This window comes from Leptopilina heterotoma, unplaced genomic scaffold, assembly GCF_015476425.1.
Source record: "Leptopilina heterotoma isolate Lh14 unplaced genomic scaffold, ASM1547642v1 Lhet_300, whole genome shotgun sequence".
Taxonomy (NCBI): Eukaryota; Metazoa; Arthropoda; class Insecta; order Hymenoptera; family Figitidae; genus Leptopilina; species Leptopilina heterotoma.
Window position 1 is genome coordinate 710131 of NW_025111004.1, and position 144179 is coordinate 854309.

The following is a 144179-nucleotide window of genomic DNA, read 5'->3' on the forward strand; positions in this document are numbered from 1 at the left end:
TTTTTTTCTTAAACAAGAAAATAATGGAATAAAGAAATAAAAAAATAATGAAATAAAGAAAGAGAAAGAAGTAAAATATTTAAAAAATTATTATTTTAATTCATGACAATTACTATTGATTGCAATAATAATTGAGTAATTAATAATAAAAAGTATTACAATTGCAATTATTTGTAGAGAAAAATAATTTATTCCATTTTCGGAATAATTTTTTCCTTTTTTTTGCGCAAAAAATACGAAAGATAATCTTGTCCTGTTTTTAAATTTTTCATACCTTTTTTTTGTTTCAATTTTTATTCGACTCTTGCTCAGTGTAATATTGCTTTGACAAAATTCTAGTACTATGTTATATATATTTTATATACCAGTTACATAGGCACTGGGCATTAGATCACATTTAACACACAATTATAATTACAATTCTTGTTGTTTGTGACTAAAATATTTTTCTTTCGGCTTTATTTTTTTGCCGAGTATTATGTTTTTTTCTCGTCATCGGAGAAATTCTGCTTGACTACAAAGTTCATAAAATTTTTTTTTTTAATTTATCCAAGAAAATCTCGTTATTTTTTTTCTATTGTTCTTACACAATAAGTATACAAATATAGTTTTGGAACCCTTTTTTGCATTTATTAGATTAGAAAAAGGGTCGCACATATAATTTCACAATTTGCAAATCGATTCGATTTTCTCCGCTCTTGCAAAATACAAATTTTTTGTAGTTTTTTTTAGTTATTATATAAACATATATACACATATATGTGTATAATAATTAAAAAAGCACAAACAGTTAATTTTTCAGGGATCTGAATTTTCCTATAAATGACTTTTTTCCTTTTTTATAATAAAATACAAATTAAATTAAAACTACAATTTTAATGGATTTTAAAATATTGTAGTGATGAGAGTAATAATTTTGAAAAAAAATTCTGTTAAAAAAATAAGTATTTGAAAGGAAAATATGAAAATTGTTTATGAAAATAGGCTTAGTTTACATTTGGGTTTTAAGTGGAATTTGCATGAAGTTAAAATTCCAATTGTTTTTGGCTCATCATTTTCAATATAATATAAATTTCTCTTTACATTCCTCTGTATTAAGAAAATATTTCAATTATTTCAGGGAATAAAGTTTTTGTATATGTGTATTGGAATAATTAAATTTATGATAAATTAATTATCAGATTAAATATTCGTCGAAAATATAGAATATTTTTTTCTTTTCTAGATAGTTTGAAATTTAACGTAAATTGAAAAATAAAAATAAACTGGAAATTTTTTTAAAAATATATTTCTTCGGAAGAAAATATTAATTTTGCCAAAAGATCCCTGATAGGACTAATATTGAGTTTATAGCATTCCACTTTTGTTTCATTCATTTCGTACAAGTAAAAATGCTTTTAAAAGGGAAGAAATGCATTTTTCTTCGGTATACTTCTCCTTCACTTCATTTTCAAACTGCTTTAATGTTTCTTTTCTCATGACAAGATGATGAAAAGAATTTTTATTCTTTCTGTATATTTAAAGCATTTACATGAAAATTGCTTTAATTTTTTTTTCAATTTATTGAAGATTAATTTGCAATTTCGTCGAGTCATCGTGAAAATTGCTGCTTAGATTGAGTAAAATTCTGTCAAACGAGAGAGATAGAGAGAGAGAGAGATGTTGGTCGCTCGAAATTTCACCTTACAGGAGAGAACAGGCTGTACCGTGCATTACTTCTGAGATGAACATTGGAGTTCCGGCTCCTAATCCACCGTCAGTTCCTTGATAGCCATCCTTTTCGAAATCGCAATCAAAGTAACGACTCTGCAAACAATTAGACGATGTAATAACTCTCTTATGTTCACGGTTTACTTTGCCCGGTCAACTGTGTTACTTATCAGCATTGGCAAAGCGCGCAATTAGGGGATTCGTTTGGCGGCGAGGGCAAAACTATTTCGCCAAGTATTATGTTCTCCCGCATGCATTGAATGAAGATAAGAACATGTGTACTCCCCAAAACTTGTAGCAGATGCACAATTGAGGAGAATAATTAATGGGCTTTCGGATGAAATTTCAAACTGTGTATTATCCCAATGGGAAATTTACAACTGGCGGAATACTGCGCCAGTATTGTCAGTACTGGCAGCTACGTTCACAGGTAGCACTGGCATAACGCTGTCTAGTGCTGGCATAACCCCTCTGATTATAGGCAAAATAATAATAAATATTTTTAACCTAAAAAAGTGATGTCAAAGTTGACTATTTTTGTAAAAATTTGTTTTTTTTTCACTATCCCACGATTATTAGTACCATATTATATATGGGAGACACGTTTTCTTGCATATCTTTAAACGCTTTTTCTGAATCTGCAATTGTTTTTAAAAAATTCAAAAAGGCTGAACCAATATGACGGAAGTTTTTTTTGGGTCGCTGATTACTTGATTACTAATATGTAGTCAGTTTTTAAAAATACAAAATGGCCGATCCAACATGCAGGACAATTTTTTTTTTAAATCAATTGGATACACTTGGAAATTGTTTCTAGGGGATTTTTCGGTTCACTAGTTACGAATATGTTGTCAGTTTTAAAAAAATACAAAATGTCCGACCCAATATGGAGGACATTTCTTCTACAAGTTAATGGCTTTCACTTAAAAATTGTTTCTAGAGGGTTGTTTATTAGGGTTGTTTATTACAAATTTATAGTTTGAATTGAAATTTTTAAGTTATGTAATGTAAATATTTTTTATAAGAATAAACGACCCAAAAAAAACCGACTGGAAACAATTTTCGAATGAAAGCTGCCAACATATTCGTAATCATCGACCAAAAAACACATAGTCATAGTCATCTTTGACATTACTTTTTTAGGGTAAAAATCAGTTTTAATTATTAATTATTATTTTTTCTATAATCGGAAGGGATTAAACAACAATAATGTCCAGAAGGTTTTATCTTTTTAAATGCTTCCAATCAAAAGTTCTTTAATTTTGGATCAACTTTTGGACTCAAAAAGACTAGAACATTTTTTGACGCAATTTTTTTTTTTGATGAATTCGAATCCGTTGTTAGATTTTCTTTAGCAAAGCAAATTTTAATTTTCCAGAAATTTTCAAGAACCAATGAAATCACGAACCAAAAGAGATAAGTTAACATCGTATAATCTTAAAATATCAGTATATGCAGAATCCTGAAAATTCTGTTTCCTGAGATTACATGTAATTATGGGAGTTTAATTAGGAGTTTATGCAAGAGACATGTTTTGACTTTGTTTATTAAGCAAACGCCTCTAACCACAGTTGGATCGTAGAAGGATAAAAGCACCTGCTAATTAACTTCTATGATTTATTTTTTTTAAAGTAAAATACATAATTATATTTTTTTCCCTTCGTCTATCTTAATTTCCAGCATTATTATAAAGATACTGTATAGTGTGGAATTTAGTTTACATTTCATATCTATCTATTCTATTTAATTCGTCAATAATTATCCAATTTAAAAAAATTTCGATTTAAAATTATGTCAAACTTTTATACAAAGAAAAAAGTTTTTTTAATAGTTTTATTCTTTTGGACTTACCTGACAATCAAAACATCTGCAGTGATCGCTCATTTTACAAGTGAGACCCCATTGTTTAGCAACTGCTTTATAAAGTTCCTTGCTGGATTTGTGCAAAATCTCTGGTCCCAATACAGCTTCTGTTTCACTAAATCCTCGATCTAAAGTTTGGTCTATTTCAGAGAGTATTTGTCCATCCTGGACATCTGATATTACACCCTCTTCATATACAGTTGACGCTGACCTCTCAAGTCTTGTCTTTACAAAAAAACGAAAAAAAGTGAAAAAGTAAATACCTATATATTTAAAAAAAATTATACAATTATTATAATTTGAAAAATTAATAATTTTTTCTTAAACAGAGTAATTTTCACATTGACTTTAACATTTTAGACAAAAAATTCAATAAGTAATAATCGTATAAGTAGTAAAAGAATGTTTCTGTCAGACGAGACTTTTCAAATTTTTGCAATATTTACGTTTCTATGACACTAGGGAATTATCCTCAGACTATAAAAATTATAATTTTATAATTAGTATTATAATCAAATGGAACTTTTATAATTATTGTAACTTATTTCCCAGTAGTACAATTACGTTTAAGTCAGACATTGTTATTATTTGTTGAAAACTTAATACCAATGAATTCAGTTAAACAACTAAGTTATCATTATAATTATTATTATTATTAATATTATAGAGTTAGGAGCAAGTGTAGTGAAAGACAAGTTACGAAGAACAGTATAAGTAGTACAATAGATGTTCAGTCAGCCACAATGATTAAAATTGTCAAAATGTATATATGCTGGTAGAAAATTAGCACTTCAATCAAACAAACTTTTTATTAACTTTAAAAATATTAAATAATATTATATAAAGTTTAATATCAGTAGTAAAAGCAATTTTTAGTACGACATATAATTTAATTAGCAAATAAACAAGTTTCCAGTTATAAAATACATGATATAGATAAAGAAAAGCTGTTTTAGTCAGACAAAATTATTATCAGTTATAAAATACTGTTTTAGTCAGCCTAAATTATCAAAATTTGATACGTGCTTAAATCTGTAGTGTATAACTTATTTAGCCAAATCATATGGTTTAAGTTTGCTTAATTCCATATTAATAAGTGTACAATAAAAATTGTTTACTGTGGTCGAAGTGACAAAGCATAATGTTTAGGTAGAAAAACGTATTTGAGATTAATGTTAACATTAATATCAGTTGCTAAAATTCTCGAAATATTGTATAACATAATTTTATTTGGACAAAATTGTTACATTTCGCTTTTTTAAATCATTAGTGCACATGTTTTATAGTGAGACCAAAGTGTTTAAATTCTATTAATTATTTTTTTAATCTTAAAATAAACATTTTTTACAGTTTCAATGAGGAAAAACTCATATTTAAACAGAGAAAGTTGTTTTGAATATTGGAAAAATATTCGGATCATTAGTATAACATTATTCCATCAGTTGGACAAAATGATTAATCGTTAAATATGTAAGTCAGTAGTGTAAAATTGTTTGAATCAAACCAAGTTTTTTACTATTTTAAAATTTCTTTTATAAAATAAATATGGTTTACTATAAGTATAGAAATATAATAAGTCAATGTAGAAATACAAATATTTAGTTAGACAAAATGCATAATATAAATTAGAAAAATATTAGCAACAATAGTATAGTACTATTTTTGTCAGACAGCATTCTGTCTTGAAAAAATGGAGTAAATTAATATGTAAATCAGTGGTGTAAAATTGTTTTAGGTAGACAATGTGGGTAAAATTAGAGGAATATTTAAGTCAGTGTATAGTGTCATAAAAAGTTGTGGGGTATTATTTTCACGACAATTATGTATCAGTAGTATTAAACCGTTATAGTCAGACCAAATGGTTTGAATTCTGTTAATTCAGTTATAAATATATGATAATAAATGCTGGAAACTGTGATTTAAGTAGAAATAGTAATATTTAGTTAGACAAACTGTCGAACTTAATGTAAATGTTAATATGTCAGTAGAATAATTTAATTGTAGTCAGACCAAATTGACACTAATGAAAATAGAATTATCTCAGTAGTAATATTTGAGTTTAGTCGGTTAAAATTGGTTAAATATATAAATAAGTAGTATTTAAGTATTTTAGTTAGACCAAATGGTTTGAATTCTGATAATTCACAAATAAATATTATAATAAATGCTGCAAAGTGTGTCTTAAGTATAGAAAAGGCAAAATTTAGTCACACAAACTGTCTAAACTAATTATTTTAGTCGTACCAACTGTTAAAAATTTTACTAATTCCCTTATAAATGCTAAAATAAGAATTTTTAAAATTTTATTTTAAAAAGAATTTTTTAAAATAAGAATTGTTTACTATGGACTAAGTAGAAATACAAGTGTTTAGTCAGACAAAATATTTACTTTAACAGGAATAATATTATCGCAGTAGTAAGATACGAGTTTAGTCAGCCAATGTGGTTAAAATTTGGTAAATATATATTATTAAGTAGTAGTATAGTACTTTAGTCAGACCAAATGGTTAAATTTCTACTAATTCAGTAATAAATTTTATAATAAATGCTGCAAAGTGTGATTTAAGTAGAGAAGGAAATATTTAGTCAGACAAACTATCTAATGTAATGCAAATATTAATATTGTAGTATAGTATAACTGAGTTGTAGTTGGAAAAAATGTTACATTTAGTATAATACTATTTTAATTATATAGAGAAAATCGATTAGTCGATAAATATATGTGAGTCAGTAGTGTAAAATTATTTTAGTAGTACTAACTGTTAAAAATTTTACTGATTCCCTTATAAATGCTAAAATAAATATTGTTTACCATGTTTTGAGTAGAAATACAATTAATCCAAAAATTGATTAATTTATAATTTTTTTGGGTGTTAATTTAAACTGCAACGTTTTTTAATACCTCTTAATTTACTGTGGTAAAACTGTGTCAGCCAGACCAAATTGTTGAAATTCTGTTAATTTAAGGGTAATTTGACTATAAATATAAAATGTTGAATACTCAAAGTAAGAGTGAAAGTGCAATGAAATGCAAAGCATCAGTGACAAGGTCAGTGTTAGTCAGACAAATTTGTTAAAATTATCGCAATTCTAGCACAAGTTAATTGTACATCGTAAATGTGAACAACAAACAGAGATCAGCCTGTTTTGGGAGTCAAAGGAGGGTCTAATTTTAAAAAATTGTATTCAAATCAGACCCTACTTTACGACTACATTTTCAGAGTCCAAGTAGGATTTAAATTTCGACTCGGGAAAATACGCAGTTTTACGAGGAGCAATAAAACAGATTTAAATTTAATAAATTAATTTTATAAATAAAAAAATTAAGACAGATTATAATTTAATAAATTGATTTTATAAATGAAAAAGAAATTAAAGCTTATTTAAAGTAATAAATTAATTTAATAAAAAAAAAGAAATTAAAACAGATATTTCAAAGAAAAAAACGAAAATTTCCCTTTCATAGTATCCACAGAGCACACAGACTACAAATATTATTCTATTAATTCAATAAATATCGCATCTAATAGTTATTTAACGACAAATTTATCAAGCTAAACCGATAGTATTAATTTGGTTGCTTGAGCGTGTCATTTAGCAGTTGCATAATTAACCGTGCTAATTAATTGGTGTCTAACTGGTATCAGAATCTTGTGTTTAGGACCAACTCGAAGGTATTGTTTCGTCCTTTTGTCAGGCCGATTGGCCATGCATTACGGTAAATTGCATGCGTACCTAATAAAGCGACTAGTGTTTGAATGCCCTTGTGCACAAGGGAGACTGCGAGAGAGAGAGAGGGGGGGGGGGAGAGTATGTTTTAGTAGACCGTATAATGAAGTGATTTGATTTTATAACGGTTTCACTACTATACACATATGTATATATGTATATACAGTGATAACGGGACGTTTGCGCAAGTCCTTTGAAATTGTCACTATATAGTAAAACCGTTATTATTTACGCAGGACAAAATCACAAAGAGAAAATTTTATTGACTTTAAATTCATTGAAATGAAAACAGAGATGGACATTAATGGCAATATAATGATTATGTCCTCGGTGTTCAATCGTTAATTAAACCATTTTGGACTTTAATAAATGAACTTTAATTATGCATATATAATTAATTTACATACAAAAAAATGTAGATATTCACTAAATTGAACATTTGTATTCAATATTCTGTTTTAATTTATCTCAACGGAATATTTTTTTCTCTCTTTTTTTCCTTTTCTCTTTAGCGTTTATCCTTTATATTTTTTGGTTTTCGTCGAAAAAAGCAAATTTTATATGCACATTTTTGAAATAAAGTAAATTTTAAATTATTTATTTTAGTTTTAAGTAGAAACAATAATTATTAGTCAGGCATATTGGTTTCAATTAAAAAAATACATAATATAAATAAATAAAATAATAAAAATATGTTTTAGTTAGATCAAATGGTTAATGTATCATTAGATTTTTTATTATAAATTATAAAATGTATGTTATTAACTGTGGTAGAAAAAAGTAGAAAAAATAATATTTATTCAGACAATAAATTGCTTAGAAAAATAAAAAAAAAAAATATTGAAAAAATATATGTATCAGTAGAATAATTCAACTTTATTAAAAAAAATATTATTGAAGTTTGATAAATATGTAAATCAGTAGTGTAAAACTATTTGAAATTAGAGCAAACAGTTAAAATACAATTAATTTCTTTATGAACAGTACAATAAATGTCCCTCACTAAGGTTCAAGTAGAAAATATTCTATTTAGTCAGGCAAAGTTGTTAAAATATTGGAAACATTAGTGTCAGTAATATTAAACCGTTTAAGTCAGACCAAATAGTTTGAAATCTGTTAATTCAGTTATAAATATGATAATAAATGCTGGAAACTGTGATTTAAGTAGAAATAGTAATATTTAGTTAGACAAACTGTCGAACCTAATGTAAATGTTAATATGGCAGTAGAATAATTCAATTGTAGTCAGATCAAATAGACACTAATGAAAATAATATTATCACAGTAGTAATATACGAGTTTAGTCAGACAAAGTGGTTAAAATTTGTTAAATATAAAAATTGGTAATAATTATTATTTAAATTACTCCAAATAATTCAATCTCTACTATTTCTTTTAAGTAAAGTAAAATATATGTCATTCACTGTGGTTCAATTAGAAAAAATTACAGTCGATAAACAATCCTTCCTCTATGAGGAAGCAATATGCGAGTTAGCAGTGTAAAATTATTTCAGTCATATCAAGTGTCTAAGTGTCTAAGTAAAAATACAAGAGTTTATTCAGTCTGTGAAAATCTGTGAAAAGATACTGTCGGCGCAGAGATCGATAACAACGCGTATCATCTCTGCATATAAGACGGTATCTACGAGTGCTGTGCAGGTCCTTGCAAGTGTCCCGCCAGCAGATCTCTTGGCGAGGGAAAGGGAAGAAATGTTTCTCTTTTCTAAAGAAAGCAGTTCCTGGGATGAGGAATTAAGACCAAGCAAGGGCCTGATCCGCAAAGAAGCGAGGCACAGGCTCATAGAAAGATGGCAGGAAAGATGGGATGGTGAGGGAAAAGGTCGATGGACCTATCGCCTTATCCCGGCACTCGCCACCTGGATAAATAGGAAACACGGTCAGGTTTCCTATTATTTGACTCAGGCGCTCACAGGTCACGGGTGTTTTAACTCGTACCTGTGTCGCTTTAAATTACGCGAGAACGAGGTGTGTGCATATTGCCAGTTCCCTGAGGACAACGCGGAGCACACCCTCTTCTCATGCAGAAAGTGGGACTTGGAGAGGCGGGCCATGTTAGAAGCTGTAAACAGTCAAGTTACACCGGAGAACATGGTATCGCTGATGACCCAGTCAGAAGAGAATTGTCGGCAAGTCGAGAACTTCATAATCTCGGTTATGTCGAGGAAGGATCTCGACGGCTGCCAAAAAGCGTAATTTAAACAGCTTTTAATTTGTTTTTTTTTTTTTTTTATTAATTTATTTTGTGATTTATTTGTCCTTATACATTTTTTAATTGTTTGTGTTTTTTATTCATCTTTGTACAGTTTTAGGTTTTCAATATTTTATACGCGTTTATTTTTATTTTTTTTTATATATCCGTTTATAATTTTATCTTTTGACTTTTTAAACTTCTTAAAATTTTTGTTTTTTATTGTTGTTGTGCTGTTAATTCCGCTTTTATATTGAAATAGTTTTAAATTTTTTAACTATTGACGCAGGAGAACCGCAGACACAGAACAAAGTCGCAGCAGCGATAGAGTTGGAGCGCCTCCCTCGAAGGCTAAAGTCTTACGACAGTTCCGAGGGAGGGTAAAGGGCTCCAAAAGAAGGGTTACGGGTTTTAGTGGGTCGGGCTGGTAGTAGGTCGCCAGTTTATTAAATTTATTATAACATTTATTTATTTATCCTTTTTTTAAATTCCCTTTTTTTTATTTATTTTACCAACCCCACATAACCTTGGAGTGCGGAATCCAAGGTATCTGTAAACAGATTTCCCAAAATTCCCTAAGCAAAAAAAAAAAAAAAAAAAAAAAAAAAAATAGTAGTTAAGTATTTTAAAAAGACCAAAGGGTTTAAATTATTCTACTAACTCTTTTGAAAATAGTAAAAGAAATTGTAAATGAGGTCTAAGTAGAAAAAGTAATATTTTGTCAGACGAAATGGTTATATTTTTATGAATATTAAAATCTGCAGTATATCATTTTTTAGTCAGATGAATGGTTAAGGATTTAACTATTTTTTGTTCTTCCATGCAATCTTATTCATTAGATAAGAATATGTAAGTGTTTCAAATATAATAATAGTTTTAATGATAGAATTAATTTTTTTAGCCAGATCAAATAGTCGTATTATACTAATTTCGTTATTAATAGTAAAATACATGTTGTAAATCTCTAGTGTAAAATTAGTAACAAAATGGTTAGAAATGTAGAAATATTTAAGTCAGTAATTAAAGGAAATGAATTTATCATTCGGTAATTAAATATTAAAGGTGAAAGAAGTTAACAATTTTTCTGAATCGTGGGCTTGTATCCCACCATGCTACCGTTTTTTCTGAGTTCTTTGATAATTTTGAAATTATTAATTAATTTTGAAAATATTTTTCAGATTAAGCAGGTTTCTGTATTAGGGCAGCTGTACTGTCTATTCATATGAAATACATGAGCTTATATTAAGAGATTTATTTGTGAGATTGTTTCGGAAAAATTGTTAACTTCTTTCACCTTTAATTTAAGTCAGTAAGTTGATTTTTGTCAGACCCAATAGTTAAAAAATTTGTAATAATTTGATAACATTTTATTAAATTTGTACGTTTTTAAAATCAAACGTAGGTACATTTTAAATATTGTGTTTATAAAATCGAAAAAATATAAACGATTCTTGAAGTTTGTGCCAAAAAGAGGAAAATTTTCAATTTTATTTATAAAAATTTCAAATAGAAAAATTTAAAGAGAATTTTTTCAATTGATCATAAAATTTGTAAACTCTTCAAATACGAAAATATCAAGAGATTTTAATTTTTCTCTTCGGTGTTTGGACATTTTCCAAAAGAATAAATAGCGAAAAAATAGTGAGAGAGAGAGAGAGAGAGAGAGAGAGAGAGAGAGAGAGAGAGAGAGAGAGAGAGCATTGAGATTGGCAAGTTATTCCAACTGAAATTACATTTACGCTCTGTGAGAAATTATTACAAGATTGAAAATTTCTAGGCAAGAAAAAAATGACCATTTTGACAAATTTTATTCGTTTCAGATCTTTTTTGAGTGATTAAAATAATATTTACTTCGTTCTCTTTCGTTATATTTTTTCCTTATTTTTTTGAAAGTTATATTTTTAGTTCACCTACATTTTAATCTTTTATTATAGAAAATATTTAAAATTGCAAACATTTTATAATGCTAAATCGAGATCAAACGAAACTTAAGGATTTAAGAAGAGAAAGATGAAGACAAACTCGAAAAGAAAAGAAAATTTAAAATAGAAACTTATTCAAATTTCACAACTGTTACCTTTGTCATGCAAATAATATATGCGAAGCGAGTAAATTTCAAGTTTCAATTTTTCATATTATTTCAATAAGACAGGTAAAACATGATAACATACATAAATCTTTCAGTTTTCATTGTTTTGAGATAGGAAAAATAAAAAGCAAAAATTGTAATTCATATAATAGTTTGTAAAGAAATTATTAAGAAAAGTTGCATTTGATAAATTTTGATCGATACTAATCAAAATTTCCTCAAGTGAATTTAATTCTTTTTCTGAGAAAATTTTCAGTGATTTTAGTAATTAGTTGATTCAAAATTTAATAAAAAAAAACAAGAATATTTTTTTTATCTATACTAAACCTAACAATTCTAAAGATATCAAGAAAAATATTTGTTTTTCATAATACAAATTTTGCTTTTTCTTAAAATTAAAATTAGATTAAGCAAATTTTTTAAAATAATTAAAATTTAATTTTGAATATATAAAAATTCATTGATAAAAACATTTATAATGAAAAAATTTTCAATGATTTTAATAATTAGTTGAATCAAAATTTTATGATAAAACTTGTAACAATAAGAATAATTTTGTGATTGACAATAATTATTTTTGACTAACTAAATTACCTAATAAACATCATATAAATTTCACTAAAAGAAATTCTTTTTCAAAATACAAATTTATAGTTATCAAATTTAATTTAGTATTATAAAAAATTTTATTCATTTAATTTGATTAAAATTTTTTCATTATCTAAAATCGAAATTTTATTTTATAAAATTCGTAACAAAAGTAATATAATTTTTTAATTCATTAAACCAAATTGATTTTTTGTAATTTTTATAATGAATTTTAAAAGCATGTTGTAATTACCTCCTCGAGAACGTGTTCATAGGATGGTGGCGGTGAATATGGTATTGTTGAATTTTGCGAAACAATGCTACTGGCTCCGGTGTTTTGCAATTCCGAAAATCCCTCCGAATCTGTCGACATATTTGGAAGCGTGTGTGGATCATCAGATTCAACACTACTGCTACTACTTCCCCCACTTCTTGATTTTCCCATCTTGGAAAAGCGAAGCTTAAACGGCGCCAGTTTGATATCTTTATTTTCACCTGGCACCTGAAAAAATACTGAAAAAACAAAATTTTTTAAACATTTTATTCCACGAAGTAAGAAATTTTTTTTTTTTTTTTGAGGTCAAACGAAATTTTATTTATTTGTTATCATTATTATTATTGTTTATTATTATTATTTATCGAAGATTATCGAAAATCATTCATGTTACACTCAGTAAAAATGTATTTCATTAAAAAAGGAACTAATTAGAAGCGTCTTTATCATTATTTTTCTTTTGTTTTTAATGTCGAGTTTAATTAAATTTAGAAAATCGATAAATTCAAGTATTCGATGCAAATAGGGACAAGAGTATGTGCGTATTCATATCTTAATATTAATATTCTATAATAATTCACCTCCAATATTTATAAAATTTTCTATAAAATTCAACCTCATCTTTCAGTAGATTTCAATTCCATTTATTAAAATATTATGTATACCTATTAAATATTAATTTTACAACAACAATTTTCAACTACAATTTTTCCATTTTTCCTTTATCCCCTTGTTGCTTAATATACTATTTTCCCTCTCATAATTTTTTTAGTATTAATAATAAATATAAAATTATAAAGGAAAATAAAATAATAATTAATAACGTAATAAATTGAAAATAAATAAAATTATTTATAAATTGGTCAGAACAGTTTCGTGACCTTGAGAAGATGTGTGTTAATAGAACAAGTTATCCTGCAATGCTATACACCTGTATACATATATAGGTCAAATACACGAAATTGTAAAAAAAATTTTTTTTCAACTTCCTTTCTTTGGAAACGCATATTTTATCAATTATTTGAATCTAATTTGAAGAATTTTCCAGTTACATCTACACACAGGTATCATTTGCCCGGAGACAGTGTCGTTGTCGTGGAAACGCATCGAATTCATCTGCACATCGACCTAGTGACCGAGTTTCCAACTAGCGACTGTCGTTTCTAGTTCTCTCGTGTGTTGCCTCTGAACCCAATCGCGATATTGTCACATTAAATTTCAGCTACATTATTGCAATTTTATTCAAAGTATATATGTATATATAGAAAACGTTAATTTCCAACCAAATCAAGATTACACAGTAGATATAAAATTAAAATGAGACGCGACATGCTTTTTATTTACTGAGATGAAATTTTTAGTTTTTTTGGGTTTAAAAATAAATACTAAATAAAATAAAGAAATAAAATAAATATAATAAATAATATACATAAAATAAACACTATAAATTAAATAAGTAAAGTAATTATAAAATACATATAATAAAAAAATCAAATAAATAAGATTTTATTTAAATTCTGCAATATATGTTAATTATTTTATTAGTTTCTAAATAATTTAATAATAATATGAAAAATATGATTACAGTAAGATAACATTTTCTTTAGTAGTTAGAGAATGTAAAATAAGGTTCATTTCAGTAGTAGAAGTCAGTTATGGTCAGACTTAAAATATAGATTGCAAAAAGTGTTTTATTTCGTTATTTTAATTTGTATAACAAAAAAAATCAGTTTTTTCGTATTTTTACTCTTGTTTCTTTTAACTTTAAAAAAAATTTTTAAAAACTTCTAATCAACTTATGACTTTTTGGTTTTCACCATCTTAAAGAGCGTTTCAAACTCTATCCAAATCAACAAACAAGTAAAAAATGATTTTTTTGACACGTAAGGTCCCTTTTCATAGACCAGGTCACAATATATATTGTTTAAGTAGAGAAAATAACAAACATTCAATCAAAAGGTTCGAAATAATTATCTAAGTAGTACAAAACCATTTTTGTCAGACAAAATGTTCAAAAGCTGCTGAAAAAATCTACTAAAAAATACCTATTTCAAATATTAATTGCGAACTATTTTAATTATTAAATAAAACATAAAAAAATTTAGTAAAATAAATTCAGTAAAAGATTGCTATTTTTTACTATATGTATAATGAAAAGTATGTAATAAAAAGAAAACTTTTTTTGTTCTATGAAATTTTGGTGATTAGTTAATTGGACAGGAAAAAGATTGAATAACATAAAGTGTAGTTCGTTTGAAATTAAAGGGGAGAAGCTCGTTATTTGTGAGGTAAGTAGATAAGGACAATTCTGGTGAGACCGCGTGCATTTGAGGGAAAACAGTAAAAGAGAAAAATGTTAAGAGGATTTTACTACTTTTTCAATTTTTTTTCTTACTTTTTTTTAAATAAGAGCTTACCATAAGATTTTCACTGGATAATCATTTGGTCTTTTTTGTTTTGAAGAAGGATTTATTTTAATTCTTAAAAATTTAAATTAAATATTTCTTTTTTCTCGAATGTCATTCTTTTTTTCGGTTGAAAAGAAAAAAAATTGTTGAATTACCAACAAAAAAATTATACTTTCAACGCATTAAATCGCTGTTCTTGGCAAAGAATCAATCGTGTATTATTTTTTTCTGGAGTTTAAACTTCTTTTATTAGTTAAAAGGACATACAGTTTTGCGATTTTTTTTAAACAGGTCATTTATTTTAATAGGTTAATGTAAAAAACAATCTACTGTAATATTATTAACAATATTATTAAAATTTACAATATTAATTAAATTCTTATTATTTATATTATTAATATAATAACAATAATAAAAATAATATTTAAAAATTAATATTATACATTATTGTCAACAAATATTAACAATATATTTAGATAATTTAATTTCATAGGAGAGAGTGGGGTAAAGCGGCCACATGACAGTTCCCCTATTGGGTTAAACTGACAGGTATGTCGCTTACAAATTTGAAACAACCATGTTAGCACTTTGTACCTTTAGATAAGAAATTTAAATTTGTTTTTTACAGTCCCCTTCCATTGTAAGTGATAACAATTATAAAATTTTTTATAACACATAAACAAAATATTTGTTAAAATTAAAAATAAATGAAAACAAAATATTTATATAACAAAGTAAAATTAAAAAATATATTTTTACCCCAATAAACTTGTTTTAAAATTAAAGGTGGAAGAAGTTAACAATCTTTCCGAATCAATCTCTCACAAATAAATCGATACATGAAATTCAGGAGCTTATATTCAAGAGATTTATTTGTGAGAGATTGCTTCGGAAAGATTGTTAACTTCTTCCACCGTTAATATTAATTGTCGAATGATAAATTCACTTGCTTTAATTGTTTTAAAATTGTTTAATAAATTTAATTGAAATTTTCTATGTAAATTTGTTTAACAGTATGAAGAAAACTGACAATCAAGAAAAATATAAGGAAAAATAGATTTTTTTTTACAAATCAATCAAAATTTTCTATTTTGAACATTTTTAACTCAGAAAAATTCCTTTCATAGTACTTACAGGAGATTGGTTCGAAATTCCAAGAATATTTTCTGTTGGAATTCGATCGAAATTTTATAATAGTCAAATTATAAATGATGTGGACACTGAACACTATTAGCCCTCCGTCACACACATGAGAAAAAATTACGACTTTATTTACACACGTTTAGAAGGAATCCCTCACCACATTGTAAAAAATAAGCAACATTACAACATAAACAAAGGAATCAACAAAAATTTGGTTTTAACACAAACATACAAATATGTAGTGAATTATTCTAAATTATAAAATAAATAAAATTAATTTTCGGTCTCAAAAATAAAAATTAATTACACGAATGCACATCTTCGAAGGAATTCCACTTGACATGTAAAAATAATGTAACATCTCGTGTAACATTAACAAATAAGCAAAAAAATCATTAAACAATTCATTTTAATTATATTTATAATATATAATTTTGTCATTAACCAACAGTGGAACAAAAAATGTTTTGAAAACTTAATTTTTTTATTTAACATAACCTCACTTTTTCGAGTTTTTTCTGGCTTTGAAGCTTCATAATTAAATATTAATTATGTTTAAACTAAATGTTTTTTTTATAAATGTGTTGAGGAGTAAATTGTCGAAAGGTATAGAAACTGATTATATTATGCAATGAGGAAAACAAAAGTTATTTAAAAAATACTGAAACCGTAGAGGGAATCCCTCCCTAGGTGTGTGACGGAGGGTTAGGGGGGTTTTTTTCTATTTTTTTTACAAAAATGTATATTTTCACGTTTATTCATTTATCGATGGATTTTAATTTTTTTATAATTATCATATTGCTTTTCTGTGAATCCATTATTTAACAATAAGAATATTTTTACCTAATGTTGCAATTATCAGAGTAGATAAGACAAAACTTTTTATCCTTGATTGAAATTTCATCTATTTTGACTTAGAAATAACGCATTTTGTATATTTACTTAGAGGAAAATGTTTGTTTAATGAAGTTCCTGAAAGAGATTTAGATGAATATAAATTATGTTGCGTTTAGAGTTTCCATTTACGACAGCACATTAGCTCCAGATTAGCTTGTCTAATCTAGTCTAAAGCCATGCGAAATCGTTATACGATCAATTAACACCACATTATCTTGATAAATTGGTTTCACGTTAGGGATGATAAAAATTCTCATTATTTTCTTTTAAAACAAATTTAAAATCGTAACTGAAAATAATAATAATGAAAAGAATAATAATACCAGTAGTAATAGATAAAAGTAAAAGTGACGATAATAGTTATTAAAAATAATAATAAATCAAATAGTAATAATAATAAACAATAATAATAGTAATAAATAATAATAATAGTAGTAGAAGATAAATGTAAAAGTGACAATAATAGTTATTAAAAATAATAATAATAATAATAACAAAAAATTACTAATATTTTATCAAAAGAAACTTTATATAAGTTGATAGTATATTTAATAAATAAAGAAAATTTTTATAAGGAGTTCTTTCCTTTTCATAAAAAAAGAAAATATACTTTTGTAAAGCAAAAAATCTTTTGTTATAAAAAAATCCAATAATCGATCTCTAAACGACTTTGTGCAATTTTTCCACCAACTGGTAAATGGCTCATTGAATACACACGGTTCTGACACTGCAATTTATAAATTTTTTGTGCAATTTTAATAAAACTTGTCGAATTTAAAAAAAAGAATTTCATTGTTCTCAAAAATGCAATCAAAACGAGTAAAAGAAAGTCATAAAGTATATTTTCATCATCTTATAGTAAAAAATTAGGAATAACTAAAAATTGACTACTTTTGTTTATTCTGATAAAAAAGAAAAATTATTATTGTAGACTGTGATATGAGTACACTGTAAAAAAAGGGAGTTAAATTTTAACTCCCCAGGGGATTCTATAAAAGTCGCACCCATTGGAGAGTTAATGCCAGGGGAGTTAAATAAAGAGAGTTAAAATTTAACACCCAAATGCTAACTCCCCATGGAAAAAATAACTCGCGCGGGTGTTGAATGAAGGGAGTTAGAAATTAACTCTCTTTTGGAGTTGATTTTTAACTCGAAAAATTTCACTCCCAACTCCCGAGTCCGTTAACTCCCTAAATTTTTTACAGTGTATATTTTAAATTTAGACTAGGAGGGCTTCGCCCCCCTGCGCGCCAACCCCCTAACAATTCTTTATATTTATTTTAATTTTCATTTTCAAATCATGTTCTCTTAATATGAATGCATAGTAATAAGTTAGAGTAAATTATAACAGGAGATATTAAAAGAGAGCACTAAAAGAGAATTTTACTTTGCGGACATGCTTATGGTCTTATAACGCCCTTATATAGGTCCTTCTTTATACTAGAAGGTAAAAAAATTGGTTAAATTTGACATAGATATATGTACGCAAAAAAAGTAATATTTTATCAGACAAAATAGTTAAGATATTAGTACAGTGGTATCAGTAGTCTTATACTGTTTTAGTCAGACAAAGTTAATCAAATTCTGGAAATATGTAAATCATTAGGTAGTGTAAAATTATTTTAGTCAGACAAAATTGTTGAAATTTCGTTAAAACATATTAATTAGTAGTAGAAAATTGTTTAGTCAGACAAAATAGTTAAGCTTTCCCTAATTCTTTTCTTAATAATAAAATAATCATCGAGATAAGTAAAATTTCTATAGCAAAAAAAATATTTTGTCATATAAAGCAATCTCCTAATGCTTTTCTAAATAATAAAATAAGGTATCGTTTAGTGAAATTTAAATAGAAAAAAGAATATCGTGTCATATAAAGAGGTTAAAACATTGATAATATAATTATTATCAGTAGCACAATACTGTTTTAATCAGACAAAGTGGATATAAAATTCTGGAAATTAAGAAATCAGTAGTGTAACATTATTTTAGTCAGATAAAGTTGTAAATGTATTGAAAATATTATTATCAGTAATAATGTACTGTTTTAGTGAGAAAAAATTATTAATATTCAACTGATCCTTTTGTAAACAGTAAAATAAACATTAGGTAAAACAAAATAAAACTCCAGAAAGAAAAAAATCCGAAGGATAACATAAAAATATAGAGCATCAAAGGAAAAAAAAAGTTGGACATTTCTCGGAAAGGAAAACTCCAATTTAAATCGGGTTAGTAGAACAACCCCTCGCAAGGTCAGCCAGGGATGCTATGGAAATATCAACCACTAGACATCGTTCGGCAGACTGAGATTTATGAAAGAGGTCTCTCTCTCTCTCTCTCTTTCTCTCTCCCCCCTATCGTACAATATGACTCCATCGTAATTTCAACCCACTTCCGTCTCCCGGAATGTCGGTAAAATAGCGTCTTCCGTTTTACACAGAAAACCCACTGGATTAAAGTCTGAAATATCAAAGAAGGAGAAAATATCTGGTATCGAAGGAAGAAGGGAGAAGAGATGAAAAGAGTGAGAGAGAGAGAAAGCACAAAGAAGAAGGAGGTAAGAAAGAAGAATATCATCAAAAGAAAAAATAGTAGTGGTAACGCTCGTTTGGCTATAAGACGAAGAAGGCGGGAGAGGGGTGAAGGTGTTACTGGCAAAATGATACAAGGAACTCGAGTGAGAAAAATTCAACGAGAGTCTTTTATATATATCCTTTTCGGGTAAAATGAGTATTTTAGCAAAGATTCAAAGCCAAATATCTACACTTTGACCGAGGCGCCAAAGTAGGTTGCTCGAGTGTGGTTGAAGATCTACTGTGCCCCTCACACGCCCCCTCTCTCACAATCTTTCGCCTATATATCCGCGCTCCCCCTTTTCCAGTGAAGTGGACGATCTCGTGTCAGTGGCCCGAGCTAGTACACCCCCTGTTCTGGGCTCGTGGCTCTCGTCCTAGTTTCCCGCCTTGCCTATTTCTCCTTTCCGTTCTCCTTTTTACTATATCAAACGTTCTCTTTCTAACTCTAGACCTACCCCACTCTCATTCTTTGATGACTCTCTCGCTCTCGCTCTCTACGTCTGTCGCGTTCTCACCCACCTTTTGTCTTTCTCTCTCACGTACTTTTCTACTCTCTTCTCTCGAGTTATCATCGAACTCAAGCTTAAAGAAAAGATTGCTTTGTTTCAAGTGAAAGGAAATCCTTTATATCTTTCACAACCCCTGGTTCATTCTTTGATGATTCTCTCTCTCTCTTTCTCCCCTTCTTTCTTCTTCTACTTTCTAATTTTTTCTCATCATCACGTAGCAAATTAATCTACTTTCAATTTTCGAAAGAAGTGATTTATTTTCAATAAATGGTAATAGATTGAAATTTTTTTCTATATTGGAAATAATTTTTTATCCCCTCCCTTATTTTGTTCTCTTATAAAATTATATGAAATGTATATATTATTATTAATTATACTCATTTAATCATTTATTTACTTATATTACTTCTAAAATTAATGAAAAAATTTTCAAAATACCGAGAGATGAACTCTTTAACCTAAAGCTCGAAATCTGATAACTTGACCATATAACCAAGAACATTTACAGTGATGAGGATGAAATTTGACGACAGATGGTTATAATCATTAAATACTAATTGAATACTAATATTACAGTAGTGTTCATTTTCTCAATATTCTAGAAAAAATAAAATTTATTGTTTATGTCACAAACATAACAAAAATTTAGAAAAACACTTAAAAAGATACACAGAAAATTGTAGGGTATTATTTTAATACACAAAGAAAAATGGAAAACTAATGATAATTAAACTTATTATGAGGAATGTAAATTTAACACTTCTCAGGTTAAGATCTAAACAGAAGAGTGTCAACTTTTTCAAGTTTTACACTCCTCATAGTAAATTTGATTATTCTTTTTTCTCAGTGTACCAAAATCGATTAAAATAATCTGCAAATGGTAAATTTTTATTAGATATAATCCTATTAAATTATTTAATTTTATTATTTTAATTATTTCAATGAATTATATTTAATAATAATATTTAATACACATAAATCACATTCTTGACATTGGGAAAAATTGTTTTAAGAAAATATTGGCATTTAATTCTGTCTAATTTGGAATTTAGACGAATTGTAAAATTTCAAGTGAATCAGATGTTTTATTTGTCCACCGCCATTTTGTTTCTCGTAATTCTTAGAAGGGACGGAACACAGCAGGAAAAAGTTTCTAAATTTGAAGTTTGAATTTGAAGAAAATGTTGGACCTTTTGGTGTTTGGAAATAAGAATTATTGGAACTTGTTTTTGGAGCTTTTGTCCTCCAACCATATTACTCTAATTCTATAATATTATTGATAATTGAAATTTAAAATTTTAAAATTAAGAATTGTAGATGTAAAAATTCGACAAAGCAAATAGATAATTTTTTCTTTATAAGTTTATTTGGTTATCAGCTCTTATTTAATAACATACACAAATATTTAACAATTTTTTATTTTAATAAATTTGCTTTAATGAAATTGGTTGTCATATAAATTAAGTCCTAATGTTGACATAATGTTTATGGCACAGTATTTTATTATTTAATAAAGAAACTATTTAAACTTTTGTATTTTTTAAAGATCATCTTACAATTAAAGAGACTTCAGTTTTTTAAGTTATTTTTCTGTATTTATGAAAGTAAATAAAATAACATTTAGGTTAAAAATTCTTATCAATTGACAAATGATAGTGCCAACTGTCTAAAAACTAAGCTTTGTGGCTTCAAATTTGAAAATTGTAAAAATAAAGTATATTGTCTATAGACTTACTACCAACGAAATAAATATAAAATCTGTCATTTTATTAAAATCTAGCCTATTTTGACATTTGATACAGAACAGGTTCATTTTGAACAACCTGAAGTTTACTGTTAACTCATTTTGGTACAGAACTCAAAATGATAAGCAGCAAAAATGAGATCAGTTATTTTCTGTATTGACCTTGGATCTACTTTTGAGGTTATGTTCGTCTTATGTACTATGAAGTTAATACTTAAATTACATTTCACGTTCAGTAACAACCCTTCACATTCCCCTTAATAACTATTCTTCTGTAATTAAGGTCTCATTTAATTTAACTTGACGTAACGTAACGTCATAAGTGAATATTTAAGTCAAATTTAAGCTATTTTTAACGTAACTTTATAACCTTTAGACTATAGGTCAAAATTTAGGTCATATTTGGGTGACTCCACGTCAGAAATATCACAATTTGCAAGTGGTTCTCAAAATTTGATGAAACTTGGGAAAATAATAGTTTAATATAAGAGCTAAATATATGTAAAAGGAATTTTCAAAATATTTAAAATTGTAGGACTTTAACCACTTTGAATTTCACATTGAATTATTATTAATTATTAACTATATTAATCTTCATACTCATTCTGTCTGTCACAGTATGAGAGAGAAAGCATGATAAAGAGAAAGAGAGGGAGGTATTGTCTCTCCTTTTAGTTTAGCTTAGGAAGGAAAGAGAGACGAATAGGTAAGATAGTAACGCCTATTTCTTTGGTTTACAGAAGAGCATAATGTTTTCTCCATTTTCCGTGTTAGGTAGAAAGAGAGGAACAGAAATTGGTAGGGGAAGGAAAAGTGGGGAATTTCACTTTCAAGCCAAAATACGAAAAGGGCGTCTTATTTCCTTATTGGCTAATTATTTTTCTTTTCTCACTCACAGAAAGATTAAGGAGTGAAAGAGAGGGAGATCGAGAACGAGGTAAGAGTGAGGGGTATAAATTTTATCGGTATTCCATATACTAAATGGACAATTATTTACCAATTTCTGACCCCTCCCCGCCTCCGATTGTGGACAATCGTGAACATTTAGCAAACCCTCTCCCCTTTACAGTTCTCCACATGGACAATGCACATTTGAAAAGTATGTAAGTATTTTTTTAATGTTACTCCTGCATTTTAAAAAGTAATAAAGCTCATTTTTGAACATATTTCAAAGCCCGAAATTTCGAAAATGATTAACGATTAAAATAATAAATAAACACTTAATTTTTTTTAATTATTATATTGTTATATTAACACTATAGTCAGGGAAACAAAATTTTTTCAGTAAAATCAGGGAAATGTCAATAAAAAAATTTTTTCAGGGAAACTAAGAAAATTGAGACATTTTTTCGACTTATAAACAAACCTTTCAAAAATCTCAACGTTTTAGTTTCAAAAAACGGATTTTTTATATGAAGATTGTTTTGTTAAATTTTATTAAAACTTTATGTGTGAGGAAAGATATCCACATTGGTAAGTTAAGGTTATGTACATAATGTTACTATAATGGAATATAATAACAATATTGTTTTTCTACTTTTATGAACCGTTAACTTATGTTTAAAAAATAAAAATAATTTGCAGTTTCCATATATTGTCTGAAGAGGTCCATCGTTGATGGACGAAAAGCTTCACATATGACAAAAAAGAATTGTTTGAATAAATGTGGATTGAATTTAAAAAAAAATAAACATCTTTTACTATATTAGAACAATCCAAAAAAGTCTAAACATCTTTAAACTAAAATTTTAGAATTATTTTTAACATTTTGAAGAAAACATTTATTTTCAAAATTTTTAATTAAAATTCATCAAATAATTAATTAGTTTATTTAAATTATACAAAAAATCTATTAAGAAATTCAATCTTATTTTTAAAAAATTGCATTAAATTTCTTTAAAAAACTAATTTGTATAATTTTTGTATAATGATTATTTAAGATTTAATTATCTTCGAACAATGTAAATAAAAATTTTTGAATATTTACTTTTTGGACTTATTGAAAATTTTGACAAATTATGGTCCTGTTAATAATTAAAATTCTCAAAAAATTTGATCATTTTTATTAATATTTTTTACTAATTCTATTATTTTTAAAAGATTTTTACAAATTTTAATTTTTTTTGAAGATAATTGAATTTTAAATAATCATTATTAAACAATTTTACTAATTACTTTTTAAAAATATTTTAATGACATTTTTCGAAAATAATTGAATTATTTAAAAGAGTTTTTGTATAATTTAAAAAAACTAATTAATTTTTTGATGAATTTCAATTAAAAATCTTGAATATAATTGTGTTTTTCAAAATGTTAAAAATAATTCTGAAATATTATTCTTGTATGTATATTAATTTTTGGAAATACACTACCGTCCGTGAGTATCAGGACGCCCCTTTTTTCATGAGTGCAAACTGAAAATTTAAGGTAATAATTATAAAAATAAAAAAATATTATTATATTTATATCGTGAAACTGCTTAGTATGTTAAATTTAATTTTTGGTTTTCGTGTTTTATGTTTTTTAATATTCTTCAAAAAAATTTGTAATCTTTTTCTAATATTTCCGAAGAAGAAAAAAACATCTTAAAGTCTTAGTCACATTTTTATATACACACAATGTCTTTAGTATCATCATAAGATAAAAGCAAAATATCGCGCGCGCGTAGCTCTGCTAGTTTATTTTATTATTTTATAACCCGGTCAATTCTTGACCAATTTTGATGAATCAAACATGAATTTTTTCAGAAAATTACATATTTTTAGAAAATTATATTAAATAAAAAAATTTTTAATATTTAAATACAGAAAAAGTAAAAATAAATTTTCTTTTACAGTTTTTACAACTTTCGACCCATTATTTTTTATTTTTTATTTTCTCATAATAATCTCTATTATTTCATCTTTAATTTAAAAAAAAAATTATCTTGGAGACTTTAATTAATTTTTAAATTTGTACGAACAGCATAAATTTGACTACCTCAGGAAATCTTTATATTGTAATTCATTTGTTTGTAGGACTTTTCACGGTTATGAACGACTTTCTAATCAAATGAAGGTAGAAATACAAATTTCGGTACTACTTTTTCTCGACATGATGGTATTTAAACTACAATATCTCAAAATTAATAAAAATCTCCAAGATAAATTTTTTTTTAAATTGAAGATAAAATTATAGAGATTATTATGCGAAAATTAAAAACAATGGGTCGAAAGTTGTATAAACTGCAAAAGAAAATCTATTTTTACTTTTTTTATATTTAAATATGGAAATTTTTTTTATTCAATATAATTTTCTAAAAAAACGTAATTTTCTAAAAAAATTCATGTTTGATTCATCAAAATCGGTCAAGAATTGACCGAGTTATAAAAGAATGAAATAAATTCTATGTAAAATTCAAACTTGTTGAAGTCCTACAATTTTAGATATTTTAAAAATTCCTTTTATATATATTTAGCTTTTATATTAAACTATTATTTTTCCTAGTTTCGGCAAATTTTGAGAACCACTTGCAGATTGCGATATTTCTGACGTGGAGTCACACATTTGACATAAATTTTTATGAAACGTATAAGAAACCTCGATACTAGGTCAAATGTGACCTAAATATTTACGATATATAACTAACAAATATAGAAAATAATACTAACGAATCTTAATTTTGTGACGCAGGTGTTCTATAACACTGTGACCTTTTTGTTATAGAACATTATTTGCAGAATGTGCATTCTTGTAAACTACTAAAAAATTTAGATAGGAAAAAAACTTTCCTATTCTTAATTTATTATTCCTGAGAACAAACTCAATTAATCGTTATTGGAAATAAATTATTTAAATGAAACGATAGCAGGATTATAAAGAGTCTACAAAAGAGGAATTGGGTCGATCAAGAAAACGAAAGAAGAAAATCCTGAGAAAAATAACTATAGAATCGAAAAGAATTTATTTTATAAAAATAAAAAAAAAATTCTACAAGATTGACAGCCTCTTTATTGATTTAAACAAAAACTGTTCATTAAAAATCGCAAATAAAACACACGAAATTCTAATTATATTAAATAATAATAATTATTTATACACTTGTAATATTTGAAATGTAACGGCAAAAATATTTCAAATGTAGGTTATAGAGACTTTGGCTTGAATATATTGAGAATGAGAGGGAGAGAGTGATAGAGTGAGAGGAAAGCTCTCGCAGGCAGACTCGGGAAGTGATTGGCATCCCCTTCACACTTACTGATTCGAATGAGCGATCGATACGTATTAGCGTTTACGCGCCACCGATGGAAGTTTACTCACTGGATGAAGTGTTTTTTATAGAGAGAGAAAGAGAGCGAAGTGCATTCGTGCAAAACTTGAAAACAAGCATAAAATAGATTGTACGGAAGAGATTATTAGGTTATAAGAGGTAAAAAATTGGGTTTAGTATAGTCGAGAGTGGTTTGGCTTTAAAAATAATAGACCAATTCACTTTTCCACTAATGAAAATACACGATTCTCACTTATTTCGAACCATAAAATTTAACTAATAAATATTCTAAATAATTGTTTACAATTTTTCTCAATCAATATATTTCAAATTAGTGTTTTATTAATTTTTAATTTCCATATCTGTACCATTAATTTTACAGTAAGAAAATTTTATTTTTGAATCCTAAAATAAGTAGCCAATCAAAAAAATATGTTTGAATTCAATGTAATTTTTAATGAATCAAACTTATTATGTGTTGAATCAAAATTATTATTGTTTTATTCAAACATATTGCATTCTCATGTATATAATTATTTATTTACAGTATAATAATAATTATTATTGCTCTTATAATACCTATAACACTATTTTAATCAGACAAAGTCGATAAATTTTTGGAAATATAGAAATCGCAGTAGTGGAAAGTTATTTTTGTCAGACAAAATGTTTGAAATTTGATAAATATGTTAGTAGTTTACAAAACTATTTTTTTCAGAAAAAAAGTTAAACTCTAATAATAATTCTTTTTTAAATAATAAAGTAAATATCATTAAGAGTAAACTGAGTAGAAAAAAAATCTAGTCAGCCAAAGTATTTGTTTTTCTCATCTAGAAAAACTTTCCAATCTGCTCTTGATATTTATATTAACAACTGTTGTTGACAATGTCGTTCTCAAATTCTACTATTAATTTAATTTTTGTTTTTTAGACTTAAGTATTGTTAAATAATTAATTTTATTTTTTCGTAACCCTTGTATGGTCCATTTTGGACTGCGGGAAAGATGATGTAAATAAATAAATAAATAATTAAATAAATAAATAAGTAGTTAAAATATTTATAATTTGATAATCAGTAGTACAATATTGTTTTAGTCAGTCAAAGTGGATAAAATTCTAGAAACATGGAAATTAATAGAGCAAAATTATTTAACCAGTCAAAATGGTTGAAATTTTATAATTATACCTATATTAACACAGTATTTCTAAAGATATTATAAATACTGTGAATCAGTAGTACCAAATTATTTTAGTTACGCAAAGTTGTAAAAGGATTGGAAATATTATTATCAGTAGTATTGTACTGTTTTAGTCAGACAAAATGGTTAAAATTGGAGAAACACATTAATTAGTAGTATAAAACTAATTTGGTCAGACGAAATTTTTCCAATACTGCTAATTCTGTTTTAAATAATAAAATAAATATTGTTAAATGTACTGAAAGTAGAAAAGGCAATATTTAAGTAAGCCAAAGTGGTTAAAAAAATTGAAAATATGATTATCAGTAGTATAATCCTGTTTTAGTCCGACAAAGAGGATAAAATTCTGGGAATACGTAAATCAATAATGTAAAATTAGTTTAGTCAGACAAAATTGTTAAAATTTCGTGAATACATATTAATTAGTAGTGAAAGAAATATTTCAGTCAAACAAAATGGTTAAGGGGCACACCTAGTGTGAGTGACTGAAAAAAACGGTGATTTTTAGGAATTTTTTTCAGGGAAATTATTGCATCCAATTTTTTTTAAAGTTTTGTAGGGGAGAGTAGGCTACATTGAACCAGCGTCAACAGTGAACCACTTCAATTTTCTGAGAAATGACTGAGTGAAATTTTTTCTTATTTAATATATAAGTTAGTTTTACTGAAACAAACTATGTCCAAAAATTTCGGGCACGTAGGTTTATTATTTACAAAGAAAAACTAAAAAAACTGTTTTTCACCTACAAAACAAAAAATTTGGTGGAATTATAATGACGTTTTTTTATTGAAATAGGAAGTTTTAAAAATTAGTAAACTTGCGATTTATTTCGCTTAGGGTGTCAACTTCAATATTCCGATGTGATAAAGAACTTTAAATCTTACACAAATTTATTATAAACAATTTTTGTTGTGAATGTCATGTGAATACAGTGAGTGCGGCATCATTGAACCACCCGAAAAAGCAAAGAATTTTCAATTTTAAGAGTTGTAAAATTGTCTGCTCTACTAATTAGTAAGAAAAATACTGGAAGACATGCTTTCATCACAATTGTGAACGAGATAAACTCAAACTGTCACTTTACCTACCTAACCTCACATTAAAATACATTAATCTCCTATATTAACAAGAAATAACAATTAAATAACAATTTTCTATTTTTTTGAGTAGAAAATAAGATTTTTTACAATGTGTAAGTGGAAATATTATTTTTGAAGTAAATTGTAGTGTTTTATTAGAGGTGGTTCAATGTAGACACACATCCTTCAAAATAAGAAAAGTGTGACTTGTTAGAAAAAAATTAAATTTAATTATTTAATCATAATAATTTGTGTTTGTAACGTGTTTATTAACTAAAGGAGTACTTCAGCTTAATTTTGATACAAAAACCTGATCGAAATTAGTAAAATTTTATTAGTTCTTGGACTTTATAAAATACCCGGTTCAATGTAGCCTACCCTCCCCTACATGTATATTTGTATAAATAGTGAACATTTTGTAATTTTTTTAAAGAAAAATATCTTTTTTTAAAAAAGTTATTCGCTATCTCCTGAGTATCCGAAAAAAAAGTTCTCCCACTGCTGCAGTGATTGCGGCCTTCTCAGTGACCTAAATCAAAAAAACCAAAAAAATTATTAAACTAGAAGATATTTGCCGTACAATGACCCTCGGACGAAAAAAAATATTGAATTGCAACAAAATGGCGGAGTTTTGAAAAAAGCTTATAAATTTCGCCTAAAAAATCCGATAGTTTTTGGCATCCCAAAATTTTATTTTTCATCCAAAAAAAACTGGAGCCTCATAGTATGGCAAATATCTTCTAGTTTAATAATCTTTTTGGTTTGTTTGATTTCAGTCACTCAGAAGGCCGCAATAACTGCAGCAGTGGAGAAACTGGTTTTTTTGGATATAGCGAATAACTCTTTAAAAAAAAAGATATTTTTCTTTGCAAAAATTACAAAATGTTCACTATTTATACAAATATACATGTACAAAACTTTTAAAAAAATTAGATGCAATAATTTCCCTGAAAAAAATTTCTAAAAATCGACGTTTTTTTCAGTCACTCACACTAGGTGTGCCCCTTAAGACTCTCTTAATCGTTTTTTAAATAATAAAATAAATATCTTTGAATGATATTTGAGTGGAAAGAAGAATATTTTTTCATATAAATCATTCTGCTAATGCTTTTTTTAAATAATAAAAATAAATATCGTGTCATACAAAAAAGTAGTGTAAAATTTTTTAGTTAAAAATTAGAAAAAGTATTAGAAGCATTATTATCAGTAGTAATATAGGTTTTATTCAGACATAGGCAATAAAATTCTGCTATATTTCTTTTATAAACAGTGCGGTGAAAATCATACCGAAACCATTAAAAAAAATCTGTCCGCGCAAGCGCGGACACATTCTCATCTGCGCTTCGCGCGGGGGCTCGCTTCGCTCGCAAGTTTCAGCGCGCCTCGGGGCGCGCGATTATTGATCGTCGCGCTTCGCGCTCCGGCGATTATTTCGCACGTCGCGCTTCGAGCTCCGTGTGTTGTTGCGCGCTTCGCGCGCAAATGGCTCGCTTCGCTCGCCGGGGTCTGCAATTGTTGTGCATTATTTATGTTCTTGTTTCCTATTATATGTTTCATAAAACAGTTTTTTTTTCTTAAAGTTACTACGACTTTAAGGATTACATTCTCATCACATGTTTTAGTTTGCTGATGATTGCGATATTAAGTGAATTTAAATGTATATTTTTGGTCTTGATGATTAAAATTGTAAACTTTCTCATATGTGATGAGAATACCATTTCCAACAAGATAGGACCAAAAATTGAAATGTAAAAAGGGGTCACACCAGCGCAACTGTATTAAAAAAATTTCATTGATTTTCTAAAATGTTATATCTTTTATGAATATATTTTAGTTATAACATTTTAGAAAACCAATAAAATTTTTTTAACCTAGTTGACCTCGCCTGACCCAAAAACTTAAAAAAAAATTAAGTTTCTATGAAAAAATGTTGTAGAGAAAAGTTGTTTGTATTTTTCTAATCGAAAGTAATATAAAATTAAAAATATTGAAATTTGAAAAAATTGAATTTTCAAAATTTTGAAACTACTGTAGTTTGTGTAGTTTTCGACGAAAATGGCTGGCTAACGAACTCGATCTGTATTTTAACAGTAACCTTGTGCATGCAAAGTTGCAAGTTGATGCAATAAGTTTTTCAAGAGTTATCGTAGGGACACCATTGTGTCTACAGACAGACACGAAGACAGACATACAGACAGACACTTTTTCTAGACCATGTTTAACAGACTCAGGGGACTCCAAAACGTCGAGATTTCAAGAAATTAGCCAAAGTCAATTTTCGACCAAAACTAATACTTTCTCATGTAATAATAATGTAAAAATGATTAAAAACAAAAAATATATTCAAATAGTGCAATTGAAAATGAAAAAATCATATTTCGAATTTTATATCGGTTAACCAGAACTCAAAAAAAAATTTGTTTAATTTAGAAATACTAAAAAATTAAATTTTTAATAGCTTTAAAAAAAAATTTCTGAGTAATATGTAAAGCAATATTTCTAAACAATGTTGAGAGACAAAAAAAAATATTTTGATATGAAATATCAAGAGATATTTCTGTCTGTACAGACAGACAGACGGACAGACACTTTTCTAAAAACCATTTTTTTGGAATCAGGGGGTCATGAAACGTAAAGATTTAGCAAAATTAGACATTGCTCAAAATCGCACAAATCCAAGACTTTCTCATTTTTGATGAGAATGTAAAAACAAATTTTATGGAAAAAATCAAAAAAAGGCAGAATTTTTGAAACTTTTGAGTTCTTTCTTGTTCCTAATTTTGTATTTTTACCTAAATTTGGCATCTAAAAGAAAAAAAGGAAGGTTTCGATATGTTTTTAATGTTTTCTCATGTTTCGGCTAATGCTTCACTCACTATAAATCTCAATTTTTTGCACTTTTTTGGAAAAAAATTTTTTTAATTTGTGTAAAAGATGCAATTGTCGATTCTAATGTTAAGAAAGGTGTATTAGCATAATGTGAACTAATTTTTATTAACACGGCCCCAATATGACAAATTTTCTACTGAAGAGAAGGGTGACAAAAAGTCCAAAAAAAGCAATAAATAGCAAATTTAAAAAAAAAAAAAAAATTCATAACTTTTTTGTTTTTTGTTGTACTGAAAAGTGTCTAAAGGAAAAGTTGTTTGTTTTTGCACCAAATTTAAGGAAAAAATTTTAAAAAAATATTTTTTTGAAAATTGTAAGAAATACAAAATTTTGAAAATTTCAAAATTTTGTGTTTTTGTTGTTTTTTGACGAAATGGGCTGCCCAACGAACTCAGGCTTCATTTTTATGGACTAAAAAAGTGTGCCAAATTGCAAGACGATTCATAAAAATTTATTCGAGTTATCGTGGCGACAAATTTTTCTACAGACAGACAGACAGACAGACAGACAGACAGACAGACGGACAGACACTTTTCTAAAAACCATTTTTTTGGAATCAGGGGGTCATGAAACGTAAAGATTTAGCAAAATTAGACATTGCTCAAAATCGCACAAATCCAAGACTTTCTCATTTTTGATGAGAATGTAAAAAAATATTAGTATTAGTATAAGTCGTCTTTAATGTTTAATCAGACCAAATAATTGAAGATTTGGCTATTATTGTTATAAATATTGGGATAATTGTTATCGATTGTGATCAAAGTAAAAAAAGTAATATTTAATTGGGCAAAGTAACTACCTATTAGTCAAATATGAGTAGCAGTAGTAGTATACTGTTTTAGTTAGACAAAATAGTTGAAGTTCGAAAAATACAAGAATAAGTAGTACAAAATTATTTTAGTCAGGCAAAATGATTAAAATTCAAGAAATACATTATTAAGTAGTACAACATTATTTTAGTCAGACAAATGGTTGAAATTTGATAAGTATAGTAATTAGTAGCACGAAACTGTTTCAGTCAGACAAATCGGTTCAAAATCTGCTAATGATTTTACAAATAATAAAATAATGATTGTTAAGTGTAATCAGAGTAGAAAAAATTATTAATTTTGATACTTATTACCAATTATTGTATATTAATTTTATTTATTATTATTATTATTATTATTATTATTATTTTTTTTGCTTAGGGACTTTTGGGAAATCTGCCTACAGATACCTTGAATTCCGCACTCCAAGGTTATGTGGGGTTGGTATGATAAAACAAAAGGAAATATAAAAAAAAGAAAAATAAATATATATATTATAGTAAATTTAATAAACTGGCGACCTACTACCAGCCCGACCCACTAAAACCCGTAACCCTTCTTTTGGAGCCCTTTACCCTCCCTCGGAACTGTCGTAAGACTTTAGCCTTCGAGGGTGGCGCTCCAACTCTGTCGCTAATGCGACTTTCTGCTTTTCTCTGCGGTCATCCTGCGTTAATAGTTAAAAATTCAAAACTATTTCAATATAAAAGCGGAATTAACAGCACAACAATAAAAAAGCAAATTCTAAAAAGTGTAAAAAGTCAAAAGATAAAATTACAAACGGATATATAAAAAAAAGAAAAAATAAACGCGTATAAAATATTGAAAACCTAAAACTGTACAAAGATGAATAAAAAACACAAACAATTAAAAAATGTATAAGGACAAATAAATCACAAAATAAATTAATAAAAAAAAAAAAAAAACAAATTAAAAGCTGTTTAAATTACGCTTTTTGGCAGCCGTCGAGATCCTTCCTCGACATAACCGAGATTATGAAGTTCTCGACTTGCCGACAATTCTCTTCTGACTGGGTCATCAGCGATACCATGTTCTCCGGTGTAACTTGACTGTTTACAGCTTCTAACATGGCCCGCCTCTCCAAGTCCCACTTTCTGCATGAGAAGAGGGTGTGCTCCGCGTTGTCCTCAGGGAACTGGCAATATGCACACACCTCGTTCTCGCGTAATTTAAAGCGACACAGGTACGAGTTAAAACACCCGTGACCTGTGAGCGCCTGAGTCAAATAATTGGAAACCTGACCGTGTTTCCTATTTATCCAGGTGGCGAGTGCCGGAATAAGGCGATAAGTCCATCGACCTTTTTCCTCACCATCCCATCTTTCCTGCCATCTTTCTATGAGCCTGTGCCTCGCTTCTTTGCGGATCAGGCCCTTGCTTGGTCTTAATTCCTCATCCAAGGAACTTCTTTCTTTAGAAAAGAGAAACATTTCTTCCCTTTCCCTCGCCAAAAGATCTGCTGGCGGGACACTTGCAAGGACCTGCACAGCACTCGTTAAGAGTTTATTTTGAAAAAAGTCTGTTTTGATAAAATGTCGACGTAATGTTTATCATATTGTTTTCTTTATTAGTGCTTCCGAATATTTATTTACGTAAGTGTTTTCCGGAGTGGAATTTCCTGCTGAACACGAATATCGTATTTATTTTTAAATTAATTCAGGTTGTTCCATAAAATTTAGAAAAAACTGAAATATTGACTCACGGGGCAAGAATAGTTACAGATAATACGGCACTGTAAAAACCTGTTAATGCCATTGCAAATTTTAAAAAAGTGTTTAATTGTTCTTTTTAGGTTGATATACATAATGGTGCGTAATTATATGCGGAAAACGAAGCTTATTGACCAAGAAATTGGTGGTCGTCTGAAGAAAATTGATTAAAGCTTTGATTCTAGTTCAGATGAATTTTAATACGATAATTGCAGTTCAGAAAATGTTCAATTCATATTTTTAATACTTGAGATAACAATATTGAATAGTAATCCAATAAAATAAAGAAAACGAAAATTTACTGATTTTCTATAACATTTTTAGCATTCGAATTCATTTAACTATCCTTGCCCCTGTGCTAGGGCAAAGGATAGTTAAAAATTTTTTTTTTCTTTTTCATTCGTATCTCGTAGGGATTTGAGTCTACAGTAAAATAATGTATAGCAAAATTATAGCCAAATAACCAGGCTTTCCAAAAATACTTTTCGTTTGCAGATACATAGGTCTTAACTAACTATCCTTGCCCCATCCTCCCCTAATTAAATAAGTTTGAAAATAATATTTTTAATAAAATTCTAATTTTGTATTTAATTATAATCGTCACAAAGTTACGAAACTGAAAATCAAATTTCAATATGGTAAATCAAATTGTTTACCTGATAGCGAATGAAATTAAAAAGTTCATTTACTCTAAAACATTAACAACTACTGAAAGCAAAAGGAAATAAGTTACATAATGATAAATACAATTATTTCTTTAATTCACTTGCTCAACTTATGAAAAGATTTTTTAAGTAGAAAAAACTTTAAAAAAATATAAAAATAATTCAAAATCAGGAGAATGTTTATAATGAAGATAAATAAAGTAATATTTAATAAAAAAAATAATAAATGGTGTTTGAATTGATATTAATGTCGTGGTGTATTTTGTTAAGCACTACAATTATATATAATTGCTATTAGGTTCTACTACTCATCTAAGTTTCTAATGTTTTATTTTACTTCTCTTTTTTTTATATATACTCCTATGTATGTTATACAAAAATTGTAAAATGTTAACTGTTCCTTTATGGGCTTATTAGCCCTAGGAACGTATATTAATAAATAATAATAAATAATAATAATAATAAAAATAAAAATAATCAGAATAATAATAATAAAATGAAATAAAGGTTCCTGCAATTTAAAGTTGAGTGTTTCTTTTTTTTATTTAACTATGGAAAGGGGTAAATATTTTACTTTAACTTTTGCGAAAGAATTCGTTTACCATGACGAGCGACATTGTTTCCAAGAACAAACAATTAATCAGCCTCTTGACGAACGAAAAGTAAAGAAGAATGAGAAAGAATTTCAAAGAGAGGATATAACTGAAAATGTGAAATTTTGCAATAAAGAAAATAAAACAGTAAATAATAATTCTTTATTACTTTCATATATTGTTTAGGGTAAACAGAGAACAAAAAAAAATAGTTAATACTGTACCAAAAATTTTATATTCGACAATTTTTATTACAATAAAGTGAAATTTTTTATTAATATCGTCACATACGAAAGAAGACAAGATTTTTTTTAAGAAAACTTTCCTTTTTCCAACAAGAAATTCATTTTTATCCATTTTCTTTTCATTTTTCTATATATACTCTTTTTCAGACGAAAAATATTTTTGCTGACTTCAGGAAAAAATCTCACGAAATATCTACTTGACTTTCGAAAATTTTTTTACAAACACAAAAAAAAAGATAAAAAATAGATGACAAAAAAGGGATAGAATAACAATTATAATAAGTGAAAATGAGGAGAAAAAAAAGGTTAAAGATTGAGAAAAAAGAGTGTTATTTAAGCGACGATGACATTTCTTGGAAAAGTGGATGTTTTCTTTTTACTCTGCAACTGGGAAAAAATGAAGACGAAATAAGAGAGGACCTACCTTTAGGATAGCAATGTTAGGTTGTTTGCTGAGGCAACTCGATATCTCGTTTAAAGAGAAAAAGAGCAGGCGTGAGTGGAACGGAGTTTTTTTTCTTTTTTTTTTTGAGTTTCGTTTCTCTTGATGTGTACACATTGTCACTGGCTTCGGAAAGCTTTTCGAACGTTAAGATCAGCACTGAGACATCAAGCCAACGTTTATTTGGGTCAAAGATGTAAGACACGAAATCCAATCAGCAAACACAAAGGGTTTGAGATACTTTAAAAGAACTCAACACCTAGTATAATTCAAGAAAAGCTAAAAAACAACTCTAACTCTATTTTACCTCCGCTACTTTTTACTATTCAAAGTTTTTATCATAATTCTCTTTTTATTTAACAATTTATACATTTTTTTTAGAAACTTTTCATAAAAAAGACTTTAAAGAAATATAGGGGAGAGTGGTCCTAAGTTGGCCGTGGGCCTAAGTTGGCCACCCTGCATTTCTCAGAGATGGTATACTGGACGAATCTATAATTTTGTGGTATGATATATTGATAAACCATGATATAATTTATGGACCTAATTATAATCTAAGATTCTTCTACGCATTGTGAGGACAATAATATTGTTTTCGACCAAAAAAATTTGATTTTTCTTGTTTTTTCGAGAGCAGCTACAAGAGATAAATTAATAATTAAAAATTTCTAAATGAGTGTGTGCGCTAGTTCCTTTATTTAATGTTGTAATAAGAGGTTCTGTTGATTTTTTAAATAAATTTTTTTTATTAGCGTAATAATTTGAAACTTGTAAAAATCTACAGTGGTCCTAAGTTGGCCACCTATTGTTTTTGTTTGTTTTTATTTATGTTTTGCTTCTTTTTTGTGTTTTTCATCACGAGAAAGACCTTAAAAGTGTAACGTAGGAATTAAACAAAGACAAAAAACAAAAAAAAAATGGTTTAAAAAACATTAGAAAAGACATAGTACAAAAACGCCTGTCTCCACAGCCATCCACCACTGCAAATAAATGAAATAAAATAATCCTTCATTTTCTAAACAAAAATAGTTCAATAATGCGTTTTTATTCTGCTAAATGTATCAAATTTGTCAAATTTCTGCGTAATTGAAAAGAATATGCATTTCTTCCTTATACACAAGCGAAAAAAAGTGGTGGCCAACTTAGGACCGCTATTTCAGAAATGTCCAAAATGCAGCTTTTTACTATTTATTGTATTAAGACTACAAAAGCCATTCTAAAACGTTCTAAATACCACAAAATTATAGCAAAACGATCTCTGAACACTAATATATACTTGCCGAAGTGATGAAATTTCATTTTGTTAATATTTTTGACCAATTTGCTTAGGCGGCCAACTTAGGACCACTCTCCCCTACCATTTGTTTATCATATATCATTTATTAAATATTAAATATTGTATTTTATTGACAAGTAAATAAAGAAAAAAATAACTAAACGAACAAAAAATAAACAAGTAAATAAACAATTAAATTAATTAATATATAAAGAAATAAATGAATACAAAACTAAACAAACAAATAAACTAAAAAATGACTTCTTTTTTGTAATATAAACATAAATTTCTAAAATATTTGGTATCTATTTGGATATTTATAGCTGACCTAATGAAAAATTTTTTTTCCTATTGTCCATATGAACAGTTAATAGAAAAAAAGTAAAATAATAAGATTAAAGAATAATAGAAAACAATAATAATATTAATGATTCTATCACTCAAGAAGGACTGAAGAGGACAGCTTTGCTGCGTTGATAACGTTAAAGGAATTGTTTTAATTTTTTCCATTGGCTTGACTCGGAGTGATCGTTAACTTCAACACTTAATTAATAATAAAAAACCCTAAATAGATAATAATAAAATAAAACTTGAAATACAAATAATCATAGATCTAAAGAGTGTTTAAAAATAACAGAAAAAATAAAAATCATTTTAAATGAATAAAAATAAATTATTTATTTACATATAACCGTCTTTAAAAAAAATAATTTTATTTAGCAATCTTTATTATAGTTATTAATATATTTATAAAAATCTAATTTTTGAGACTGAATACAAATAAGTATAAAAATGAAAAAATATAAACGAATTAACAACAAAAAAAGGTATTGAAAAAATTAATAAATTAAAAACAATAAATTTAAAATATAAATATTAAAAATCAGAAATGACAATTAATTAAGAGATTCAACAAATATTTAAAACATACAAATTACAATAAATAAAGAATGAAAAATAATAATAATAATAAATTTTGATTGAAAATATCAAAATACACGCAAATTTACAAGAAATACAAATTAAAAGGTATTAAAAAAATATAAATTACAAAAAATTATGGAAGTTCATCCAAAGAAATAAAAAAAAATAACCTATTAACATTCATAAAATTAAAATTTTATTGTTAATAGAGAATTTTCAGTAAAAGCAAATGTTAATTTTCAAGAAGAAATTTAAAAATAAACTCCAATTTATAAGATAAAACCAAATTTTTGATTTCAAACATTTTGCAAAATTTTGTTCGCGCATCACTGGAAAACGTTTTGCCCGATTGAAGTAAAATTTGTCAGTCTTTTAGGTATTAGTGTAACTTAAAACATTAGCCATATTTGATGAAAAAATATTAAACTGAACAAAAGCTATGAATTTTTCAAAAAAAAAATTTTTTAATTTTTGCAGATTGGTATAAATTTATTAATTATATGCAGTGCCGCTCAATAGGATTTGCCCACCCTACGGCAGATGAAGACATTACAAAAAGTTTTTTATTTTAATTTCTAGTAAAGATAAAAAGTAGGTTAAGGTATTATTTCATGCAATGCAATCAACAGCTCAATTTTTCATTTTTATGAAAAATAGACATTCTGTATTTGTAACAACTTATGAAATTTGAGTTAAGATTTATTAAAAATTTCTGTGTTCTTTCTACAGTCAGAGATTAAATTCTAATACAAAAAAATGTGGTAAATGACAGTCAAATTTAAATTATAAATTCTATATTGTTAATAATATTTTAACATACATATATTAGAGATATTTAAAATTGCTAATTAAAACTTTGATTAAATATTAATTTACAGAATCACTTCATAAGTTATAAATTTTAATGTTAATATATTCAGATATATTAAATATTAATTGTTAAAGTCAATTTTATAGTTCATTTTTATGATATTCACTATTCGACAATTGTCTTTAATTTCTTTCACTTCAGATGTTCAAATAATTATGTTTTTTTTAAAGTATGTAATACAAAAATTAATTTTTTCCCCTAAAAGTGTATCTATTTAACTTTAAAAACATAAAATAGTTTTTAAATTAGTCAAATTTTTAAGAAACTACAGCGTTTTTTGTAAAAAAAAAGTCAATTTTGCAATTTTTTGGTGTTTTTTTCCAATTTTTTTTCAAAATTCTTTTAATTTATCAAACTATGAATAATATCATTGTGTTCCTTACTAAAAAAACCAACCAAATCACTACACATAATTTTTTTTACTTCAAATAGAAACTTTATAAAACAAGTTGAAAGTAAAAAAAAAAGTAAGTGAGTAAATTCACGTACTCCTTCTAGGGTTAATATTATAATTTTTATTATTATTATTATTTTGAATTATTCTCTAATATCATTAATAAATAATTACATTTAATATTAAATATTAAATATTTTTTTAATTGTAGTAAATTAAAGGTTAATTATGACCGAGCAGAATAACTTACAATCATTAAGGATTTCCTGATTCTGAAAAAAATGATAGACATTAAAGTAACGTAATAACCTGCGATTCAATGTTATCGAAGGAGGGTTCTCGGAATGTGAAAGATGAGAGTTTTTAGGGTGTGATCAGATTCCAGTGACGAAACAAATCAAATGGTACTAAACAGTCCACAGGGAATTTTTTTTCTCAGACTACACTTATCACTTTTTTATCATATAGGGAAAAATATTTTTATTCTCCACTCATCTATCCCTCTATTTTAATACTTCTCCACAAATCACTTTAAAAATAAAAAATTTGTATTCAATAGCAAAAATTTTCTCAATCTACGTCTTTAAATACGTCACTGTCATCGAAACACCCAATTTTTCCCCCTCACATTCCATTCATCGTTTCACAATGAATGAGACGTAGAAATTTTTTTTGCACTATTTTATATACGCATTATTTCACTTTCCTTCTCTTCATTGCTTCACTACCTTTTTTTTGAGAATGAAAAATAAAAAAAAATTTCCTTTCGAAAAAATATTTACACGAAATTCATTATTGTCGTGATGTGAAAATATTTCACAAGGAGAGGAGGGACAGAACTTTTTCTAGATGAATAAAGAAGATGAATAGATGAATAAAGAAAAAAAGTAAAGTTTTGTTAAAAATTGAAATCAGGAGTTTGTTTTTGTTTATATATTATTTGGTTGATGATTTGAGGAAACTGTCAAAACATGCCACCCACCATCGTTTTATTGATCGCAAGGAGAGAATACGCAAGAACACCGGTTTTATATATCATCGTTGCTTTTTCAGAAAATTTCTCCTTTTTCCGTTCTTAAAAGCACATTTAGATTGTATTTTAATGTTATATTATGAAAATATTATCATTAGTTGATGAAAATTAATCTACTTACGTTAATTCGTTGATGATAAATTGATTCACAATAGAGATAAACTTACAGCAAACCACAATATGCGAACGAGATGCTACAAAGTGGCAACCATATTGAAATAGAAAGCGCCACTTGCGGTGCGCACGAAAGCTTTCGAGCTTTCGAGCTTTAACCTCCCTTTATCTACCCACGCATTAACTTTGAAGCTGGATTTAAATTTATGCCAAGTTTATATACTTAGTTGATACTATCGTATTACACACGTTCATTGACGTTGGCCTTTTATTATTGTGTATTACAGCATCATTATTTATTCACCTTGAGGAAAGGAAAAATGTGTAGGCATTTTGGTTATTTATATATTATGTGTATATTTTCCTCTTTTTTTTGCTAATTAAATGGTTTAATTTTCTTATAAGCATATATAAAGGAGTAAGAAAAGAGAAGAAAAAATTGCCAAGAAATATGTACCCTACATATTTTAGAACACGATTCTCTCATACGAAAATGAAATTCCTTTGGTGTTTAATTAAAATTTTTGTTTGTAAAATATATTTTTATGTAATTACAAATTTTTGAATTTCATCTCTTTTTGTTGTGCTTGTAATTTATTTCTTTCTTTTAGACAATAGTTTGTAATTCATTATTCGCTTTCAGACAAAAAAATACTTTTATTCTTTTGTATTTTGTGTTTGTTATTTTTCATTATTTTAGATATTATTTTAATTTATTATTTTAATTACCTTTTTTATTTTTTAAATTTTTCTACTATTACTTTTTCTATAAAATTATATCGTTATTTTATACTTAAAATTTGTTATTATCACTCTCATATCATTATTAGTTAATATTTATTTTTATATTATTTATCACTTCATTCACAATTTTTTTTATTATTTATTACTTAATTTATATTTTTATCTTATTTATTACTTCATTTATTTCTTTTCATCATTATTTATTATTATTTATATTATTAAATTTAATGTTCCTAGTTTCCATTTGCCAAATAATTAAATTCCATTGTAGGGAATCTATTTGAGCAAATCCAATCTACTTAAGCATGAATAAGTAATTTTGTTTAATTATTTGTAATTATTAGTAAGTAAGAGTTTAGTTCTACAATAAAAAAAATAACATTTTGCATAAAACTAAAAAACTTTTAATTAGATTGACGCAGATTCAAAGAAATTATAAAAAACTTAGAAAAACAATATTGGTCAGAGAATTCAGAAAAATGTCAGGCAATTTTATCAAAAAGTGCTGGAAAAATGTCAAATTTCTGCAATTATTACAAAAAATTTGTATTTTTTGGCGTCGAAAAACAAGTTTTTAAATACTTAAAAGCATTTAATTTTCCTAGAATTTTTTTTCACCTTTAAAACTTTTGAATAACACTTGAATTTTAAAAAGTTTTTTACTTTTTTTTAAAAGTTATTTTAAATAATTAAATTCTAGAAAAAGAATTTCTTAACGTTATTTATTCTAAGTAACTTAGAAAAGAATTATGTAAAAAACATTTGCAATTTTTAGAAAAAATTGTTTTTCATAAGGTTTTAAACTAAAATTTAAAAAAATTCCAATTGCTGTAAAAAAATTAATAATAATAATAAATATTATGGAAAAATTAGATTGAAAAATTTTAATTTAATTTTGTAAAGATACTTGAATTTAAAAATAAAATCGTATAAAGAATAATCAAATTAATCATTGTTATTATTATTTGTTTTTATTATTTCATTACAGAGTTTTAAAAAAACTGCATTTTCAAAGAATTTTAATTTAATTAGGGTCAGTTGGGGTAAATAGAAACAGATTTGCTAAGTTTCACCAATAACATAAGTTTTTTCTTTTAAATCGGAATACTTTCGGTTTCCTTGTGTATTGAGTTATTATTACACTTCCGTGAAACAATTTTATGGTGAAATAAAAAATATGGGTATCATTAAATCTCAATAATTAACTGTTTCTATTTACTCCTAAATTTTTCAACTTTGCAAAAATTTAGGGGTAAATAGAAACAGTTGATTATTTCTTACAAAAATTAAGAAAAAATCAATTTCAAGTATGGAAATGTTAAAAGATACAAAGAATTACATAAGGAATTGTGTTATTTATAAAATAATTAAAACTAATAAATAATAATGCATTACATAAGTTTAAAAATAAACCATGCCAAAAGTTGAAACATATTACACAAATAAAGGTTTGTTCTCTCTTATTCTCTCTCATTCTCTCCCGTTATCTCTTATTCTCTCTTATATTATAGTGTTGTATTTGATAGAAATAATTTTCTCATTTATATTATAAGAAATATTATTGAAATTTCTGCTGTTTCTATTTACCCCGAATTTCCAGTTTTTAGGGGTAAATAGAAACAGTCTCCTATTTTGAATTAAAGTTTGGAAAATGAAAAAATCAAAGTTGATTTTTGTTGTAGTATTAATAAGAGATAATTATAAATTTTAGTATGAATTTTTAGTTTATTTTTTTCCAAATGCGAGTCAAAAAAGTGAAAGGATGTCTTGTTTGATTTTCAATTTTTTATGCAATAGGAAATATTTTTGTATATATTGCTGTTAATTGACAAATGGAAAATGAGAGAATACTTAGAACTTGTTGGGGGTGATATAAGCTTCAAGATGTAAGGCCGTATTTATTTAAAAAATTTTTGATTTAACTAAAATAACTACTGTTTCGATTTACCCCTTATTTCTATTTACCCCATCTGACCCTAGAATATTATTAAATCTAACAAAATGTCATAATTAAAATAATTTAATTTCTAAAGAGTTATAATTAAAATTTTCAGCTAAAGATTTAAACTTATTTTCGGAAAGTTGTAATAATAAAATTTATATATCTTTTACCAATTTCAATTTCTCGAGTAAAGTACTTTTTAATTGTTAGTAATTATTAATTATAAACAACTTGACATTATCAGACGATTTTATATAATTAATGTTAAAAGTTTTATCGTCTGAGAGAGATGGGATTTTTTTGCTTCGTTAAAAGCAGGAAATAAAATGTCTAAACCAAAGCGGATTTTTCTGCTTGGAATAAAAAAGAGATTTATACAAATATAATGAAACTATAAAAAGTATATAAAAGTATGTAATACAAGTAGGTATAATAAAATTAAAAATTATTATCAATATAAATTAATTTCCGTTCGTTGAAAATTCCAATTATTCTTATGTCTGACTGAACTGGTTTTCTCTATGTACTTAAGTACAAATTCCAATTACTCAATGTCTGACTAAAATCAGATTTCTCTACTTAAGAAAAAATTCAGATTTTTTCATGTCTATCTGAGTATAGATGTTTCTACTTGAGTAAAATTCATTATTCTTCTTTTCTTTTGATTTTTTGAAAAAAAGTTGTCATGTCTGGCAAAATAAATAAAAATTATTTGAAAATAAATTTTTTAGAAAAATCGAGTTTCTTCTCCTTTCTCTTAAAGTAGTTTTCATGTCCGCATTTTATATACGTACCATAATATCATAATATAGATAAAATTTTGAAATATTAAAATTTAGAATAAAATTTCCTCTTCTTACTTTAAATATTTCATATCAGGCACATCCTTTTAAATATTATAAATCGTTAAATATTTACGTTGTCTAAAGAATTACTCTATCCTCATTTTATCTGCTGCTAAATTTCAAAAATGAAATACTGTTAGAGGTTAGAGAACAAAAAAAAAAGAAATAAATAAAATAATCTGCGAGAAGAGTTTAAACCAATTTAAATGAATTAACCTGGTGCTGTGCCAGAAACAGTAAATCGGACCTAAAGAAGGTAATGACCCTTTAAAATGCATGTGCACTCTGCTTTCACATAAATGCATAATCAAATTTTAACCCACTTGCTAAATTTATTCAAATACGGATTTATAAAACCATTTCTGTTGCTAGTAAGAGACAAATTATTCAAAAACATAAAATCTCTTAATAGCTCAAATTAAAAATCAAATTAAATAGAAATAAAAACATTACATTTTGAGTAATGTGGAAAATTTATCAAAATTCTTAAATTTAAGAAACTAATGTTAAAAATCATAATAGATATTTAATTTTATACTCTTATTTGAACATTTTCAAATAAGCTAAAATTGTAGCCCTTAAAAAGGACACAGTTTTCTTTTGTTATAGTAGGTAAAGTTAAACTTTCAAAAATTCAAAAGTAGGGGAGAGTCTCCAGTTGTGAGACGGGTTTCATTTTTGACCCGTATATTGTAAACGGGTAAACGAAATTGTAATTAAAATACACCGTTCGAAAGGTAACAGAAATACGCAACTTTTATTCAAAGAAAGTGTAGTGTTTCGATGAACTCAAAAAATTTTACGATACATTTTCCGAGCACATCGCTTTTGTCAAAAAAAAAATGTCTCCAGTTGTGAGACACTCATTAAAAATTGCTAAAATTGAATAAGTTTGACATAAAACGTTATGTTTAGTAGAAATAATTAAATATATTAATAATATATATTATTATATACTAAATAATAATATTTATTCGCCAAAATATGACTATCAAATAAACACAAGCTTCAACAAGAGCATTAAAATTGATTTCTTCTGAATCAATTGACTTTCTTCCACTTGACATGCTTGCAAAGTCGTATTTTTTATGCTGCCCAGATGGGTGTTGACACCGTCTTACAACTGGTGATATGCTGTGTCTCACACCCAGAAATTGGCGCTATTTTGAAAAAGGAAAATTAAATTATTTTCAACCGTAGATTGGAACAATGCAATATTGCATCACAAAATATAAGGAAAACACTAAAAGAAAATGCATTACATTTACCTTTTCCAATTAATTAACTTGGAAAAAAAGTACTTTGCATTTTTTGAAAAAACGCTTTTTAGTCGATTATCACACACAGTGTTGGTATCTAACAAAAACAGTTTATATATCCGCTTCGGCGTACACGAAAAAGTTGGCTCATATAAAAAGAAATGTTTTTATATAAACCAATCGGCTTTTTAATATATGGGCAATTCCACGCAAGATTTACCTATGACCTTGAGAATTCGGTTAAACATATTTTTTTCTCAATCTATATGGAAAAAAAAGAAATACGTGTTTTTTTATTTTTGTTTAATCGCCCAAATTTTCGAGTTATGAATTTTCGAAATTTTGGATTTGTAACTGTAGACATATTTTCAGTAGCTTATAAGTCTGAAAATATTGAGTTTAGAAAAAACTTGTCAAGGAATGAAAGTTTTAGTTTTCTTTCAACTTTTAAGAAATGTAAAAAAAAATTTTTTTTTTAAATTTTTTAATAAAAAAAAATTTTTTTTTTTAAACAAATTAATTTTTTTTAACTTTGGACCTTTTTTTTTTTTTAAATTTATTTATACCTTATAATATACAGAAGATTTTCCAAAAAGTTTTGGAGTGGGCCGACGCGTTTAATGAGTTGTACAAAATTTTCAAAAATCACGTGCAAGGTGCTCGCGTTCTACGAAACGCCTCACAATGGAATTTTTTTACAATTTACTTCTCAAAAAATGTCTACAGACTAAAATTTTTAATCGATTCGAGTGTTAATTAATTTTTTTATTTTAATTTTCAAAAACACAAGGAAAGAAAAAAAACATTTAATACAAATTTATATAAATTAAATTGTATATAGTTATTGAACAAACTATTTCATACGTTCACTATTTTTTAACATATATTCTTTGTAATAAACTTCAATGAAAACTATGAAAAAAATTCTTTTTGGTGCAGAGGAACCAAAGTTCATTATTTGTTAACTATTATTGTTTATAACAATTAAAAATTGTTTTTTAACGAAAGGGAGATGTATTCATTAAATGAACCTAAAGTACAATATGAATATGAAAAAACAAAGTTTTTTTATGGAGAGGAACCAAAGTTAACTATTTGTTAACTAATATTGTTTATAACAGTTTAGATAAATTATTTTATGTTTTACTATTTATTTGGTGGTCGTATATTATATTAATTGAATTTGATTTAGGACATGTGTAGTAGCAAAATAAGAAAATAATCTTTCATTTTTAAAGGAAACTACACAATTAATTTGTTAACTTTTTGTTTTTAAAAAAAATTATAAACAATTGAAGATTCTTAGGTTTGCATGGAGAGATATCTTCAGAAATTGTTCTCCTTTTATTTAAAACAAAAAACACTCGAATCGATTAAAAATTTTAGTCTGTAGACATTTTTTGAGAAGTAAATTGTAAAAAAATTCCATTGTGAGGCGTTTCGTAGAACGCGAGCACCTTGCACGTGATTTTTGAAAATTTTGTACAACTCATTAAACGCGTCGGCCCACTCCAAAACTTTTTGGAAAATCTTCTGTATATTATAAGGTATAAATAAATTTAAAAAAAAAAAGGTCCAAAGTTAAAAAAAATTAATTTGTTTATAAAAAAAAATTTTTTTTTATTAAAAAATTTTTAAAAAAAATTTTTTTTTACATTTCTTAAAAGTTGAAAGAAAACTAAAACTTTCATTCCTTGACAAGTTTTTTCTAAACTCAATATTTTCAGACTTATAAGCTACTGAAAATATGTCTACAGTTACAAATCCAAAATTTCGAAAATTCATAACTCGAAAATTTGGGCGATTAAACAAACATAAAAAAACACGTATTTCTTTTTTTTCCATATAGATTGAGAAAAAAATATGTTTAACCGAATTCTCAAGGTCATAGGTAAATCTTGCGTGGAATTGCCCATATATAATATATTTATATAATATATATATATATATATATATATATATATATATATATATATATATATATATATATATATATATATATATATATATATATATATATATATATATATATATATATATATATATATATATATATATATATATATATATATATATATATATATATATATATATATATATATATATAAACGGGCTTATATTGCCCTTTCGTACAATGTACTGAACAATGAAAATCTTACGTTACTAGTTGACCGCCTTGTTATTATTTTTGTTGAAAATCTGCTTGCGCAGTTCTCTAACAAACGCATTAAGCGAAACGCCATAAAAATTTACTCTGTCATAAAAGTAAAACTGATTTGCCTCACGACTCAACCTATTGACCACTGAATTTTCTAAGTAATTAGTTCTAATAAGTTGTTAATTAAATAATGGAACTTCATTTCTGGGAGAATGCTTTGCTGCAAAAAAACAAAATAAACTTAAGAGATCTGAACAATTAAGTAAACCATTAATGACTTTAAATAAAAACAGGAGATCTGCAAAAAGAAATCTCTGAGATATAGTTGGAATATTAAATCTTTTTCTAAGGTCAGTATAGTCGTTATCATAGAAGTCGTAAGGCACTCCAATTTGTTTGGCGAGGAAACGAATAAATTTGTTCTGAATTCTCTCAATATCATCCACCCAATAGTCCTGATAAGGCCTCCACAAAGTAGACGCAAACTGGATGACAGGTCTGACTAACGTAAAGAACAATATTTTTATTGCTAACTCGTTTCTAAAATTTGAGGCAGTTCTCATGACAAAGCCCAATACCCTGTTCGCCTTACTGATGGTGTAATTAATATGATCATCATAATTAAAAAATCTATTGAGCATTACCCCAAGGTCACGTATAACTGTTACTCTAGAAATAATTTCATTGCCAATTAGATAAAGGCAGTCAGGAAAATTTTATATTTAAAAAAATTTTGTTTTTTCTTCTTTAAAAATTATCTAGAAATATAATTGTATTTTTGAAAATACATTATTTTATAAATTAACAAAAATTATTCAACTTATATAATTTAATTCTCGTCGTTAAATTCTGATAGAAATTGATTTTAAAAAAATTCAGCTTAAATTTCAGAAAATATTTGACTATTTAAAGCGTTATAATAGGAATTTTAGGAATTAATTAAATTTTAAAAGGTTTCAAATTAGATTCCTTGAAAATTTAAGGGAAGCAAAAGTATAAAAATATAAATTGTAATTCCTGTCGAAAAATAAATAAGAATATGTTTTTAATTTTTTGTTTAACAAAAAGTATTGAAGTTTTGAATAATTTAATTTAGAAATTCCGAAGAAATTTGTTTCTTGAAAAATAAAAACAATGGAAAATTTTGTCAAATTTCATTGAAATAAATTGAATATTTTAATGAATTTTTGATTTTTGAAGAATTTTTATTGAAAATTTGGAAAATAATTGAATAAAAAAAAGATGTAGAATAAACTTATTACCAGGATTGTTCCACTGCTATACTCTAAAGTTCAATTATTTAATAAAAAAATATCTTACATTCAAGTTGCTGTTAGAAATATTTTGGCGACTTCTATTCGAGTTGTTCAAATATCTAAATTTAAAGAAAAATTGTTAGAAAAATTATATTTAAAAAAAGAATTTTCCTTAAATTTCATAAAGCAAGTCTTTTAAAGCAACAATGTGAAGCAAAATTTCACGGGCGCTTGCGCGCATGTAGTTCTGCTGGTTTTTAAATAATAATTAAATTCTTTCTACGAATTTTAATAAAATTATATACTAATAAATAAATAAATAAATAAGTAAAAATTTTTAAGAATAATTACATCTTTTGAGGAATTCGATTAAAATTGTACTAAAAATATTTGAAACTCTGCAATGAGTTTTCTTATTTATAAGAATAATTGAATTCCTAAACAAAATTTTATGATCAAAATAATTGAATTATTGAAAAGAAATTTATAAAAAATTTGTAAATAATTGAATTTCCGTGAAATTTTTATTACTTAAATTAAAAATTAATTAATTATTAATTAATTAATTTTATTACTTAAATTTTTGAAAATAAGTGAATTTTGGAGAAGAATTGTTTTATTTGCATATAAAGATAATTGAAATTTTGAGGTGAATTTTTTTTTAAATTTTGAACAAATTGAATTTTTGCGAAGAATTTTATTACTTTTTAAAAATAATTGAATTTCTGCAATCATTTGTAACTTCTCCAAAATTCAATTTTTTATTAATGCTTTTTACTAAAATTCTTCTATTAATTCATTGTTTTTAATAATCAATTGAATATATATTAAAAAATATAACTAATTTCAAAAGAATTTTAATTAAAGTTTTTTAAAAAATCTGTTCTTTAAAATTTCTAATTAAATGCATTAAAAATCGAAGTTCTATATAATTTCAAATTGAAACTTTTTTAAATTCATCTTTTTATGAAAATTGTAAACGCAACTCTTTTAGAATTCAATTAGTTTTGAAATTTTTGAGTAAAATTATTCATTAAATAATTTATAAGTATTAATTTTATGATATTTTTTCAAGAATTTTAGTTATTTAAAAAGAAATTATTATCAGAAATAGAAAAAGTTTAAGGTTTTGTTTCCCTGGCTTTACCTGTCCTGTGGCATCCCTGATTTTACAGTAAAAAAAGTTTTTGCATGAAATTAATATTGACATATGAGAAAGTCACTCACTCTCTCTCTCCTCCTGGCTAGAATGTACTTTGAGTTTGATGCTCGGGGCATACTCTCTTATATATGATGAAGCTCATAATGCCGGAAGGCTCATTGAATCATATCTAATCGATGTTCCCAACTAGAGTAGCGCGTGAAGAGGTCGAGTTGAGATTTTGCAAATTCAGCGGACCCCTTGTTCCCCTGACTAAAGCCAGTCTAAGCTCCAGCAGTTTTTTGAAAGTCCTTAAGTATTAAACGTCATCATTTCGCATAAAACGATTTCACCATTCTTCTCCAAAAAACTTCTCATCGACTTTCGAGGGTCATCAACTTCATTCACAATATCGTCTCTTTTCAAAAAAAAAAAAAAATTACAATTTTCAAAATCTTTTACATTACTCGACAATTTATTTAACTTTCACAATTTTTAATTACATTTACAGTAACTTTTTAGTTTAAAGTTAAATGTTAATATAATAAAACTAAAAATTAGAAAAATATACTAAAAATTTAGGAATAATATGATTAAAAATGATAAAAACTAATTTGCCGACAATTTACTCTCTAAATCTGAATTAGTATTTTTCTACTGATGAAATAGAGCGGATTCGTTTACCAATTGAATTAATTATTAATTTGGAACAATAGTTTTTCCCTCTCTATATTATTTAAAAATTATAAAATGAAAATTTTTTATTTTCGATAAAAATAAGCAAAGAGACCCATCCGAATGATAAATATTAATGGAAATTCATGCCACAAATGGTTTTTCAGAGTCGCTTTCCAGGGGAATGGTTAATAAGATATAGTAAGTTGCATTTAGTTTGGTAACTTCATGATCCGGAGCCACACCATACAAGAGAGCATTCTCATATTAAAATTTATATTCCCGGACGTCCGATGCATATACATATACCAGGGAACGCATCGTGCGCGCCAAGGGAATTGTGTCGTTAAAATCGAATTTCACGGCTTTCCGACAAGCCGACACACACAGATATAAAAATATGTATATGTAGTTATTTTCAAATATATAATAAATATTCCACCAACTTGAATATATCTATAAGCTGCATCATTGCGGCGCATTAAAAAAAAAAAAAAAATCGAAAAAAAACGTTAGCCAATTAAATTATTTTACTGTTTCAAACCATTAATATGGATATGGCACAACAGAAATAAATTGTTATATCCAATTTATGTCCCATATCCACATATTGCTGAATAAAAAATTGTTGACAACTCAAATCTCCTTTTATTTATTGGAAAAATATTTTTTTTCTTGCCTACACAGATTATATAGATTATTTTTTTCAAATTGAAAAAAGAGAGGAAAAATAAAACATTTATCGATAATATAAAAATGGTAAGAATCTTCTGGATTTTTTTCTGTTTTTTTTCATGAAACTGGAGGAAAAAAATTTACAATTTACGTCATTTTGTAATCAATTATATTAACTTGCAGGAATAAAAAACTAATTACAATGAAGAAGCAGATTATTTATTTATTTTGAGAAATAAATTTATTCAGAATTAAATATATATATATTTTTTTAATTAAAATTAAGAAACAGTTTCTAATTATTGAATTTAGAAAATTAAAACTAGTAATTTCGCAAATTTTGAAAAACTTTTTTCGAGAAAGATGAGTAAATTTTGAAATATTAAGATCTATTTAAATTTTCCATAAAAGAAAAGGGGGAAAAATTGCGATATTCAATTTTCAGTTTAGATATAGATTTTTATTTTTAAAATTGGATTGATAACAATGTTGCTTAATAAAATAGAACTGTTTTTCTTCAAGATAAACGTAAGTTGCCGTGCAAGTTTATTGGAGAATCATCTCTCAAGAGAGAATTTTGTTGATGCTGTATACTCGCGAAAGAAAAATGCACTTCTGTTAAAAGATTAAAAAGTTTTTCTTGTTTAACACAATCGTAATCCTATCACTAATTTTATCTTTCTCAAAATTTCTACCATTATATCATTTATTTCCTTTAAATTTTATCAATTTACTTTATTGTTCAATTAGAATTTTTTTGTTTAAGTTTTCAAATTATTTTATTTTGTAATTTACAATTTCTTTTCATTTTAATTTACGTTTCTTTTATTTTCCTTAACTTTTAATTTAAAACGCTTTTGTTTTACCTTAGAATTTCTTTTATTTCTGATTTACAATTTTTTTATTTTTAATTTACAATATAGCTATTATTTTTTACAATTTTTTAATGTAATTTCCTTACTTTTCAATTTTGAATTTATTCTATTTTTAATTTTAATTTTCTGGAGAATGTTGTATTTTTGTAAGAATATTAAGTAACTAGGTAATTGTTTACGAAAATATAAAAAAAAAATAAAATTATTGTGCACTTTATTTTTTCAACTCAATTTATAAAGAAAAAAAATTGAGAGGTAAAAAAGTGTCATAGAAATTTATTAAAATCCTTCTTTTAAAAATTATCTCTTAATTAAATTTGATGTTCATTTAATTAAACTATTAAGTCCACTCGTTCTTCTGCGTGGTTTATTCTATAAGTTCCACATAAAATGAGTTATAAAAACACTATAATAGTAAAACATATACACGGAAAAAATCTTGGGTGACGTGCAATCCCAATCGTCGGAAAGTGGGGGAACTATAGTTTGGATGTGCTACGTTCTCAATTCGGGAAATCTACGTTCCCATGTTGGTGGCGCTGAACACCCAAGATTTGAGACTCAAAACCTTGGGACTGCAATAGCCGCATCTTGGGCGTTCAGCACGCCCAAGTTGGAAATGCAGCTCCTCCAAACTAAAGTCGTATCGCATTCGTACATTTTCGGTCTACTTGGAACGGCACGTCACCCAAGATTTTTTCCGTGTATTAATATTAAAATACATTAAATAGGGATGTTATATACTAAAATTTTATTTCCAGAAAATTAAAATTTATTAAAATTTAATATCTCTTTTCATATTTATTATTATTGAGTCCAAATTGTTTACTTCTTTCAAATTTTATGCGTGGATTCGCTATAATTAAAAAATTATATATTTCATATTTAATTTTCTTTTTATTAACAATTCGTGAGACTCGTGAATACAATTATTTTTTTTCTAAATTTTTTATATTCAATTTAATTTCTTTTCAATAATTTTGTTAAATAAAACCAATTTGATTAGTATTTATTATTTCTGTTATTTTAATTTAGAATTTTTTTATTCTTTAAAATTTCTTTTATTTAAAAATTACAATTTCTTTTATTTTCAATTCACAATTTCTCTTATTTCAAAATTGTAATTTATATTACATCAAAATTAAAATTTCTTTTATTTTCAATTCAAATTTTATAATTTATTTTCAGTTTCTACATTAAATACATAAATGTAAAAAACTATAAATTTAAAAAATTGTTTCTTCTCTATGAATTAAGTAATTAATTAAGTGTTCATATTCTACGAATAAAGTTCAATTCTGTTTAATTTACATTGTTGACATTTGACAATGACACACATCATTGACAATAAACTTTTTAAAATAAAAAATAGAATATTATTGGGTAGCAGTTTTAACATTATTATATTAATAAACTGTCTCAATTTAACGATGTTAATAGTCCAATAAAATGGGAAATATGTTGTTTCATCTAGAATGCGTAGGCGGATAAAGAAAAATAAAATCGAGTATCAGTGAATCGTTGGGGTAAAAACCTATATATTTATATTTATATGAAGCAAAATTTCAGATCAAATATCTATTTCTATAATCCTCGCAGTATTGAAAACAAATATAAATCCATTTGCGTGAGTTTTTATTCCCTTATTTTTCAATATGAAAGTGTTAAAAAGGACTCTTGAACCAGAAATTCAAAACCGGTTTCAATCCCTGAATTGGGTTAAAATGAATAAAGTCAGTAACTTTTGAGGAGTAGAAAAGAAAGATCCAACTCGAAAAGAGCAAAAGAACATTCAGAGTAGGGTTTACGTGGGTCGGAAGTAGAATTTAGAATGGATTCAAGTGAAATTCTGTAGTTCCTTCAAAACTTTGTTAGTATTCAGAGTGTGGGAAAAAGTAAAATTGATTGAGATGCCTTAACAAAGAGAGAAAGAGAAAAATAAGGAGTAAATTTTTCTTTTATCAAATGATTTCGAACAAATTAGACAACAAAGGAGGTGTTATTATATTCTAATATTCAAATTAAATAAAAAATTTATAATCATTAAAATTTTAGCCTGCTAAAGTTGGTAGTTCCACTCTGCAATCTCCCATAGGCGCTAATTATTACTATTTCTCGACAATGCTTCTTCAGTAATAATTGATAAATAAAAAAGGGTACACTGTAAAAAATTTAGGGAGTTTGGGAATGGGAATTGGAATTGGGAATGGGTGCGATTTTTATAGAATCCCCCGGGGAGTTAAAATTTAACTCCCTTTTTTTACAGTGTACACCAGTTGAAACGCAAAACAGGTTTTCTTCAAGAATTTTATTCTAAAAATCTATTATATTTGTTTTAACATTATTAATTAACTAAAAATACATGTCTAGTGCTTCAACTAAAAAAAATTCATTTTATCAAAAACTTTATGAGTGACTTTGAACATTGAATACAGTTTTTTTATGACTTTAAAGTCATACGCTTTTGATAAAATTATGAAGTCTGCAACAAGCATTCCGCAAGTATATATTTTCCGTACTATATGGCAAGAGTTTGCAAAGTATGGACAAAGACAATACCCATTTTACAAAAATTAAAAGAAATTGGTTACAGAATCTAAAAAAATTTTCAAAAAATGATAATATCCATTGACATCCCGCGTGGAAAAGAAAGTTTTGGCAAAATCCAGCATAGTTCATCAAAATACAGAATAGTGTGGGCAAAGTACAGTAAAGTACGGATTATGAGCGTTTCCCATACTTCGGAATGTACGTGATCATCAGTTTTTAGAAATTCAAAATGGCTGATCCAAGATGGCGGAAATTTTTTCAAAATTCGTCGAATTTGCTTGAAACTTGTTACTCGGGGGTTTAAGGGTCGCTGATTACGAATCTAACATTAGTTTTCCAAAATTCAAAATGGCGGATCCAATATGGCGGACAACGAAATAAAAAATTGATCAGATTGGCTTGAAACTGAATACTTGGGGGTTTTTAGGGTCGCTGATTACGAATCTGACATTAGTTTTTCAGGGTATTTATCGATATTTGATTTCACCAACAATTATCATACTGATTTCAGATTAATTAGTTTCAAACAAATTCAATAAATTTAAAAAAATTTCCTCCATATTGAACCAGATATTTTGAATTTTGAAAAACTGATTTCAGATTTGTAATCAGCGACCCTGAAAATCCCCAAGTATTCAGTTTCAAGCCAATCTGATCAATTTTGCTTCCTCATGAGGAAGCTTTGCATTCGTAACGATTTTCAATTTTTGAAAAGAAGGTTATATGGACTCATTTACATCTGGAACATATGTATATTCAATTCTGAGCAAATGTCCAGATGTATGTGTGTGTGTGTATGTGTGTGTGTATGTCACAAAAATTGTGTACAAATTATTTCAGACAAATTTTGATGGATTGTCCTGAAATTTTGCAGGTTTATTGCAGTCATTAATACCTAAAATCTAACATAAGGATTTTCGAAAATATCTACAAAAATTTTTTTTTATACAATTTTTTTTAAAATTAAGAAATAAATTTTTTTTGTATTTTTTGAAATAATTTTTTTATTTTTTAATATTTTTATTAATTATTCTCAAAATTACATTCCTGACAAGAAAACGAATCGATTGATGTATACAAAGTATATATTTTATTAAAATTTATAAAATTAATAAATATTTTTCTTTTTCACAAAAAATTCAAATTTTTTAATTTCAATTTCAAAATTTTGTACGTGAATTACGTCACGAATTTCTATTTATATATTGAAGAAGCTAAATGTAACGTTACAAGCTGTATCGTTTTTTTATCTTTATTAAATTAAATTTTAATAAATTGTATTCACAATTACTATAATTAGAAGAGTATATTTCCTATTATATTTAATTATAATGGTAAAATATACATAAGCGAAATTAAGGAAAAATGAAAGGGTCATACGAGCCATCAAAATTGAACTCTCCTTCTTTTACTTAGAAAGGCATTAAGTAATTTTGATTCTTAGTAAAATTCTATTCTATAACGCTTCTTCCAAAATACTTTTACAACTATTTTATCACAAATTCACAGAATGAATTATATTGCACTAAACAATACCGAACATATTGTAATAAATTAGAGTTTTGCAACCGTGTCAACAAATTATAAGGAATTTGCATTGCGCATGCATCATTTTTTTACAACTTTGAGAATCCAAATTCCATATCCTTCTTTGAACTAAAATCTTAATCGAACAAAATAAATGCCAAGTATGAATTAAAGGAATAACTTCACAACTGTCTTCTTTAGTTCCATAATTTAAAAGTATCAAAGACTCTTTTGGGTTAAAATGACCAAAATGTAGTCTGTTGATAAAATGGAAACGTAAGCGTTTCTAAAAGATCTTTGACATCAAAGACTCTGTTGCAAATTCACATGTTGCAACCAATATAAGGAACTAAACATTTTTGCACAGTAAGAGGGTGCAATGACATTAAAGTTATTCCAAGTTATAATAATTATTGGCCAATATAAGAATATTTCCCAATCCTTTAACCCTCTCCACTAAATTTTGTCACACCCAAACCTCAATTTCAGGTATTAAAACTGATGTGCCCCAATGTAATTTGCTTCTTCGCGACAGTTAACTCCTGGAGACAGGTTATCGCGAGGTTGACCGTCTGCGAAACTCGGCCGGTTCAAGGGTTCGCCACGGGCAACCGAATTCCGGCGAACGTTAAAATCAAAAATCGCGAAGTGTTTGGAATAGAAAAGACTGAGAATTAACAGTGAACACAAAAATAAATAATGGAACAATTTAAACTATCTCATAAATAAAATCACGATTGTCGATTACTCTCGTTCATATATTCCACAATTTTGGCAGCCCTTTCGTCATACTTTGAATTGTTTTGAACTTATGACAACGATCATAAGACAAGTCCAAAACAATAGATATTCGAATTAAATAGCCGCGTATAGATTGAGGAATCGAAACGAGTAGAGATAAAAACAAAATATTTAAAATGAGTGCTTCAAATTGTCCCATTTAAATAAGTTGTTAATAGTGAACGTTCTGAATAGCAAAGACTGAGAATTAATGGTGAACAACACTTTAACAAATTAAAACAAATAAACAAATAGTTGCCCGTTCTAATAAGAAGGAGGACCAGCTCTAGATGACCTTTTCTCCCTTCTTTTAAGGGGCCGTCCATAAACCACGTGGACAATTTTTCACCAATTTTTGACCCCCCCGCCCCCCGTTGTGGACAGTCGTGGACATTTGTCAAACCCCCTCCCCCCTATACAATTGTCCACGTGGATATTGCAAATTAAAAAAATAAGTTTTTTTTTACTCCTGTATGTTAAAAAATAAAAAAGATTATTTTTGAACATATTTCAAAGCAAGAATGTCAGTAAAGTAAGGGAAATGTCAGGAAAAAATTTTGTCGGGGAAATTAAGAAAATTGTGACTTTTTTCGACTCATTTAAAATAATTGCGACAAAATACCACAATTTTTAGTAAAAAAAAAGTACAAGTTATTTTGATTTTTATAATGTGAAAAATAACTATAATCAGGGTGGCCGCTGGACCGGGAAACCGGGAAAACCGGGAAATGACAGTGAATTTTGAACTTGACCGGGATTTTGGATTTTTTTTTAAAAACACACATTATTTTGTGAGAAAAAATAAAAATATTTATTTCAAGACTTAGGTATTAACTATATTTCATTAAAAAAGATTGAACGATCTATAAAATCTATTTATATTTTGTCAGAGAATTTTATAAAAAGTACTATAAAAATATTCAATTTCTAGAATTTATAAGAAAATTATGAATTTTGCTGTCCAACGTAACAGATTTAGAAAAAGAAAATATTAAATTTAATTTTAAATTCTTTCTATTTCTAACAATAATTAAACAAAATATAATTTTAATTAAACTTGTCAAAAAAATTTCAATGAGAAAAAATTTCACATCCTATAGAATAGTGAAAAATAAATCAATTTAAAAATTTTTTTGCAATAATATAACAAAACAAATAAGAATTATTAAAAATTTGAACTAATTAGAACAAAAGTGATACGAAATTTATAAAAATTAATTTTAGAATAATAAATAATGTATATAAAAATAAATAAAATTTCTTTTTTTAGAAAATAAATTTTTAAAAAATCGTATTTTGCATTAATATCAATTAGTTTTTTTTTGCAATTATTGATAAGCAAATTTTTCTATATTTTAGAATGTTAAATTAATAATTATTATAGATTGAATTTTAAAAAATTTCAAATTTAAGTTTTAGAAAAGTTGAATTTTAAAAGATTTTAATTAAAAATTCTGAATAAGTCAGTTTTTAAAAATATTTTTATTCACATTTTTTCAAATTAGTTATGTTTTTAAATATGTACCTAATATTTAATTGAAAAATTTTTAAATTATTCAAAATTTCATGAAATTGTCTTGTAAACAAGTGGATTTTAGAAATATTTTAGTTATTTCTAGAATATAATTGAATTGAAATTTTGAAAATAATTGTTGATAAGTTACAGTAGCAATTCTTAAAAATTATTCAAATTTAAAGGATTTAAAATTTGAATTTTTTTAAAATTTGAATACCTACTATATGGAAAAATAATGGATAATAATTAAATATTTATTTCAAAAAATCTATTTAAGTTCAAAATTATTTTTAGAGTAAACTAAAATATTTTTAGGTTTTAGGAAAAAGTCAAAGTTTTGTCTAAAAATCAGGAAATTCTTTCAATCTTTCATGGAATAATTTATTTTCAGAGTTATTATTTATGACCAGGAAAAATAATTTATGACCGGGAAATGACCGTGAATTTTTTTTTACAAAAAAATGTCCACCCTGTATAAACAAATCTTTTTGAATAGTTGAAATTCTCCGAAGATAGTGATTCTTGATTATAATTAATACTTATTTTTCATTAATTTTTGTAACACTACATGATCATGATATAAACAACTTGTTTTATTATCAATATACATGTTTTGACAAGTAAAATCATGCGGTTTTCATTAATTTATCGATAATTTAACTGTTTGATTTCATTGGTTCTTTAGAAAAATGAAAAGGGCCCATTTTGTCGGTCATTTGCAAAAGTAATCCGTATTTTAAAAATGGAGGTGTGGAAAAATTTAAAACCTCTTGACTTTTCATCTTTAAGGTGCCCTGGACTGTAAACAATTCTTATCTGAATAACTTTCTAAAAGAACCAGAGATATTAATGTTAGTCTTTGTTTTTGTAGTCATAGAAATGAAAAATTCGATATTTCGTCAAATTATTCATAATAGAGATTGTTAAAAATTGTTAATTAAGTTTAATTTATATTCTTTTTTTCAAATGACACAATAAAATTGCACCTAATCATTAACCTTGTAAAAAATGGTTTATTAATAAATAAAACCGTCTGTAAACAATTCTTAGCTGAATAACTTCCCAGGAGAACCAGATATATCACCATAATTGGTATCACAATCTTTAATTCCGTTTTTCTCGAAATGAGGTTTTGGCGTTTTAAACTTTGAAATTCTGTAACTTATTGAATTTTTCACCAAAAAAGTTCTATGACCACTCAAAATTTTCCAAATTTTGTAAGCAATTCGCCCATGTAGATAAGTCTAATAGTGCCAAAATGGGCCCTTTTCATGTGGACGTCCACATTTGATAATAAATTTTCTGAAAGAATCATAATATAAATTTAATTTTGAAGTAATTTATTTTTATTAAAAGACTTCTTTTTTTGTACCTAAAGATGTTATGTAAATCATGTAACTTGTAACCACATTTATTATATTAGAATAATCAGTGTTTTGAAGTATTTTAATTAAATAATTCTGTATTGGTTTTGCTTTGTTAATTTTTAAACATTCTTTAAAATAATTATGAATAATGACCATTTATAAACTAAAGTGATTTAACATCATGTGACTGTTAGAAATTCAATGGTAATTTTTTCGACCACTTTTCTCTTAAAATATTTAATAAATTGAGTTGAAATTTTGTAAAAATGTCTAAAATATAATAAAGAAGGGCAGTGATTTTATTATAATAAAACACTTTTAAATCGGTAAAGAAGGTAAATTGATTAGAAATGACCGTGACAACTGATAATTTTAAAGTAAATTGTAATAATTAATTTTAAAAATATATAAACTTTTGCACATCACTGCCCTTCTTTATTGTATTTTAACTTTCGTACAAAATTTCAGTTCAATTTATTAAATATTTAATTTAAATAGAAAATTGATCGAAAAAATTACCATTGAGAACCTAACAATCACATGCTGTGTGAATATTCATCATATACTTGAATTGCAAGATTTCAGTCCTACTGTTTAGATTTAGAAATTAAATACATTTATTTTTACTAAACAAAAATTATCACGCGTCATATCCAGTTCCTCAATTGGTGGGAATTATTTTTTTCAATTAATAGCAATACTTTATAAAATTATATTCCTATATTCCTACAAACCAAATTAATTCTACAAAATATAAATTATCCTGTATCCTGTAGATCAATTAATTTTATCAATACACTTATCGCTTGTCAAAAAAAATTGTCAGAGCAAAGATTCTATCATCAATAATGATAAAATTATTTGTTTCCTTTAAAATTCAATTACCTAGAATTATCTATTGAAATATACGATATTACTTTTATATTAAAAATAAAGTATTATTAAAAATGTAAGCAATTATCGAATATTAATGAATACTGCTCTATTTCGAAGTTGTCAGATACTTTCCTCAGTCGAAACTAAGTGGGTGTGAGCAATGGATTTTATTAAAATATATTTTTTTAGTTGCATTTTGTGCAAGGAAATGCTTGCAATAAGTTCAACTGAAAGTTTAGAAAAATCAGCACCAACAAATTATTTTGACAGTCTAGTGAACTACCTGAAAAACGAATCGAAACTGTATCAAGTTGTTTTTATTCTTGAAGATGAATCTTACAATATGGATCCAATGATGAATTCTCTTAGAAAAACAGTTAATGAGCATTTTCCATCATTAAGCCTTAACAGTAATCACATTCAAATTTGGTACAAAAGGTAAAATATTCTTAAACAAATAAAAAGAAAAGCAAGTGGTGAGTTTTGACATAAAAGATTGTAATTAAATTTATTCACTACTCGCAGGTCAAATATTTTCTCATTATGATGAAAATGTAATAAATCCGTTTTTTAATCGCTTTTATTTCTCATTTAAGAATTGAAATAATTAACCTATTTCGCCCGAGAATTCCTTTTTTTCCCTTTAAATTTTGTATTTAACATTTTCAAAGATGCCCGTGCAGAAAAATTTCGTGGCGCTAGCAAGCAGTGCTAGATACATGGTAAATTTACATGCAGTCTAGCGCTGCTAGCTAGCGCCACGAAATTTTTCTACACGGGGGGTGGGCTAAAAAAATTTACTCATTGTGCTTATGAATTTTTAGTCCTCTTTCAGAATCTGCAAGAAAATTTAAGTTTTTACTTAACCCCTTGACTGTGGATGACGTGTATACACGTCATGAAAAAAACTGGCCCAAACAGTGGATGACGTGTATACACGTCATGGCCCAAACAAGAAAACATCTTAACGTATATTCGCAAAAATTCTTACCCGGGGGTTTTTGGGGTCGCTGATCACGATTCTGAAGTCAGATTTTCAAAATAAATAATTTTTTATCCAAAATGGCCGCCAAAAATTTTGAAAAATTTCAAAAGTAGATAAATTCTTTTAAAAATTCTTACTCGGGGGTTTTTGGGGTCGCTGATCACGATTCTGAAGTCATATTTTCAAAATACATAATTTTTCATCCAAAATGGCCGCTAAAAATTTTGAAAAATTTCAAAAGTGGATAAATTTTTTTTAAAATTCTTACTCGGGGGTTTTTGGGGTCGCTGATCACGATTCTAAAGTCAGATTTTCAAAATAAATAATTTTTCATCCAAAATGGCCGCCAAAAATTTTTGTAAATCTTTTAAAGTAGATAAATTCTTTTCAAAATTCTTACTCGGGGGTTTTTGGGGTCGCTGATCACGATTCTGAAGTCATATTTTTAAAATAAATAATTTTTCATACAAAATGTCCGCCAAAAATTTTGAAAAATTTCTAAAGTGGATAAATTATTTTAAAAATTCTTACTATTTAAACTTTGAAAAACTAATAACAGATGCGTAATCAGCGACCACGAAAACCCCCGAGTAACGAATTTTAAGCGAATCTAATGAATTTTTCAAAATTGTGTCTGCCATTTTGGATCCGCCATTTTGAATTTTAAAAAACTAATGTCAGATTCGTAATCAGCGAACACGAAAACCCCCGAGTAACGAATTTTAAGCGAATCCAATGAATTTTTCAAAATCGTGTTCGCCATTTTGGATTCGACATTTTGAATTTTAAAAAACTAATGTCAGATTCGTAATCAGCGACCACGAAAACCTCCAAGTAACGAATTTTAAGCGAATCCAATGAATTTTTTAAAATCGTGTTCGCCATATTGGATCCGCCATTTTGAATTTTAAAAAACTAATGTCAGATTCGTAATCAGCGACCCCAGAAACCCCTTAGTACATAGTGTCATGAAAATGTATTCACAAGACGGTCTTACACATTTTGGGACCATTTTGTTATATTTTAGCTGCACACTGAAGGGGTTAAAGATTAAAAATTATGATTGTTTAAACAAAACAAACAAAAAATTTTTATTTTTTTTTTATTAAAACTATATGTTTGATTGGAAATCGATTTAGGAAAAATTTAGAATGACAAAATATCGCATCCAAAATGTATTTATTTATATTTTTAAGGATTTATTTATATTTGTACTTTAATGTGTAAGAAATTATTTAAATGACTCCTACATTATTTTACAATTTTTGTATGTCCAAGTTATTGATTTTTATTGTTATAGTTTTAAATTATTTTTACATGTAAAACTAGATTACCTAAAGAGTAAATTGTGTAAATTTCGAAACCTGGAATATTATTAAAAAATCATGATCTGAATGTCTTTGTTTTTATTTTCCTTATAAATAAAATTTTTCAAAATAGAAAAAAATATTTAAACATAAAATAGAGAAAATTTTGTAAAAGTAAAAATATATTTATCAAAAATATAAAATAATGAAAAAGTAACTTTATTGTAAAAATCAAAATTCCACTTTTATGTCTGAAATCACCAAACTGTGTTTTACTTTTACGATTAATTTAAATAAACAATAATGGTAATTTTTAATTTAGTTATTTCAGAAGTATTTTCAAAAAACATGTGAATTATAGAAGAACAGCATTGATTGTTTTTCAAGCAAAAAATAATATCAGTTTAACAAAAATTCAAGAAAATTTGGAAAATATAAATTCAATGACTCAATTATCACTGCCAAGATGTTTAATTATGCAATCTTTAAATTCAACTTTCGTGGATCTTAACAGTACTCTACAGTCTTTTTGGCGAAAAAGTTATTTGGACATTACAATAATGACATACGATCAAAAACACCACTTGACACCTTTTTTGAGTCAAATAAATCCGTTTACGAATACATACACTGCTCAAGAGATATCATCCGAAATACAATGGTTTCCAAATAAAATACTCGATCTACATGGATACAAAATGAATTTTAAAATTGTATTTTTGAATGATTACATTATAGAGCGTGAACACGAGACAAAGATAAAAGAAGAAATTTCACTAATTTTTACAAAAGCTATGAATTTTAAAAATGATAATACTATTTTCGATAATACAAAAAAATCTCATGTTCTAAGATTTAATTACGAAAAATATTTTACAAAAAAAAGTTTGAAATTGAATCAATTTGAAAATTTACGTTTGATAAAAATTCTCAGCATTAAAGCTATAATTCCAAATATGGAAAAATTTACACCAATTTTTGCTTTTTCATCAGAACTGGTTTACATGATTTTGGGAACAGTTGGCATGATTGCAATTATTCGTGTCACAGCTTTCTTTATGAAATTCAAGAAGAACACATGGCAAACGTTAAATATCAGTCAAATCATAATTGGAATGCCTGCAAGTCAACAGCCTAAAAATTGGTTGGAGAGGATTATTTTTGGTTCTTTATTAATTACCTGCATTGTTTACACAGGATATTTTTACTCAGTAATTTTGGACATTAGTTTCCAGTCGAAAAATGATATTTCAACATTGGAGGAATTAGCAAATTCGTCATTGATACCGTTGATGAAAGCAGATCAATGTTCAACTTTAAAAAACAGTTCTATTCCTCATTTTAAGGCACTAGGAGATAAGTGTGAAGTTATCTCCATATTTGATTTTAAAACTAATTACTGTTTAGAATACTTAGTTGAGCATAGAAATGTAACCTGCTTCTATGCTGATGCTGAATATCAAGTTCATAAATTTTCAGCTGTTAGAAGAGAAGAGTTAAATGTTAAAATATTGCCAGAAACTGTTGATCATTACGCATTTGCTGTAGAAGTATATGGTAACCCACCGTATACCGATCGTTACAATAAAATAATTCTAAGAGCCTCAGAGTTTGGATTGTTAAACGAATATTTTAGAAATGATGTATTGCGAAAAAATATTATTCCTCCGAAAGAAATAGAAAAGCAACAAATTTTATTTTTATCATCTTATGTATTAGGTATTGGTTATTCTCTTTCTATAATTGTATTTGTGCTCGAAATATTTGCGGTAACTTTACATAATAGATTTTATACTTTTTATACAAATTTTAAATTTAGAAATTAAGGTATCACATCTCCTTACAGGATGTGATTGTTAGGTTCTCAATGGTAATTTTTTCGACCACTTTTCTCTTTAAATATTTAATAAATTGAGCGGAAATTTTGTACAAAAGTCTAAAATACAATAAAGAAGGGCAGTGATGTGCAAAAGTTTGAATATTTCTTAAATTAATTATTACAAATTACTTTAAAATTATCAGTTGTCACGGTCAGTTCTAATCAATTTCTCGTCTTTACCGAATTTAAAGTGTTTTATTTTCATTTATTTTTGATTTGTTAAAACTTTTGCACATCACTGCGCTTCTTTATTGTATTTTAAACTTTCGAACAAAAGTGGTCAAAAAAATTACCATTGAATTTCTAACAGTCACATGCTCTTAATTAAAACAGGGTGGCCGCTTTTTTATAACAAAATTCCCTCAAAAATTATTTTAAAGATTTTAATTTAATTATTTTTGAAAAATTTTAACTACAATTCTTTTCTAGGGTAAGTCCGAGGGAGACAGCCATACGGGAGAGATGGCTAGTTGAAATTTTTGCAAATTTTTTGGACGAATTTATCTAAAATTGAATTGAAAATAATTGAATCTCGTACGAAGAATTTTATTAAAGTTTTTGAAAATAGTTGAATTCTTTTAAAAAATATGATAATCATATTTTAAATATTTCAACTACTCTGTCTGACTAAATGTTTTTGTTTCTAATTAGATTCAATTTATTATTATTTTTATATTATTTAAAACAGAATTAGCACAGAATTTAAAAAATTCTGTCTAACAAAAACAGTTCTGTACTACTCATTAATATACATATTTATTGAATTTCAACAATATTTTCAAGCAAAACGATAACTTATAATATGCTGCTTCCAATAATGGCAAAATAAAATCGATGTTATTGTGAAAATCACTTGCAAGTGATACAGTGTTAATATTTAATTATTTCATATTTATAATTAATTTAACATAATTTTGATTTTATCTTACGATTTAATTATTTAATATTTAATAAAATAATCAATATTTTTAATTTGATTATTAAAAAAAGAAAAAGAAATGAAATTCCAATTTGTCAAAACGACATTTTTAACCTTTTTAATAAGTTTCTATAAAATTTACTTTTTCGCAAAAGATTTGACTTTATAAAATAAATTTACAGAGCTTCTTAAGAAGATAAATAAGATCGAGCTCATCTCGAAAGGCAAAAAGAATATCTTGACTAAATTTTTGCACACATTTGAACTTTATATTCCTTAATAATATCCATTAGTTATTAAAATCATCTCTTAAATGAGATGTGGGTGTACTTCAAGTTTAGATTTTTCTAAGAAAAGGCCATTAGAAAAGTAAAGAAACTAAATAATAGTTAAAATCAATTAATGCTCTTAAATGTTTGTCCAATGTCAATGTCGAAATGTCTAATGTAGTAATAGAGGCGTGTAGTCTAATAAAAAAAAAAAAAAAGTAAATAAAATGTTAGTAAGAAATTTATTATGAAATTAATTATGAATTTATAAAATTTGTTACCGAAGTTATAATTGAGAATTTATGAAATTTATTATGAAGTTAATTATGAATTTCTGACATTTGTTGTGAAGTTGATTAAAAATTTGTTAAATTTTTTTATGAAGTTAATTAGGTATTTGCGAAACTATTTTTGAAGTTATGATTATTAAATTTACAATATTGATTTTATTGCTATTCTTTCAAATCCAAAATAAAAACGAACTGCTTTTATTCTTCAATTATCATTCACTAAAAAGTTCCATTTTAATTAAAAATCGTTAAACGTCTTTTATTCATATCAATTGAGCTTATTTATTAAATTAAAATTTGTATAATCAACTCTTTTTTTACCGATTGACAATTATATTTAGTACAAAACAAATTTTTCAATATCGGAAAATAAAATTTTAGATTTTAAAAAATTCCGTCTATCTGATTAATAGAGGTAATTTCTCTGCATTAAATTTTAAATACACCTCGAAATTTATTTTATACAGTAATGATATTTCCATCAGGAATTTGTATATTTAAAATAAGTAGGTAATAAAGTCGATATTTGAAAGGAATAAAATATCATAATTTTTTATGTTATTTGAAGTTTAATAATTTTAACTAACTAAATCAATATAATAATACTGATAATATTATTTTTAATCCTCTTTCAACTTTGTCTGACTAAAATAATTTTATGTTACTGCTTTTTACATGTTTACAGAATTTTATTCACTTTGACTGACTAAAATAGGATTATACTACTGATAATCATATTTTCATTGTTTTAACCACTTTGGATGACTAAATATTATTTTTTCTACTTATTACATCAATCAATATTTATTTTATTAAATTTAGAGAGAATTTTACCATTTTGCATGGCTAAAGCAGTTCTTTACTACTAATAAATACATTTATCATATTTCAACCGTTTCGTCTGACTAAAATAGTATAATTCTACTGTTACTAATATTTTTCTCATATCAGCTGCCTGAAACTAGCTGTCTCAAGCACTCTCTAAATTTGAATTAGTAAAAATGTTTACTAACTTAAATTAGTGACTGACTTTTTGCTTTTGAATTAGTAAATTTCACTAATAAATTAGTAGAAATTACTATTTATTTAATAAACTTTACTAATTTAAAAGCAAAAAGTCAGTCACTAATTCAAATTAGTAGAGGTGTGCAAAAAACTCAAAGCTCGAAGCTCGAAGCTCGAGCGGGTATTTTCGAGCTTTCCATTTTTCGAGCCGAGCCTATTCAGTTCGAGCTCGAGCCGAGCTTTATAAAAAGCTCGAATAATTTCGGGTACTCGAATTTTTCGGGTACTCGAAACTTTCGGGTACTCAAAAATTTCGGGTACCCGATACATCGAGCCCGGCTCGGGCTCGGCTCGGCTCGAAAAAATTGCGGCCCGGCTCGGCTATTCGAGCTTTTTGCACACCTCTAATTTTTACTAATTCAGATTTAGAGAGCTGCAGCCTCGTTTATAAAAATGTAAATTAGTTGAGATTATTTTCAAAAATATGGAAATTTCATAAAAATATTATTTGGCTGACTAAAACAGCATTATACTACTGATAATTATTTTTTAAAGTATTTTAATCCAATATTCTAACTACTTTGTCTGACCAAATATTACTTTTTCTACTTAGACCACAGTTTACAACAATTATTTTTTTATTTTTAACAAACTTTGACAATTTTCATTAGTTTGGTCTGATTTAGACTGGTAATTTATACTACTAAAACTAACATTTCAATTTCTGTTAGTTTTTGAATTTTATTTATTTGGATTCTTCGTTTTGGTTTAATATTTATTTCACTATACTGCTCAGAATAGAATTAGATGAATTTTATCAATTTTGTCTGACCAAAACAGTACAAATACTACTGATAAAAATATTTCTAATACTTTTATAATTGTGTCTGACCAAGTGTCTGACTAAAATTGTCTCATAAGCTTTGGATGACTATATTAGTATTATACTACTGACAATCACATTGTAAAGGTTTTCGACACTGCGGCTGACACACTATTTCTTTTTCTCCTCAAATTACATTTTTTTAAATACTTATTTTTATTATTAAACCTCTAGATAAATTGGAGTCAATTAACTAAGTCAATTAACAAAGACGTAAACAATATATGCGCAAACAATTAATTAACAAAAATAATGTTTTAAAACCATTATATTATTTCATTCCTTCCAAGGATGGAATTTATTAAGGTAAGTCCGGGGGAGATGGACATAGATTTTTTAAAGCACTGTAAAAATTATAAAAAGGCGATTTTTGTCTAAACTTTTATTTATAATAATTAAACATTGAACACACTTAACTTTAAAGTAACGAAAAATAAAATATTTTCATAGAAACAACCTCAAAATTTACATTTTTTAAAAAGTGCATTTGGCAATCTCTCCTGGAATGTCCGGGAGAGATGGCGAAATACTTATAATTTTTTAATTTTAGCTTAAACTTAATTTTTAATCGTTCAAATTACTTTTTCCTATTCTGATCACATTTTGAACATTTATCATGGGATTCAGTTCAGTTTTCATGTACCCAAAAATACCAAATACTGCACTGAATCCAATCTTCAATCAATGTCGTTTGATTGTAACTTTCGACTCAACCTACAAATAAATCTCCATCTCTGGTATCAATTAGATGAATTATTTTGTTCTCAGACATTTTTAATTTGTTTTTCTTTAATCTTTCTTAAGTATCTAACATTAACATAAAATTTTTTTAATAAAAATTATTAATGGCCATCTCACCCAATAATACATGACAAAAGTAAACATCAAAATATTAAATAAATAAAATAATTTTTCCTTTTGTTTATTGTTTATATCTAAGCGTGAGTTAGGCACTACTCAATAAAATTAAAAATGAAAAAATATGTTAAAAAATAATATAGGAATAAGAAATATGAAATTCTCAAATTATTTTAGACCAATTCCAAAAAAATGTAGAAGGATTACACTTACATTTTCATTATTTTTCAACAATTTGTTGTTTACATTTATTAGTAGTTACAAAAAGTTGAAGAATAACCAATAATAAGTGATATTTCTGTACTAATTCTGTAAAATATTTGAACTGAAATATCGTCGACTATTTCATAATATATACTATTCGTTAAACTTCAAAAAATTAATTTTTTTATTATCAAAAATATGGAAAAGTAGATTTTTTTGCCCATACTTCAGCCATGTTTTTGACAAAGTTCAGATAAGTAGTTTTGTTCACTTGAACTTTTAAATATGAAAGAACATAAAAGATCAAACAAATATATAACATTAAATTATTGAGACGCATGAATATTTCCCAAATGACAAGTAACCGAACTGCCATTTAACCGAAATGCATGTAACAGACCCGTCATTCAACAGAATTGTCATTTGACAGACCTGTTATGTAACAGAATTGTCATTCGACAGACCTGTTGAATATAAAAGTTGTCATTTAACAGAATTGTCACTTAATAACAATGTCATCTAACAGAATTGTCATTTATCAGAAACGACACATAACAGAATTATCATTTAACAGACCCGACATGTAACAGAATTGTCATCTGACAGAACAGACATGTAACAGACATGTCATTTGACAGACTGGACATATAACAGAATTATCATTTCACATAACTGTCATTTAACAGAATTGTCACTCGACAGACCCATCATGTAACAGAATAGTTTTGTAACAACTCTTTTCATAGAAATTTGTATGAATTTCTCTGAATTCCTGGGAATTTCCAAGAAGAGGGTTGTTACAAAACAATTCTGTTACATTATGGGTCTGTTTAGTGACAATTCTGTTACATGACAGTTCTGTCAAATGACAATTCTTTTATATAACGACTCGGACAAATGACAATTCTGTCACATGTCTGTTCTGTCAGATGACAATTTTGTTACACGTCGGATCTGTTAAATGATAATTCTGTTATGTGGCGGTTCTGACAAATGACAATTTTTGTTAGATGACAGTGCCGTTTAGTGACAATTCTGTTAAATGTCAGTTCTGTTACATGACAGGTCTTTAAAATGACAGTTCTGTTACTTGTCGGTTCCATCAATGAACCTGAAAGGTCTGTCAAATGACAATTCTGTTACATGACGGGTCTGATGTCAATTGACAATTCTGTAGTATGACGGTTCTGTCGAGTGACAATTCTGATTAATGTCGATTCTGTTAAATGACAACTTTTATATTCAACAGGTTTGTCGAATGACAATTCTGTTACTTAAGGTCATGTTATTCAGTGGTCACGTGTTTCCATAGTGAAGTATATGGAGCACGTGACCACTGAATAACATGACCTTAACGGGTTGCTCAAACGGCAATTCTGTTAAATGATGGGTCTGTCGGATGACAATTCTGTTACATGTCGGTTCGGTCAATTGACAATTCTGTTACATGCCGATTCGGGCAAGTGACATGTCTGTTCTGTCAAAAGACAATTCCGTTGAATGACAATTCTGTCAAATGACAATTCTGTTACATAACAGGTCTGTCAAATGACAATTCTGTTGAAAGACGGGTCTGTTAAATGCATTTCGGTTAAATGAGAGTTCGGTTACTTGTCATTTGGGAAATATTCATGCGTCTCATTCGCTATGACACTTAAGGGGTTAAAAAAGAAGAAGAAAAGGAAGGTGCGTAATTTTCAATCATGTACATTCTATAATACAGTGTTTTTTTCAAATTTCTCGTTTACCAGAGATCTTATCAAGAAGTAACAACACATAAGGTAAAAAAGGAAAATAGTTCAAGACTCTTCCTGTTAGTCAGAATTAAAGTTCTAAATCAAAGTTAAAGTTTAAATTAGAGTTACAGTTAAAGTTGGGGTCAGAGATAAAGTTACGTGGAGAGGAGTTTCAAGTTGAATTGTGAGAGAGGGAGAAAAAGAGGGAGAGAGACAGAGAGTGAGTGAGAGAGAGAGAGAGCAAATACGTGGGCACAAGGAAAGGATCTGAATGTCGTGAAAATAGAATTTCACTTTACAGGTTACTGGTCAAAAATAGAAATCGAAATTTTGGGTAGGCCACAATCGTTGGAGAACGTCTCTCTAACCGCGTAGTAGATTGCGACTCGAGCGCCACTGTCAGTAAATCGATGCCGAAAGGCCTCACTCACTCTCTCTCTCTCTCTCTCTCTTACTCGACGATTCGTTCCATCGTCCTGTGCATCCACCATCCCAGAATCCACCCCCAACTCTCCCCTCTCCATTTTAGCTACCCTCTCTCTGGTAAGTTAAGCTCGCATTTTAACTCGGCTCTGCGGTTCAGCAGAGTTCAGTCCGCCACTCGAGCGTCGTGCACACGTGCCATCGCCAAAAAGCTCAGTTTTCTCTCTGCAAGCTCAACGTGTGCTGTGCACCAAAAAAATCTCGCGGTAGCAGAGTTTCACATTCAATGTTTCCCGCTCTCAAAGGCCTACACATCCCTTAAGGTAGTGCTTTCGTAATTTTTCAATTAAAAAAAAATTACCCTCCCCCCTCGTCCCCCCACCACCTTTGCGTTAAAAAAATTAATCTCGTGATTCATATAATATTTATTTTCTTACAAGAGAAAAGTTCATCGAAATAGTGTCTAAGGATAAATTTTACTCACAAAAAAATAATTATAAAATTCATTAAAAAAAAAATTTATTTTTATTTTTTCTTTCAGGAATTAAAAAAAATCCATTTTCAATTAACAAGTGAAAACGTGAATGTGATTTTATCGTTATATTCCTCTGCTTTCAAAGTTTAATTCGATTGTTCCGATAGTATATACAATATAAAGCACGTGTTGCAATTACAGTTTATTGGTTAATTAATGACAATTAATTTCAAGTCTCTACATAATATAAACACAGATGAATAATAAATTAGTAAATATATATATTGTCCAATTGTTAAATAACATATAAGAGTTGATTAAATAATAAACATACGATAATTAAATCGTTATTTGCGAAAATTTGCATTTTATAATTAACTTTTGTAATTTGATATTGAGAAAAGAAGAAAATAGACAATATAATATAAATAGTGGAAATAAATATAGTAAATTGACAAAGTTGATAATAAATGAAAATTAAATTTTGAAATTAACATTAAAATAAATAAATTAAGAATAATTAAGTTAGAATTAATTTACTTTTCTATTAAATTTATTTTAATTTTGTTATTTAATTATTTAGTAAAATCCGTCTAATTAAAGTCCAAATAAATAAAGTATAGATAAATAAAGAAATTAAAAAACTAATATAGTTAATAAATGAAATATACGTAATATATTATGTAATATAAAACATTTAATAATCAACAAGTAAATAAAATAAAAAAATAATGATAGTAAAAAATTAAAAAAAAACTAATATAGAAACTAGAAAGTAAGAACTAAAAGCGAAAGGCCTAATTAAATATTAATATTAGAAAAAATATTGTAATACTCTGGGATATTATAAAAAATAAATATATAAAAATATTTTGTTGTTTTATTTTATGTTAAATTGTTTAAAATTGAGATTAAAATTTACCTACTTCAACCTCAATTAACACTCTTAAGTAATAAATAATTAACATTTCAAGCACAATTAAAATCCTTATCTTAAAATTCTAAATTAAATAGCTGAAATAAAGAGTGGAGTAAAATTTTAAATAATTATATAAAAGCGAGAATAACATATGAGAGTAAAGAGCCCTCACTCGAGGGGAAACAAAATAATAAATGAGAAACGTTTCCGAAATAAACCACGATGTTAATAATTTAACGAAAATAATAATAATAACAATAAAAATAATAACAAAAAAGATAATAATATTAATAAAAATAATAAAAATAATAATAATAATAATAATAATAATAATAATAATAAAAATAATAAAAATTCATTGAGTAAAATAATTTTCCGATTAAATTGCAAAAATACAGAGACAAAAAATGAATTCTAATTCCAAATTATTAGATTTGCAATTTATGGATGACAGTGGCCCACTTTTATGTTCTTCTATTTTCATATTGTGTATAATAAATCAGGAACAACTTTTTTGTGAAAAAAATTTAGTTTTTTGTGAATTTTTTGTTTATTCTGTTATTTTTCGTGGTGAAAAATAGAAAATTATAAATTTTTTTCTTTTTGATATCCTTTTCTTTGTCACCGTTTTTGTTGACAGTTGATGTTGATTTGTAGCCTAACGTGTATATTTTCATTGACCGTGGCTTCGAATACACGCGCGCTCTCACAGTTCTATGAATGAAAAGGTGCAGTGTCTCTTCACTGACATCGACCTCAAAGAAATTCAATAGAAGAGAAATAAATTTCATTGTTTTTTTTTCTTTTTTATTCAGAAATAAATTGATTTTTGGATAATTTTCTTTTTTTCTAGTAAATGAATGATTCTAAAATAGTTAATCTTAGAAGGAAATAATAATAAATGAAGTTTTCGAAATTAGGAAAAAATAGTTTTAGGTGGAGAGAAAAAATTCAATCGTATATTAAGAATTGTTATTTGTTTCAGTGTAGAGGGGGTGAAATTTCAATTTAAAAATGCAAAACATCGGGTCGTTTCTTATTTTAATTTCCTATACGTGTGCTTCATTCATTATTCATAAATATTTTAATTAATCTTCTCAATATGCATATCCATTTACGAATATATCTTTTTAATATTTAAATCCAAAATCTGAAATTGAAGATTCAATATATGGATATTGGTGTTTATTATAGAGATGGAAAAAAATAAGAGAAAATGTTTAATTGGGAAAATATTGATTTTTATGTTTCGATATCAAAACTTTATTTAATTCGCGCCTTGAAATATTGTAATATTCAAGTTTTCTTAAGAGAAATTTTTCGAACAAAATCAATATATTCAAGAAGAAAAAAAAAAAATATTACTGATAAATATTTTTCGCGAAAAATGTGTAGAAATAATACTATTTTCTTTATTATCCACAAAACAAAAAAAAATATAAAAATCGTGTGAAGAAAAAATGTTTGTGCTTTGAAGAATGTAAATATATATCATTTAAGGGGAGAGAAAAATATGATGCAATTTAGTTTTATCGCAGGTGTTAAGAAATTGTTCTTTGCAATATATACAGTCACTGGGCTTCATTTGAGAAAATTTTTGCAGTAAAGTGCGAGAATCGAGTTAAGAGCTCTCGAGGGAAACAATTCTTTAACCTCAGAAACTCGAGTAAACTGCTTTTATTGGTTTCGAAAAAAAGGACATGTAAACACCTGAGACAAACTTTACCGAGAGTTTCAACTATGACGATCAAGAAATTATCACAACTGATAAATAAGAAAATAAAATTCTTTTTCTAATTCTATTTCTCTCCTATTTATTCTATTTCTGTTTTGATAAGAAATTATCTCTTTGTGTGATAATTTTTTTTTTAATGCGGAAAGTAAATGTTTCTAAAGTCTTCCACAAATTCGTTCTTCTTTTTCCTCTTTTGCCTTCGATTTCATTTTTATTATTGTACTGCCTCTGCATTACTTCTGAATATTTTTGAACGAAAACCCTTTTACTCTTTATAATATTTTTCTTTCATTGACTTTATATGAAAGAATAAATAAAATAGTTATCTAAATTTTTAAATTTTTTTAATAATTTATTTTTTAACGCACTTTTTAATTTTTAAAACTTATTACTTTTTATACTGAAATAAAAAATAATGTAAATAAATTAATTAAAGGTCCCGATCAAAGAAATGGTTATAATTTTTTTAAGCTAAAAATCATTGTCTAATAAAGTGAAAATTAAAAAGTTTAAAATGATAATTTTTGAAGAAATATTTTCGTAATTTTCACTGCGAAAAAAATATATTTGAATGAAACATTTTTGTTATACAGTCAACCAAAAATTATTTTTGAATCAAACATAATAATTTTGATTCATTACATAACAAGTTTGATTGAATAAAAATTACATTTAATTCAATTATAAAACATGTTTACTTCAAACATATTTTTTTTATTCGGCTATTTATTTTTGGATGAAAAAATGTCGAAATTAAAATTTTGAATCCTTTTTTAATTTTAATTTAAAATTTTAATAATTTAATAATTTAGGTAATAATGTAAATTTTAAAAGAATTTTGAGTCTTAAAAAATTATAACTGGTTCTTTGATCGGGACTTTTAGTTGCATAGTTGATAATTAATTTCTTTAATAGGAAAAATAACTTTTTTATAAAGAAGAGAAAATGAAATGCGAATAAAAATAATTTTCTGACCAAAAATAAAAATTTACTGTAACTGTATATTTTGTATTTTTTCCGGTTACATCTACTAGGGGAACATAGTCAGGGTTGGACGCCTTTTGAACTTTGTTTATAACATTTTTTTAAAAATAAATGTAGACAATTAAGTTGAATTGTTACAAAGATCTACAAAACAGGAACACTTTTGCTGAACGTCGTAAAAATATTGGTCTAAAATTAAAAAAGTTATAAACATTTTTTAAATGTATTTAATTTTTTAAAAAATGTAGTCAAGATTGGGACATGACCATTCGTTTGGAATACATTTAAAAAAATACAATTAATTTCCATAGTTATCTTTAAAAAAATAGTTAAATACCATGTCGTATAGTTACCATAATTTTTCTGATAAATTTTTTTTGTCAGAATAAATGTCTTGAACAAGCCATTTATTCCTTTCTGGAGAAATGACCCTTCTATACAGTTATTCATTTTTTCGTTGCCCCTCAACATCTTTTTCATTCATAAAAGTTGACTAACTCTTGCTCAACTATAAGAGAAAGGAATAAAAAGTAAAATTGTAATTAATCATCGTTGCTATTACATTTCCTGAACTTAACAGAGTTGAGAGGGAGGATGAAAAGTAATTTTTCATTTTACTCTCTTTCTCTTCCCCTGCCCCTCTCGTCAACACTGTTTCGAACTTTGTATGTGTTCTATTTTCTCCAGTAACCACAAAGTTAGTTAATACTTTCCAGTCTGATGATAACCTGATGCAACCTTCCAAAGGCAGAATTTGTTACGACCAGTTGAATTTCCGTGGATTCCTCCTGAAAGTTGATAACGAACTACTTAGGTAGGATGAGATACCCAAGTAGTTCTCAAGCAGTGGAGATTCGCTCTCTAGAGTAACATTCTGTTTGGTATTTTCCCCTTTACTTTCTCTTAATACATATATATATATATATATATATACGTAAATTTGTGTGTGTATATATATTTATATATAGTTCAAATTTCGTTTTCAAATGTAAACACTTGAATCTTAACGTTTACCTTTAAAACATTACAAATGGAAAATACGATATTTACTGGGTTTTCGGCAAGCAGTAAAAGACGAGCGGGAATTGTTGTGAAGACAAACAAAAATTATGTATACTTTGATAATTCTCTCAAAAAGCGGAAGGTGTGAAAATTTGAATAATTTATCTTTTGAATTGTAAAATTTTAATAATAGAACGGAAATTTCAAATTCAGCTTCTTCATTTTCCAAAAGTCAACTAGAAATATAATATTAATATTTAGTTTGCAATATATTTTTATTATTCACTTAATTTAACAATTAAGTAAAATTCTCTGTTGAATTGTATAGTGAACTGTTATTTATTTATTATTTTGTTTTATTTATTTATTATTTCTATAAAAGGGCGGAATATTTACATATTTATGGTAAGTTATTTATAATTTTCTCTTTACACTGAAAAAAATTTATTTGATTCAAATAACCGATTTGACTATTATCAATTAAATATTTATTTGAATCTAATAATATTTATTGGAGTCTCTTAAATGGTATTTACACCAATAATTTCAGTATTTGAAGCAAATACCATTTAATTGACTTTAATAAATATTATTTGATTAAATTTAATATTTAATTGATAATAGTCAATTAATCGGTTATTTGAATGAAATAAATTTTTTTTCCAGTGCATCTTATTACTCTATTATTATTTATTATTTTACTATTTTTAACTTTTATTATAATTTTTCTGACTCCAGGCTTTACTCCAGTGTTAGTGTGTAATAAATTTTTTATGTAATTTAATTTAGTAATCGAGATATAAACAAACAACGTAATTTAATTGTACTTCTATTTTCACTAATTTTTATTTATTTCATTTAAAAAACAGTGTTCCAAAAAGAGGATAAATTCTTTTCAATTTCATCTTAAATTTTTTTATGTTAAAACTTCTGAAGGAATTGACTTTAAATTGTAGGAAAACAATTCGATAAAATTCCATTGGAAATTAATAATATAAATAACAATACCCGTGTAGAAAAGTGGTGTTGGCCCACGTGGGTGATCCAGGCGTGGCCCCTCATGGAAACGACATGCTGATCGATGAGGGCGCCCTCGTCGGCCCCCTGCGTGGCCCTCGCGTTTGCCCTCAACTTACCCTCACCTTTATTTTTCAAAATTATGTTAATAAATTCATTATTTATTAATAATAAACAAGTTCAATTATTAATAAATAACATTGTTACTTAACGATTTTTACTTTTTTTAATTAAATCGTGACAAAAAAAAAATCTGACGCACGCGGGTATAGAACCTACGACCTACGGACTACCAGACAAACGCTCTAACCACTGTGCTACGGGACTTACTTAAAAATTATGTAATTATTGTAGGTGACTTGCTGACTTGCTTTTGATGATTCAATAAAACATTGTTGACACTAATACACCATAACAAGAAAGGTGTTTTTCATTGTTTAAAATCATTATAATCATTAATTTTTGTTATGTAAAAAAATATTTTTTGTTTGGACTTAGAAAGAGCTTGATGGGGGCTTTTTCCACACGGGTAGTATTTATAATAACTGAAAATAATAATAATAAAAGTAGAAACAATAATGAAAATAATAATAATATAAAAATAGCAATATTTTGAGAAAATTGGAAAATTATTATAATTTAGATTATCAAACATTTGTAGAGTAAAAATAACAATGTTTAAAAATAGAGAATAGGAAATTGGATTTTTTTTCTATCGAAAAAGACATTTTTTCGGGATATTAAAAGTTTGAAGTAGAGTATGTCAACTTTAATGAAACGTAAAGTAAAGATAACAAAGAAAAGTTCGGTAAACACGAACTTATTGTTATTGTCTGTTATTCTAGTAAATAATTTTCCAAAAAGTAAATGCGTTAGAAAGAAATACTTTAAACAAAAGAAATCCTCTAAACTTATATGAAGTTTGAATGTAAATTTATAAAAAAAATTATGACAAACAATAAGCAAATAATCAAAAAACATTAGATAAATAATAACAATACTAATAAATAATAATAATATTAAAAATAATAATTTTTAATAAAAATTAATAAATTAATAATTAATACAAATTATACTTGTTAAAATGGAGTAATGAATTCGACGTTTATTAAAAATTAAAATTCACTTAATTGAAATTTAAATCCTTCATTTCCATAATCAAAATTGTCAATAATACATGTCTGACTAGATTGAAGTTATTCCACTAGCGCGTTTACTAAAGTTCAGTAGAACTTACCAAATTGGTCAGACAGTGTTGTCGTGCTGCATCAAATGGCAAATTTTGAAAACCCCCGAGTATGACATTAAATTTAATGTTGATAAGTTTTAATACTTAAATTTTAATCGTTTTGCATTAATGCTTAAAATTAATGTACAATTTAATAGTGAAACTTAATGGATAAATTTTAATGTCAATAGTTCAGTGAAATTAGTTTAATTTTACTGTAAAGATTATGTTTAAAATATAAAATGAAATAAAATAAAAATAAAACATGAAAACAATATTATTAAAAAATTAGCATATTAATAAGAATAATAATAATAATAATAAAAATACTTAATAATTATATTATAATTTTATAAGTATACAAATTAAAATAATTAAAAAATAAGAAACTTAAGTAAAACACAATTACGTTCCAATTATGTTGCATTATTATTTTTGATTAAGTGACACTTGTGTTACAAGTGACAAGCGTAGCTTTTTTTGAAAACAGCAAGAAAAGGAAAAAAAGAAAATAAATAAATTACTTGAATCAACTGTTTCGTATAGAGTCAGAAAGTTGCCTTTTGCAATTTTTATTTGCCAACTTTCATCTTGCAATTTCTGCTTCGTCCGCTGTTCCTCGTTTTTAGTTACTTAACGTAATTAGATACTTGACATAGTTATAAAATTTTAGATATCGATTTCTCTCATATAAGTTCGCACTTTAGGAACAAAGTTAATTATATATGAAAAAGAAAAAAAATTCAGAAAAAGTATATGAAAGGGTCGGTACTCTACATTAAATTAAAATTAATTGACTATTTCAAAGCGACTGTCAATTTTTTCTTCTTCTTTTTATTTTGTGCAAAGAAAATTATTGCTTTAAAAATAAATATTTACAATTTTTTTTATATTAGAATCTCCACGAAGGTATGAAAGGAAAATTATTTATATTATATATCTATAGAAGATATTCTTGATATTTATATGCTATTGATTCGTCGAGCAAAATTGAAAACAAAATTTTCATTAGATAATTACCATCGTTTTCCTTATTTATCCTTGAAACAAAAGCGTTTCACTGAAACTTGACACATATATGTATAAGTAAAGTTACAATATAATGAAGAAAAACAAGAAACATTTAAAAATTCCTTTTGAAAATATTATTACAAATTGTGAAAAGCTAATTTTCTCGAGCTCTTTAATTTCAAGAAGTCAATTAGCAAAAATTTATTACAACAGTTATAATGACACTTGGTTTTAATATATAGGAAATGAAAGCTTTTTGTTTTTCTTTGAATATGAAAAAAGGCGACAAATTGAAATAGAATTAAAAAAGTTTGTTTTTATTTCCTTTTTATTACTCGAATGCAAAAAAGAAATGTATTATCGTACTATTAATTCAAATTTGATTCTTTAGAAACATCTACCTTTTATTGCATTTAAATTTGAAAAAACAAATCTCAACAAAGTTTATTTATTTTTAACTGATTTTTAGTGACAGTTATTTATTTATTTATTTATTTAAATATCAACGGGTTTACAAAAATTAAATCGTCCTTTCGCACAAATTACTAATATTAAAGAGAAAGAAAAGAAAACAGAATTATAATGAAATAATTAATTAGTTACGCTGTGTTATTATCAAAATTAAATAATAAGTTTCGCAGGGCAATGACAAATCGAGGAGTAAAGTTTTCAAAAAAATTTAAATCATAGGCATTTTCATTAGCTTTGTGACATGTAGTTATATTATTATTATATTAATATCTTATTTTATTACACAAGCCTGCAAAAAAATATAAATTTCCGTTGTCTGAGATCGAGAAGTCATTTCCCGCAGTAGTTAGTGCGCTGAATCCGTATCTGGCAACGAAAACCTCCCATCACGTCAGGATTTTGAGAAAAGTGGGGGTAAATTCCCAAAAATCATGTTTTTCGCTGTTTTTGAAAATTTTTACCTGGTAAATCCGACTTGCTAGAGACTTGTCATAGGAGTCAAATTAAAGCTTGAACCCAGTACTTTAAAAAAATAAAGCGATATTTCTGACAACAATCTAAATTAGCCGTCAAAAATGATTTTTTTAACAGTTGGCAATCATAAAAATTGACTGACATAGTCCGTAAATACAACTATTTTAAAAAATGATTAGATTCGCTTAGAACTTATTGCTTTGGGGTTTCGGGGTCGTTGCTTGCAAATATGATGTCAAAATAAAAAATCTGTAGTTGGATTCATAACACAGGTCAACAAAAAAAGACTTACTTTTTTTTATGAGATAGCGGAATGGTTTCCTATGTATTTTTGGACGCTGAACACGATCCCGACTTCCAAATTTGCCCATCACGTCAGGATTTTGAGAAAAGTGGAGGTAAAGACCCCAAAAACGCTTTTTTGAGGATTTTCAACATTTCTTTTCTCTTTAACCTGACGTGCTAGAGACTTCCACAAGGTCTTAAATTAAAGCTTGTAATGTGCACTACAAGACCAATATCCATAAAATAAAAAAAAATTAAAATTTTTTTCAAAAAATGGGGTTGAAGACACCAAAAATTTGTGTTTTTGGATTGCTTTAATAGACTTCTTGCAATCGCTTGGATTCGCTTGAAAATGGGTACTTGGGGTTTTTGGGGTCGCTGATTACGAATCCAATATTTGTTTGCAAAAATTTAAAACGGCGAAACCAAGATGGCAGATGTAAGAATTAAGAATTGCTTGGATTCGCTTGAAAATTGTTATTTCAGGGTTTTTGGGGTCGCTGATTACGAATCCGCCATTTTTAATTTTTGCAAACTAATATCGGATTCGTAATCAGCGACCCCAAAAACCCCAAGTAACCATTTTCATGCGAATCCAAGCAATTGCAAAAAGTCTATTAAAGCAATCCAAAAACACAAATTTTTGGTGTCTTCAATCCCATTTTTTGAAAAAAATTTTAATTTTTTTTTATTTTATGGATATTGGTCTTTTAGTGCACATTACAAGCTTTAATTTAAGACCTTGTGGAAGTCTCTAGCACGTCAGGTTAAAGAGAAAATAAATGTTGAAATTCCTCAAAAAAGCGTTTTTGGGGTCTTTACCCCCACTTTTCTCAAAATCCTGACGTGATGGGCAATTTTGGAAGTCGGGATCGTGTTCAGCGTCCAAAAATACATAGGAAACCATTCCGCTATCTCATAAAAAAAAGTAAGTCTTTTTTTGTTGACCTGTGTAATCAACGACCCCAAAAACCCACGAGTAACAAGTGTCAAGTGAATATGATCAATTTTGAAAAATAAGTCCGCCATATTGGATCCGACATTTTGATTATTAATAAACTGACAACATATTCGTAATCAGCGACCCCAAAAACCGCTGAGAAACAAATTTTAAGTGAATTCAATCATTTTTCAAATAGTTTTATTTACGGACAGTGTCAGTCAATTTTTATACTTGACAACTGTTAAAAAAATCATTTTTGACGGCTAATTTAGTTTGTTGTTAGCAATATCGCTATATCTTCTTAAAGTACAGGGTTCCGGCTTTAATTTGACTCCTATGACAATTCTCTAGCACGTCGGATTTACCCGGTAGAGATTTACAAAAACATCAAAAAAACATGATTTTTGGGAATTTACCCCCACTTTTCTGAAAATCCTGACGTGATGGGAGGTTTTCGTTGCCAGATTCGGATTCAGCGCACTAAATACTGCGGGAAATGACTTCTCGATCTCAGACAACGGAAATTTTTATTTTTTTGCAGGTTTGTGTTATTATTGTTAGTAGAATGCATTTTTTACCTCATAATTTATAATAATTTATAAATTATATATTTTTTATAATTAGTTTGTATCATATAACTGAAACTAAATATATTATAGACTAGCAAATGTCAAAAAAATTGTTGTCTTAATTTCAATTATTTTCAATATCTACTATTTTAATAGAATTTCTCAAAAAGAATTAAATTATTTAGAAAATTTTTTAATAAAATTGTATGCAAACATTTAATTATTTTCATAAATAATAAAAATTTCACAGGAATTCAATTACTATTTTAATAAAAAATAATTTAAAATTCTAGAAAATAATAATTGAATTAAAGTGATTAAAATAATTTTGATGAAGTGACAGTAACAATATTCTTATAATACAAAATAATTATTTTATCTCTCGGTTATCTTTAATTATTAGAAAACATGAAGAAATCGATCACTCCGAGTTTTCGACTCGGAGCAATCGATATCTTCCTGTTTTCTAACAATACTTTTATAAGTTGTTTAATTTAAAAAAGGTTTGAATTTGAAATTTTTTAATGTCTTAATTCCTGTGGAAAATTCTGTTCCAAAAATAAGATTAAAAATAGGAATTGTAAAAATATTTTTCTTCTTTTTCTAAAACAAAATAATAATTTTGTTAAAAAAATTGTGATTCATAAACAAAAATAATGCAAAATAAATAAATTTTCTATTTCTTAATAACAGTTGTTTAACAACTTTCTAATTTTGTTTAAAAGTAAAGAACAAAAATCTGCATAATTTCAATTTGACAAAACTTTTTAACAAAATTTTAGTCTTTTAATGAAAAGAAGTGAAAAAAATTCTGATGATTTTTATTTGTCATTACAATTTTGAATTAATTATAAAATAAAAATAATTATAACATTAATTAATTAATTAATAATAATAAAGTAGGGGAGAGTGGGGCAAAATGGGGTAGGCGGGTCAAATGGGGTACCTCTGTTTTTCCATGATAGGTACTTTTAATTTTTTTTCCCTCGACATATATCATTCATGTTGATAAGAAACTGTTATTAATTATGAAGACACTCCAAAGAAAATTTTTTTTTGAAAGTTATACAACTTTTAAGTTTTAAGCAAAAAAAATATGAATTTTTTTCAAAATTAAAGTGCTCTCCAAACTTTTTGGGATAATGCATTTAATTTGGCAAGTGTGGGATCTTTTTCAGTACTTATTCTAGAGTAATTTCCAATAGAATAGATTGTTTAATTGTTTACAATAACTTGTAAACATTGCATTTTGTTTTAATATGCAGTGTGGGGCAGAATGGGGTAACTAAGTGTGGGGCATGCCGGAAGTTACGCCGTTTCATTAAAACTATTTAAAAACATTATATTATGCATATTTAAAGGTTTCCTGCAGAAGAATCAATATTTTTGTTTGGAAACTTATACCATCGATGTTTCATTATCGATATATCGATATTTTGCAATATGGATGTTTTTTTGTTAAATTCCAATAAATATTACTTGTTTTTTCATAATAATAAAGAATCCTACTTTTTGTTTGTATTTATAATCTCATACAACAAGAATTTAATGAATTTTGAAAAAATACTCAATGTTTTGTATAGTTATTTGATGCCACCCCATTTTGCCCCACGGGTGGGGCAAAATGGGATTTTAGCACTTTCTTAGAAAATACGATATAAGTTCTTTCAAAAATTTTTTTCTCCGCTATTATCATAATTTCCTCAAAGCTAAGTGTACAAAAAAGAATTCTGAAGTTTAGCTGAATCGATTTATTCGTTTGGTTCTCTGTAAACAGCCAATTTCAAAAAGGTACCCCATTTTGCCCCACTCTCCCCTACATGTTCCGGTAATCTGTTTGCAGTTTAAAGTTAGTTGTTGTTTGCTTTTTGTTTCTTAACTTTTTTATAATTTTTCATTTCATTTTATCAAAAAATTTTGATGACAATAGAATTTGTTCAAAGAATTTTATTTAAATTGTTAAAACACTGCAAAAACTAGCGTCTTCGAAACGTCTTATTTTAAGACATTAGACGTTTTGAAAACGTCTAGTCTGGAATAAATGACAAATTCATCTGTCTTTCATGCAAAGAGTCTAAAAATTTGAGACACTTCTTGCGTCTTACAAATGTAAACAAGTCACTTTCAGTGCTTATAATTTAAGACATATAATGTAGACGGTAAAAGTGTCTACATTTAAGTCACTTTTGGTAATTTAAGACGTTTTCGAAGTAAGACACTTTGAATAAAAGACATTTTGTGTATTCGAGTATATTCGGTAATATTCGTCTTGCCTCGTCTCGATGAAAGTTTCCCGCGCAATATCAATGCATACATGCATTTTTAGGTTATGTATCGATTCAAGCAGAAATTTCATCTGAATGAAGACACTTTAAACGTCTCCAAAATAGTCACTTTTAACGTCTTCCTGAAAGACATCCCAAAACGTCTTACAAATGAGGACAAAAGTGTCTCAAATATAGACACCTGTTTTTGCAGTGAAATCATAATTAAATTCTTTTGAAGAATTTCTTTGAATTTTTTTTAAACTAATGGAGTTTCTTTAATAATTTTAATTTGAAAATTTTGAAAGCAATTAAATTTTATGAAGAAGAATTTGATTAAAAGTAAATTGAAAATAATTGAATTCTTGCGAAGAATTTTACTATTTATAAAAATAGTTGAATTGTTTCAAAGAATTTATTCAAACTTTAGGACATAATTGAAATTTATGGAAATATTTTAAAATATTTGAATTCGTCCGAGGATGAATTCAATTAAAATTATTTTGAAAATCATTAAATTTTTGTAAAGATTTATCTATTTAAAAAAATGAATAAATTGTTTAGAAGGATTTATTAAAATTTTAGAAAATAATTGAATTCTTTCGTGAAATTTAAAAAAAAAATTGAAAATATGAACAGTAATAATTAATTTTGTTCTTAATAAGTAAATTTTTTTAATTTTGATGATGAAATTATTTTAAAAATTTATATTTGAAAATAAAAAATTTTGTAAATTGTATAACAATAATAAATTGAATATCACGTTCCGTCGTAATATTTGCTAGTAATAATATAATATACAATCTATCTAAAACGAAAAACAAAAGTATAAACAAAAGACAACTTTAGAGTGTGAGGGACAGAAAAAGTGAATGAATGAAAGGACATTCAAATTTTTTATTATAGTTAATAAATAATTAATTGGAAAATATAAAAAGGTAGTATTCTATTTTACTAAAAAGTTTGAAGTATTCTATTTTGTCGAAGTAAAGAAAAAAATCGAGCAAATTATCCACATAATGCGCTTTAAATTTTGAGGGCGTCACACAGTAAATGCCCTCTTAAATGAATTTTTATTGAACTCCCGAGAATTTGACTCTACAGATACCTTTGGGTATATAAATTTATAATAAACGCAACTCTAGGGAGGTATAAATTTTCATCACATTTTCTTCAATGCATTTCAATTAATTAACCTGTAATCGAAATTCCCTGTTTTCTAACACGAAATAGATACAGGCACGTGTTTCTTCTTCGAGAAAGAGAGAAAGAGATACTTCTCCGTGAACAGAAGCGATTGATCTACATTCCCGAGTACCTACTTTCCTTTCGTGCGGTAAACTTTCTGTTGAACCCACTCAAAGAAGCTACTTTGAGAGATTTTCCTCGAACGAAGATGGCTTCGAGATTCCTCTCTCTCTCTCTTTCTTTTTCTCTTTCTCCTCTTATCCCACGCTATCTCGATGAGAATCGCAAATAAGAACTCACAAGTTTTGCCACGATGGAGTTATACGTGTAGAAGAGAAAAAAAGGGGAAGGGGTAGGAGAAGGTGTAGATGTTTCAGGGAGAAAAGAAGCTCGGTGTGAAAAATTCATTCCACGTTTATCGAAGCTTGAGAGTTTATTTCGTATCTCTTTCACTTCCTGTTCGTACAATTTTATCTACCAACCTATTAATCTCCCTTACTCGACACTGATACGAGAGATTTGTATTTCCCTAGTCGTATCAACACAAATTTACTATATTTTCTTTCATCTTTTTTTTCTGCAAAGTCCAAAATCGAAAAAATGGTAAAAAAATAATTTTTTGCAAAAATAAGAAAATTAGGCTAAAATGTTTTTTTTTGCAAAAACAAGAAAAATATTTTTTGCGCTCAAAAATTTTAAACAGTCAAAATGTAACAAATGTTTCTTTATAATTTCATGCTTAGAGTTTTTCAATTTTTTTCGATATATTAAAAATGGATTTATAAATCCACTGTTAGATGATGACAAAATGACGTGTCATATGAATGAAAACAAGTAATAATCATTTCATACAGTATAAATTATTCAAAAAATGTCATATATAACAAATGTTAATTAATAATTACCAAGCAAATATATAATTTGAATAATATGTCATTTATACATGGAATAATTAAAATATTAAATTTTGATCATTCAGGGGAAATTTGGTATGAAATTAATTACATGGAGATATAAAAGAGAAAGAGAGATGCAAGAAAAGAAAAATTCTTATTGCAAATTTTTGAAATGCATATTCAAGAGTTTTTCATATAAAAGTTACCACGTATATATATATATATATATATATATATTTTCATTTCCGTAGCAATTTCAAACTGAGATTTGACTTTTCAATGCAATTACTCGCGAGACTTTAGTTTCTTTTTTTAAAAGAGAGAAAAAGCCACGCGTCCAGAAAAGTTTAGATTCAGGGACTAAATGCTTTCATGAAGAAATGTTACAAGTTTTCAAAATGCTGCTGCTTTGGTGAGCGGAGGCAGAAATGGTGCGGTTTCAACTGTAAGAAATATCTCACAGATTATGCAGTGAGTTCATGCATTTTAATGGTATCTTTATGCAAACACTGCGATTGGGTTTTACTTGGTTATATTCTTTCTATATTCGAAGGTGGAAAAAAAAATTTCTCTCAAGTCAGCAATAAACTTCAAATTATTTAGTGTTTACTTCATCAAATTTTTCGATTATTGCATCGTTAAAATTTTTCTTAATTTTGCAAAAATAGAATTTAAAAATTAATTAGCAGAAACATGAACATAAATAACATTAGTGTACTATAATAAACTGAACTGCATAATAATTATCATTACATAGGTACTTTATAATTACACAATTATTACTGTTTTGATGGAAATTTATTTTTACAACACAAATTTAATTGCGTTAAATAAATTTGTAGATAAACTTACATTTTTTTAGTGCAAGAAGTCAATATCTGTCAGACATTAATTATTTAGTACAGGAATAAATATTTTTTATTGTCTACTTTATTTTCTAAAAAACTAAAAATAATTGGAATTTTTTTTATCTTTCAGTAGAAGACATCGAGTTTCGTCAGCCATTAAACTTTTAGTAGAAAACACTATTTTTCGCCAGACAAACGCGGCAAAAAAAATTGAAAACCATTTTTTCGGAAGTAATTTATCGTTCAGTTGTATTTAAACTTATTTGTTTTTACTTATTTATTTTTATTTATTTGAACTAAGTAAATATTTACTGGACATAAATATTTTAATTTATGCACGGAGAGAAAAATCAAGCGTTTGTAGTATGGAGACTTCCTATGCTAATTTTGTATGAACGTCCTGCTAAAGAGGCATGTTTTTATACCTCAGTTGCATGAAACATATACTAAAAAAGCATGGATCTCTTGCAATCGTAGTATACTGACGTCCCATGCGTTACAGGTAGAACTTTTATGCTGATAACGTAGAAATTTATACAAATACAGCAGAAGTTTTACGCATATTGCGCATGTGCATTCTTTTACGAAATAAGCTTAACTGTCCATACTACAAACGCTTGATTTTTCTCTCCGTGTGGTATCAAATAAATAGTTATTTGAACCAAATACAAATTACCTAAGTCAATTAAATAGAATAATTTGATCTAATAAATATTGCTTCAAATCAATTATGAAAATTACTTGATTCAATAATGCATAGTTTTTAATTAAAATAAATATTTATTTGCATCAATAAAATAATTTTTTTGAAATAACTAAACTTAGAAGGTTAGGTTTTGAATGTTAGCCTAATTCTCTGGATAATTAGTAAGAAAAGGGCGAAGATACGTCTATTCTTTTCTTACTAAAAGGATTTTCTGTAATGATGGGACATCGACATCGGAAACATCGATGTTTATAACCTCGATGTTTTAATTTCGATATTTTCGATGTATCGAGGTTTTTTTCCGATGTTTGATATTGATGTGAATTAAGTGGGGAAAAAAAGGATTTTTTTAAATATCTCCTTTTTTGCCTCTAACAGTTTGTGTTTTTTTATCTTTTAAACAATTGCTCTTATCGCATTGAAAATCTTTAAACAAAAATTGTTATAGGGAAGCGTGGGGGAATTGGAGCCCCTTAAGGAAAATTATTTAAAAAACCAACTTATCTTTATAATAATACATTGTTTTCGTCATTTTCTACTCATTTTGTTATTTATCTTTAATTATGTTTCATTAGAAACTTAAAAAGAGAAAGTAAATTGGAAAAAAAAATTTTCAAAAAAAATACATTTTTTGCCATCACTTAATTTGTGGGCTTTCACTTGAAATTTAAAAAATTTCTATTCTTTAGGAATATTTTTTGTTTATAATAGAAAAGTGTTAATACTTACAATGAAGCCAAAACTTTAGACTTAGAATAAACTTTTTCCTAAATTTTAATTGAATAAAAAATTTTTGAAAAAAATTTAATTTTTTATTTTTTCCACCAAAAATTATTTTTTAATTAAAAGTTTTTTTATAAGGTGATATCTTTTACAATTTTCAAAGAAATAACAAAAGCCGTAACATAGTAACGAAGATTCTTTGGGCTGACACTAATTCTCCCATTACCCCACAGAATTCTTACAGGCCAAAATTTGAATAAAAAAATAAAAATATAAACAAATTTTATTATTATCTCGATTTTTATACAAGTATACATATCCACACATATTCACCTATAATATAATGAAAAAACAGAACTAAATAATACGATTTTAACTACTTATGGTGATGTTTAGAAATATTTGGCATTTTACAACGAAAACTCAAAAAATACATTTTCCCTTGTCTTTACTAAAAATTTGTCAAGAATGTAATCGTTTGTTTTGGAATGATATAAACAAAGGTTGTAGAAGATTTTCTAGACATTGCAGCGAATTTGAAGGCTTTTAAGTACGTGAAATTTAAAAGCTCCCATTACCCCACGTTCCACTACACAAAAAATAAAAAAGATATTTCAAAAATAATATTTTCCCATCTTTTAGTACTTTTGACCCATTTCCCCCTAAATTTTTTATTAAAACTAGCCAATATTGTAGGTTTTAACTTGTCCAAAATGTGAATCATATTAAAATGCTATATGGGGCGTTCCATGGCTCTATAGAGCCATGGATTCATATATGAATCGACGAAATTTTGGTTTTGCTTATACCCAAGCAGCACGGAATATAACCTTAAAATGAAGGGAATATTACATTTCATATTCGGAATATTCTAGGGATCTTAAAGTAATATTAAAATGTCCGCCTCACATAAATATTCCAAAAATAACATTGAGGGAATGTTTCACGGTAATTTCGAAGTAATATTCCAGGATGATGTTGAGGCAATGTTCCACCGTAATATTAATGGAATATTCCAAGGTAATGTTGAATGAATATTAAGGGAATATTCCCAGAATATTCCCAGAATATTCCCTGGAAATATTCCAAAATTTCATACTTTGAAAAAATTTGACTTTTTTTCTCTTTATCTTCTTTCTTTAGTAAAAACGATTTTCAATGGTATTTTCAACATATTTAATATTATCTGGGAACATTCCCTCAACATCACCGTGGAATATTCCATTTTTATTACGGTGGAACATTCCTTCAACATCATCCTGGAATAGTACTTCGATATAACCGTGGAACATTCCCTAAATGTTATCTTGGAATATCTGTGCAGCGGACATTTTAATATTACTTTAAGATCTCTGGAACATTCCACTAGAATATTCCGAATATGAAATGCAATATTCCCTTCAATTTAAGGTTATATTCCGTGATACTTGGGTACTTTGTAATTTGATAGTGTTTAGGGTCCTAAATAAGTGTGCCAAAAAGTTTTACAGAATTTTTAATATTTTGCAAGATATTTGCAAGGGAGCGTTCATAAATGATGTCACGTTTTTTGAGGGGAGAGTGGAGGGTCTCTACTAAACGTGACACAATGTATTTTTACATGTGAAATTGCATGAGATTTGTTTGACAGGGGGAGGGGGGGGGGTATAAAATCCCGAAAAATTGCGTGACATCATTTGTGAACGCTTTTCAATCAAATAATTTCAACACTTTTTTTCAGGAATTTTTGTCTCGCAAACTATATAAAAATGCTGTTTTATTAATTTTTTTGAGAAATGTTTTTTTGAAATTTTTACTACACTATTCTTACGCACGTCACCGTCACCAATATTGTTACAATATGTATTGTAACAATATTGTTACGACAAATTTGTCTAGACTTTGGGTTTTTGCAAGTCTAGACAATATAGTTGTATAATAATATAAATTTTTCTTTCTAAACCAGAGTTTGAACATTTACAAAATTAAAACCTTATAGTGGTTAGAAAATGTAAAAACTTATTAATATTTATAAAAATATAAATTATTTTATTTAAAATCATTGTGTAATAAGACAAAAATTATGAAGTGACATTTTAAAAAATTGTCATTGTAGATTATACGAAATGTTATTTTTACGTATTCTCTTACTAAATCTTTCATTTCGTCCGCTATCCTAAATGCTCCATTTTGTATTTTTAAAAAGTGACTTTGGGTTCATAATCAGTGGAATTTTACTGAAAATCAGTTGAAAAGTACTAAAATATCAGTCATTCTTCACTGATTGTTATTTTATTGTGATTTATTTATTATTGTAAATTTCTGTCAAACAAATAATTTTACTAAAAGTCAGTTGAAAATTACACTTACAGAAATATAAGTCATTTTTCACTGATTATCTATTTAAAAAATTATTGTTGATTTCTGTCAAACAAATAAATAAGTAAATACACAAGTAAATAAATAAGTTCCCATAAGTTTATTAAATCTATATATGTGATTTGTGTATATGTAGGAGTTTATATCTGCATATGAGTCAGTATACATGTGTATGTAATTTATGTACATGTGTGAGTATACATGTACATGCGATTAGTGTATATGTGTGAGTTTATATGTGTGGGTGTTTTGCGCGCATTCCTGACATTGATAGAACACTACTGCGCATGCGTGACATTGATAGAAAACTACTGCGCCTGCCTGACATTGATAGAACACTACTGCGCATGCGTGACATCGATAGAAAACTACTGCGCATGCGTAAAATTGGTAAAACACTACTGTGTATGCGTAACATTGATAGAACACTACTGCGCATGCGTAACATTAATAGAAAACTACTGCGCATGCGTAACATTGACAGAACACTACTGCGCATGCGTAACATTAATAGAAAACTACTGCGCATGCCTGATATTCATAGAACATTACTGCGCATGCGTGACACTGATAGAATACTACTTTGCATGTGTGACATTGATAGAATACTACTGCGCATGCGTGACATTCATGGAATACTACTGCTTATACTACTACTTATTACTGTATAATATAATGTACATTCATGTGTGTTTTTTGGACATGTGTGAGTGAAGTATTTTTAAAGATAGTTAGACAGAATAGAAAGAGGTGTGAGTCGGTCGGTCGGTCGTCCTCTAACTTAATATAATAGAGTGGATTTATTAATACCTAAGTGAAAAAAGAATCTTCTGATTAGACAAACTTTACAAAAATAGTTATTATTTTAATAATATTATCAGTGAAAATTACTAGTTTCTGTCAGACAAACATTGAGTATTATATTATTATATTATTTATTTATTATATTTATTATTGTTAATATATTTATATTTTATTTACTAACATAATATCAGTTGCAAAATAAATTTTAGGTCAGAGGAAACATTACAAAACGAATGGATATTAAATTATTATTAAGAAACCCTGAGTAGAATAGTATATTGTGCAACAAGTACAGAAAGAAGCTGTTTTCCGACGAGTGTAAAGTTTGCTGCTCCGAGCGAAGCGAGGGCAGTAATTTGCACGAAGTCGGAAAATCTTCTTTCGTACGTGTTGCACACAGTACTTTGTGCAACACCTGTTAACCGAAAAAAGTAATTTTTATACTTTTCTAATCAATAAATATAGTTTTGTGTTGATTATAGTGTATATTATACTGTTTACAGAAAAGTGTGCAGAAAAGTACACTTTCCTGCACACTTTTAAATGTGCAGAAATTGACCACTTTGTGCTGCATTTATGTTAAAGAAAAGTAGCTCTTTTCCAGCAGGTGTTACACAAAAATCAGTTTTCGGTCAGACAAATGGGGTAAATATTAAAAATTAACTGTAAGTAGTAAAATCAACTGTTGGTCAGACGACATTGGAAATTAAGGTATTAAACATATTTTCAGTAGAAAAATTCATTTTTGGTCAGTCAAATATCAATTAAATCAAACAAACAGTAGTCAAATTAAATGTTGATCAGACAAATATATAAGCAAAGAAATTAAGAATTATTTTATCACATTCACATAGTTTTAGTAGAAAACCTTATTTTTTCTCAGAGAAATATTGTAAATTATGTTATTTTTTTAAACACATGGAGAGAGTAGAAAAATCAATTCTTGGTTAGACCAATATTACATATATGAACAAATGCAACAAATATAACAAAAATTAAACAATTATATTTAAAAACGAGTCTTATAAAAATTTCTTTGGAAAAAACAATTTTCAGTCAGACAAACATTGTGAAAATATAAATATTTTTTAAGAATGTTTAAATAAAACTTTTTGACTAGTCAAATAATGCGTTAATATTACACGGAGAGAAGAGAATAGTGAAGGCGACTATCGGTTCAGTTCCGATAACTAAACAGTCTTGTTAATTTTCGACGGACAAATTTAACAGTCGCATCTACTATACTATAGTAGGAACGACTGTCAGTTTAGTCAGGGAAACTAAACAGGAACTAAACCGCCAGGGGCGCTACAATCGCTCTCCATGTGTTTCTGCTACTAAACGCGTTTTGTTGTCACGACAATAACTCTTCTCTCAGTGTAAAAATCTATTTACTAATAACATTTCAGTAGAAAACTTCTATTTTTGGTCAGACAAACATCCTTTTAATAATAGTTATCATTTTGTTATTAATAAAGTATCAGTAGAAATTTAGTTTTTACTAAATTTTTAATTATATTTTTAATAAAGTTTAAGGAAATGAAAAAATACATTTTTGGTCTAATAAATAATGCGTTAATTTTAAAAATCTACTAATTAGTAAAATTTCAGTAGAAAACTCAATTATCGGCTAGGCAAATGTATACATTTAATGTTATTAATTTGGTTATTAATATTGTTTAAGTAGTATAGACAATTTTTGTCGAGACAAATAATGCGGTAATTTAATTTAATTAGATTTAATATTTATTGAATAAATCCTACAGTCACAAAGACCAATTACAGGATTATCGCTGAAGTAATTACAATATTTTAAAAATAACTATATATAAAAGATAATAATTATAATTATAATTTTAATACTAATACAATACGTAACCTATGTTGATGCACCAACTCCTCTTTAATTTAAACACATCGCTGACGCAGAAATGGAATCGAGAAAATCATCTAATTCTTTAATTATTTAATTAATTTAATATTTAATTATTCATATAAATGAATAATTAATGTTAAAAATAAAGTTACTTGTAAAATTTTAGTAGAGAAACCAATTTTTGATCATCAGAATATCGGTCTATGAAAGAAAGACTGTTATTTGAGTTTCAGTAGAAAAACCTACTTATAGTCAGACATATATCACAAGGAAATTAAAATTATTTGTTAGTTTGTCTTTTAATAGAAATTATACATTTTAAAATGTTGATCCTCAGATGTTAAACAATCAGTAGTAAATTCTGTATATCTGGTCAGATAAACATTCAAAGATTATTGAAAATTACTTAATTAGTAAACTTTTATTAAAAAAATCTATTTTATTTCATATTATTTTATGATTTGAGTGAAAAATATTTTATTTTTATAATAAAAAGAAATATTTCCCATCTGCGCAATGACATTTGAATTTTTCTTCTCACAGTAGTAAAAGTCAATTTTAGTCATACATTCAAATTGATGTGATATAAAAATGAAAAACTGTGGGAATATTGAATGAATTATATGTAGCTTTTAGTTGAAAGTGGAGTTTTGAGTAAAATATCCAAGTTTTCCATTAGAATGTATCGTGTTTGGTTGAACATTAAAAACAAAAAGAAGAAGGCGAAAAAATACGTTGAGAACAGTAAATCAATTTTTATACTGCTTTCATATGTAACAAAACTGATTTACTAGACATGATATATTCATATTCTTTTAATGAGAATATTTTCAATTTCGTATTAAAATTAAATAAATATATAGAGAACACAAAAGCCCCTCAAAAAAAAAAAAAAACAAAAAGCAAGTAAAATAAGTAGGATATTAAAAAAAATGTAAGAAAACAAAGAAAAGAAGAAAACATGTGAAACAAAAAAAAAACAAGAAAACATAAGAATTACTTAAAATAACAAGAAATAACGAAATGAATAAATAAAATATTTTTTTCGAAAAAAAATGCTATTTGTAATTATTATTCTACTACAGAAAGTAGCTAAACAAAAAAGAAATAAAAAGCAGAACGTAAAATGAAACAAATTCATTCTAATTATAATAATTGGAACAAACATTTTTTTTAATTTTATTGGATTATTTTTTGTTGGAAAACGTGGTTGAATAGTATAAGATGTTTTTTCAATAGAACATGTCAAGTTTGTCTGATATGTTTTCAAGATGGAAAAATGAAATATTGAGAATACCTGATTTCAACATATTTTTGATATTAGATATGAAGAAAAACCGAGTAGAAAGTTTATTTTCTCAACTCACCCGCTTCCTTAACCTCCTACCCTCTTAACCCATTCTTCTGAAATGAAAAAGAAAATTATACTTTTACTAGTGACAATTTTTTTTCAAAATAATGCCTTACTTAAATAAATGAATAAATTTCAATTACCATTCAATAATAATACAATAAAGAAGTGCAATTATATAATTTAATTTGATTTTCACTTTGAATTAAATTGTCTTTCACGATGACAATTACTTTGGCTACCACTTTGAGTCTCAATTTTTTACTATTTTTTTTACTAATTTATAATGATAATAATAAATAAAAAATAATATTAAACTTTTTTAATAGCTTTGAGTTTCACTTTGACAATGTCTTTAATTTTTACTTTGACTTTTAATTTAACTTTAACTTTTTCTTAAACTTTAATTTATTATTTTTCTTTGCACTCGGAGTTTATTCTTTCAATTTATCAAAGCCTGAAAAGTCAAAGTGAAAATCATAGTGAAAATGGAATAAATTCCAAAGTCGATTTTACTTCAGTTTATTACAACTGCAAATAAATTATAAAAATGTAGTTAGGTTTAATTTCTAACACAGAAAAGAAAACTTTAGAATAATGTTTAGTAACTAAAATTAAATACTAAAATATTATCAGAAAAAATGATAATCTGTTTCTGAAAAGGTTGATAATATTATAGCTACTGCATCTGACCACAGTAAGAGAATTTCTTCTGTTGAAGGTACTTTACAAAAATTAAACGTACAATCATTGACTCGCGATTGCATGACAGAAATGCAGGATCGTTTGTCTTGTTCTCGTAATCTTATTCTCTTTGGTCTTAGTGAGAATGCAAGCACTCCCAATAATCATTCTGAAACTAATCTTTCTGATTCTGAAGTTAAACAACTTTTTCATAAATTTTCTTCTCCCGCATTACTTCAAAATTCTAATATATTTAGACTTGGTATTTTGACCCAGAATCAGAAATATCCGCGACCTGTGAAAATTGTTTGCAACTCCGTGGAGAATGCAGGTGCGCTTCACAAATCTTTCTTGGCAGCGAAAAGGAACGATGTTCATCGTCCTCTTCTGCAAAACCTCCGTCTTTCCTGGGATATGACGAAGGTTCAGTTGGAGGAAATGACAAATTTGAGAGGGATTTTGGAAATGCGTCAACAAGCTGAAGAGGTGAACGCGCGCATCGTTTTTCGTCACGGCTCAGGCTCACCAGTAATTATTACGCACACTCGACGTAAGAAGGAGAAATCCAACACACGTAGTTAATAAGTCCTGTTGATGGCAATGCTGGTGTAGACATATCACATGGTTCTGACAGTCTGTCAGATGTTATCCCCTCTCACTCAGCACATGATATGTCAATAGCTGACTCACAACTGTTTCAATTTATTATCAAAATGTGAGAGGATTGAGAAGTAAACTTTTTTTTTTCTTTCCAAATATGTGAAATTCTTGATATTCATAACAATAAGGCAGCCGTTTAATTTTGAATGCTATTTCTTGTAATTAGTACTCTGTACGAAAGGGCATTGCCCGTATATTTTTCAAATAAATAAATAAATAATCACTTTTTTATTTTATATTTGCATGATATTTACCATATTTAATAAATTTGAAGTATTATTTAATTCCTATGAATATTTTATTTAATTTTCTTTTATTAATTATTCTATATTTACCATTATGTTCACATCAATGTTCATTTATTCCACGACTACCTGGCCTCATTTTTAGCTTTAAACAATTGAACAAAACATTTATTACATAAATTTTATTTTTATAAAATTAAAAAAAGTTCTTTTTGTTTAAAATTCAAAGTAAACCGAGAACAATTTTTACTCTAATTAAATCGTACACAATAATAATAATAATAATAATAATAATAATAATAATAATAATAATAATAATAATAATAATAATAATAATAATAATAATAATAATAATAATAATAATAATAATTAATTTAGCTATACTTTCTCTCATTCCAAAAAGGGCAACAAATGAGTATCAAAAATGTAATAAAAATATGGAGCAAAAATAAAATAAAAAATATAAATAATAATAAATAATATATATAAATAATATATATATAAATAATAATGAAATATAAAGAAAAACCGCTGCAAAGTTAAAACCGAAATTTTTATCCTACAAAAAATGTATTTTTTCATTTATCTAAATATTTTTAATAGCAAATTTGTTACTTTTATTGGGATTTTTGTCTGACCAAAAATTAGGTTTTCCACTGCAATTTTACTAATAACTTTATTTTTATTACTAATGTCATATTTATCTCACTGATAATTGAGTTTTCTACTGAAAATTCACTGTAGATTTTAAATATTAACGCATTATTCCTCAGACTAAAAATAGTTTTTTTATATTTCTTTCAACATTATTAATCACAAAATTGTTATAAATTATTTAGATGTTTGTCTGACTAAAAAATTGGTTTTACTACTGAAACTTTATTAATGCAACAACATTATAATTACTAAAAGAATATTTGTTTGGTCTAAAATAGAGGTTATCTACTTAAATTTAACTAAATAGGTAGGTTTTTAGTATTAACGGTTTATTTATGTCTAACAAAAAGTTAACTTTTTTTTAAGATTATTAATAAAAAAAAATATTTATATTGACACAATGTTTGTCTGATTGAAAAATGTTTTTTCTACTGAAATTTTAATAAAACTTGTTTTTGAAAAGCATTATTTAATTTTACTGTATTTCTTACATTTGTTAATTTTTGTCTTACAAAAAATAAGTTTTTCTATTAACAGTATATAATAAAATAATTCTTAATTTCTTTGCTTATATTATTGTCTGACGAAGTTGTAGTTTACTACTATTTGATTGATTTGATTGATATTTGCTTTTTAATATTAGTGACACATTTGCCTGATCGAAAATGGATTTTTCTACTTAAAATATTTTTAGTACTTACATTTTCTATGTCTGACAAAAAATGTGTTTTTCTACTTAAACAATATTGATAACGAAATTATTTATATTAAAGACACATTTGTCTGACTGATAATTAAGTTTTCTTCTGAAAATTTCCTAATCAGCGGATTTTAAACATTAACAAATATAAATATAGGAATAATATTATAATATTTTGTAGTAATAATATATGTATTATATATAATAAAAAATATATAAACCCGATGTTTGTCTGACAGAAAGTAGTATTTTTCACTGTAAATTTTTTAACAAAATAACATTTCATATTTTTGTAAAGTTTGATTTTCAACATTATGACACATTTGTCTGACCAAAAATTGATTCTTCTACTCTAAAAATTTTTAGCACTATAACCCGTGTGGAAAAATTTTAGGGCGCTGACCAAGCGCTTAATAGACTGTCTAACGTCTTTCTAGACCCAGGACAGACGGTCTTGTCGAGCGGCTGTTCAGAATTGAAACGAAACTTCCACGCTATAGTCTAGAATAGACCAGCGTTTCTGGTCTGATCAGCAGTGCTAGTAAATTCTAATCTACGTCTATTCAAAATTTCTCATTATATGTTATGACAACTATTCTTAGAATGATAAAACTTAATTATATTTGAAATAATTTTGATGACTTTTTTTTACATAAAAAGTATAAAAAAATATTTTAATTTTCTGTATTTTTCACTTCAACTTTCTTTAAGCGAAAGGCTTTGTGTCCCTCCCAATCTTTGGCATTGGAGATATAGTAGTCTTTTTGTAAAATAAAATTTACTGCAAATCAAAACAGCCGGATGAAACTATCAGTCGTACTTACCACCAATCTTTAGGCGTCAACCACTAATTAATGAAATTAATAAATAAAAACTTACTAAATTTGCTATTTAGTGGATATTGATTCTCAAATAACAATACTCGATGATTTTTTAAATCATTAAGTATTAAAAAATTTGAAGGAGAGGCATATTGGTAGATGACGCCTAAACATTGATGCTGAGTACGACTGCTAGCTTCAGCCGACTAATCAAAACACATAGAAACACATCAAAATCATTTTTTTCAGGGCACATTTAAAATTAAATTATACAGAAAACAACAACAACATAGCACATTATTATTCACGTAAAACAGAAACCACAACAAATACTATAATTCACAAACAAAATGCATCACACACTGACTGATCTAACGACGCCAAACGACGCGACGCCATTAGGCGCCATGTTACTTAACAGCTGGGCATTCATCGACGCATGCGCATATAACATCCTAGACCAAATCTAGACGGTCTTAATAACACCGTACTAGACGGACATATTTGACTTAGATTTTTTCTAATAAGCCAATCTGTTAAGTCACTGATTCGGGACTTGATGGACCCTCTAGAATTAGACGGACTTGATGATTGCTAATCGGGAAATCATTGGACTCTAGACTGCCACAATATTTTTCCACACGGGAATTATCGATGTCTTTTTGAATTCCGTCTGACCATCAGTTGATTTTACTACTGCCAGTTAATTTTAAAAAAATTTTATATCAAAACCCGCCCATTTGTCTGATCGAATGTTGATTTTTCTACGACGATTTCTTAATAAAAAGTTATAAATACTTTTGTAATGAAATTCCCTGAAATTTCACAGAAGTGACTTCAAGAATTTTTGTTTTCAATTTTTCTTTTTCACTACCAGGAATTTCTTGGTCTCATTCCCAGAAACTTTTTCATATTGGTTTTAAAAATAATTATTATTATTTATATTAATTATTTTAGTATTTTCTTCTTTCTCCTTTTATTATTATTATTATTATATTAACTATTTCTATTATTATTCTGAACAACAGTCTCTGTCATCTATTATAGAATATAATTATTTTTCTGATTATGATGTAAAGCATCCCTTCGGAATTACGTCCTCAATAACACCACAGCCTACCTGTGTGTTAGTCATCGAAATAATTAATAGCGCACACTGCTAAGAGCTTTTAATTAATAATTAGCGAAATCTTCCCTTTTCATACTCGACTTGAATTAATCTTTTGGGGGCTTTCGCGTTTATATAATGACAGAGAAACCTATATAGATATCTATGTCTCGTGAAATTTTAAAGAACGCAGTTTCCTGGAGAATATTACACAAATGCATGTACTTAAATTTTTCAAGTGTTATCTTCTCATTTTTACTTATGAGTTTCTGAATTTTTCCCTGTTTTGTGGACCCCTTTTGTATTTTAAAATTATTCTTGCCTTTTAATCTTTTGACTCTAATATGGAAATTCTTACGATTATGCTTCTCTTATGACTTTAATTTCTATTCCACTTTTCTACAATTTTCTCAATCATATTGTCAATCTAAATGAATCGTACGTATATGGATCTAGATGATCGAAATTTCAAAGTTATTTTGCGCACTTGACCTTTTTGAAAATACCTATCCTTTTGAGCATTGATTTTTCATTTTCAAAATTCTCCCTTTAACCTTTGAGAAATGACCTAAATTTTTTATAACGTTTACCACTTAATCTATAGCTTTGCTCGTTTTTGGTTTATTGTTTTGGTGGTAAAATTTTTTTTTCCAATGAACTTTCAATTAAACGACCTTAATTTTTATTATTTCTTTCAATATTTTAATTTTATTACAAAATTGTTTTTTATAATAAAAAAATTATTTCTCAACTCAGTAAATGTAGAAACTTTTGATAACATTTATTGTTGTTTAGTTGAAAAATTTAGTAAATTTTTTTGTTTTGAAAAATTATTCCTATTGTAGAATCATTATAAAATCGAGAGGAGAAGAAAAGTTAATTGAATCCTGATAAATGGGAAGCAAAAATTTTTTCTAATTTAGAAAGGATTTATTTATTTATTTATTTACTTATTAAATGCGGAATAAATGCCTAAAGATTATTATTATTGTAATACCAATAATATTATTTGTAGATATAATATTTATTATAATTAATTCACGGATGAGTGGAAAAGGATTGTTTGATATTGCATTGGCTCAGTGACCCGACAGTGACCTAGTTTTGCACTCGCTTCCTCGTCTCGCGGAGTTGCTCTCAATTCCAACTTCTCTATTTCATCTCTATAAACATCCCCTCCGCGACGCTTTCAACTTCAGTAGTACGAAAAAAAATTCCCTCTATTATTCTTCGCTGAACTGACATTTTTTTGGTAGTTTTGTTTGGATATTCGTTTTTCTTTTTCTTCTTCTTTTTTTTGTTCACATATATAATTGCAATCAAAATGAAAATGGAAATGAGAATTGTGAACTGTCAACTATATGAAATTTTTTGTTTGTTTTTGGAACTTGGGCAAAAATTTAATTCGTAACTATTTTTTTTGTTATCCTTTTTTCTTCTGTATTTATATAGTGGCATAAATCATAAATAAATGTAGAAATTAATCTTGTGTCCTTATAAATCATTGTGTGGTGGGAAAAAAATCAATCATATATTCTTGTAGTGTAAAAAAAGTTTTTACACAAATGGAATCATAAATTTTCAAAGTACATAATATATCAGCATCAGCGCGAATATGAAAGGGAAAAATGTTGAATAAACAAAGTTAACAAAACAAAATTTTTATTTAATACATTTTACAGTAGGTTTTTTTCTGCAATTTTTTAATTTTGAAAAATTTTTTCGTCAGACAAATACTGCGTTAACACTAATAACAATCTACTTATTAATAAACTCTAAGTAGTGAAACAATATTTGGTCAGACAATAAGTAATGCTTCAATGTTAAAAATCAACTGATTAGTACATTTCTAGTAGAAAAAACCATTTTTTGTTAGACAAACGCAACTCTTTTGAAAAAATGTATTACTAAACTTTCAGTAGAAAAAATTAATTAAATTCAGACAACTATTGCAACAAAAATACAAATCACTTTAAATAATTGCCTTTTCGTTAAGATAACTGATTTTCCATTGGTTTTTGTCAAATAATATTTTTTTAGAAGAAAACTAAGTTTTTGGACTAAAAAACACTGCAATAGTATTAGCGAACTTTTATTAATAAACTGACAGGAGAAAAGTAAATTTTTGACCAGATAAACATTAACATTAACATTAACATTAACATTAACATTAACATTAACATTAACATTAACATTAACATTAACATTAACATTAACATTACTTAACATTAACATTAACATTAACATTAACATTAACATTAACATTAACATTAACATTAACATTAACTTAACATTAACATTAACATTACATTAACATTAACATTAACATTAACATTAACATTAACATTAACATTAACATAACATTAACATTAACATTAACATTAACATTAACATAACTTAACATTACATTAACATTAACATACATTAACATTAACAGTAACATTAACATTAACCATTAACATTAACATTAACATTAACATTAACATTAACATTAACATTAACATTAACATTAACATTAACATTAACATTAACATTAACATTAACATTAACATTAACATTAACATTAACATTAACATTAACATTAACATTAACATTACATTAACATTAACATTAACATTAACATTAACATTAACATTAACATTAACATTAACATTAACATTAACATTAACATTAACATTAACTCTCAGTAGTAGAAGGAAACTGTTGGTCAGACTAAATTCGCAAAGACATAGAAAATTATTTTATTAAAAACATTTTCAATACGAAAAACTAATACACAATAAGTAAAGAAATAAGTTTTTAAACATATTTTTATAAAATGTACTAAAAACCAGTTATCAGAAAAATTTAAGTAGAGAAACAAATTTTTTGGTCAGGCAAGCATTGTATCGATATAGTAGCAATTTGTCTATTAAGAATATTTAAGTAGAAAAGCGAATTTTTGCTAAAAAATTTCTCTTAGAAAAATTTGTTTTTATTTTTTGTATCAAAATAAAAAATCTACTTAGTAGAATTATTTTCAGTAGAAAAACTAATTTTCGATAAGACAAATATCATTCTGACGACGAGACAACTATTATTAAAGCTTCAGCAGAAAATCCCAGTTATAGCCAGACAAATGTCGCAAGGAAACTAAAAATCAATTTATTTTATTGCTTTGTAATAAAAATAAGAGAATTTAAAATGTTTATTGTCAGATAATAAACTTCCAGTAGTAAACTCTATTTTTAGTCGGACAAATAACGCAAAGATTTCAAAAATCATTATAATGAAAAATATGAATTGAAAATATTTTTTTAATACCTATATAATAAATTTTCAAGTGAAAACTTTATTTCTACTTAGACAAATCCTTTTATTCTTTTTTTTTCATTTTTAATATCAATATTTGCTATTATCTTTACTATATAATTTTTTAATTTGCAGAAAATAGTTTACTATTTTAAATAAAAAATACACTAAACTTTGCAATTTTTTTAATAAAAATCTCATGGAGTAAGTTTTCAAAATGTTTATTACAAAAACAATTTAAAAGTTTATTTTACTTATTTTATTTCAATTAATTTGGAAAAATAATCTAATTTCTCAATAATTAAATTCTTGAAAATTAAATGATTTATGGAGAAAAAATTTAGAATTCAATTTTCACAGCCTCGTATTATTTGTCAATACATATAAGTGATTTATATGTGGCGTAAATTGCCAGGGTTTAGATAATTTATCATCGTTTTCTATTACATAAACTATTATTCTATCAATAAACGCAACAAAGCTGTAATTAATAATTTTCTGCCATATGGGCATTAAGGGCAATTCTAAATCGGAATATGATTCATGAGAAGAGAATCAACAATAAAATGTAAATTTCTCTAATATTTTAATATAGAAAGATAGACTAAAAAATGGTTTTCTCAGTGAAAAAATAAATTACTGCAAAAATTGTTCTATAAATTATTTTATAAGTTATTTTGAATAAAATTTTTATTCATTTATATATCGAAAGTATAATTATATAATATTTATAATATTAATTGAATATTAAAATTGAAAATATAATTCAAATGAATAAAAATATAATTTTTATTGATCATATTACAGTTTTTCTAAGGATATCAAATTGAGACAAAAAACGAATCAAAACGTTGCTTCGCAACACTTTTAATTCGTTTTGTCTCTCAATTTGATATTCTTAGAAAACTGTGATATATTGAATGTATAATTTGAATCATGTTATATAATTATAATATTAATAGAAATATAAAAAATTGCTGCATGCATTTAACTAGCCAAAATTGATTCAAAATTTGTTAGTAAAGATAAATTGAAAGAATTAATTTTTAAGTAGAACAAACTAAGTTTTGTCAGACAAGAAAATTTTTATTATTTTTCAACACAAGATATCGATTCAAGATCTTTTTAAAAAAAAAGAATTAAAAGATTAAAAGAAAAACAAATGAGAGAAGAAGAATTGAAAGAAATACTTTTTTTTAAGTAGAACAATTTAAATTTGGTCAAACAAAAGAATTTGAGTAACTAAAAATAAATTTTCGGTTGAGACAAAAATTATAAAGTATTAAAAAGTTAATATTGTTACAAAATCTTTCCTTTTTCTTTAAGTAAAAAAAATTTTATTACAATGTTAATAATTTCAAATTTTGTTTCAATTTTTACTCAAAAATTCAGTCAGGTTTAACATATGATTTCTTTATTTTCTCTCACAATTTTTTGTCCCCTTTAAAAAAGAAAACGATTTCTTGCCTAAATAAAGAAATAAACTATGCAGTCACTTTTTTAATGGAGACGTATCACAACAGACTTTGTGCTTATTCTGAAGAGATCCTCTCTCTCTCTCTCAACCTTGGACTAATGGTCGAGTTCAGAAATGTAAAAAATTTAAGTTTTCTTGGTGTATAAGTAAAAATGAGTACCTCCCTTAGATTGTGTGCGTTTTCTTATATTCAATACTTATATATATATATATATATATTCGTGTATATGCATTCCACATTCTATTTCCTCTTTTACGCTTCACTTTTCCATTGTATATTCACTTTAAACCTCTTTTCATAAAGCTTTCCTGATAATGCAGATATTGAGAGAGAAAAAAATTGTATACAGTAAAAGAGAATATGTAAAAAGAAATTTTCCAAATTCCATATATAAACTTATTTCATGAAACTTTTCTTAACGTTACAATCTTTTTAGAAAAAAAAATTTTTTAACAAAATATAATGTAGGTATGTACATATACCTATATATATAATATAAAATCACACCAACTAATTAACCAATGTTAAACGACATAGAATGTGGCGCTACCTATAACGGTTAAATTTGTTGCGTGTTATTTTAACACCAAATTCGGTGTTAAAATAACACTTTTTATTTTCTGTATATATATATATATATATATATGTGTGTGTGTGTGTATTTATATGTATATATTATATTACATGCATATATTATATGCATTCAATTGCTGTCAAAAACATCTTGGTTCACAAAAATATAGTACAAAAAAATCGATATACTTGGTACGGTAAAAATTTTTTTTTCTAAACTGTATATAAATCGTGGAACGTTTGACAGGTATATTAACGATACCTATATTATAAAGGCTTATCTTTGAAACATTTATAAACTTTTTTGTGTGAAGAAAAATTTACACCAACCAACCACTTGATTAATTTATTTCGATAAAAAGTTAAAAATAAATGGAACTTTGTACTTTTTCAGTAGAACAGGTCAATTGCCAGCAGTCACTAAACTTTCGATAGAAACTACACTTTTTGCTTAGAGATATTTTGTGAAAACAAATTTTTCAATTTTATTATTATTTCGTTTAGTAGAAAATATTTCAATATATAATATTTATTGTAGGATAAAGAAATTTTCAGTTGAAAATAACCCATGTAGAAATTTCCCTACTTGTCCCTACCAAATGTTGGATTCTGATTAGAACCATCCTAGAAAATCTAGTCTAGAAAAATCTGACTAGAACCTGTTTAGATTCTTGTGAGGAAATTCGGACTAGAAATGTCTAGCTAGATTCCGCATAAAATCTAAAAAGATAATTCAGATTAGAAATCACTGGTTAGACTCTTGCTAAATTCTGATCGAAGATGCCCGGAGTCGGACTTAGACTATTTTTTAGTGTTTTTGATTATGTTATTTTTCTAAATATGAGAATAATGTCTAAAAAGACGCAAATATTGTTAAAATGTTTGTATAACAAAATAATCAATTTTGGTGTTATTTTTGACTTTGAATAACATTTTACTTCAAATCAAAACCAAGTCAACGAATTTGCCCATTTGTCCCTATCTCTAGTAGGGCTCTCGCTAGATTCTGACTAGAATCTCTAGTCTACAAAAACTAGTCGGGTTCCAATCAAATTCTAGTTAAAGAATTATTATTACTAATTTTGTATTATAAAGAATTATTATTAATTGATATTATTATTTATTATTTTAATAATTTAAATAATTTTATAATTTAAATTATTATTAGATTATAAAGAATTATTATTATTAATTGAAATTATTAGATAATTCAGACTAGAAAAACTCACTAGGACCTAATTGATTTCCAACTAGACAAACTAGTGTACAAGTAATATACATAAATTGTCTTTCTATAAATAAATATTTTTATGAATTGTCAAAAACATTTTAAAGTATAATTGCACTTACATATATTTTTAAATAATTATTTTTACGGATAATATTACAATATTTAGGTAATAAAAATTAATTATACTCACATAATTAATATTTATTTGTGTCTTATTCTTTTAATTTACTTATTATATAAAAGATTTTTATTTAATAAAATTGTTTTATTGGAATTTTATATAAGAATGTTCTACAATATTAAAAATTGTGTTTCAAATATGTTAAAAAATGAAATAAAGAAATAATATGCAAAATTTTTTTAAAAATAATGCTGGTAAGAATTATCTAACTAGAATTTGATTGGAACCCGACTAGTTTTTCTAGACTAGAGATTCTAGTTAGAATCTAGCGAGAGCCCTGCTAGAGATAGGGGCAAATGGTGAATTGCTGTACGGGATGTAATTTAAGCGGAGGTGCTTCCAAGCTATCACGGCCGGGAGGTATGTTTATCCGACTGGAGTCCCCAAGGTCCAAAGTTCGATCCCCCATGGGCACGAGATTTTTCAACTCAAGTTTCAGGTTTTTCGTTTACAACATTCATTAATAATGTTAATATGAATGAAGAATTCAATTGAGGGGCTGGATGCTATAATGTGTTACGCGCCATTCACTTAACATGGCGCGTAACACATTATAGCATCCAGCCCCTCAATTATAAATAGGTTAAGTTGAAAAATAATAATTTCTAAAAGTCAACTAGAAAATTCTAGACCCCATAAAATTCCAATCTCAATTTCTGCATGGGAACGATCTTAGTTAGACAAATATTTCAAAAGAAATGGAAATAATTTTTAATAGAAGATATTTTTAACATCTTTTTTTTATTAATAATATTTTAATATATTACCAGTGATCTTTTTATGATTTTTTATTAAGAAACTGTCAGTAGAAAAATCAATTTTCGGTCAGAAAGTCAAATTTTGTCGGATTCAAAATGTGCGAAACAATAAAAAAAATTAATAGAAATAGATGGCTATGACAAAAACGTTATAAATTACTCAGAGCTGCATTGCGTTAATATTAATAAGTTATTTGTTAAGAAACTTTAAGTAGAAAAATAAATTTCTGGTCAGATTAATAATGCGATAAAGTTAAAAAATCGTGTTTTTGTTAGAAAATATTGCGTTTATTGTTAGAAATTTTTTTATTAACATGTTTTAAGTAGATAAACAAGTATTTAGTCAGACAAACTAAGTGTTAATTAAAAATTTACTACATTAAAATTAATCAATCTTTTAGTAAACTCTCAGTAGAAAATACAGTTTCTATGTAGATGAATATTGGAAAGGTATTAATGAATTTTTATTAATAATCTGCCAGTAGAAGAATCTATTTTTAGTCAGACAAATGTGGTGTTATTATTTAAATTAGTAATAATAAACTTTTAATCAGAGGTAATAGATTTTAATTTAGTAGGGGAGAGGTACGCACGTTGAGACACTAAGATATTATAACCTGTGTAACTGATAATATCAAAAAGTTTATTGGCATTTTGTCGTATCGTTAATACCAAACTTTTCATTCAATAGAAGCGCGATATCTCCTGTTTTTTTCGGTAGAACTAGATCGAACCAATTTTTTAGTTAAAAAAAGTGTTTTCAGGATTTCTGTTTAGCGTATTTAGTGTATATTTAAGTGGCAGAAAAAAGTGCGGATAACATTTACATATCAATTTTGGTTCTACTTTAATGTTCTGACGGAAATTTAGGCATACGTTAACATCTACAAATAACTTCAAATCTTTAGGAAAATAACGGCTCACGGTATGAAAATAGTATTGTCATTAAAATTGATTTTGAATCCACAATTTTCAAGTGTTTTACATTTTCTTCACCTGTAAAAATTGCGAATATAAAGATTTCGATTAATTATTTTTGTGCAAAATAAAATTTTATTTTTTCATTCTTTTCCTTAAGTTCATTTTCAAATGTTTTAATTTTTTTCTTTGGGCTAAGATCATCAAAATAAGTAAATAAACATCAAACAATTAGAATCTGACGTGATTATTCATTTTGTTTCAATTTAAAATAAATTACTATGTGTGTCTCAACGTGCGTACCACTTTTTCTTTGGACAAAAATAACATGTTTAAAAAATCAGCTATAAATTTTTCATTTTTGTCAAAAAAAATAACTTTCTTTGGCAATATTGCAGCCCTGGCCAATACTTTTAAGAAAGCATATCGAATTTTTCGCTAAATTTTGTTTGTTTAAAAATATTACTGAAAAACAGAACCTGTCTCAACGTGCGTACCTCTCCGCTAATAATAGAGTTTAGTAGAGAAGAAAATTTTTGGTCAGACAAATAATATGATTATTCCTTTAAGGTAAAAAATTCTATTATTAAAGTTTCAGTAGAAAAATTTAGTTACAGACAGACAACGATCATAAGATATTTAAAAATGGCTTTAAAAATATATTTATATTATCGTCTTTTAGTAGAAATGGCTGATTTTAAAACACTTTTTGACAGATAATATTCTTTTAGTAGAGAAACCTATTTTTGGTCAGACGAATATTGCAAAGGCGTAAGAGAATGTAAATGAATAAACTGCCTGTAGAAGTATCAATTTTTAATTAAACTAATACGCCCTAAATATTTTAAATGATTTTCTTAATTGTCAGTAGTAAAAGCAAATTTTCGGCTATACACAGAGCCCTTTAATTTCAATAATTTTGTTATTAATAAAGTTTAAGTCGGAGAACTAATTTTTGGTCAGTCTAACATTGCAAAGGTATTAAAAAATTGTTATTAGTAAACTACCAATAAAAAAATTAATTATTAGGTAGACAAAGGTGGGATTAACGTTAATAATCCACTTATTAATAAACTTTAAGTAAAGAAACGAATTTTTGGACAAACATTGTTTTTTTGAAAAAAAATCTATTTTTTAATTTTCAGTAAAAACCCTACTTATAGGCAGGAAAATTTTTCAAAAAAAAATTGAAAATCAATTTATATTACCGCCTCTTAGTAGAAATTTTTTGCCAAATAGTAAATTTTTAGTGATGAACTCTATTTTTAGTCAGACAAACATATAGTTTAAGTAGAGAAACAAATTTTTACTCAGACATAAATTATGCGTTAATTTTACAAAACCATAAGTTATTATAGTAAATTTTTAGTAGAGACATAAGTTTTTAATGAGACAAATATTGTTTTTTGGAAGAAGAAATCTATTTTTTAAGTTTCAGCAGAAAAAGTTACTTATAGTCAGACAAATTTTAAAAAATCTCATTTTGAAAGTGGTTTATTTAAACTGTAGAATTTCATCGCAGAAAAATATTTTTAATCAAACAACTGTTGATAAAAAAATAGTTAACCACAAAAAAGTATATAAATTTAACCATGCAATGTAATTGGGCTATTATTATTTTTAGTTAGTTCCTTTTTACTTCTTTACTTTTCCTTTTCTTTAATTCTTCAATTTTTAATATGGGCATATTTCTAGAACTTTTAAACTTTTAGGTATTGGAAAACTTAATTTTTCTTTTTAAGGCACATTCTTGCAATTAATTTTATTGTTTTGTGCATTGATCAAATAGTAGAAAAAACATTGCGATACTCATTTCTACATATTGTTAACCCCTCTGTGTATGAGTTTAACCCCAAGAAAATGTTTCTAAATGCATAGATTTTTCATAAAGTTGGATTTTTACATCAATCGGTATCTTGGGGTTTCTAGGGTAGCTGATTACGAATATGATGTTAATTTTTCAAAATTCAAAATGGCGGATCCAATATGTCGGACAAAATTTTTAAAAAATTAATGGATTTCCACAGCATTGAATATTCATAGGTTTTTGGGGTCGCTGATTATGATTCTGTAGTCGGATGTCGAAAACTCCAAATGGCGGATCCAATATGGCGGATGAAAATTTAAAAAATAATTCAATTTACACAGAAGTGGGTTTGATGGGGTTTTTGGGGTCACTAATTATTATGTATCTGAATTCAGTTTTTTAAAAATTTTAAAAGTGGTTTCAAAATGTCATAAAAATTATTGATATTTTAAATACTGTTTTAATAATATTTTGGGATTAATTATAATTAAAAAGCAATAGAAGTAAATAAATAAATAACCACGAGATATAATTATTTTAATATTCTAAATATGCACTAAATATGCACTATTGCGCATGTCCAAGTGTAGTGGAAGACTACTGCGCAGCAATAAATACTAAATTGCACTACTGCGCATGTCCAAGTGAGGTGGTAGACTACTGCGCAGCAATAAATACTAAATCGCACTACTGCGCATGTCCGCCATATTGAATTTGTTACTAAGTTATAATATTATGTAGTATAATATAGGGGGTCGTCCATAAATTACATAAGACATTTAGGGGGCGTGGGGGTCTGCAAGTTCTTACGAACAATAAAAAATGGCGCTAACGTATATAAAATATCCTATGTAAGGGGGGGGGGGTCAAATTTTCGACAAAAAAAATATCTTACGTAATTTATGGATGGCCCCTAATATTATTTCGTAGTTTTGTATAATATGATTGTCCATATGTCATTTAATTGATTCGGCTATTTATGTAAAGCGACACGATACTTTTCCTTCGTGACGGTCCCTGATACATTGTTTTATATAATAGTATTAAAATACAAAAAAAATTAAGTATAGAAAAATTCTTCTTTATTCGGACAAGCAACTCTATTAAAATTTAAAGAATCTAAAAAAATCCGTTACTTTAATATTCATCACACCAATTTGAATTTCACTTTATTTTCCAATTCACAACTTTCCAAAAAAGCTATACCATTACAAGATAAAAATTTTTGTTCACATTCGCCAAAAAAGAAACAATTAGAGAATTCTTCTTTTTCTATATACTGAATTTTACAAAAACATTCAAATGGTATTCGCTTTAGTGCGAGGAAATTTCTTTCTTCGTACTGTTTTCTTTTATTTTTGCGAATAAAAATAAAAAAAAGAGAACTGTCTCTTTCTGCCTCTTTTTCCTGATGATGATAGCAGTTTGGCAAACGTTCATTTGGCTCTGTCTTTATGTATATATATTCGTATGTATGCATGTATAAAACAAACACTGTCGAGCCACTCGTCCCGATGGATAGAGTGGTACACATATATATCATCCAGTAGACGCCTGTCAATGTTCCAAGTTATCTGAAAGGTAGGACGCGACTGTTTCCCAATATTTTTCAGTTGCCAGCCTCAGCATTCAAGCGGGCCAAAAGATATTCCAGAAAAAAAGGTCATCCACAAAATTAGCGGCTAATTCGAAAAAGGAAAGAAAAAATATTCACTTTTCAATTTAAGTAAATAAAATTCTTTTTTTTTTGAAAATTTATTTTTATTCACTGGGGGCAAACAACTATCAAATATTCTAAATCAATTTTCTTCGAATATATATATATATTCTCCATTTTCAAACTCACAAAACTTTTCAAACTCGAAACATTTAAAGTTGAAAGAAAGTTTAAATTAAATTCGACCAAGTTGGATGTTTTCAAACTTGGACCGTTACATTTTAATCGACATCACACGTATCGCAATTTAATTTACAGGTTAAAGCGATTCTCAACTAAAAAGAAAATTCAATTTTAATTTCTTTCTGTAAATTTTATTATCCTTCAAGAACGTCTGAAAATAATATCCAAGATATTAAAGTTATCAATTATGCAATTGAACTAAAAGAAATATTTTTCTGGACTTTATATTATTGTTAAGTTTTCAAAAAAAAAAAAAAACAATTCAGTAAAATTTAAACCAACAAAATTTGACCTCGTTCAGGAAAATTAAATTTTGTTTGACATTCTTTCAGTACCTGAAATCATTTCCCACTAAGAAAAAATTTAAATAGTAACTTTTAACTGCTTTTTGCACTTTCTTTCCAAAAAATTGAAAGTTTTTAAAATCCATACAATTGCTTAGAATCATGAAAGAAGAGTATACAAAAATTGACAATAAAAAATAATTAAAATTAGGAGAGAAGTTGAAATTTTAATTTTTCGGAAATTTCGAGCTTTATTCGAAAAAGTATTAACTAATTAATTGTTTCATTTAAATATTCATATAAAATAAAAGAAAAATTACTAATTAAATTTTTGGTTACTAACAAAAGTTTTGGAAATTTAATAATTTTGGTTTTCTAAAAGAGAAAAATATGGAAAACCGAATTGAATTTTTTTGTACAGAAATTAAACTGAATATGGTTAAATTAACAAATAAACAAAACAACATGAAAAATTTGGAATGATGGAGAAAAGCTTGTAGGTTTTCAATTAGAATCACTGAAAATTAAAAAGGAGAAAAAAATAACATTGTATATATAAAAAAATGAAAAATGTTTTTGATCAAAAACTCTGTTGATTCCCTACAGTTATAACCACCTTTTAAAATAATTTAACGAAGATATTTCTTAAATTTTCAATACTAATTAATATTTTAAACATTTGTTCAAAATTCAAGATAAAATAAAAAATATTTCAAAAGAAAATCAATTAGGTATTTTCGAAAAGTTAAACAAATTTCTTCTCATATTTCGAATATTCTCTTTCCAACCGAAAAAAAATTATAACTAGGGGAGAGTGGGGCAAGACGGGGTACCGGCCTTATTTAACAAACGAATTAACCAATCGCGATTATATTTTACATAATACTGCACCGAGACGATAGTTTCTTGTTTACAAAACCTAAAAGCCATGAGAACAAATCTTTTATCTGTTTTACTAAAAAAACTGTTTTTGACGATTTTCTTGTCATTTTTTCACTTTTTTTAGGAGGTTTTTATTATTTAATAATAACAGTTAATAAACTATATAAAATTTTTTTTAACTGTCAAGGGTTACAGAAGAAGGGAAGCATATGTTTTTTTTCTTTGTTGAATCGTAAATTGTAGTAATTAATCGTTTTATTCAATTTCGTAGGTGCGGGCAAGATGGGGTAGGGGAGAGTGGGGCAAGACGGGGTTTACAAATTAAGCAAAAAAAAAAAAGAGAAATAAGAGAAGTTAAGAAAACTACTAAAATCAAGACTGAATAAAATAAGAGTGACCAAAAGGAAAAAAGCTTGTCGGGTTAAATCATCAATTAGCGATGGTAAAGTGGCAAATACACCTTGTCTCTATTGTAATGGTTATTATTTAGACTCAAATGAAGGCTGGGCTGCTTTTTTTTTGTCTGCGGACAATGGGCTCACTGCAGTTATGCATAAAGATGAAGATGCAACCTTTACTTGTGAAATTTGTCGACAGAAATAGGTTGCTTTCTTGAGTACCCCATCTTACCCGCCGGTGGGGCAAGATGGGGAGAATTGCAACTTTTCAATATTTTTAATTATAAGCTTTTTTAAGAAACAGATGGCCTTTGTACGGCTTTTTTACGAAAGACTGATTCCCAAAGATGATAATTAAAAATAATAATAAAGTATATATTTGATAATTTTCGTTTTTTTGCGCTTTAAACCTTAAGTACCCCGTCTTGCCCCACTCTCCCCTACATCCTTTTGTATTTATTTTATACATAAGTTTCAAATTTTATAAAACTTTCCTTCTCCCGTTTTTCAAACTCGAGTTTTTCTTACTTTCAACAAGGTAAGGTCAAGTTAATTTTTTCTTCTCCTTTTACTTACCAAAGAATTCAAAATTCAAAAAAGTAATTTAAGTATTACTTGCGCCATAATCCAAGGTTTTAGAGATGAAGATAAAAAAAAGTTTTCTTAGAAAAGGAAAAAAAAATTAATCCTGTGAGACTCTTAAGGAAAAAAGAGAGCAAGATATACACTACATGTAGAATGTTGCACGAAGAGTACACACCATTACGATTTGTTACGATGTTACAAAGATGTTATAGACGCTTGGAGGAAAATAGAATAAAAGAGAAAACCAAGAGATTACAATCCGACATACAGTAGAATGTGAGAAAAAAAATGTGAGAGAAGAAAAAAAAGTGAACATAAAAATTGAAAGAGATATAACACAGTTTGCATGTTATTTCTCTTGTTCTCTTTTCATTTCTTTTTTGTCTATTTTTTTCTTATTACACCTTATAAAATATACTCATACAAAGGTAATCTTTCTGAAACTCAAAGAGAATCTTGAAAAAGTGTTATGCACTTCAGAGGCAAAGGAGCTCAATTCGGTGTCGTTCGGTTCTTTTTTTCCCCTGTTTTTGCACACACTTGGAGAAGAAATTTTCTTTTACAAAATTGTTTTACAAACCACAAAAAAAAATTTCTTCTCATCAACCATTTTTCTACATTCAACGAAAAATTGTCAAATTTTATCACCTGGATATTTAAATACTGTATTTTGCTTATTAAATACATATCTGATAACATTTTCTCTACACACTAAAAAAAAAGTTTTACTTTTAGCCTGTTTTCGAGGCTGAATTTAAGGTGTAAACGGAGTCAGCCCCATTAAACAAGGACAGACTTACATATGTGAAATACATGGGCTGAATTTAAAATGTAAACGGAGTCAGACTTTTTTTTCCTGTGTATGTTTATTTTTTTTATATTTACTTTCGTCCATTTTCTACTCTAAAAATTATTTTTTCTTTTTTTATTTTCCTAACGTTAACTTTTCTTTATTTTTTACGTTCTTTTTTTTCAACATCTTGGAAATATTGCTGGAAAAGAGTAATAAAATATTTAATAACTACGAATGCAAAAGTGGAGATGACAGAAAATTAAAAACGTTTTTCCGCGAGCTTAGCAGTTTAAATAATAAGAAGCATTATAATAGCAAGCTTAAAATTTAAGTTAAAATAGGTCTAAAATGAAATAAGAATTTTATTTTATGAAACGTGAAAAGTTCAAGCGTTACAAATACAAAAGTTACAGAATGGAAAAATTTTCATTATATTTTCCAACTTTTATTTAGATTTTTTTTAAAAACTTTTGTTAACAATAAAAATTTTTTTTACCCATAATAAAATATTCTGTCTTCTCTACAAAAGCGAATTCGAATAAAGGAACTAATAATACAATACGTTTTGTACTCTATTTACTGTGTATTTATTTTTTCTCTCTTAAAAAAATGAGAATATGAATTTCTGAATGTTCCATAATCGACAAACAAAGCACAAACTAATTTGCTGAAAGAAAAAAACTAAAAATCGAGTAGCGAAATTCATGAAATGAAAAATTAAAATAAATTACATTTCTGCTAGAAATATTTCACGCATTGTTCAAAAATTAAAATAAATAAATAAAAATATACAATACATTTCCTACAGAATGAAAAAACGGAATATAAATCAGACTTAAATTTTCCCGTCGTAATTGCATCCAATTTTTCGTACTGTTAATTTTTACATGACATAAAATATTCAAAAAAAAAAAAAGTTGTCAAACCAAAAATGTAAATAAAAATAAAATATAAAATAATAAAAATATTAAAAGTAATCTCGTAATAAATGAGAAAAAAATAGAATATTTAATTATTTTAAAAGAAGAACAGACGCGTCAATTTATAATTGCTTCTCGGATCAAATATCGAGTGACAATAAAATCGTTTAAATATAGATAACAGTACGATTACCATTTATTGCTATCGAGTTTGTGAAACTCTTTTAAAAGGATTGTTCTACTTAGAGCCATTATTCCTTGGGAACACAATACAATGTTTGATAGTAACAGTTATTGCTGGAATCTCAGGCATTCGATGCCTAGCTTTTTATACTTGAAATGGTGATTCGTTATAAAGTAATTGGAAACGATTGGAAATCAAGAAAATAAAACTTGCAGCACTTTTCAAATATATATATATATATATACGATCAAACCATCTTCAAATAGCTTTCTATTATATATTATTATATCGCGAGTATTTATTCCTTCAAAAAAAGAAGAATAAGAATAACGGAAAGAAAGGTAATAAAAATAAATAAAACTAAGAAATACTACCCTTCAATATTCCAATAATTGATTTTCAATTTAATTAACGTTCAGAGAAACTTTATATTTCAATATTTTCATTATTTGCACGTTAATTAATTTTCAAAATCTATGGTTACTGTGTGAAGGGAAGAAATTAATTTATTTCTTCTTTTGAGTGTATTATTCCATTATTATCGTCATCATTATTATAATGATTAATATTATTATTGTTTTAAAATTTTAAAAACTGGAATTCATTAATTTTTTTATTTATTCATTTGAATTTGGATAAAAAATGTCCTTAATTTCAATTTCATAATTTTCAAATCATCGAAATTCTTATTATCAAAATATTATTTAACATAATATTCATATTTCGAAGTACCATTGAACATAATTTTTAATTATTCGAATTATTCTTTATCCTAATATTTAAATATTAGAATTATCCTTTGACATCATTTTTAATATGTCGAAAAATTCTTTGACATAAATTTTGTTATTCCGAATGCCTATTTGTCATAATTATTAATCCTCCGAATTGCAATTTGACATAATTTTTAAACCTTCGAAATATTATGTTACATAAATTTAATTTTTCTAAATTATATTTGTCAGAATTTTCATTCATACGAATATTTTAATGATATAATACGCATTTACCCGAATTCTCATGTGACATAACCTTTAAATCTTCGAAATGGCATATTTAAGAAATTTTCATTTACATAAATTTTCACATGATATAAGTATTGTTAACTGAAATTTACTTTTTCGAAAATTAATTTGTCTCAACTTTCATTTATTCGAATAACCATTTAACATAAAATTTATTCGTCCAAAATACCATTTGACATAATTTTTAAACTTCTGAACTATTTTTTAACCAATAATGCATATCACAGAAATTTAATTAATAGAGATGAGAAAAATATTTGAAAATCTCATTGTTATTTTTAGGACAAATACCATTTTTGTGATTTGCATTATGGGTTAAAAAGTTGTTCGGAAATTTAAAAATTATGTCAAATGAAATTTCGGAAAAATAAATTTTATGTTAAATGGTTATTCGAATAAATGAAAATTATGACAAATAAAAATTCTATTAAAATTTATGAAATATCACATTTCGAAGATTTAAAGGTTATGTTACATATTAGGATTCGGGTAAATGCGTTTTATGTCACTTGATAATTCGAGTAAATAAAAATTATGACAAATAAAATTTCGATAAATGAAAATTTCTTAAATTTAAATATGCCATTTCGAAGATTTAAAGTAAAACGACATTTCGATAATAAGAATTTCGATGTTTTGAAAATTATGAAACTGAAATAAAATTGAAAGCAAGTAATGAATTATTTCCAGAAATAATAAAATTCTTTGCAGAAATTAGATTGAATAAAGGATAATTTATAATAAATTCGCAGGAATTCAGTTATTTTAAAGTAATATAATTTCAATAAATTCTCTCGAAAAAATTCAACTATTCTTAATTCATAAATAAAATTCTTCTAAAGAATTAAATTTTTTCCAAAAATCCAAACATCCGGAATACATCAATTATACATTTATTTATTTATTTATTTAATAACATAACGGGACATGCCCTTTCGTACATTACGTACTCTCTAATTCTAAGAGTTACATTTGTAACATATAAAAACAGATACAATATGAAGGTTGGCGCTTCAAAAGTTTAAGTTCGGTATAGATGTAAACACCGTTGTAGTGTAATAATGAAAATAAAGTAATATAATTAGACATTTTTGTTTTTCCACTGAGTCCATTAGAAAGTTAGTTATTGTAGTGAATCTTACAGTTTAATAGAAGAATATCAAAATAATATTAATAAATGACAAATTTGTATCTCTATCCGAATTAATTTTAAACAATTAGTAAAAATTATATGAAAAATAAAATTAAAAATTCTGAATGAAATAAGATGTTTAAAACGGTCTAGAAACTGTAAGAATATATAGAAATTCAAAAAGTAACATAAAAAATAAGGAGGGTATTATACACATTTTTTGCTTAACAAAATGTCATTTTGAGAAATAAATCACAATACTCTAATGGGGTTTAACTGAAAAAAACCATACACAAAAAGTTTGCTGAATACATTTAAACACTGAAGAGAATGATGACAGAAGAATTAATCCAAAACCAGGTACTGCAGTTGGATTGGCCAACTGTTTTACATATTATTATATTTAATTAAATACCGTAAATTTTTTCTAAGCACAATTTAGAATTATATAAAAGTAAATTTAAAATATAAGATTTTTTAAATTTTGACAAATAGCATTGTCTTTTGCTAATGGAGTAATTATTTGCTATATTATTAGAAAAAAGTCATAGATTTTGCATCTACCTCAATTTTATTTAAATATTGTTATTATGTAAAAAATTGCATTCTTAAAATTTAAATTTTAAATAATTTTATTAATTTTACTTTTTGAAAAAAATAAAAAAAAGGTGTTCCATGCATACTTTTGCCAAAACGTGGTATAGTTAGGGAAGACTTTGCATTGTAGTATTTGTATTTAAAGTTTTTCATGAAAATACACCAGAAATCTCAAGTTTTAATCGCTAAAGTCAAAAATTAAAAAACTTAAAGCCAGCGAAAAATAGTATTCGGATAAATTTCAATCATGTTTACAGTATTTTTTTGTAATTTTCGATGAAAAGCACACACTTTCTACAAAATAATTATATTAATAACAATGATAATAATAAAAGCAATAGTTATAAAGTTTAAACAAATTTTTTTTTAAATGTAAAAATAATTCATAAAAGTAATTTTTGATGCAAAATCTTGATCCATAAATGAAAAAATAATTTGTATAATACAAATGAGCAGGCAGTTTCCTTTAAAAAAGAAGAAACCAAAGTTTGAAATTTAATACGAAAACTTCCTTCTTCTCTAATCGTGTACTCTCTCTTTCTCTCTCTTTTCCCTATACCTTAATCTTTTGAAATACAAGTGTTTCGATTATTACTCCACCCTCCTATATTCTCAGGCTTGATCCTTTATATCCTTTGTTACTCCCTTGTTAGCGATAATGCAAGTAACGAAAAAAAAACGATTCAAGATGATTTTGTAGAAAAAAAAACTTCTTTTTTTCTCAATTCTCTTCTCGACGAGAAAATGTCTGCTTATAATATTATATTATAATAATAATACAATGTCCAATACGTCAAAATGAAACATGATAAATTGTGCACACCAGATGCGCGAATTCTCTCGACCATAAATATTTTTACACACATTTTTTTTATAGTAACCCTCGCATTTTGATTAAATCAAATTGATATGACAAATAGAAAAAAGAAAAATCACTTTTTCTCTCTATTTTATAATTTCCCAGGGAAAAATAAATAAACGAAATTCAATAAAAAATTGCATATAAAAATTTAAAGTTTACTTTTGTCGTTGAAAATATTTATTTAAAAAAAAATAGAAAGAATATTTCGTCTCATTTGAATTTAAATTAAATTTTTTTTACGTTGTATTTAAATTTTCTTCGCTTTATTTTTAATTCACCTTTTTTAGCACACGAGGACATTTTTTTTTATTTAATAATAATAAATTTATAAATCAGGGTAAAAAGAAATTTTTTCTTTTTGGTTTTATTGTAAATGGTGGCACTTTAATCCACATCTACCACTATAATGCCAATTATTTTATGTACATTTTAGATTGTTCGAGACAACGTCTAACTCCATTGTTCTTAATCCTGTCACGAATTACTATAGCAGCCGGAGATTAGATTTCCTGTCTTTTTTTTTAATAGAATGCGTTCACAAATTAGCTCATCATTTCTGGAATATAAACGCTCTCAGATTATAGTCTAGTTAACTAGATTGACTTTGTTTTTTATTAACTCGAGATGAAAGCAATTTTTCCATTTAAACGAAAAACAAAATTGCCGAAAATTTATTTATTTTTATTACTAACGATTTAAATGTTAATTTAATTTCAATTTAAATAAAATTAACGATAAAATAAAAATTTAACAATTCAATAAATAAAATAAATAAGTAAAAATAAATATATAAAAAATTAAATAAAAATAAATGAAAAAATAAATAAAATAATAAATATAAATAAAATAAAATTTTAAATATAATTTACATAAATTATTATTAAATTTTTAACTTTAAAGTGAAATTGTAAATAAATAAATATAAATAATGAATAAATAAATACCTAAGTAATTGAGAAAAATAGAAAATTAAATTCAGATTATTATAATGTGAAATATAATTTTTAATTTTAGTGTTCAATTTTAATTTTCTATTTTCCATTCTTATTTTCTCTTTTTATTTTTTGTTTTTATTTTAAAATTTTATTTTCAATTTCAGTTTTCAATTTTAATTTACAATTTTAATCTACATTTTTAATTTACAACTTTAATTTTCAGTTTTAATTAAAGGATGGAAAATTGTATAATATTAAATTTCTAATATTAAAAAATAATAATAATTATTATTATAAAACTTGCTGTACAAGAAGATAATATTCTAATCTTAACTTCAAAGTCGATTAATATTATAATGAAATTTGATAATCCTGAGAAGTGGATTTTATGTAAAATTACAGCTATCTCACATTTATGATGATGAAAACTATAAAATGAAGAGTTAATTTCCTATGGGAAATAAGAAGCTTCGATTTGGATCGATTTCGCAAATATTAACTTGCGATAGAAAGCAGTTAAGAAAAAAAATTTATTATAGAAATTTTCAAATTTACCCAAACTTTTAGAAAAAAAATAATTTTTAACTGTATCAAGAGTGTAAAAATAAAGTTTTACTAAAGTTTACGCAGAAGAAAATTTGTAATTTTTTATCTGTTGCAAATAAAAACTAAAAAATTTTTAATTCGTGAAAAATGTTTGTTTATATTAGTCACAAAGATTTATCTACATTTGTAAAATATTTTTAATTCTTAATTGTTTTTTTAAATCCTTTTCAATTGTTTGTTAAAATTTTTAACTGTTTTCTTATATTTAATTTATCTTTTTAATAGTTGCAAACATATTCTCTTTTTGTTAAAACAGTACTTTAATTATTTTACAATAAAAAAGCCTAAGATAACCGTATTTCAACCTTTTTTTATTACAAAATATTTTTTTTATCTAATTTTTCAAGCTTGATATCAAAAAAAATTTTAATTTTCAAAAAATAATATTTATATCACTTTTTAATAATTTTTTAATCATTTCAAAACAATTTTTTTAGAAACGTACCTAAATATTTTTAGAGTCTCCTGTAGTATACGCATGGTTTTATCTTCTGTCTGACTATTTCAGGATACGACTACTGAAAAATTCAGTTTGCCTTGTTATCTCGTTATTTTTCCTACATTAACCCAATGGATTTTCCCTGAACGTTAGGATAAATAAGGGAAGGTTCGTTTCAATGGAAAATTCTTCTCTTCACAGGTGAAAAAGAAACTTTGCTAAATTATCATTATATTTTAAAAAATAATATTTCAATTTCAAACATTTTCCTATCTAACGTAAATTTTCTTCAAAGATTAAAAAATTAATTCTCACTGCTAAAAAAATTCCTTTATCATTCAGAGCACGATACTTTTATTATTTTTAACTATTTTTATTTCAATAAATAAAATTCAGATAATTAATTAAGTTTTTGATAATAATTTTCAATAATATCAAATAGCATTAAAATTGTCATGTTTTCGACAAACCAACAGTTGACTTAATGATAATTTTTATGTCTTCATTACTTTGTCTTTGCAAATGGGCACTGTCAGCGAAATTGTTATAAATAAACAAATATTATTTTGTTTTGATGAATATAAAAATTTCTCTTCAAAATTTAAGTGAAAAATTTTAGGGTAAAAATTATCAATTAGGTAGTAAAATAGGTAACTAAATAAATAATTCTTCAATAGTTTTTAGAATTTTAATGTAGTTAAAAAATTTTTATTGTTTTTTTTAATTTTAAGAAACTATTTTTCAAATTTTTGCGATAAAGAGAAAAAATAATTTTTGAAATATTTTTATTACTGTCAAATAGAATTTTTTTTTTTTATTTTCCTTTTACTAACAAGAAAAAATCAAAGATCGATTCAATAGATTATGACCTCGTTTCGTCAATCGTTATAGATTAACAGACACTGTAAAAAGCCATCATTGAATCGCAGATTCGCGCTTTGCAGAATCTCCTTTTTTATAATTCAATAATCTTAATCCTGGCTGATCCTTTTTGATTAGCCATCGTCAAAAGGTTCCCATTCTATCTTCTCTCATGAACTCAGAGAAAGAAGAACTCTCTTTTCACTCTGGATTTATCATTCGTAAATTACACTTCTGCCCACACGAAAAGTTTCCTTTTTCATTCTCAGTACTAAAACTCAAAATTATACCTAGGTGCAAGAAAATCTCATAATTAATTTTCTCCCGGTATTATTAATCCAGAAACGTAATTTTCATTATAACTATACATAGGCGTAATATTACAGAAAAAATTAAATTAACATTTTGATGGTTAAAATTGAATTCTTTTTTAATTAGACAAGAAAATTTTTTTCTTATTAATTAAAGTGAAGAAAAGTTTGATATCTCTTTAAAAAAATTACTCTATATGTATGTATATAAATTGAAACAACCTGTAAATTATAATTATATATCACTTCCTTAACATAGAAAAAAATGAAGACGAGCTATAAATTGACAGGTTTATCAATAGTTCAGGGTCTTTGTATAGTTTATCATTCTGAGTTTTAAATAAAGATAAATTACTCGTTTAAAAAGTGTAATTAAAATTGATGACTAAATTGTTAGACTAATTGGAAACTGCGTTTCTCCTGAGAAAATGAATTTCTACGTCTCGAATTTAATTTTACAACTGTGTAAAAATATTTTACATTTATAGTTTTTTTTATAAATAGCAACAATTCGCGCGTGACTAACTTCTTAATTACTTTTTTAAATAAAATTAGTAATTTTTAAAATAATAGAATTTAAAAATTTCGAATAATTTTACAATTAAAGAAATTCGTAAACAAATGTAACAGAACTCTTTTTTTTAGTAAGATTTTTTCCTTTATTTTCTACCAATTTTCAAAAATTTCCAATTTTATTTTCAATTAAAATTTGTAATTGACAAATAGAATTTATAAACATTTTTTTGAATGAAAGACAGAATTATCAGATTATTATAGTTAATTTTTATAAAATCATTCTTTTACAAATTATTTTCTTAGAAAATTATCTTTAATTTTGTTTTAAATATTATTTAAAAGTAATATTTAAAAAAAGCGATTAGAATTTATTTTTAACATGGAATTTTCTTCTATACCAAAACGAGCAGAGGGAATATAAGAATAAAGAACACAGTAAAGTCGCTTTATGTAAATAGCTTTTGTCATTTTAATAAAGAATATACACCTCTTTACATTTTTATTAAAGTTTAGAAAAAGATAGTTGAAAAGCTGATGTCAGTTCGTAAATTGTAAAACTCATATAGTTCTATTGTTCTTTTGCCATTGTGTATGTATGCCAATAAGAAATTCACTTTTTAACTAAAGAAAACAGGGAATATTCTATATAGTCGTATACAAAATGGAGAATGAATATATATATGAAAGAATATAACCCAACAATGTAAAGGAGAAAGATATAATCCGACGATAGATGCAACATTTCAAGTTAAATTTAACTTTACTCTCTGTATATCTATATATGTATAAGGTTTTATCATGAAACTCTAACTAGAGCTTAACTTTAATGGGACTCGGATTCTTTCCTGTTTTTTTTCAATCTAAGTTAAATCCCGTAAATTCGCTTTTGGCTGCTTAAGTACAAGAGAGCCAATAGCCAAAAGCGTCTATCAAAACTCACATCCTCTTCGGTTGATAAACAAAAAAAAGCAAATCTTCTTTAAAGTACTGTCTTTTCTTGATATTTTTTAAAAATATTTTTCGATTATATGTTTTTTTTTAATTTTTGAAATTTTTAAGGAAAATATTATTGGAATTTCAATATAGAAAGTTAGATGGTTTCAAGTCTCTGCTATGCTAATCTAAAACTAGTATAAAAACTATTCATTTTGTCATTAAACAATTTCGTAAGTATTTCAAGAAGAAAAACAATTATAGAAAGAGAATACCCTATACCTAATACATAAGACGCTATAAAAAATAATTTTGCCTTTTTAATTTCTTCTGGGGGGGAAATTTTCTGTGGCAGTACAACAGATGAATAATACTCTTTAAGTAAACCAAATTCTGAAGCTCTTAGAATTATTTTATTGTAACGATCAGTGTAAGGTGAATTACCCTTTACAGTCCAGTGAAAAGTTGAATAGTCAACAGCTTCCGACAATATTTTTACATCTAATTGTCTTTTAACTAATGCTGAATATATATTGACTCGATTTTCAGCATCAGCATATATACAACTCACATTTCCATGTTTAATTAAATATTTTAAACAATAATTATAATCTATCATATCAATAAGAGGCATACACTGAGACCTGCTTCCCAATTTTTTAATATAAGGAATAGAACTACGATTCAAACGGCCACAGACTTTCGGACTTACAAGTGGCGTTAATGACGAATTAGCCAATTCTTCCAAAGTTGAAATTTCCGCTTCTGGCATTAGACTAATGTCTAAAATTACCGAGTAAAAATATCCTGTGTAAACAATGCAAGCAATTAATAAGGAGCCGAATACAATTCTTTCCAACCAACTATTTGGTTCTTGATTTGAAGGCATTCCAATTATAATTTGACTAATATTCCACGTTTGCCATGTTGCACTTTTGAATTTCATCAAGAGAGCAAAAAATTGAATGATCACAATTGTACTAATTGTCGCGATCAACATTTGCAATAGTTCTGGTGAAAAAAATAAAACCATTGTGAATTTCTCTTTTCTTGGTATAATAACTTTGACGCTATCAATTTTCAGTACTCGTAAACTCTTAGCACCAATATGAAAATCTACATTATCTTTAGTATAATCTTGCATACTGATAAACAACATATGTTCTTTGCATGTATCTGGTGTTTTCGAAATATCTTGAAAATTCATTGCTTTTTCGAAAATGTTTGTAATCTTTGTTCTCATATGATATTTTGCCTTTTCATAGCCATAGTTACTTATTAATTGAAAGGTCATTTTGTGTCCATTTAAATTTCGTAGTTTATTAGGAAACCATTGTGTTGTAGATGATATTTCCACAGTTGTGTAATTGTTTGTAAATGGATTTATCTGATTTAAAAAAGGTGCCACTTGGTGATTTTGATCGTATGTCATGATTGTAATGTCCAAATAACTCTTTCGCCAAAAGAAATGCAAGGTACTGTTAAGATACTCATGAGTTGAGTTGAAAGATGTCATTATCAAACATTTTGTTAGTGATAGTTCTGTTTTTGAGTTTATCACATTAAGATTTTTATAAACTACTTTAATATTGTTTTCGTTTTCTGCTTGGAAAATAAACAAGGTCGTTTTTCTAAGATGCCGTCGTTGTTTGAGGGTAATTCTGTGGAAACAAGAAGAATAAAATGAAATTAGAAAAATTAGATTAAAATTTGTAACTTAACAGTTTACCTATCTTTTATGTTAAAACTCAACATGTGATTTTATTAATTATACCTTTTAAACCAAGATGGAATTTGGTTATAGTTGAGGCTCAACGATGGAAAGTGTGCATTGACTGATTTCATTAGAGAATTCATCATTGGATCCGTATTGTCGAATTGATAATCGTCAAGAATAAACACAACCTCATATAGTTTAGATTCGTCCTTTAGATAATTTACTAGTCCATTGAAGTAACTGCTTTTTACTGGCATTTCTAAGATGCCTGTTGAAAATATTTCTAAAACTTCCATCCACAAAATAAAACAACAACAATACTTTCTGATGATCTTCATTGCTCACAACCAACTTGTACGTCTGACGAAAAATAACTAACAACATTGTCTTAGAGCCGTCTTCTAATTATATCAAAAGCTGTTAAATTATTATAATATTGCATTGTAGTGTTATATAATGATTGTTCATAATTTCACAGGGGAAGTCATTTCAATTATTAAGGAAGCGGTGCATATTTTAACAGATGCATCTAAGTAATTGAATTTAAGATTCAAGTAATTTTCTATAATTACTTATAGAATTATTGCTCTAGTAACTTGTCTACAAGGGTATAAGGTATTGACATTAATGAAATTTAATTATTGGACAACAAATTATTTCTTCTGTAGTATATTAAATGAATAATGTATGCCTTTGTGAATTAAGGAAAAATCAATCAATCAAAAAGTTACCGGTACTTGAAGCTCCTGTCAATATTTTAACATTAAATTATTCTTTAGCTAATGATGAAAATGAATTAACAACATATTCAGCATAAGAAAAAATACAACTCATACTTTTTGTGTTTATTGTAGGTATTCTAAACCTTATCAAAAAGGTATACAAACTTCTTAGGAATTCTTATGAATCTTAGGAATCTTCAGTTACAGAAAAGATTTATTGTAGAACATAATCATAAAACGATACCAAAAAGTTAAGAGTCTCAAATTTAGATAAATTATCTTTAGCACTAATTCACCCAATATAATTATTGAATAAAAATATTCTATATAAACAATGCAGGTAATCAGTAAAGAAACAAAAACAATCCTTTCTTTTACATTTATTAAAACAAATTATTTAAAAAGTAGCGGTTAATTAAAGAATTCTAATAATTGAAGAAAAGAATTGTCAATTTTTTTATTCCATTTCAGTATACATAAATATTTTACAAAATACAGAAAAATTGCTTTCATAATTTTCAAACAGTCAATAATACAATAATTATATGAGATTCATTCTATTACTCGGTCGTATTAAAAATTAAACAATTTTTCAAATAAATGATGACTCCGACACTATGTGAATAAGAATTTATTTTTTAAGTTTCTTTTAAAAATTGTTTAAAAAAAATAAAAACACTCTTTAATAATCCAATCTAAACCGAGAATAAAAAGCAAACAAGCTTTTATCCAACATTGCAAAGAATAATTCAAATAGAAACACAATTACAGAAAGTGAGTACCCCATGCCTAATACATAAGATGTTATAAACAAAATTTTTTGTTCCCCGATTTCTTCTGGAAGCGATGTTTTGTGATTTATTGCATTCGATGCGTAAAATTCATTGAAAAATCCAAACTCAGAGGCTTTTAGAATAAGTTCGTTGTAACGATCCGTAAAAGGTGAATTATTACGTGATTCCCAATGATACGTATAATATTCAATAGTCTCTGGTAATATTATAACATTTAACTCTTGTCGCTTAACTGATGAATATGTATTAACATGATATTCTGCATCCTCATACATACAACTAACATTTTTGTACTTAACCATGTATTCTAAACAATGAAATTTATTCCATTTTTCTAAGAGTGTCAGAGTCTTACACTTATCTCCAAGGATTTTAAGAAAAGGAAATGAACTATTTTTTAAGCGTAAACAAAGTTTCAGATTTATAAACGGTATCAAAGTCGAATCAGCTAATTCTTCTAAAGTTGAAATTTCAGGTTCTGATTGCAGACTAATGTCCAAAATTACCGAATAGAAGTATCCTGTGTAGACGGTACATGCAATCAATAAAGAACCGAATACAATTCTCTGTAACCAATTATTTGGTTCTGGATTTGCAGGCATTCCAATTATAATTTGACTGATGTTTAAAGTCTGCCACGTTGTTCTTTCAAATCTCAACAACAGAACTAGAAATCGAATGATGACAATCATGCTAACTGTACCCACAATCATGTATAAAAGTTCTGGTGAAAAAGCTAAAACTTTCTTTGAATTTCTCTTCGGAATTATGGCTTTAATGCTGTCAATTTTTAAAATACGTAAACTTTTAGTATCGTAAGAAGAATAATCATTATTTTTAATGTATTTTTGTACAAGAAATCGAAGAAAATGTTTTTTACATCCATGCGGAATTTCCGCTTTTTGTGTAAAATTCATCCCTTTCTCAAAAATTTGAGTAATTTTTTCCTTTATCTCAATTCTTCGTTTCGCTGTATTGAGTACAGAAATAAAATTTAAAGACATTTTGTAGCCCTTCAAATCCTGAATTTTATTAGGAAACCATTGAATGTCAGGTGATAGTTCCTGTGTAATGTAAGTATTAGTAAACGGATTTATCTGATGCAAAAAAGGTTTCACTTGATGTCGTTGATCATATGTCATAATCGTAATGTCCAAATAACTCTTTTTCCAAAACGAATGCAATGTAGTGTTAAGGTACTCATTAGTGGTGTTAAAAGACATCATAATTAAACATCTCGGTAAAGCTAAATCTGTCATTGAGTTTATCACATCAACATCTTCATAAATTTTGCCTATAGTATTTTTATTATTTGCTTGAAAAACAAACAGTGTCGTCCTTCTGTAATGCATGTGTGTTTTGAAGTTCTTATTAGAGAATCTAGAAATAATGCAAATAATCATCATTAAAACAAATTAAAATTTTTTAAAATTAATATAATAAAAATCCTTTACTTAATTTTAATTTATATTAAACAATTTTGTTAGAAGTATAAACTGTGTATTTCGATGTGAAATTATCGTTTTGTTATTGTCAGTAAATAATTTATACTGTACCTTCCGAACCAAACGGAGATTTGATCATAGCTGAGACTTAAAGATGGAAAATGTTCATCAACTGCTTTCATTAAAGAATTCATCATTGGATCCGCATTGTCAAATTGATCGTCAAGAATGAAGACAACTTGATAAAGTTTAGATTTGCTCTGTAGATAATTTACAAGCCCATCGAAATAATTTACTGTTAATGATTTTTCCAAGCGAATTGCTACAATTTCCTGATGAAAAATATAACTGAATAGCAATAATCTAACAAACCTCATTTTGATGAGGTGACTATATGAACTGAACTGACGTCAAATTATTTTTGTATCTACTATTTGTAAAAACATATTTCTATTTACTAAAGCGTGTTGTTTGCTGAAGTCTTTATTATTGTAAGAATGTTTACAATATAAATAACGTAAAGTATGCTGTGTTGCTGCATCGATTCAATTAAATGTTTATTTGGATGATTCTACGGGAAGAGACCACTTCAAGTGTCTCCAACATGAAGTTCATTATTTACATTAATATTTTATTGAATCACTCATTTCAAAAAATTGAGGAACACAAAATGCTAAAGCTGTCTTAAGCTAGCAGAAATTATACATATGACGTAAGTAATTCAAAACAATAAGTGTTTCTTAAAGTTACCAAACTTACTAATTCATTCAGAAATTGATTATTGATAAATACATAATAAGTACACATAGTATTAAAGAAAAATTGTTATCCTCGTTTTTTAAATAACACATACATTTTTATTATAATTTCGAGAAATTAAATTAAATTTCTCAATGAACTTATTAATCGGTACCTGACGAAAAAAGATTACACTTTGGAATGACAGGATTCATTATAAAATATTTATATTTACAAAATAGTTCAAGTAAAAAAACAATAAGAGAAATAAAGTATCCAATACCTAATACATAAGATGTTACAAAGAAAATTTTCTGCTTTCCAATCTCTTCTGGTGGCAAAGTTTTGTGATGTACAACATTTGATACGTAATATTCTTTAAATAATCCAAACTCCGAAGCTCTTAGAATTATTTCATTGTAGCGATCGGTATAAGGTGAATTACCCGTTGTCACCCACTTTAATGCTGTAAAGTCAACAGCTTCCGGCAATATTTTAACATTTAATTCTTCTTTGGTTAAAGCTGAAAATGAGTTAACTACATATTCAGCATCAGGAAACATACAACTCACATTTTTGTGTTTAACTAGGTATTCTAAACAGTAATATTTACTTAAACCAAGCATGTAGAGCGATGTGGCTTTAGTTTTGCGTCCTAGTTTTTTAATAAGAGGAATAGAACTTGATTTTAAATTTGCGCGTAAATCCGAACTTGCTATCGGTGTCAACGATGAATCAGCTAATTCTTCCAAAGTTGAAATTTCAGGTTCTGTCTGTAGACCAATATCCAAAATAACTGAATAAAAATATCCTGTATAAACAATGCATGTAATCAATAAAGAACCGAAAACAATCCTTTCTTTTAAATTTATTGGTTCATGATTTGCGGACATTCCAATTATCATTTGACTGATGTTTAAAGTTTGCCATGTTGCCCTTTTAAATTTCATTACGAATGCTATAAACCGAATGATAACAATAGTGACAATTGTTCCGAAAAGCATAAAAAAAAGTTCTGATGAAAATACTAAATTTTTTTTGTAAGTCTCTGACTTTGGAATTATAGCCTTAATACTATCAATTTTTAGAAATCGTAAATTCTCAGTCGTTGTAGTAACATTTTTAAGTTCAGTAATATATTTATGTGTTATAAATTGTAAAGTAGGAACTGGTTTAGATTTGTCTAGACATTCTTTTTTAAGTTTGAAATTCATGGCTTTTTCAAAAATTTTTGTAACTTTCTTTCTTTTTTCAGTTGTTTCTGTCCATCCAAAATTACCGTAGTATAAATTTAGTTCCATTTCGTATCCATTCAAATTTTGTATTTTATTTGGAAACCATTGAATGTCGAACGATATCTCCTTATTAGTGATCTCGTTCATAAACGGATTTATCTGACTCAAAAAAGGCGTCACTTGACCTGCTTGGTCGTATGTCATAATCGTAGCATCCAAATAATTTTTTTCCCAAAAATTGAGCAAAGTTTTTTTAAGATATTTACGAGATGATTTAAAAGATTTCATAATTAAACATCTCGGTAGCGCTAATCTTGTCATTGAATTTATTTCATCAAGTTTTTTATGAATTAATTTTGTAGAATTTCTATCTTTTGCTCCAAATACAAATAATGTTGTTCTTCTAAATTGTCTCTCTCCTTTAAACCATATTCTACACAAACAAAAGAATAATCACTATAAAAATATATAAAATTCACAATATTTCTTTTTTCAATTATACCTTACCTTTCTAACCAAACTAGAGTTTGATTGTAGCTGACACTAAATGATGGGAAATGCTGATCGACTTCTTTTGTTAGTGAATTCATCATTGGATCCGTATTGTGAAATTGATCGTCAAGAATGAACACAACCTGATAGAGTTTAGATTCGTTTTTCAAATAATTAACCAGACCGTCAAAGTAATTTGTTGCTGCTGGTTTTTCTAGACTGATTGTTGAACGTGTGGCAAGAATTTCCGTCCACAAAATGGAACAAAAAAAATATACTCTATTACACTTCATCGTTAATAATAAACTTCGTCGACTGACAAATATTGTCTAATATGTTTTAAAACACATTGCTGAACGTATAGATAGTGAAACTTATATTTTTAGGGTAGTATATGATTTATAATTGGAGACGTCATTTAGATTTTAGCAGATAAATTTGTATAATTGAATTTTCGAATTAATTCTTCTATATTTTTTATAAAAGTATTGATTAGTGATTTGTCGATAAATGGTGAGTGTTTTGATGAAATAAATTGCATTGTAGGACAAATTACTCTTTTTTAATTTAGTAATTGAATTAGTCGGCATTTTTTTTAGAAATGGTACGCATTAGAATCACCCCTTTTTATATGAAGCCTACTTGTAACGGTAGTCAGGAAACAGTTCGATTACGATCGGTGCTGAAATTAGTTGCGACGCCTCATGTACTGTAAGTCTTTTCCTTTTACTTTTGTAAGAGGAAACTTTTTGTTTCTGGATAAGCAGATTTTCAACATCTAATTACAATAAACCCAGGTCCGAAGAGCATCCACTTCTATTAATTTTATCTTTTAATATTATCTATATTTATATGCATTATAAATTATATATCTAAAAATTTTTTAAATCATCTTTGAAAGGGTATCGAGTTCAACAAATATATAACAGATTTTTATAGTCTATAACCCCATTCTCTAGTCCACTAAATATATTATAAAAAAACATCATTATTAAAGTATATAATCGGTTCGAATTTTCATGTTGTTAGTTTGAATCGAATCTGGTAGACGTTATCTGAATCGGTAAGAAGAGAATAGCGTTACCTGAAGAAAGAAAATCTTATGCTACATTTCATTGGAAGGAGGAAGAAGCAAAAGCGTTACCTGAATAGAGAACAATCATTTTTGCTTATAATAGAGAAAGACAGTAAAACGTTACTTCGGCCAAATTAATTTTGTAAATATTAAAGAACACTTTTAATTGAAATAAATATTGAAATACTTTCTTATGGTAAAATTGCGTATTTTTAATCAAAAAATTAAATACAATTTATCACTTTATCACATAGTTAATTCTTAAATGTCTAAAGATCTAAACTATTATTTTATATTGTATAATTATAGAATGGTATGATGATGATTATTATTATTATCGTTATAAGATTCTATAATCCAGAAATGAAAATACTTTTAACAACATTAGAAAATTTATATTCTGAAACTGTTGTAAAAAGTGTACATTCTTTTATGTAACATTGCTGCGAATATTTCAAATAGAAAAACAATTACAGAAAGAGAGTATCCAATGCCTAATACATAAGAAGCTATAAAAAAAAGTTTCGCCTTTTTAATTTCTTCTGGCGGCAAAGTCTTACTAGGTGGTACTTTATACAGATAGTAATATTCTTTAAAAAAACCAAATTCTGAAGCTCTCAGAATTATTTCATTGTAACGATCAGTGAAGGGTGGATTATTTTTTGCCGTCCAGTGGAAAGTGTAATAGTCAACAGCTTCTGGTAATATCGTAACATTTAACTCCTTTCTTTTTACTGAAGAATACGTATTTACTTGATATTCAGCATCAGCATACATACAACTGACATTTTTATTCCTAGCTAAGTACTCTAAGCAATAATTATTATCCAATAACATCGAATGCGAAATAATCTTACACCTCCTTCCCAGTGTTCTAATATAAGGATTAGGACTTGATTGCAATCGTGTGCATGACTTATTACTTACCAATGGTGTTAATGACGAATCAGCCAATTCCTTCAAAGTTGAAATTTCAGGTTCTATCTGTAAACCAATGTCCAAAATTACAGAATAAAAATATCCTGTGTAAACAGTGCACGCAATCAATAAAGAACCGAATACAATTCTCTCTATCCAATTATTTGGCTCTTGTGTTGGAGGCATTCCAATTATAATTTGACTGATGTTCAATGTTCGCCATGCTGCAGTTTTGAATCTCATCCTAAGAGCAACTAATCGAATGATGATAATCGTACAAATTGTTCCCAAAATCATCTGCAGAAGATTCGATGAAATAACCAAAACATTTGAGAACTTCTTCTTTGGAATCACAGCTTTAATGGTGTCGATTTTTAGAATTCTTAAACTCCTAGCACTGTAGAATAACTCAATATTTTTCTCAATTTTCTGCTGTGGAATGTATCCCAAATAATGAGGTCTTAATGTGTCTTTAATTCCCTTTCTATGCTTAAAGTTCATCGCTTGTGAAAAAATTTGTGTAATTTTTTCTCTTATTTCAATGTCTCGTTTTTCGGTGAGTAAAAAATTGTAATTCAAACTCATATTGTGTCCATTTAAGTCGTGTATTTTGTTTGGAAACCATTGAGTAGCGTACGACATCTTCTGAGTTGTAAATGTTTTATTAAACGGATTCAGTTGACTTAAGAAAGGTGTCACTTGGTATTTTTGATCGTATGTCATAATTGTAATGTCCAAATAATTCTTTAGCCATAAAGAATGTAAGGTAGTGTTGAGATACTGAAGCGATGAGTTGAAAGAGTTCATAATTAAACATCTTGGTAGTGCTAAATCTGTCCTACCATTTACAGCTAACAATGTATTTTCAATTCGTTGTACAGTACTATTGTTATTTGTTTGAAAAACAAACAATGTCGATCTTCTGTAATGTCTTTCTGTTCTGAAGCTGCTTCTATAAAATCTGGAAAAATTAAAACAGAAATTTTGATTTCAAAGAAATTGTATATTGAATTTTAATTTGCAATTTTTGATACAAAAGTAATTTCTAAAAAAGAGAATTTTTCCTGAATGATATTAAAAGAAGAATAGTTGATTTTTGGAAAACTTTTTTATTGACAAAAACTGAGTGCAATGTGTAGTAATTCTAATAAAAACCAAGATTAAAACTCTCTATACAGTTTTTTCTTTTGTTCAAATATACGGTACCTGTAGAACCAAAGTCCAGTTTTATTGTAACTAAGACTCAATGATGGAAAATGCACTTCGACTGTTTTTATTAACGAATTCATCACAGGATCCCAATTGTCATATTGATCGTCAAGAATAAACACAACCTGATGTAATTTAGATTCTTCTTTTAGAAAATATATCAATCCATCATAGTAATTTCTTGTTGAATACGTTTCTAGGATGCTCATTGAAGATATTTTCAAAACTTCCTCCCACAAAATGTAACTTAAAAAATATACTCTAACAAACTTCATATTGTTCACAACCACCTAGTTCGACTGATAATTATCGACTAACAATATTAAAGCTTAACTGCGTCCTTTTTATTAAAAACATCACAATCAATCGGTATTAATGCATACGTATGTATGCATTAATACCGATTGATTTCTCACAAACATTTTTAGGGAGTGATGCTTTTAATAAAAAGGACGTGATTATTTTAAGAAATATTTCTAAGTAATTGGATTTAAGAACCTAGTAATTGTCTCATCGCTAAGAGAATTATTTCTTTATCGATTTATCGACGAGAATGACACACTAAATTTAATCATAGTAACGGCATTATACAGGAGTATAATAATTTATTAAAACTATAATTCATTTTATTCTTTAAATAGATAATTACCAAAGTCAATCGTGACAAACATAAATTTTCTCTAAATTACAACAAATTTTTATTTCCTTATTTGTTTTTCTCATTATTTCGAATCACTACTGAGAATCGTATAAATCATGTCTTTTGTTGTAAATAAACAAGAGAAAAAAAATATGTCGAATAAACTTCAATGGCAAAGGAAACAAGCTTAAGAAGTTTGAAAGCATTTCCCGACCCCTTGAGGCATCTCAGGAGTGTCTTTTACAAATTTGTAAGTATTGTTTTCCCAGACAACTTGTGCCAAATATGAATTGTGCATAAACATTTGTACTATTCGTATCCATCGCTCTTACGCAAGCTCCTTTGTCACAGGAACAAAAGCTCAGCTTACGTATTATCCGCGGCAAAGAAGATGGCTCTCACATAGAAACAGGAGTAACTAGAGAGAGAAAAAGGATGAGAACGAATAGCGGAAGAATCAGGTGGTATTCCTTGACGTTCGAATTGGGCATGAAAGATATTTTTTCTTTCATTCGACATTTTCTTCCTTTTTAAACAAAATCTCTATTCGTCTTTTTACACAAGGAAAGAAAAATTACATTCATTGTAAAGAAAACGTTACTTTCATTTCTATACGAGTTATATAAAATGAATTTCACACAATTTTCAGTATCATTTCGAAACTAATCGAAACTAATTAAAAAGATCAAAATTCAAACACATACCAACAATGGGTATCAATTATATATGTTTTTCTTTTTAGTTTGACTTTCATTTTCACTTTCACATTTATAGGTTCTTGTTTTCACTTTCATTTTTACTTTCAATTTGATATATTTTTATTTTCACCTTCATTTTCACATTTATATATTTCTATCTTTACTTTCACTTTAATTCTCACTTTCGGCTTGCTAAGTTTTTATTTCCACTTTAACTTTCATTTTCACTTCCATTTTAATAGAATGTGAAAATAAAAATCTTTCAAAGTGAAAGTGAAAGTGAAAGTAAAATTTCGTCGAAGTGAATATGAAAGTGAAAATAAGAATCCAACAATTAGAAAATAAAAATGAAAATAAAAATCTTTCAATAAACTGTGAAATATTAAATACAATGAAAATTTAACCCGTTTTCTTAAAAAATTTTATAATTAATAAATTAATTAGAAAATTAATTGGAAAATTCTGAGGCAAAATTTATTTCCTACATAAAGCAATTAAAATTTCATTCGTCAAATATTTCGTTTTACTATTTTTTGTTAATCTTACGAACGCAAGAGAATTTTTGTGTTAACATTGAAAAACTTTTGTCTCGTCATTTTATAAATGAAAATAAACAAAGTATTCCATTGCAATATTTCTACATCATTTATATTACAAAACATACTTTCAAATGGCGATTTTCTCTCACTAGAAAATAATTTTATACTTCCTTGAGGACCCTCTCATATAAATTGTTTTCTCTCCCTCTCTTTTTCTCTCTATTGTCCTTATGTTTCAACTTTGCCTCTAAGGTCTTGTTTGCAATTCTAAACGAATGTTTTAAAATAAAAACAACTGAAAGAAAAGTGGAAGCAGTAAAAAGTAGAAACGAAGAAAAATGATAAACATAAAACAAGTACAAGAAAATAAAAAAGAAAAAGGACTATTAAAAAATGAGAACAAAAGAAAAAAAATTTAAAAAATGACAAGAAGACAAAAAGAGAAAAAATGTATTTTGTTAAAAATTAATGTTTTTATTAATTTAATAATTGAGTTAAAACTTTTCTCTGTACTGGAACTTTCCAAAATTTTAGTTTCAAAGTAACATCTCTAATAATACTAAACTGACAATTGAATATCAAGTTTTGAACTCTGGGAGTGAAACTTTCAGCGAACAGCATTTAAGAGTAATGAAGTTAAATCTCAGTAATACTGCGATTAGTAAAGAGTGTTATACTTAAAGACTTCATAATAATTTCTAAAATCTACATCCATAAAATTTCCAATCTATATTTAAACATCTTTAAACTTTCAGTTAAAAAAATTTTTTATAATGTTTAAATTATAATAAATGTTTAAACATAGTTTAAATTTTTTTAAAATTGTTAAGTGCGATATATAGAAATATTGCGATAGTATACATTTATAAAAATAATTAAATTCCTGCGAAAAATTTTATTATTTTACAAGTTTCAAAAATACTTAAATTGTTTCCAACTTGTATTAAAATTTTAGAAAATAATTGAATTCTTTTATTATTTTAATAATTATAATTGAATCCTTTCTCGAAATGCTATTGAAATTGTATTGAAAATAATTGAATTCCTGCGAAGCATTATATTAGAATTTTTAGAAAATAATTTAATTCCTGCGAAGAATTTTATTAGAATTTTAGAAATTAATTGAATTCTTGAAATGAATTTTTAAAAATGATTGAATTTCTGCAATCATATGTAACGTCTCCAAAATTCAATTTTTTTTGTGTTTTTAATTAAAATTTTCCTATACAGCTATTATTTTTAATAATTAATTAGATATATATTAAAAAATTAAACTAAATTCAGAAGAATATGAATTATTAAAATTTTTGAATAATCTAAGTTTTTAAAGATTTTGACTTAAATTTATTCAAAATTGAAAATTTATAAAATTTCAAATTAAAACCTTTTGAAGTTCGTATATTTATGAAAATTGTAGGCGCAAATCTTTTAAAATTTAATTAATTTTGAAATATTGAATTAAAATTATTCGTTAAATAATTTCTAAGTAATAATTTCATGATAGTTCGTCAAGAATTAAGTTATTTAAAAAGAAATTATTGTCAGAAATGTAAAAAATTGAAGGTTTTGTATTAGAATTCGTGGTAATTCTATAGTTTTTTTGGCAAACAAAAAAGACACAAAAATTTCTAGTTTTCAGAGGTGAAAACAACCCTTAAATTAAAGGTGACAAGATATCCATAAAAAATTATTAATTTTTTATAAAATTTAATATCACTGATTTCGAAACTGATTTCAGATTTTTAAAATTAAAAATGGCCACTCCAATATGGCGGTCGAAATTTGAAAAAATTATCGCTTTTTTATTAACCCTAATATCTGAGGATTTTCGAAGGCAATAAATTTCGTATGGGAGCAATTTTGAAAATTTTATGTCAAGCACGATTAAGGTTATAAATGAACTGAACTAATCAGATGTGTATCAGAAATAGTTCATTTATATCTATATATACTATATAAACTTCTATATGTATATATAGATTACACATGAACGTGAGAAGATTGTAAACTGTCTCGACGTAATTTCACCTGTGCTCATGCAGAAAACAGTTTTCCTCTAACCCATTCAGTCAATATTTAATGTATCTACATTAGTTTCGGCAAAGTTCCAAAACAGTTTGAATTTTAAATAATAAAAAACGGAGAAACGCACAAAAAATAAATATTATTGATTAACTATTTGCTTGTGGGAATTTTTTCGGAAAATATTTTTCTTTATAGTAGACTTTGTTAAAAATAATATTAAACAATATATATATATACAATATAAATAATTTTTATATTTATTAAATTTTACTCAGGGGATGATCTAAAAACATTTACCAAAAATGATCTTTACTGGAAAGAAATTTTGTATTCTTTTCAAAAAAGAATCAAGTAAAATTACTAAAAACGCATATTTCTTTTTTTGAAAATAAAAAAAATATTAATTAAAATAAAATATAATAAGAATTGAAAGTGAAAAAAAGTACTTTTGATTTTTGTTATTTTGTCACGTTTTCTCGAGGGAAGCAATACATTTGTTGAACAAAAAGCTCTTTAACTTTCTATATACCCGTGTATTGTTCAATTTAATGAGACGGTGCATCGATCACGAACAGAGATAACAATAAAGGCTCGAAAGAAATTTAATTACCACCCACAGGATTCGTGAATGGGCATTCTAATTATTCTCAGTGCAAAAAAAAATCCAATATGGGACTGTTGGAATATTTTTGACCTCGTTAAATTTTTTTTTTCATCCAAAAGCTTTTGTACAAAAAAACTAAATACCTTAATTACTGGAAAAAAAATCCCTCCCAAAAAAGCCGAAATCGATTTTTAATTGAAATAATCCAAACTTTTAATATAAACGAAAATTTCAACTGCAAAAGAAAAATAAGAGAAGAATTTTTTTTTATTTGTAAAAAAGAAACAAAATTTACTATAAAGGAAAGAAACAATATAATTTTGTTGGTATTACAAAGAGAATCAAAGACCTCTTTTATTTATTTTTTTTTATTGAAGTTAGCGTTGCAGTGGAATGATCAAATTGTTCTTTTTCTGCTTACAGTTGAGTAATTTTCGTCAGGTTTGGCTCTCGCGCATGAAATTCACAAAATTATTTGCCAATTGACTGGTTACGTAAAAAGTCACTGACAAATCGATAGAGTCAACCATCTGCAAATGTACTGATTCTCTCTTGGGAATTTGTGTCGCTGAATTCTGCAGATTGACTCGACAAAAAAAAAAAAGAAAAAGAAAGAAGGAAAAAAAACATAATGATCGAACAGGACGACCAGCAAGGACGAAAGGTGGGAGAACAGTGATCCGAATAAATGGAAATGGGAGGGAAAGTTAAGAGGAGTATAAGGGGAGGGGGAGAGACAGAGAGAGAGAATGAAACAAGGATGAAAGGTGACCCAGTTTGTAAAGGGTGGCTCAGGGTGGGCGATGCTCCAGTGTCACTGGTTCCTGGCCCGGTATGACCCGGTTTCTCCTGGTCTTTGCCCCGCTACCTATACCTTTCAATCTTCAAGTAGGAAAAGGTTTCTTGGTCAAATACATAGTAAGATTCATACATCCTTAAAAAAAGGAAGAAAGTAACGACTTTTTTTCCCTACAAATCTCTCGCACCACTTCTGTAATTTTCTCTTTACACCTTCGTCTCAAACTATTAAAATCTAATTAAATTAATTTTTCAAATTACTTCATTTTCATTTTATAATTTTTTTTATAAAAGTGAGATAGCCATTAATGACTTTTATTTAAAATTTTTTATGTTAATGTTAGATACTTAAGAAATATTAAAGAAAAACAAATTAAAAATGTCTGAGAACAAACTAATTGATCTAATTGACACCAGAGATGGAGATCTATTTGTAGGTTGAGTCGAAAGTGACAATCAAACGACATTGATTGAAGATTGGATTCAGTGCAGTATTTTAAATTTTTGGCTACATAAAAACTACACTGAATCCCATAATAAATGTTCAAAATGTGCCAAGAATAAGAGAAAAGTAATTTGAACGATTAAAAATTAAGTTTAAGCTAAAAGTAAAAAATTATGAGTATTGGCCATCTCTCCCGCATACATGTGGCCATCTCTCCCGGACATTCCGGAAGAGATGGCCAAATGCACTTTTTACAAAATGTAAATTTTGAGATTGTTCCTATGAAAATATTTTGTTTTATTTTTTGTTACTTTAAAGTTAAGTGTTTAATGTTTAATTATCAATAAAAGTTTAGACATAAATAAATCGCATTTTTATAATTTTTACAGTACTTTAAAAAAAAACTATGGCCATCTCCCCCGGACTTACCCTATAATTAGTTATACAATATTAATTAATTACGTATTATAAATTAATAATACTATTAATCAACACCAGACATTTATAAACGAAAGTTATAATAATAAAAAAGTAAATACAAAATTAATTAAATTACTTGGTACAAAATGTGCTAAATAATATTTGTAGCAAACTTAAATTTAAATAATTGTCTGAAATGCAATTAAAAAAAGATAATTTTTCATTATAATTATTTGCCATTATAACCTTGTCCAGCTATTGTCAGTTGTCAGAACGAATCATCATGAAAGATTATAATTAAAAAAAACTATCAATTAAATACTTAAATTAAAAAATTGACCATTATAATTAACTATACAGGGTAAACCAGACATTAGTCCGACAATTAAGAAAATCTTTTTAATGAATACTGTTTATAAATTGCAATTAAAATTTCTTCCAGGTGTGATTGTTCCTTATGGTCCTACAAAACCATTATACCAATCACATTTACAAAAAAAAATTTCAAAAACTATAGAATGATTTATATTAATTTAATTAATTAATTAATGATCAGAGTTTTTATTTTTCTTCAAAATTGGTAAATTTTAAAATCCATCCTTAATTTTGTAAAAAATATGTTTTTGTAACTTTTTTACTATTTTTGAAGCATTTTTTTTGAAAAAGAAACATTGTTTATAGGTTGAAAATATAAACAATAACTTAAGGCAAATTAAACGAAAACATTTGGTCTATGAATAAAATATTTATTTACTCCAACGTTTCCAAATCTAAATGATTTCCTCTTCAGGGAGTCTATCCAAAAAAACAACTAATAAACAAGAACATTGTTATTCAATTATTTTATATATAGATATTCATTTGTTTATCTTTCTAACAAATTTTAAATCATAATTTTATTATAATTTTTCAATATTTTCTATTTTAAAAAATTATTATTAGAAATAAACGTAAAAACAATGTTTAAAAAAATGCTTCAAAAATATTAAAAATCAATTTTTTCATTCGTCAATTGTTTTGGATACAAAAACATATTTTCTACAAAGTTATGAATGGATTTTAAAATATATCAATTTTTAAGAAAAATAAAAACTCAAAAAGGGTAAAAATATTTTCTGACCATTGTACTCCTCTCAGAAAAATTAGTATAAAAATAATATTGTAGCAGATTTAAATCATTTTCTTGATATATTTAAAAATTATGTACCCGAACTCTCCCCTAATTAAATATGAATATTAAAAAATTTAGAATTAATTTAACATTATTTAACGTTAATATTAAAAGAATAGAAAGTAATTTAGAAAAATCAGTTATTACTGGAAAATTAACATTAAAGTATTTAATAGGTATCAATTGAATATTAATTAAATATTAATATTTAAAAACTAAAAAAAACATTTTTGAAAAATATTGTTCTATCTATAAAGCATATAAAAAATTGTTAATTTACTTTAAATTTGAATATATATGTACAATCTATTGTCCAAAATTTGAAAATGGAAGAAAATAATTGGTTTATATTCATTATAGATAAAAACAAATAAATTTTTGTTTTCTAAAACGCAAATACATGCACAAAATGAAAAAACTTTATCACAAAAACTTTTTCACTTTAATTTAAAAATTTTAACGCTTTGTAAATAAAAGCATTTTAAAAAAATTAATGAATGTCAAGGTAAAACAATTCTTTTTTTATATAAAGAAAAAATATAATAAACAAGCTAATTGTAAAACTTTTATATTATAATAAATAAATAATTTTTAAATTCAATAAAATTTTTATATTAAATAACTCTTATATTCCATAAATTTGTTATAATTAAATATTAGATACAATTTTCAAAATTTATTTGCTTTTTCAGTGTTAATGTATAAAAATAACAACTTTATTAAGAAATTGATGCACACGCTCACAAATTACCCTAATTTACTTGAAAAGAAAGTGGTAAACTTAAATTTTCCTTTTTATTGACATTATAAAATTTATAATCTAAAGGTCGTTTTCGCGTAATTTTCTCGCAAACGATAGTTATAAAAGAAAAGTCGACTTATAATTTCATAAAAACAGACGGAAAACGTCTATTATGAAATATTAAATTTTCCTAACATATCCTTACAAGAAAATATGTTTTAATTAAGAACTTTCAAGTAGAGTGAGAAAATTAAAAAAAATCTGCTATTAAAAATACTTTTAAATGACATCTTTTCAATAGGAGGTAAACTTTTTATTGCGTTTTCAGTTTTGGTTCAAGAAATAATAATCTCCAATAGTAGAATTTTTTTAAAAATAAAAACGGACTTCGAATTTTATATATATGAAGAAAAAAAAATCTCGAACATATTTTATTTACATATTCAGATTAAAAGTTGGAAAAATGAATCACAATTTAGCGTACGGTATATATAGATAAGCTCGCATGTGTTCACACTAGGAACTGATTAAGAATACATCCGAGATGACATTGACTGATCCGACCGATTGCACTAACAGACAATCAAGAGCAAATATTTCCCAAAGGTACTTTAGTCTCTGGTAGAATATTCGTGACCTGGAATAAAATGAGTACAGTGTTGTGTGTTGTTGCAATGTAGTATTTAATAAAAAAAAGAGAAAAAAGAAAAAAATATACGCAAAAAAAGAAGACGAATCACTTGATGGAAACACGCTTTCAGATGCACTTTGCATTTTTCCACATTTACATAAAAGTTGCATATACTGAGTAATAATTTATTTCACTTTATACACTCGACACCATAATCATATTATCAGTCTAGAATGTGGGTTCTTTTTATATTCACTCTTATTGAGAGAATTTTTAAAACATTTTTTTAAATCATTTTTTAAATAATTATGATATTATTAATTCTTACTTTTCAAAACATGTTTACATATTTAAATAAATAAATATTTGTATGAAATTTTTTTTAATAAACTTTTCAGAAGGAAAAAATATTTTTTAAAAATTGAAATTTTTAATAATTCAATGTGCAAATTGTGAAAAATAGTTTTTTAAAAAAGAGAATAGAAACATGACAATAAGATTTTATATTTCTAAAAAATGTTTTACTGAA

At 26.3% G+C, this 144179-nt stretch overlaps 1 protein-coding gene across 2 annotated transcripts; it reads right to left on the reverse strand.

Annotated features, from left to right (window-relative positions):
• Nucleotides 1-563: 563 nt before the first annotated feature.
• On the reverse strand, nt 564-95366 carry LOC122504508. 2 transcript variants are annotated; one of them, XM_043615654.1, is made up of 4 exons: nt 95334-95366; nt 12442-12701; nt 3562-3798; nt 564-1806 (listed from the first exon to the last, which is right to left on the reverse strand). In XM_043615654.1, exons 2-4 carry the CDS (start codon nt 12631-12633, stop codon nt 1684-1686), a joined length of 552 nt encoding a protein of 183 aa, XP_043471589.1. In that variant the 5' UTR covers nt 12634-12701; nt 95334-95366; the 3' UTR covers nt 564-1683. The 2 variants fall into 2 exon arrangements, with proteins under 2 accessions (XP_043471589.1, XP_043471590.1); XM_043615655.1 differs by lacking the exon at nt 95334-95366 and adding an exon at nt 40254-40341.
• Nucleotides 95367-144179: the final 48813 nt, after the last annotated feature.

Excerpts from the sequence above, each read along its gene's own strand:
- LOC122504508 (XM_043615654.1), bottom strand. The coding sequence starts at position 12,633 with ATGGGAAAATCAAGAAGTGGGGGAAGTAGTAGCAGTAGTGTTGAATCT. Across the intron at positions 3,799-12,441 it reads ATGAACACGTTCTCGAGGAG|ACAAGACTTGAGAGGTCAGC; the intron begins GTAATTACAACA and ends TTTTTTGTAAAG. Across the intron at positions 1,807-3,561 it reads GCAGATGTTTTGATTGTCAG|AGTCGTTACTTTGATTGCGA; the intron begins GTAAGTCCAAAA and ends AATTGTTTGCAG.